The 127682-nt window shown below is 39.2% G+C and overlaps 1 protein-coding gene across 1 annotated transcript; it reads left to right on the top strand.

Annotated features, from left to right (window-relative positions):
* The first annotated feature begins 20364 nt into the window (after positions 1 to 20364).
* JMY (junction mediating and regulatory protein, p53 cofactor) lies at positions 20365 to 118967 on the top strand. The gene is made up of 11 exons (XM_053224299.1): positions 20365 to 21969; positions 59708 to 59881; positions 72691 to 72841; positions 80720 to 80889; positions 95112 to 95277; positions 96000 to 96187; positions 99179 to 99265; positions 104918 to 105013; positions 106371 to 106968; positions 108865 to 109184; positions 113632 to 118967. Exons 1-10 carry the CDS (start codon positions 20941 to 20943, stop codon positions 109170 to 109172), a joined length of 2967 nt encoding a protein of 988 aa, XP_053080274.1. The 5' UTR covers positions 20365 to 20940; the 3' UTR covers positions 109173 to 109184; positions 113632 to 118967.
* The last annotated feature ends 8715 nt before the right edge of the window (positions 118968 to 127682 follow it).

The following is a 127682-nucleotide window of genomic DNA, read 5'->3' on the forward strand; positions in this document are numbered from 1 at the left end:
ACTTTTAGGCTGTTGATGGGATTGTCTTTCTCTAGTAAACTGGTGGCGAATTTTACCAGTTTAACCATTAGATTTTTGTCCTTTCTGGTTTTTGTGTAGCCAGGAGTGTCCAAGGAATACCATACAAGTCCCACCTGGGGGTGGGGGGGGCGGCACTGTTAGCCTGAACTTTGCCCTCAGCTTGCCCCACGCTCCCTTATCAGGTAACATTAAACATTGTCAGTCCACCATTTTGTTCAGGACAATCATACCATTTGCACCTAAACCACTCAGAGGATCATAAATCTCCTGACTGGGTAAAGCAGTGTCTAAGATATGTCTCCTGAACACTGGCAAAATCAGTTGAACCATCTTTTAAGAGGTGGTGGCAAGGTCAGTTCTGGGGTCACTCATCTTAAAAGAGGGATGCCTAAAGTGAAAAAGAGAAACATTAATATAAAATATTATATTACAATCTAAGATTGGAAGATGAAAATCTTTCTATTATGCAGCAGTGTTCATTGAGTTCCTTGAAGCTAACATATAGATGATCTTGGCAATGCTGTTCCCATTCAGACTTACTTTTTTTTTTTTTTTTTAATGTTTATTTTTGAGAGAGACAGAGCCTGACTGGAGGAGGGGCAGAGAGAGAGGGAGACACAGAATCTGAAGCTGGCTCCAGGCTCTGAGCTGTAAGCACAGAGCCTGACGCAGGGCTCAAACCCACGAACCACAGAATTACTTTTCATGTAAGGCCATACATGACTTGAGCATTTTGCTACACTTCCTTAATGGCCTAGACAGTGAAAGAGCAGACCTAGGCCGGCCGACTCCATTTTGTTCTGTGTCCTCCATCTTGTTCTGTATCCTCCATCTTGAGTGACTATGTCCCTGACATGGCCACAGAAAGAAGTTCCCGCTCAAACCTCAGACCACGCCTCCTCCCCTTGGGTAACTTCCCGTTCACCCGTTCAAACTTCCGGATCAAACCACGCCCGGCAACCTGTGTGAAGGGACACTGACCCTTCCCCAGCCAATTGGCTGAGGCCAGGACCCTTCCCCAGCCAATCGGCTAAGGCCATGATCATTACCCCACCAACTGCCCCTAGATCCCTATAAAATCTTTGTGCTTATGAAACTTGCTCTCTCTCTCTGGTATCTCACTGCTGTGTCGGTGCAGGTAGGGGTTTGAGCTCGAGCTAGCTCGAATAAAGGCTCTTTGCTTTTGCATCGGACTCGGCTCCCTGGTGGTCTTTGGGGATCACGAATTCTAGGCATAACAGTGACTTGTCCGGAGAGAAAACTAGTCCATGTATAGACTGCTATAGTGATGTTCTTTCAAGTACATATAAAACAGTGAGGCTTTAATTCTCAATGCTTCTACAGACCTTCAAGAAAAAGGCCAGCTATAAGGAACCTAGAGTTGGGCCACCTGGCTGGCTCAGTTAGTAGAGCATGCAACTCTTGATCTCAGGGTTATTAATTCCAGCTCCATATTGGGTGTATATATATTATTTTTGAGAGAGAGGGAGACAGAGAAAGGGGAACAGAGGGTGTGAATTAGGTTCTCTGCTGTCAAACTCACAAGCTGTGAGGTCATGACCTGAGCTGAAGTTGGATGCTTAACCGATTGAGCCACCCAGGTGCACCAAAAACAAAATCTTTTTTTAAAAAAGAAAGGCAACCTGGGGGCGCCTGGGTGGCTCAGTTGGTTGAGCGTCTGACTTCGGCTCAGGTCATGATCTCAGGGTCCGTGAGTTCGAGCCCCATGTCGGGCTCTGTGCTGGGCTCTGTGCTGACAGCTCGGAGCCTGGAGCCTGCTTCAAGTCTGTGTCTCCCTCTCTCTGGCCCTCCCCCGTTCATGCACTGTCTCTGTCTCAAAAATAAATTAAAAAAATAAATAAAAAAGGAAGGCAACCTAGAGTCCCAATAGGGACCTGAGTAGTCAGGTCTTTTTTCTTTTTCTTTTTCTTTTTTTTTTTTTTTTTTAAGTGAGCTCTAGGCTCAATGTGGGGCTTCAACTCAGTCCCAAGACCAAGAATCACATGCTCTACTGACTAAGCCATCCAGGAGCCCCCTGAGTAGTTAGGTTTTAATTCTCAATGCTACGTCAAGAAAGGAGGGAGAAAAATCTGAAACATTAGTTTAGAGAATGTGGCTAATGAAGAAAAATGGAAGAAATGAAATTTGGTAAAAGGTGGCAATGAATGAAAGATGACAAGATCTAGTCCAATTTACAGGTAGGTAACATGTTTTAGATATATTTTTTCTTACCCATCAGTTACCTCCAATTAATAAAAAGGTACAATAAAATTCAAAGACAATACATAGAACTAGAATCTGATAACCCACAAAAGTGGTATAGTTTTCTAATGAAACAAAATTTTTCATAACAGTTTACCACACCACCCTTTGATCAAAGACAATACTAATATTTGTGATGATAAAATAAGGCTAGTCTCACTAGATTTGGCTTGATTATATGCATAGGTATAGCAAGAATGGTAATTTACCATGATAGACCTTTATTTAAAAAAAATCAAAAAAAATTTTTTTTAATGTTTATTGTTGAGAGACAGAGAGACACAGAGCATGAGCAGGGGAGGGGCCGAGAGATGGAGAGACACAATCTGAAGCAGGTTCCAGGCTCTGAGCTGTCAGCACAGAGCCTGACTTGGGGCTTGAAATCACAAACCGCAAGCCTAAGTCGGACCTGAGCTGAAGTGGGATGCTTAACCTACTGAGCCACCCAGGCGCCCCAAGAAAAAAATGTTTTAATGTTTATTAATTTTCGAAAGAGAGACAGAGGGAGACACAGAATCCGAAGCAGGTTCCAGGCTCTAAGCTGTCAGCACAGAGCCAGACGTGGGGCTCAAACCACAAACCTTGAGATCATGACTTGAGTCGAAGTTGGATGCTTAACCAACTGAGCTGCCCAGGCGCCCCGCCATGATAGATCTTTTTAAGTTTTCTTCACTGGAAGTTCTCATAAGGAATCTCAGATTGAACTTTTGTTGTTTTTAAGTTTATTTATTCTGAGAGAGACAGAGATAGCATGAGTAGGGGAGAGGCAGAGAGAAAGGGAGAGAGAGAATCTCAAGCAGGCTCCTCACTGCCTGTGGTGGAGACTGATGCAGGACCCAAACTCACAAACCCTAAGATCATGATCTGAGCCAAAACCAAGAGTCCGTCCCTTAGCCAACTGAGCCACCCAGGTTCCCCTCAGCTAGAACTTTTAAATGTCTTGCAAGACTGGGAAGCCAAGAACTCACCATCAGATTTTACTGTAATGCCTTTAGATTCGGATGAATTATTCTCTTTTCAAGGTCCCGAAAATATCATCAGTTTCCTGGGCCTGCCAGGATGTGACCTTCTTACTCTCATGTAAGGCTAGGAACTCTTTAAGCCAGATACCTGGCTGGGTTTTCCCAAGAAAGCTTTGTAGACATTAGTTCCATAAAACTAACCTTAGCTCCTATAAATGCTAGGTCATATCTAATTCTGTGACTATCATTCTCAAATATGCTATTTCAGTCAAAGCCTTGGCTATGTAACCATTATTTCCAATCATGCACTGTTAACAAAGGGGGAAGATTCTTATTTAACCTATGCAAATAATTATGTTGCCATGAAAATAAGAATTTCCAAATTCTGGAGGGTTCAGGCAAGAGGAAAAAAAACAACTATTTTATTTCTGTTTACAAAAGCACATTTATTAATTTATTATGAGCTATAGGTAGAGAAAGAGAAAAGTAAAATGGGTTCATTATATGCAAAAAACAGAACAGGATCCACAATATTACAAAGAAAACCCATAATCACTGTTCCTTAGTTCATTCAGTCTTAAGTAATTAATTCTATTTTGCTCAATCTTCGGTTAGCAATCTCATGAACCCATCAGCTAGTACAGACTAGAATTCTAGAAATCCTGACTCAGTCCAGTGGTATGGTCTCAAAGTTATGTAAGCAATGTGATCAGGGGCCTGTATCCCAGAGTACCTGGAATCATCTTTCCATGGTTCTCCTTGAGTGTTCCTTTTTGATAAAGATGAGTGGGTACTCTGAATTTTCTCTCATTTTTCACCTTTGACACTTTTTTCTATGCTCCCAATAAAAGATTGCTGTCAGGAGCGCCTGGGTGGCTCAGTTGGCTAAGCAACCAATTTTGGCTCAGCTCATCATCTCACAGTTTGTGGGTTTGAGCCCTACATCGGGCTCTGTGCTGACAGCTCAGAGCCTGGAGCCTGCTTTGGATTCTGTGTCTCCCTCTCTCTCTGCCCCTCCCCTGCTCATGCTCTGTCTCTCTCTGTCTCAAAAATAAATAAAGGTTAAAAATAATAATAATAATAAATCAAAGATTGTTGGGAAGAGTTTTTGGAAAAACCTCACTCTTCCTTTCTATCTTTCTCTCCTTTGTATCTCTTGTACTAGTGACTCAGAATGTTCCACCTCTGACATTTTTTTAAATGTTTATTCATTTTTGAGAGAGAGACAGAATGTGAACAGGGGAGGGGCAGAAAGAGAGGGAGACACAGATTCGGAAGCAGCCTCCAGGCTCTGAGTTGTCAGCACAGAGACAGCAGGACACAGGGCTTGAACCCACAAATAGCTAGATCATGACCTGAGCCGAAGGCAGGTGCTTAACCAACTGAGCCACCCAGGTACCCCTGATATTTCTGACATAACCAAATGTGCGTTGTAGTTTTCCCCACAACAAATCTCTGCAACACAGAGAATTATTTGTGGGGAATCCAGTGAGGCATTCTATAATTTAATTCAATTCTAACACCGTCTGCTTGGAAATAATGCCAAATACCACAGGTTAAGAGCTCAGTCCCAAAGGCTGACCCCACTTCAGTTGCCAATCAAAAGTAGTAGGTCCCAGAGTGTCTGGGTGGCTCAGTCAGTTGAGCAACAGACTCTTGATTTCAGCTCAGGTTATGATCCCAGGGTCATGGGATCCAGCACTGCGTTAGGTTCTGTGTTGAGTGCAAAGCCTGCTTGAGATTTGGTCTCTCCCTCTTCCCCTTTCCCCACTAGCTCTCTCTTTATAAAAAAAAAAAAAAAAGAGTGGTAGGTCCTCAGGTCACCCACAACTGCTGTCCAATTTTCTCAGGTGCCACTAATTTGCTAGAGTGGCTCACAGAACTCCAGAAAACAGTTATGTTTACTAGTTTAGTAAAGGATATGGTAAAGGATACAGATGAACAGCCAGATGGAGAGAAAAATAGGGTGAGGACTGGGAAAGTCCCAAGTGCAGAGCTTCTGTTCCCATGGAGTTAGGGGTATATCACCCTCCTGGTGGATATATTCACCCATCGGAAGCTCTCTGAACCCTGGAGGCTTCATTACATAAGCATGATCAATTACCAACTCCATTTTCAGCCTTCTCCCCAGGATGGAGAATGAGGGATGGGGCTGAAAATTCCAAGCTTTTATCATGGTTTGGTCCTTCTTGTGACCAGCCCCCATCCAGAAGCCTACCCAGAGTCACCTCAATAGAACAAAAGATGATCCTGGTGCTCTTATCACTTAGAAATCTATAAGAGTTTTAGGAGCCCTGTCTCACAGATGGGGCAAAAGACAAGTATTAGAACAAGAGATGCTCATAGCATTCTTTTTACTTAGGAAATTATAGGAGTTTCAGGTGCCTTGTGCTAGGAACTGAGGGCAAAGAGCAACACATATATTTTCTATTATCTCATAGCAAGCAACTTCAATGTAGTTTCTAAATGGGAAAGGAGGAATCAAGAAGATATAAGCATGTGAAGTATTAAGACATATTCTTTCTGCTAAGAACTGAGTCCTTGGTATTTTGAAAGGGGTGTGTGATTATTAGGTGTCTTACAGGTTTAAGCTAACTTCTATAACATGACAGATTTGGAAATCAAAATTCATTGTTCTTCCTCCAAACAAATTCAAATTTTTTTTAACGTTTATTTATTTTTGAGACAGGGAGAGACAGCATGAACGGGGGAGGGTCAGAGAGAGAGGGAGACACAGAATCTGAAACAGGCTCCAGGCTCTGAGCCATCAGCCCAGAGCCCGACGCGGGGCTCGAACTCACGGACCGCGAGATCAAGACCTGAGCGGAAGTCGGATGCTTAACCGACTGAGCCACCCAGGCACCCCTCAAACAAATTTAAAGCTAAATAATTTTGAACTCCTAAGATCCCATTTTGTACTATTAACTTAAAAAATGTCTTAAACTGGAGTTTTCTGACCATTTAAAGATTCAAATAACAAGGCACGGAATGGGCAAGGAAAAAATAACACCTGTAAATAAAGGAACATAGTTTTCAGGAAGTTGAGAGCTACAGTCTATCCTTTGGGTCTTGGTTCAATATTTATGTTACATCGAACCACAAAGACAGGCCTATATGAAACCTAAACAAATTGAGCTTAAATCAGCGGGAAGTAAGTGATAAAATCTTGCAACTTTATTCAGAGTTAAAACAAAGGGAGAGACAATTTCCTGGCATTATGATACAATCACTTGATTCAACATTTTTAAAATTAATCCCTACATCCCTATTATTTCTATCAACTATAAAGTGTGCATTTTAAAAAGGAAATTTTTTTTTTAATCCAGGGTATTTTCCTAAAAATGTGGGTGTTTAAAAGATGTTAGAGTCCAGTATATCATTATATCGTGTGGTTTTCCCCCTGCAACTCAGAATAGAGGCTAGCTACTTACTGATAGAGGTTCCTGCTATAAAAAAAAAAAAAAAAAAGAAGAAGAAAAAAGGTCAAGAATTAGCTCTGTTCTCAGGGTGTTGAAAGATTTTGTTTTAATAAAGCTGAAATTATATCTTACAATAGGATTTTTAAAAACTGGTTAGTTACATGAAAGATATCCTGCTCAGTCTGTTATGCTACATTTTCCAAAAAACAATACTAATGAATAAAAATATATCTGGAGCAGTGTTCACCAAAGTGAATACTGGCCAATGGGGAGCAAAAGAGAACAAAAAGGGAGATGTGATCAGAGCATTATTCTGCGCCCTCCACAAGGAATTCAATAGGGGCTAAATTCCTCCCTCTACCAAAGATCTCAGCTCAGCTCTTCTAAGGTAGTTATACGATCCACTCTACCCTCTCTGTGTCTCCAGTTCCAGGAACCAATCCCTTCCCTGGCCCTCAGGGATGGCTCAGCTATTTGCCTCTAGGTGCTATGCCTTGTGGGTTCCCTACACCCATTTCACACCTTTGCTCCTACTCCTCAAATTACTGCAGTATGAATGTTCAGTCTTTCTATTGCTGACTATCATCAAGAGTTTGGGCCATGGTTCTGAACCGGTTTGAATCTTTAACGGACATTGAGTTGAGCTGGATATTAGATAGGGCATAAGATAATGCAAAAATAATGATGAGGCCCAACACAAGTCTAGCACAAAACTTAACATGCTTTTGCTGGAATGTGGAAAATGTTGACCTCTTGAGTTTATGAGTGAGCACAGTCAGAGTAATAAGTTATGTAACTCAAACAGCAGCCCAGGGTTTAAGGATGACCAGCAGAGTAGTACATTTTGTGTGGACACTTTCATGGACAAGGCTATACTGTAGCAATTGGTTATAACCATTGCTGGCTTGCTTTGTGTTCATTCTGTGTTTTAACTGCTTCACACATTAAACCAAAAGTATAGTTGTAAAATAGTGTCTTGAACTCAAAACATCAAGAATCTCTAAGCTTAGTGTTTAAGCCTTGAATAATACCTCTTGCTTCAAGCCTTAGAAATTAGGTTAAAATGCAAAGTCATTTGAAAGAAGTAATACTGATGGATTAAATGCATAAGGCAGTACTTCTCAAATTTAAGAGTACATAAGAATCATCCAGAAGCTTGTTAAAAATATAGATTTCTGGCCCCTATTCCAAAGAATTTTTCATTCAGGTGTGACCTAGGAATTGCATGTTAAGTAATCTCTCCAGGGGCACCTGGATGGCTGTCAGTTAAGCCTCTGACTTTGGCTCACTCAGGTCATGACCTCGCAGCTTTGGATTCTGCTTCTGTCTCTTTGCCCCTCCCCTGCTCGCACACTCTCTCAAATATAAATAAACAGTAAAAAAAAATTTATAAAAAAAATAATAGGGGCGCCTGGGTGGCTCAGTCATTAAGCATCCGACTTTGGCTCGGGTCATGATCTCGCGGTTCGTGGGTTTGAGCCCCAGGTTGGGCTCTGTGCTGAGAGCTCAGAGCCTGGAGCCTGCCTCCGATTCTGTGTCTTCCTCTTTCTCTACCCCTTCCTCACTCACACTCTGTATCTCTCTCTCTCAAAAATAAATAAACATTAAAAAATAAATCTCTCCAGAGAATTCTGATACAGACCACATGTATTAAGGAATTATTGCCGCATAACAAATCATCCAAACTTAGCAATTTAAAATTGTACCTATTGACTATCTCACACAATTTCTAAGGGTGAGGAAATGTGGAGTGACTTAGGTGGCTGCAAGTGCCTCTCATGAGGTTGTAGTTCAGCTGTTAGCAGAGGCTGAGGTAATTTCAACGCTCAACTAGGTGGGAGAATGTGTCTTTCAAGTTCACTCTTGTGGTTATTGGCCTGAGGCTTCAGTTCCTCAGCATATGAGCCTCTCCACAGGGCTCCTCACATCATGACAACACGCTTTCCCCAGAGTGAGTAACCAGACACAGAGAGAGAGATGAGAGAGAAAGAAAGCCCAAGATGGAACCCTCACTCTTTAATAACCTAATCTTGGACGTGGCATACCATTACTTTTACCATACTCCATGGGTCACACAGACCAATCCTCATACAATATGGGCGGTGACTAGACAAGGGTGTGATACCAGGAAGTGGGGATCATGGGGGGCCATCTTGGGAGCTGGCTACCACACCACATTTTGAGTAATTCTGGCAAAAATGATGAATATCAGCTCATACTAAGAGCTGCTTCTTGTGCGAATTCGGGTAGGGAGAACAGATGATCCAGTAAGGAAACAGAAAAAAGAACATGACCAACCCAGTGCCAGGCTGGCCCCTACGGACCTGTACTCCAGACTGGCTAGGTCAAGCACCGTGCTTGAGGCTTATGCCCAGCATCTTGTCTCCTGTTGGCCTGGGCCCCTTTTGTGTCTGTCATTCTTGCCTAATGTACCCTGGCCTGACCCAGCACAATCTGTCTTGATGTAGAATATCCATCACTTCTCTCAGCCTCTCTTTCGATGCAAAATTGAAAGCAATCAGTTTCTACCACTGAATACATTTCCCTTTATATAAAATTAATTATTTATGTACTGCCTATGTATTTTAAAATATTTGTCATATGTTTTTTATTATTCTATTCATTCATTTAATCCTTTTTTTGTTTGTTCACTCAATGATTCCAACTGATATTATTTGTCTATCACATGCCTGGCATACTTCCCCTGCTTGAAACCTCCCATGGTTTCACACATGCTGCTCCTCTCCATCCAGAGTCGAGTCTGTTTCCTCTCTCCTTGAATCTGGCTGGCCTGTGGCTTGCTCTGACCAACAGAACATGGCACAAGTGGCACCCTTCTGGTCACAGGCCAGGGGCGTCAGAAACCTGGCAACTTCAGCTTTTGCTCTCTCGGGGGCCCTGAGCCACTGTAGAAAATAAGTGCCGCCTCTCCGTTGGAGAAAACGAGACAGCTGAGGCACCAGACATGGCGAATCCAGCATCTTGGATCCTCAAGCCCCAGTTAAGCTGTCCTAGCCAATGCCACATGGAACAGAGACCAGCAATCCCCACCTAGCCTTGCCCACATTGAAGAATCAGAACAAAGACACGATTTTTGTTGTTGTAACCCACTAAACTTTGGGGCAATTTTCAATGCAGCGATAGATAATGTGTATTAACAAGCATGAAACTTCAAAATAAACAAATATGAAATTCCTAAAGTAACAGGAAAAATATACTGGGGGCAGAAGACCCAATTTCTAGACCTAACACCTATTCTCGTGACTGAATGGTGTTGAATTTGATCAAAAGGAAGTTACTAGTTTCAGTAAAGCAGAAGACTCAGTTTATAGAGAGTTAAGGAGAAAGTGATCAGTGAATAGTAAAAACATTCAAGTATAGAATAATCGTTCCAGAAATTAAAGCAACATAGTTTTCAACACCCCATATGTTTTATTTATTTTTTAAATGCTTATTTTTGAGAGAGACAGACAGAGAGAGAAAGAGAGGGAGAGAGAGAGAACATGAGCAGGGGAGGGGGAGAGAGAGAAAGGGAGACAGAGGATCCAAAGCAGGTACCACACTGACAGCAGAGAGCCTGATGTGATGTGGGGCTCAAACTCACAAACTGAGAGATCATCACCTGAGATCTCTACTGAGTCATCATTGAGCCACCGAGGGGCACTTTTGACAATGCATATTCCTGGGTCCTACCCTTTAAGATATTAATATAAATAATCTGGGGGTGAGGTCGGAGAATAGTGCTTTGAGATACTGGTAAGGATTAGAACCAGAGACTGTGAAGTATAAAAACAAGCCTGTAACTGAAAGGTCCAATAGCAGGAAATAAAAGTTTGGGGAGATTGGCTTATATTGGAAGTTTGAGGGAAAAGAGTTGGTCAACAGAATAGTGCTGTAAATTTGAAGAGAAAGAAAGTAATTGAAAGAACAGCAAAGTCAAGAGGGAAAAGAACCAAACACATAGGATGGATTGGTTGGGTGGGTTTCTAAAGAATTTACAAATGTTGCCCGAAGTCCCAAGAATGAAAGTATTGCGTGCATTTAAAATAACATGAAAGAATGTAAACCAAATAGGAGCATGGAGTCTTTTAGAGGTGTAGGTTTGTTTATTTATTTATTTTTAAAAAATTTGGGGGGGCGTCTGGGTGGCTCAGTCCAACTTTGGCTTAGGTCATCATCTCTCAGTTCGTGGGTTTGAGCCCTGAGTCAGGCTCTTCTGCTGACCGCTCGGAGCCTGGAGCCTACTTCAGATTCTGTCCCCCCTCACACTCTGTCTCACTCTGTCTCTCAAAAAAACATAAACATAAAAAAAATAGTTTTTAATTTTTTTTAACATTTATGTATTTTTGACAGACAGAGACAGAACATGAGGAGGGGAAGAGCAGAGAGAGAGGGAGACACAGAAACCGACAAACCCACAAACGCTCAAACCCACAAACTGTGAGATCATGACCTGAGCTGAAGTTGGATGCTTAACCGACTGAGCCACCCAGGTGCCCAGGGGTGGAGGTTTAGAGGGCACTTTCACTTGCTTCATTTTACTTTTTCCATAATGAGAGAGTATTACTCTTAATTTTTTTTTCTACTCTTAATTTAAAAAAAAATTTTTTTAATGTTTATTTTTGAGACAGAGAGAGACAGAGCATGAACAGGGGAGGGGCAGAGAGCGAGGCAGTCACAGAATGGGAAGCAGGCTCCAGGCTCTGAGCTCTCAGCACAGAGCCCGACACGGGCCTGGAACTCATCAACTGCAAGATCACGACCTGAACTGGAGTCAGACTCTCAACCGAATGAGCCACCCCGTTGCCCTGAGAGAGTATTACTCTTAATAATTAGGCCAAAAAAAATTTTTTTTAAAGCATCTGAAGGCATTTTTAATTAGGTAACTTTTAACAATCATTATATTGTTATAACTAAATTTTAAAAAATATATTAAAATGTATAAATCCAATATTGTTGGGCCTACAGTAAGTTGATATAATAATGGCATATGAACTCAGGGTTGTAAAACTATTCACACCCTTTGGCCTAACTCCACTTTAAAATTATACCTCAAGGAAATGGCCAGAAAGGAAAAAAAGTACAAAGATGGTCACAGAAACAATACTTATAAGACTGGGAAGTTGGAAAACTCTCAAAAATTCAACAATAGCGTTAAGGTTGAATAAATTGAAGTACATTATCAAGCTGGAAAACTACAGAAGACTGACTAGGTGAATGCACACAAATGTTAACTGAAATTAAATAAAAAGATAAAAAGACAACAACAAAATCCCTATGGAGGGATTGGTACCTATGCAAAACAGAGATCTGTGAATTAATAAAGATCAGAGAGTAAGTAATAGGAAGGGAAGTAAAGAGCTATGACTTAATATTCCTTTTCCATAAAATCTTTTAAAAATATGCATTTTTAGTGGGGGAGGGGGGCACAATCTATAGCAGAATTAACTACCACCATGTTTATTCTTTAATTTTCCGTGGCTGACTACTCCAGTGTTTCTCTCCCACTGAAGCAATGTGAGTTAGCACCCACAAAAATCACTGGGCATATAAGCATTGGGGAGTATTTTTAATTAGTGATGTCACGCCAGTGTTTTGAAAAATGGGTGCAGCAAAGGATATATTGGAGAAGAAATGGCAAGTATAGATTTATAAAAGACATTTTTTTACTTTCCTTTTCATACCAACCAAGCAATGGTATATTCTTATGTGGTCATTTTCATCAGAACCAAAGGAAAGGGGTGCCTGGGTGGCTTAGACGGGTAAGCATCTGACTTTGGCTCAGGTCATGATCTTCCAGTTTGTGAGTCTGAGCCCCATGTCAGGCTCTGTGCTGACAGCACAGAGACTGGAGCCTGCTTTGGATTCCGTGTCTCCCCCCTCTCTCTGCCCCTCCCATGCTCATGCTCTCTGTCTCTCTCTCTCAATAATAAACAGACGTTAAAAAAAAAAAAAAAAAGAACGAAAGGAAAGACCCGTTGGAATGGAATGTTTACATTCTTTCAAAATATGAAGTATCTCAAACATATCAAGAAGTACCGAGTGTAATATAATAAACACCCATGTACTCCATACCCAGATTTAGCCAATGTGAATATCTGGAAATCCTCTTTGTATCCCTCCCCAATCTTATTCATCTCCTCTCTCCTCTAAGGAAAAACTATTTGAATCTTGGTGTGTGTCCTGCCCTTGCATTTAAAAATACTTTTACCACCTAACTATAGATCTGTAAATAATATAGAATGTCACTTTGCTTATTTAAAAAATTGAAATGGCATCAGGACATATAGAGCTGACTGCAATTTCTTTTTTTTCATTTAATGTTGCTTTTGAAATATATCCATGTTAATATGTGTAGCTGTAATTAATTTTGTTTTAATGACTGGTATTTTTTAATTATTAATTTTATTATGAATTATTTTTAAAATACAGAAAAAAATAAAGTAATATAGTAAACAGTCATGTACTTAAGACCCAATTTCATTATATATTAGCATTGTGCCAAAATGCCATACTAATCCAGACCTTTTTTAAAGGAAGAACATTTTTAGGTACAGTTGTATAGCTTCCTGGGTGAAGTGAGGAAGAACCCAAACCCCATTTAGTATTTAGCTTAGAACTTACTTTAGAATGTCAAATCATTTCAAACAAAATAATGAAGCCATACCCTGAAGATCTGCCTCAGGAGATTCTCAAAATATGTCTATTTCTATTCCTAATTTCTGAAAATTATTCATGATAGTCCACTCAAACTGAAGCCAATTGCTAGAATGTGAGCACTACATCATACACATATTTGTGCCCTAGATGTGTCATGAATCAGTGAATAAATAGTTCCAAGTTTTTTTAAAGCACAGATGGTGTTTGTGGCAGCCATAAGAATGCGTCTCTCGGATCTCCAAGCATAATACTGATGGCCTGGGCTGCTATGTCATGAATCTACTACACTTCTCATAGGCTGCTCCCAGCTAAGGACTGAGTGAGGCAGGGAGAGAGGAAACTCCCCTGACCGATGACCTTGGCTTGAGGACTCCCCATTGGCCTTGTAAAAACTTTCTTCAACTACTTTGTACTCTAAGATGCTTTCTGTGGAGACTTCCTTTCTTCCCTCTCTCCATCATAATCTACCAGCTCTCCCCCTGGCTCTGGCTGCCTATCTGTTTTCCCTCACAGGTGTTTCCCTCCAAAATCTTTCCCACATCTAATCTTGGAATCTGCTTGGAGGATCTTCAGTAACACAGTGGTTAAATGTATGGGTTTCAAAGGATTCTCTAGATAGGTCATTAAGAATAAAAAGAAATAATTATGTGCTCAAAGATTTAGGATACAAATATTTAGGATTAGGATTTAGCTCAAGGATGTAAGTGATGACAACTTAAAGGTTACATGAGGCCAGGAGAAGGATTATGTTTCCCAGGAAGGTCCAAAGGATTTGCCATTCATCAAGAGTGTTAGAAATGAGCTAGTACATGGTGCCCCAGCATCACTATGAAGTGTAGTGTGGCTCTCTTCTGAGGCCAGGGCTAATGGCAGGAGAAGCAGTTACAGAACTTAACTCACTGATAGCAGTGAGGATGAAAAGGCCCTGGAGTAAGAAAGGCTGGTGGTAGTATTTCACCACCAGAAGCCAGAGGGTCACAGTGTCCACAGTTATGGGAGGGTTAAGAGAACACAGCGTCTTGAAGGATAAAATAATTGTACAGCCAAAATGCACTGCTTCATATACATAGTCAAAACAGAGCAAGAGTGGATGAGTAGGAGGTTGAACGAAGTTACCCCAAAAGAGTCCTTTGCCCAGTCTCTGGACCCGAACCATTTTTCAGTTTTCAGACCTGGTGCCCAATGACTGAAGAGATGATTGGGTCTCAGGGGGAAGGACTCTGTAATACATAAAGATTTCCCCAGTGCTTCTCCAAAGGGATCTAGGCCACGTATGGCGTGAGTGTTCACTGCAGAAAGGGAAACTTTCAGACATTTCAAGTACTGTTGGACACAGGGTCCAAGTTGGTACTGATATTCAAAGACCCAAAACTTTGTCCCAGGCTCTGTATTATAGTGAGGACACACACACAAGGGCCAGGTGATAAATAGAGTCTTAACCAAAGTCTGGGTCCACTCGGTCTCTGAACTCACCTGGTACTCATTTCCCAAGCCCTCCAATATATAATTGGGATTGATATACGTGGTGATTGGAGTCACCCACACATTGGGCCTGTTGGTGAGAGCTCTGATAGTGGGGAAGGCCAAGCAGAACCCTCTGAGACTGCCTAACTCCCAGCAAGATAGTGTTACATCAGAAACAGTGTAACCCTGGAGAGGGATGGCAGAGATTAGTGCCACCCTTAAAGATGCAGGCATGCTGGTCCCCCGCATATCTCTGTTTAATTTGGTGGTTTGGTCCTTGCAGAAACCAAATGTATCTTGCAGACTCCTGCTAGCTCAACCAAGAAAGAGCCCTGATCGCAGTCATCCAGCCAGATGTAGTTTCTTTGCGAGGACAGATAATATGGTATGTAGTATGCAGCCACTGGTTTGGTGAGTGTATATTCTTCTATACCAGTCAGGAAAGATGATCAGAAATGGTTTGCTCCAGGGTTGTGTTAACTCTCCCACCATTTGTCATCGTGTAGCCTGAAGACATCTGGACCATCTGGACATATCACAGAACATCATATTGATTCATTACACTGATGACATGATGACAGTCTGGCAGATGAGTAAGTAAGAGGGTACTAGAGTGCTAGAGAATTGGTAAGACACATGTACTCCAGACGGAGAGAGACACACTCTACAAAAATTCAGGTACTTGGCAACTCAGTAAAGTTTCTGCACATCCCACAGTCAGGAACATGCCAAGACATTCCCTTCAAAGTAAAGGGAAAATTGCTGCATCATGCATCCACTGTTACAAGAAGGAAATACAATGACTGTGAAGCCTTCTTGGACTTTAGAGGTAACGGTCCTAACTGTAGAGCAAGTAGCCCTGCTGTTTAGAACAATGATTTCAGCACACTCTATGGTATTTGAGATGTCAGTAGTACAAAAAGATACGACAAGAAGTTAATGACAAGTCCCAAAGGAACAACCACAACTCAGGCTTGTGGGGTTATGGAACAAGGTCACCCCATCTGCAGCAGAGAGTTATGCCCCTTTTGTAAAATAGCTCCTAGCATGCTAACGGGCCCTGATAGAGCTGAAATGCTGGACTTTGGGATGCCAAGCAACCACAGTCTGGAACTGCCCATCATCAGTTAGGAAAAAGTCATAAAGTAAGCAATCCATCAAAAGATGGATATGGTACATTTGAGACTGAGTATGAGCAGGAAAAAATGACGCTGCCAGGGGCATGAACAGTGGATCCAGGACCTCATGGCATCCACTATGTAGGAGTGTCCCTTCTGAGTTCACACCAGTGGCCACATGGATCTCCTATTCAATCAACTGAAGAAGGAGGAGTCCCCCTCCCCCATTTGGTTTATGGATGGGTGATTCAGCATTAGGCAAACACCCAAAGTGGATGCTGCCTGCATTATATAACTTATTCAAGGTGGCTGTGAAAAATGGTGATGAGACTCTTTGTGAAAGAAACATCTTCCCAATTGGCAGAACTTCAGATGTACCTGGTCATCCACTTTGTGTGAAAGGGAAACTGGCCTAGAGTCAAAACATAGATGGGCTCTGGCCAATGGGGAACGGTCAGAAGCCTGGAAGGAGAAAAATACAAATATCAGAGATAAGGAGGTCTGAAAAAGAGACATGTAGACAGACATTTGAGAGTGGGAACAAGGTGTGAAGATTTTTATATTGTATTTTAATACCCATCAGAAAGCACCCACAGGGTCTGAGACCCAAATGACCAAGCAAAGTAACTTGACTAGCTGACATTCACTGGCATGATACGCAAACAGATGACATGATCACAGTGAAAGAGATAGACGCTTTGCATGGGTCAAAAAACATGACTTCCACTTATGAAGGTCAATCTAGTGATTGTCTGCTTTGAATCAATCTGCCAGCAACAGACACCAATGTGGAGACTAACTGGCCACTTGGTAGCAAATGGTCTACAGGGGACCATTTTCATCCTGGAAGAGGCAGTGGTTTTTCCCACAGGACTAGAAACTTAATCTGGGTACGGGTTTGCCTTTCCTGTGCACTATCAAGCCACTTATAGAATGCCTGATCTACAGACATGAAACAACATAAGATCCAATCAGGGAACTCATTTTACAGGTCCAGTGATCATGTCATATACTGTGTCATGTAGAAGCTACTGGCTAAATAGAGTATTGGTGTGGCATCTTGAAGGTACAGCTGTAGCATCAGCTCAGCGGCAACACCCCAAAAGGATGGGGGTACCATCCTCCAAGATATATATAAACATTGAATTACAGAACTTTATATAGCACTATGTCCCCAAGAGGAAGAATACATGGGTCCATGAACCAAAGGATGGAAGCAGGAGTGGCCTCCCCGTCACTTTGTGTGACCAACTGAAGGCCCCACAGCTCTGAATTCTGCAAGGTTAGAGATCCTGATGTTCAAAATACATATGCTCTTGTCACAAGATAGCCAAGACCTTATTGAACGATAAGCTACAGCTGCCACTTGAACACTTTGGGCTCTGTGTGGCCAGAAACTAGCAGGCAAGAATAGGAATCACCATCTTGTTAGGGGTAATTAACACAGCAGAAGGAGGCAGGGCTTGTGTTACTTGATGGGAGAGGGGAGGAACATGCATGGAACTCAGGTGGCGACTGGGTGCCTCTTGGTACGTACTTGCCTAATTGTGACAAATGTAATGATGTGGTAATGGAGGTAAGGTCAGGTAAACGCAGGTAAGGTCACCAGGAGCTCAGACCCCTCAAGAATGAGCGTTTAGGAAACACCACCACGTAAACCACTGAAACCAACAGAGTGAGGGATTTTAGAGCAGGCAGTGGAGAAGGGACTTAATGAGTACCAGTTTTGGCTGTGAGACCAACCACAGCTGTGGAGGCTATAGTCTCTTTACTTCCTTCTTCTAACTTTCCCCTCAGGAAGAGGAGCCAACCAGAGCCCTGACGGGGCCGCTCCCCACATATGTTATGAAGTAGATCCACGGACACACAAGGTAAACTGGCAGATGTGGGGATGTGTCAATCAGATCGTCTTTTAAGAAAGGACTCACTCTGCAGCTGCAAGGAATGTGGTTAGCTGGCTGACAGTCTCTCCAGCTGTTTGTGTCTTCAATTTCTGGTTACCATCCTATGCTTTTCTCAGGGTTGTCCCCAGTTAATGACTGAGCAAGGCCTAATCATTTCTACTCAATGGGGGAAGTTTAAGGAATAACCTTTGTTCTGGAGCTCCCTGTTGGAGTAGCCTGCGCAGTCCTGCTTCTGCCCCTTTTCTTTTACAGGTGTTACTGCCCGCCCCCTCCCCCGCCCCCCATAAACTTTTGCATCTGCTTCTGAGAGAATCTAATAGAGACAGATGCATCCATTAGGCCTCTGAACTCAAGTCATTCCCTGTTTCCAGTCCTGGGATGTGTGACCCAAGTAATAGAACTGCTGTTTTCTCACATGTTAAACTAAAGACTTGTTCCTTTCAAAAGTACATTACATGATTGATGTGAGGATAAAATGAAAATGTGCAGGAAAATGCTATGTAATTTGAATATCGCTATGTAAATGATTACAGTCTTTATTAAAAGGCCTACAGAGTTAAATCATTTTGCAGATTACCTAACAGTCCTCAATAGTTAAAAAAAAATTCACACAGATAATTGTTTTCAAGGCCTTTCAAAGCTGGTAAGGTGATGTGGTTTTCTATGGCGTTACTAACTCCTAGGGAGTAATTTATATACTCAAAGATCTTGCTTGACTGACAATCAGATGCATACCTAAATAAAGAATTGTTGAGTAGTATACAGTAAGCTGCCATGGGAATTTTGGTTTCTTTCTTTTCATTTCTAGGATAACAATTACTTAGAGGAAATGAGAAACATCGAAACAACCCTTTTGATCAAACACAGTGACCAGAGTATTTGGGGAAAATGCTTAATACCTGTGTGACCACCAAACAATGTTCTCCTGCACTATTGTGATCAGACACAATTTAATATCTGTGGATAAATATTGCAATTTTAATAAACATAATAAAAATATTTCCTATGAACATATCCTTTTAATGCTCATTCTTGGTATTCATAGTTATCTGTAATGTACTATGACAGCTAGTGATCATGTCATCACTTTTTATCAGAAAAACTTTTAGTGGTACATTTTTAGCAGAAGACAGGAAAATAATGTTTGCTTACCTGGTGATACAGATTTGCGATGGGTTTTCTGTCTCTCTTTCTTCCTGCCTTTTGAAAGTTAGATCTCTGATTTATTTGCACTAGAGAGTTAGCACAAGTTCGGTTACAAGACTTGAAAATTTGTGGTTCCACATAAAGAATAGTAAAAAAAGGAGTTAAAAAATCTGTCCTTTCCCCTTTTTGCTCATCCTGCCCCAATTTTTTTTTTTTTCGGTACAAGTAGATCTACAGTTCTACAATGTCCTCCTGAGTGATAGGGTTAAAACTTTTGGCTGTTTATTCAGATGTCAGTATACTGAAGTAAACCTAGATAATGGTTTTAATCCAAATGGTTTTGCATAAATGGGGCGCCTGGGTGGCTTAGTCCGTTAAGCCTCCAACTATTGGTTTGGGCTCAGGTTATGATCTCACAGTACAGGAGCTGGAGCTTGGAGTCGGGTTCTGAGCTGACAGCACAGAGCCTGTTTGGATCCTCTGTCTCCCTCTCTCTCTCAAAACAAATAAACTTAAAAAAATGAAATATGGACAAAAGTAAAAGAATAATTCCCATGGTACTTTACTGTGGATGCAGAATACCTGCACTATGAATGGAGTGCTAATGCGAAAGAGAATGCCAATAATATAAACTAGATAAGATCCACCAGGCAATTTTAAAGATGTGTTTCGTCATCGTTCAGCATAAATAGAATTCTTCAGATTTACATGATTTTTTTTGTATGTGCATTCTGTGATCTCTGATAATTGAATTCAACTCCAAAAGGGTTTAAGCCAGTGACTTCAAAACGAGGTTCACAGAACAGTACACAATGATGAAATCAGAAGCAATAAAACACGGCTGAACTGGAACGTAAACATTCATACTATTAGAACAAGACTGAATTTTCATTTAATTTAATTTAGTTTTGGAGTTCTCTTGGGTTGTCTTCAGACAATTCTCTTTCATATCTTAAACGGTGTCTCAAGAGTGTTAGGGAGAATCCAACAATCTGGGGTATCCTAGTAAAGTTTATCACATAGCTCCTGTGATGTTACCGAGTATTTTCTGAATATAGGAGTTATCGATACCGACTTCCACCAGAGCGAAAGCAAACACATTTACATTTCAAGGTGCCTTTGAATGACGGGGCTTCGAAAAATCTCAGTTCCTCCACCTTTGTTCCTTCCTTCTCGAGACTCAGAGGCACCTGTACCGCAAGGCACACCTGGCACTCCGACCGTCTCCAGAGCCAGCAGACTGATTGCTGCCAACTGCCGGCTCCAGTCTTGGGAGAAGGAGGCTGCGCGGAAAGATGGACAGAGTCCTGCGCGCGGCCGCTTGCAGGCGAGGGCGGGGGACGCCGAGGGGCGGAGCCGGCGCGCGCGCACGGGGTGTGCGCGCCGCCGCCGCGTCACCAGCGTGCGGCACGTGCCCGTGTTTACGTCCCTCGTGGAGCAGCCTACGTCAGCAGCCAAATGGCAACATTGTGGCGATTCTGAAGCTCAGAGTTTAGGAGACGCGTCTCGCCGTCAGGCCCGCTCCGGGCGGTCGGGAAGAAGAGAAGAAGGAGGAGGGGCGGGGAGATCCGCTTGGACGAGCGGCCGGTCTTGACCGCCTACCGGCCTGCCTGGCCCCGCGGGACCCGCGCCTCACCTTCAGAGAGCCGAAGACGCAGCACCGCGGCCTCGCGCTGGGGGCGGCCGGGTCGGACGCGAGGCGCCGCCGCAGCGCGGGGCTTGTAAACAGATCCAGCCGCACGTGACCATGTGAACTACCTGCTCCGGGGACGCGTATTGTCTTTCCCGCGAGCCCCGCCACAAAGAAGCGCGGCGGGTTCGAGTGCTGAGGGCCGGGCGAGCAAGCGGGGAGAGCCGGCTGGCGCGCTAAGATGGCCGAAGGCGCCCAGCGAGGGTGAGCAGGGGGCGCGGTGCAGCCAGCCGGTGAGTCTTCGGGCGGGCAGGGCCCTCGGCGCCTCCCCCGCGGCCTGGCTCCGGAGCCACCATGTCTTTCGCGCTGGAGGAGACGCTCGAGTCGGACTGGGTGGCCGTGCGGCCCCATGTGTTCGACGAGCGCGAGAAGCACAAGTTTGTCTTCATTGTGGCCTGGAACGAGATTGAGGGCAAGTTTGCCATAACCTGCCACAACCGGACGGCCCAGAGGCAGAGGAGCGGCTCCCGGGAGCAGGCGGGGGCGCGAGGGGGCGCGGAGCCCGGAGCATCCACGTCGGACGGGACCCGCGGGCCGGGCAGTCCAGCTGGCAAGGGCCGGCCCGAGGCCACGGCCTCTGCGATTCTGGGCAGGAGCCCAGGACCCCGGAGGAGTCCGGCCTGGGCGGAGGGCGGCTCTCCGCGGAGTGCGCGCAGCCTTCGAGGGGACCCGCTGCTGCGGAGTCCGGCCGGCAAAGGGGCGGAGAGCCCTCTCAGAAGCCCAGTGCGGGCCCAGACTAGCCCGGTTCGAAGGGGATCGGAAGGCAGAGATGTGGCGGGGGCCGCCCCTTCGGCGCCTCCGGAGGCCCCGGTGTCCTCGGTGCGAGTAGTGAGCGCCTGCGGGGCGGTCTCCGAGGAGATCGAGGTGCTGGAAATGGTGAGGGAGGACGAGGTGGCCCCGGGAGCCCTGGCGCTCTCGGACGCGGAGCAGCCGCCGCCTACCGCCGAGCTGGAGTCTCCGGCAGAGGAGTGTAGCTGGGCTGGGCTCTTCTCCTTCCAGGATCTGCGTGCTGTGCACCAGCAGCTGTGTTCTGTGAACTCGCAGCTGGAGCAGTGCCTACCCGTGTTCCCCGAGGAGCCCTCTGGCATGTGGACCGTGCTGTTTGGGGGGGCCCCAGAGATGACCGAGCAGGAGATCGACACTTTATGTTACCAGCTCCAGGTCTACCTGGGCCATGGCTTGGACACCTGCGGCTGGAAGATCCTGTCCCAGGTACTTTTCACTGAGACCGACGACCCTGAGGAGTATTACGAAAGCCTTAGCGAGCTGCGGCAGAAGGGCTACGAAGAAGTGCTTCAGCGGGCCAGGAAGCGCATCCAGGAGGTAAGAAGCTAGTCTGGGCTGCAGCAGTCCTTGCTTTGGGTTGCTCACTGCCGGGGGTTGAAACCTCAGTCTGGACTGTGCGCATTTGGGAAACTTGTTTTTCTGGACAAGAGAAGAGGAAGAAGATGGGTTCCTTACCATTCTCCCCCTTAATTCCTTTCAGTGGTAGTAAAACCGTGCTTTACCTTTATTGGCCCTCTGAAGGAACTTTGATATAAGTCTTTAGATTTTTTTCTTCCATTTATCAAATAGGTTCTATATAATAAGAGTTCGGTTTACTCTTCCGTGCTGGAAATAAAATTAGAGCCACTGAGGCCAAAGGCGTCAGGTAAATGGACACCGTGTGTTCATTTCTCTCTTGCCTCTCTTTCCAGCAATAACTGCCCAGATGTTAACCCTACTTTTCTGGTCCTGTTCATTTACTCATAGTAGTTTGTCTTTGGGAATACACTTGGTCTTTTTTTTTTTTATCTTCATATGTAGTTTGGCAACTTAGGCAAATTTTAAATTCGTTTTCCTCCAAATGAGTGGCCTGTCTAAATGAAAAGGCACCACTCTCCATTGGATGCAAATGTATTTTTAAAGGTTTGTAACTACTCTCGGAATCTCTCAAGTCTTGATAACTGGCTCATGTTTCATTCCTGTTTTAGGGAGGGAAAAGAAGGTCCTGGGCAGGAATGTTTATTTTACTTTGTGTTCTTCTAAGAGTAAAAGTAGTACCAAGCCTTTTCAAACTTTCTTAGGCTTAAAATTACATGAAATAATGGAAAAAGTCTGCATGGGTATGCATGCGGAGCTCTACAAGCAAGATAAGATATGCATAATTTGAGGTCCTGCCTACAGAACAGCTTCTGCTGAAGGAACTTTACTAAAAGAGTATTCCAAAATATATTTTAGTTTTCAGGTAGTCTGTATGGTTCAGTCTGTATAGAGTGTGCAACTACTGATCTCCTGGTTGAGTTGGAGCCCCAAGTTGAGTGTAGAGATTACTTGAAAATAAAACATCTTGGGAAAAAAAGATACACTTTAGTTTTTACCAATGGACAGTAACAGATATTTCCTCAAAGCTACTATTTTTAGTATTACTACTAATTGAGGTTAGAGGTGGGGTGGGGAAATGCTCCTTTTTATGGTGTTTATATTCCTGACATTGTGTTGTCATCTGTTAACCATGCCTGTGTTTATGTAATACTTGAATCCTGCTATTAAGGCTAGGATGCTCATCTCCTGGTTTCTTCATAGAATAGTATGGTATTTTTCATTGCTAGACTTGGAGACTTAGGAAATAACTTTTTGTTTCCCTAATCCCACAGTGCTCTCTTAAAACTTACTGAATTCAGGTTTTCATTCCTTCCTGTTATTTAGTGCTAAGCATCACCCACCTGGTAATGTGATCCTAGAGTCCCAGTGATCTGTTTTTATTTTCCACCTTATCTTCTGGCATCTGTGTTCTCCCTTAAATTCTTTTTGGAAGGAAGTGACAAATTTTAAATGGTCACATATATTTTCTTTAGAGTTTTGTTAAAACTGACCTGTATTTTTTTTTTTTTTTAACTGGAAGGACAAATTAGTGCTTCTTTCTATTACACTTTTTGTTACATTTTGCAATTCTTACATTTCTAAAGATGTAGGCAGGTTTAGTTTTAGTTTTGTTGATATTCAGAAAAAGTAATTTTGTCTGGTTTAATTCAAATAGGGTCAAAAATGAGGATTGCCAAAAAATGTAGTTAATTAATTACAGTTATCTGGAACTCTTCCATGGGGGTGGAGTGTTACATTTTTTTAAAAGAATATCTTTTCCTAATTAAGGTTATATTGACCATAATAAATTCTCCTTAACGGAGAGAGGTTTAAAGTTTTAAAGAGTATTTTGTGTTCTGGAAAACAACTCAGATGAAGTTTATTGTAAATTCGTTGGACATTAAATACGTACATACATTTTTGGTGCTTCATTTAGTTGGCTTGAACAGTATTTGAAAAATAACAATAACAACAAATTCACTTATAGTGCTCACCCTGATAGCTACTGGAACTTTATTTTGAAAGAAATGAGGCTTAGTGGGGAAAAAAGGGTGGTGTGATTTAATTAGTGACGTCTGCTCTGGGCTTGATAATGGGAGTTTAAGAGCACACCAGCCTTGTTTTTGTTGTTGTTCCCTAACTGCTTAAGTTTTTTACTATTTTAATAGTTTGCAATAACTTTTTTAAAGTAAAATATTTATGGAAATTTTGTCAGTTTAGTACTAATGATTCTGTTAAGTTTAGTTATTACCTCTCATTGAATGGTTTTTTGTTCCCAATTTTGAAGTTGACTTAATTTGTGGCAGTGGCTATAGGTGTTCAAGCCAGGTGTACCTGGTAAATTAAACACATTTTTAGATACATGTTACTAGAAAATTTAGTCTTTGGTTATGGTTTTCCCTCTTTTTAATTTCTCTGGGTCTATTCTGCTTTTTTTTCCTCCATAATATTCCTTTTCCTATCTATTTAAAGGCTTCAGCTTAAAAACCACACCTGGTTTTGTTCAAAATACTCAGTAAATTGTTGAAAGGAGTTGTTTTTTTTTTGTTGTTGTTTTTTTATTTTTTTTGTTTTTTAAGTAGAACAGACTGTACTGCTAGATTGTAAACTTTTCAAGGTCACTGGCCTTGACAGTATCTTGGAATTCTCTTTGCCATCCCTGGTTCAGGGCCACACATCTTGTGAGCACTCAATATTTGTGGACCAAGAACATGAGAGGTGGTTGTTTTTTTTGTTTGTTTTTGTTTTTTTAGTATTATGAGAATTTAAAGAATTTGGAAGAATCTTTTTGACTTATAGTTGTAGGTAAATTTTAAAAATTGATAAATGTAAATTCCTTAAGGGACTGTACAATTTGAGAAGTAGGAGTAAAATGTTTTAAAACTGTAAAGAACTTTCTAAATAAGAGGTTGTTATCTGGCATTGATGAATTCCCTATAAATTGAGGGGAGCTATAGATGGACTTTAATGGGGTCCTTTAAGAGTGAGCCAAGTTTTATATGCACAGACATATTTGGATTTTTGGAGAGAAAGACTTTTATCAGATTCTTCAAGGTGTTCCTCAGAAAGGGCTTTAAATCTGTACTGGTAATTCGTTTGCTTTGTAAACTTTGGGCATAACTCTTGGAGTTTAAGTATTGGAATACACTTATGATTTAATATGGGTTATAAGAAATACTCCTACAGCTTTGTTTTGTGAAATAGTGAAGAATGAAAATCTTAGGTTTTCTGCTAAAAGTTTTATTAGTGATTCACAAGTTGGGTCGACTAGAAATAATCTGAGGAGCTGCAGTTGACACAATATTAATGAAAAAATTTTAGATGACATAAGAATTGTAAGTAGAGCTTTAATCTTGAAATTTATTACAGGGTAGATTAGATTTGTCTTGGACTTTAGAAGGGTTTAGTGAAGTACTGCTATTTATATAGCAGGCACTCAGTCCCTGAACCCAGTGCCACCAGGGCCTCTTGGAATGGTTGCAGCAGTAGTGTTGGTTGTAGGTCAGAGCTGAGGATGATATTATAGTGTATGTGCTTGGGTGGCCCATACTATGGCTTACTTACCTGTGATGACCTGAATTTTGTAAATAATTTCTGTGTAAGGACAACTATTGTTGAAATGGTTGTGGTCCTTTAGATAGTAAACTTTATGATAGTAGGCTTGATTAAGATATAATAATCATTGTTCTCTTTGAAATTTATTATGTTTATAAAATTGCTCAGGTAACTTCTTCCCAGTGATTTTATTTCCAGTAAGAAAACAAAACACTGAGAGCTGCATGTGTTTTCATAAGTAGCCATGTAAGGCATGCTGTAGACAGAGTCTACCTAGTGTTTGGAGTCAGAAAGACCTGGCTTCCAAATAGGACTCACCACTTCTCTGACCTGCTTAGTTATTTAACCTTTTTAAAACAGGGAAAGGGGGAAGATATTTAAAGGATATCTTGAGATTTAAGTAAGATACTATGAAAAAGTGCTTAACAATGTGTCTGGCACGTATAAAGGAGGCTTCAGGAAATGTTCATTTTTGGGTTTATTTTGTTTTTTTTTTTGTTTGTTCTGTAATAAGGATTCTGCAGAGTTTTCACCTCAACATTTATTGCAGGGAATGTAACTAGTATTTATTGGAACTACTTAGGTATTGGAGTTTCTTATTTACTATCTCTTCATCATCCCGACTCTCTTTTTTGATAAGTGGTATTTTATACCCATTTTACTGGGGCTGAAGTTGAGACTTGAAGATGTTGGATTTGGCCAATCTTAAACAGCTAAGTTGTGATCAAACTCAAATTCAAATTTAGATTTGTCTTAGTCCAAACGTATTTTTCTGCAATGCCTTGTTGAAGACAATAAAAGGGAATGTCAGTCTCCTGAGAATGAGAGAATGGTACTATTTAAAAATATTAGTTCAATAATGTGTTTTAAATTAAATAACTCATTTGTTTAATTTCAGGTTCTTTTTGATAGGTATGTGTGGGGCAGAGTCTCCATGTTGTGTTACAGAAGAAAGAGGTTCCCTAGGGGTGTAAGGGTGGGTTTATGTTAGATAAGAGTGCCTAATTGCTGTTTTCCTTTCTATCTTAAAATGACTCAGCTATAGATGACTCCTGACTTGAAAGGTTATTTAATGTAAAGGGCCAGGAGTTCTAGGAAGAATACTTACCATCACTTCTCCCAATTAGGACTTAATTTTTGTGAAAAACTAAGATTACAAAACTCTAGAGCCACATTGAAATCTAAACTATATATAGAGTAGATAAGTCACAGTCTTTTTAGAGCCTTAGGGTACTGGCCTTTCATTGGGCCGGTGTGCCTTGACCCATGATTAGGTATAAGTAATAGAAGCAGGCTCAGAAAGGATGTAATATAGTTGCAGTGGGGAGAGCTGTTGTGCTTGTATATTCCCATAAAAACAGTGTAAACACAGTTGAGGAATAATGAAGCCAAGTGAATTTTGTGTGATTCTTGAAAGTTGACGAAAGACTTGAACGATAGAGGCTATGAAAACAATGACTTAGATACTAATCATTTTCTTCAATCATGTGCCGAAATAAACTTGGCCATTTTTCACATCACTGAAGAAAAAGTATAGAAAAGAGATGAATATATGCTTTTAGGTTAGTGTATCTGTAATGTAGAAACATGGAGGCTGGTGGCAGGATAGCAGCAGCCTTCATGATAACCGGTTCATGTTCACTTCATTTCTCTACTTGCTGTTAACATCACGTGATGCCCAGTCCACCACATATTTCACAGGCATGAAATCAGGCATGTTTCCTCCTTGATAAAACAAGGCCAACTTTGACAAACACTTGAGCAATGTGAGTTCAAGGGGTTTTTTTGGGGGGGGGGGCAGGGAGATAGAAGGGAGAAGGAAGGTGAGTGGGAGGTTTGGTTTGTTAAACACAATTGTTAGGTTTGAATTAGCAATCTTCACTCCTGAAATCTTCACATGTAACTTTAATCAGTCTCTCAGTGTTCTCCATTGCTGCTTTATTTGAACTTTGTGGAATATTGTAAGAAGTGGGAATTGAAAGCAAAAAGTGGTCTTCCATTGATGCTTAAAAGTCTGTGTGCTTACTTTTTTTGTAATGGAAAGTTTCTCATGGCTCTTTTCACTCTTTAATAGGCCAGGATCAGCTCCCTTTAAATCTGTCCAGTTCCCTCAGTGATTGATGGGAGAAAATTTAAGTTGCAAGGGTAAGAAAACACAATGAAGACTAAACTATAGTTCTTGATGCTGTTTAGTTTTTGGTAGAGGTGGTGAAGTACATTTGGCCTTTCAGGCTTCTTGTAGAGGACTGTTATTTCTCAGTAGCCTTAATGCAGTAAGTTGTTAAAGCTCCACAAGGGCAGAGAAGGATTCATCCAGCAAAAACCTAGAAAATTTCGTGAGTTTTCTTAAGTGTAGAAAATCGCCTTTGTACGTTTGTCCTTGAATGTTAAATTTTATATGCTTATAATTATATATGATAGACTCTTTTCACTCTGTGTTGAAGGTTTTATACTTTAGGCTGTGAAATGAAAGTAGGCCTGATGGGCTAGAGGAGAATGGTCTTAAGGATAAATATACGAAGTTCCTTTATTTAAAAAAAATTGTTTTTAAATGTTTATTTGGAGACAGAGAAAGAAAGCGAGCAGAGGAGGTACGGGGGGGGGGGATGGGGGAGAGAGAGAGAGAGAGAGGGAGGGAGGGAGGGAGGGAGGGAGGGAGGGAATCCCAAGTAGGCTTCGCTTGATCTCACGAACCATAAGGTCTCTTGTAAAACCAAGAGCTGGACGGCTAACTGAGCCACCCATGCGTCCCTGAAGTTACTTCATTAACATGGGGTTTTATTTGTAACTTTAGTATTTGAAGGTGATGGCTAGAGGCTTAGTTTATATAATGAATATTAATGCATTTAGGTAACATAAACATAGGGAGAATACAGTGATAAAAATATGTCATTTTCTTCAGAAGAAATTTTGAATATGGTTCATCACCAGATTGGCCTGCTGCTAGGAATTAGTTGAGGCAGGTTTTTTTTTTTTTAAATGTTTATTGATTTGGTTTTTAGAATGTTTATTTTTGGCGGGTGGAGAAGACTGAGACATCCCAAGCAAGCTCAACACTATAAGTGCAGAGCCTGATGTGGGGGCTTGAACTAATGAACTGTGAGATCATGATCTGAGCAGAAATCAAGAGTTGGATGCCCAACTGACTCAGCCACGCAGGCACCCCATTGTTTTTATTTTCATCTTGTTTTTTACGGCAGGGTATTTTTTACAGAGGCTCTCACTACACTGCCTTTAATTAGTGTTTAGGGGAAAGAAAACATGGCTCAGGAAAATGTGTATTTTTCTCCTAATTCTGATACTAGTGGCTTGACCTTAGGGCTGTCACTTACCCTCCTTTGTCTTAATGTCTGAGGTGAGACTGAGGTTAGAGATAAAGGATCTGGGTGATTTACAGTCCCCGTGTAGCAAGTGTTGGGACCTGATCCATTTGTTTTATGTGCTTGTATCCAGGTGTAGGTCTCCCTGCTGTAAGGTAACTGTTTAACTCACAGCATTTTTCATTTTACTACATCTTTTTAGGCTCCGAAAAAAGCCCTGATTCATTTTTGGGTGCAGAGAGCGTTAGAAGAGGGCAGAAGTGTTTCTTCCTGTTCTTGGGTTTGTGTTCTTGGGCTCCCTTTGTTCATTACCTGTTGTTGAAGGTGTTTTGTTTTGTTTTGTTTTCCTTTGGTGCATTTCCCTGTGGTTTCTAGTAGTAAAACTGCTTTTCCCAGTTTTAGATAAATTGAAGTTACATTTGTAAAATAAATGTCTAGGGGCGCCTGAGTGGCTCAGTCTGTTGGGCATCTGACCTCAGCTCAGGTCATGATATCACGGTCCGTGAGTTCGAGCCCTGCGTGGGGCTCTGTGCTGACAGCTCAGAGCCTGGAGCCTGCTTCAGATTCTATGTCTCCCTCTCTTTCTGCCTGTCATCCCCCATTAACGCTCTGTCTCTCTCAAATAAATAAATGTTAAAAAAATGAAACAAATGTTTAGTTACTAAACATTTAATAACTAAAGTTATTTCTTTAAGCTTTTCTTCCTCTTCACCTTCCTATCTAGGTGAGTCTCTTTCCTCTTTACTGACGCCAGTGGGGCCATGACTGGAGTGACCTGTGTGAAGTGATGTATGTGAGATTTTAATTTCAGTCATCAAAGTAACCTTTATTGAATGCTCCTTGCTTTCTGTTGCTCAAGCACTGTGCTGAAGTATTTAAATACATTATCTAAATTAGCATGTAGATAGGAGTTGAGAGGTAGGATTTGAGTTTTTTTGAGTCTTTGCTCTACTTAATAGCTTTGTGAATATGGGCCTTACTAATTCTTACTTCCTTGGTTGCTGCTTCTGTAAAGTCAGGGAGTACTGCTGTTGTAAACCGAATATGGCTCTCCTCATCTGTAAAGTGAGGAGAATACTGCTGCCTTTAAAAATAGATCTAATGTAGGGACACCTGGGTGACCCAGATGGTTAAGCATCCCACCTAGGCTCAGTAAGCATCCGACTTTGGCTCAGGTCATGATCTCACAGTTAGCCCCAATGCAGGGCCGGAACTGTGCTGTTAGCACAGAACCTGCTTCTGATCCCCTGTCTGTCTCTGTCTCTCGCCCTCCGCCCCCCCCCCCCCATGCCCTGCGCGCACGCGCGCTCTCTCTCTCAAAAATAAATGAACATAGGGGCGCCTGGGTGGCTCAGTCGGTTAAGCGTCCGACTTCAACTCAGGTCACGATCTTGCGGTCTGTGAGTTCAAGCCCCGCGTTGGGCTCTGTGCTGACAACTCAGAGCCTGGAGTCTGTTTTGGATTCTGTGTCTCCCTTTCTCTCTGACCCTCCCCCGCTCATGCTCTGTCTCTGTCTCAAAAATAAACATTAAAAAAATTTTTTTTAAAAAATGAACATAAAATAAGAAAAAGTGTACATTAAAAAAAATTATTCAAGTACTTAGAACAGTGCTGTATGCCCAGCAAAACACTTGGTAAATGTTAACCCTTAATATTAATCTTCATATCATACTAAGATGTAGGGATTTTACAGTAGAGGAAACAAATTCAAAGAGAGTAGATAAATTTGTCCAAGGTAACATCTGGCATGTAAATGGACCAGATTCAAATTCAAGCCTGATTGATTCTATACTGCTTTCTTAACCATAGGCCCATCCTCTTTCCTGTAGAAACGGAGTGAGGCTAGCTGATAAACATTGTCAAATTGAAACACACGGTCAGTGTCTCATCCCTGGGTGAAAACATTAACAGTGTTTGGCTACTGAATGTTTTTGGAAAACTGTGATTATATAGGAGGCTAATTTAAGTTTGTGCCTGCATTTATGGTACATGAAGCTCATTTGTGAGATAGGATGCATATGTCCGTCTTAAAAGAATCATTTATAAAAATAATAATTTTGGGTGGAGCCTGGGTTGTTCATTCAGCTAAAATGTCTGACATGCGCTCAGGTCATGATCTCAGGGTTCTGTTTGTGGGTTCAAGCCCTGCATTGGACTCTGCTGTCAACACAGAGCTCACTTCAGATGCTCTCCTTCCCTCTCTCACTGCCCCCTCCCACTCGTGCTTTCTCTCAAAAATAAACATTAAATACAATTTTTTATAACCACAGGAAGAAAAAATGTACTGATATTTAAATATTCTGTTGTAAATTCTTCTGCGTGTATAAGGTTGCTAAGGGTGAGTTGGTTTAGACAGTGTGATGATTTTCCTTTTCACAAGTGTATTTTACTTTAAAGATGATTTATTTTCTCTCCAAAATATTTTCTAATGCTTTTTTCTCTCCATGGTAGAGCTAGAGAATTTGATATAGTCTGAGTTAAGACCTGAAATCTACCTACCTATTCTGCTGTTTATTCTCATTTAAAGAATTAGTCCATAACATTTAATAGTGAATATTTTACTCCCTTTCCTTTAATTACTTATTCCTCTTAATTATCTTATTGGCTAATTTTTTTCTGGCTAGACAGAGGAAGAGGGCAGTTAAGTGTGTTAACTTCTCTTTATTTTTTTAATTGGAAATCCTACCCCTTTTTTCTCTTGTATTAGGTGATGTGAATTTTGGTAGTGGGGTTGCTAAATGAAAAGGTTATGAAAGGTAGGGTTAAAGAAATGAAGGATTAAGAGAGAAAGGGGTCAATAATTAACTTCAGCAGTATTTAAACTTGAAAAATTAGTGGGAATGGCTACCTTTATTTGAGGAAATTACATGCCAGCCCACAGTTTGAAGCTTTTGTGGGTGCTTGTTGGAGGGCCTTGAAGTTGGCTTTTTATTTTTATTTATTTTTTAACATTTATTTGTTATTGAGAGATAGAGGCAGAATGTGAGCAGGGGACGGGCAGAGAGAGAGACAGAGACACAGAATCCGAAGCAGCTCCAGGCTCTGAGCTGTCAGCACAGCATCCGACACAGGGCCCGAACTCACAAACCGCGAGATCAGGACCTGAGCTGAAGTTGGTCGCTTAACCGACTGAGCCACTCTGGCGCCCCTTGAAGTTGGCTTTTGAATTGGTTTTATATTACACATTGCACCTTTCAAATTTCAAATAAGACTATTTTATATATCTTGGTGGAGATTATATAAATGAATGTCAAAATGGTTATAAAAGTGTGACAGTTTGTTTTTAACTCTTACTGTATACCCAGTAGAAACTCCTAATCCCTGGTTCCCAAACTCCTTGTTGCTGGCTCATGTGAATATTAATATTTTGGTCGACTTTGCAGGATAGGATGGTCTTTTTAAAAGTCAGCCTTTTCTATAGCTCTTCCTTTTTTTTTTTTTTAATATTCCCCATCCCTTTTGTTTATAAGTATCCCAGACAACCCTGATCACAATTGATTTCTAGATACTCTAACTGAAATAATTATTTAAGAAAATAGTAAGGATTGGGATGCCTGGGTGGCTAAGTTGGTGAAGCCTCCGACTTCAGCTCAGGTCGTGATCTTATGGTTCTTGAGCTGCAGTCCCACTTCAGGTAAGCTTGAGGCCTGCTTCCAGATCTGTGGTGACAGTACGGGGCCTGGGTGGGATTCTCTCTCCCCCTTTCTCTCTGCCCCTCTCTCATTCATGCTCTGTTTCTCAAAAATAAATAAGTAATATTTTTAAAAGAAGATAGTAAGGATTAACTTCTGGAAGTCCATACAGTCCTTAAATCTCCTCATTGGTCATCTATTTAGCATATCCTTTTGTGCCAGGTGCTAGGTGTGCCATAGAAAACAAAGACACAGCCCTTTTCTTTAAGCTTCACTACAATTTTTTTTTAAGTTTATTTATTTTGTGAGAAGAGAGAGAGTTGGTGACAAGCAGAGGGAGGAAGAGAATCCCAAGCAGCTCTGTGCTGTCATTGCAGAGCCCCACACAGGGCTTGATTGCACGAACCTAGAGATCATGACCTGAGCCAAATTCAAGAGTGGCCTCTTAACTGATTGAGCCACCCAGGCGCCCCCAAATACTGTCATTCTAATTGAACTTAATTTATGTTTTTGTTTGTTTTAGTCTTTATTTATTTTTGAGAGAGAGACAACATGAGCAGGGGAGGAATGGAGAGAGAGGGAGACACAGAATCAGAAGCAGGTGTCAGGCTCTGAGTTGTCAGCACAGAGCCTGGCTTGGGGCTTGAACCCATGAACTGCAAGATTATGACCAGAGAAGAAGTTGGATGCTTAACCCACTGAGCCACCCAGGCACCCCTATTTTTTATTTTTAAAAATGTTTATATATTTATTTTTGAGAGAGAGCACAGTTGGGGGTGGGACAGAGAGATAGAAGGAGACAAAGAATCTGAATTAGGCTCCAAGCTCTGAGCTGTCAGTGCAGAGTCCAATGCAGGGTCTGAACCTACGAACTATGAGGTCATGACATGAGCTGAAGTTGGATGCTTAAGTGACTGACCCACTCAGGTGCCCTGACTTTTTTTTTTTTTTTTTTTTAAACAAGTCAAATTTGAGAATTGCCATATTTTTTTTTTTGGTTGAAGAGGAGTGGATAATTAATGTGCTCTAGGACAATTGGGTATACCTTTGGTTTTTTCCTTTACTATAAATAACATATATTTTCTTCTACAGATAAAATAGCATTTGTAATTGTTATTACAGGGAAGGTAAAGCATTTGGGATACAGAGTCTAGATGGTAATACAGATTTTGCTTCATCTCACCCTTGAATTTTGTATACGTAAGCTACCTAATTGTACCAGTCTCATAATGTTCACTTTTTGAAATGTGAAGCCATTGTAGAAAATAATGTGCCAAGCTTAACCCCAGTCATTACACAAGAACAGTACTATTAGTGCAATTTTTTTTTTTTTTTTTTTTTTTTCTGGAGATAGTCCTAAACCTCTTTTCTAGCTTAATGACATGAAAAGTGCAGCAGGGCTGGTATACTGCAGTAATACCTTTAGAATCAAGTAGCCATTTTGGGAAGTGTAATGGAATAAATTGGTAGAGGGAGGATTACAGCACATCACTTGTGCTACAGGTCAAGGTTTTTGGAGATAAAGTTTTTGAGTTTTCATAATTTTTAAAATTTTGTCATTTTCTCATGTAGTGTGTGAATAGGTTGTTTTTAAAACTGGTGTTTGATGTCTATGTTTGCATGTGTGCTCCTGGAGTCTTAAGATAAGTCGAGTTTTATTCTCCTTCTACCCTGTGGTCATCTCTCATCCTAGAATAGTATGTATGTATGTATGTATGCATGCATGTATTTATTTATTCTAGGGAGAGGGTAAGAGGGGGGTGTGAGGGGCAGAGGGAGAGAGAGACAGAGACAGAGAGAGAGAATGAATATCTTAAGCAGGCTCCATGCCCAGTGCAAAACCCAGTACAGGGCTTGATGCCATAACCCTGGGATCATGACCTAAGCTGAATTCAAGAGTCTGATGTTCAATTTATTCAACCACCCAGGTACCTCTCTCGTCCTAGAGTTCTAAGTCTAACATTTCCAACTTTCCCTTGATCTGGGTGCTCTATTGAGCTTCTTTTCATTCCATTTATCCAGAGCACATCCTCCACCTGCCATCCCTGAGTTGGTCTGTGGATCTCTGTGGAGCAGCACCTTTAATCTGAGTCTTTGCTATTTCTGTGGAAATGCCTTACTCCCCTAAATTACCAGAACTATTACTCAGTTCTTCCAAATCTGGTGTTGGTTTTAAGAAGCTATCGATTATGACATATGTTTGATTTTATGACAGATTTTCTTCAGTGTGAGGAAAAAAAACACTTTTATGTACACATTGATTTGTAAATACATTTGATTGAGAAATAATGTGAATTTTAGTAGTAAAGAATAAAATACACAGGAGTGCCTGGGCGGCTCGGTTGAGCGTTGGACTCTTGATTCCTGCTCAGGTCATGATCTTGTCGTGGGATTGAGCCCTCTACCATACATACAGCCTCTGTCTCTGCTGAGCATGGAGCCCATTTGAGATTCTCTCTCTCTCCCCTTGTTTCTCTGCCCCTCCCCTGCTCACGCTCTCTCTAAAAACAAAACCACACAGAGAACAAACTGCACTCTTCCCATTGCTTACCTCTGCCCTTGTAGACAGAGCCCAGATTCCTGACATTCTGAGACATCCATGTTTTGGTTAGCCTGTTACCCCTAATGTCTTCCTTTTTTGGTCTAAATTCTACCCTTCTTTCCAGGGCCAGATGAAGTGCCCCCTCGTAGCAAGTCATTTCTGACCACTGTCGGGAAATTCTGTCAGAAATTCAGAGATCATAGAGGCCTTATGTTACATATGATAATTGCTGTCCTGTGTTTTTCTCTATTTGAGCCACTCCTGCCCTTTAAAATGCATTATATGCCCCTAAGAGACAAAGATGAATTTTCTTGTTACTGTTTTCTAATGCCTCAAATTCCCCAATGTCTCTGTATACAGGAGGTACTCAGTTAATGTTCTTTAATCTTCAAAAAATTGGCTTCTCTACATGACATGTGTATGTAGCTAACATTTTGATTAAAGGTATGTGTTTCTCCAGGAGTAAAATCAAATTTACCGCTTCTGTGGAATAAAGAGGCTGTAAATCAATGTTTGAAATACCAGAATGAGTAATTACTGTCAGCAGCCCTTATACTTGATAAAACTGGGTTTCAGCTTTAATAGTTATTAATAGATAATCAGTGATTAACATACAAAATAACATAAAAATGATTCAGCAGTTTTACAGAACAAGAACAGAGTTGAGCAGTGTGCTCTGTGAATGTGGAAAATGTTTGGCTTTAGTCCTTACTTTTCACTTGAAGAAACAGATTTAATAGACCTAAGGGGAGTTCCAAGGGCCACACATCAAGTTTCATTACTGGGTTAGGACTCTCCTATCTGAGGACCCTAGTGCTAGTCCAGAGTCCCTCCTTTTTACCAGCAGGTAATTATTTGCATGTCTTAGCAATAATTTAAAAGTGAAGATATTTGTAGATTTCATTATGTTGCTTCTTAAACATCTTTCTAATTAAAAAAATATAAGAAGGCACTCAGCCTTGGGGTTTGACACAGAGTAGGAAGCAAAGTTATGAAACTACACAGGAGAGTTAAGCTTCTAAATTTTATGTCTAGAACTTCAATAATTATTTCATGGTCTTCAAGGATAGTAGCAGTCCTCTAATCCTGAAGTTAGAGAAATAATGCTTGAATGAACTCAGTTTGGGAAGGTACAGAATGGGGACTCCATACATAGTTAGACAAACAGGAGATGTCTTCCCCTCTCTCCTCCTCTACTGGTATTGATCATTGGCAGAGAAACCAAGTTGAGTAAGACTGGGGAGAGGAGTGGTGCACGGTTATTTGCAGTGATTATAGGGAGGCTCTAAGTTTTTTTTAACTGTTGTCACAGACTCCTTTAAGAACCTTTGCCCTAGAAAAGTTTTGCGGAGAGCAGAGTTTTATTTCAAATACTGGATAATTGAGACCTCATAGGTTAAGAGCCTAGTTCTTATCAGGATTAGATCAGAGGAGGCAAAAATAAAGTATCCATTAGGGAAACGAGAAAGAAGGGAAATATAAAAATGTTCTTAGGAGGCTAATATGTTTGTTTAATTAATGCTTTATGCAGTTGTGATTCATTTCTTTTAAGTGTATCAATAGAGCAAAGTAACTTTCTAGAATTGCATGAAATGTGCCAGGTCTTGAAGCAGAAATTAACTCAAGTTGGTATTTCTGTGCCCCTGTTCCCTGCTGTCTCTTCTTTCCTCTGCATCCTACTACTATGAGCATCTCCGTATTGTGTTGGCTGCCCATTCATTCTTGAGCCCATTCATTCTTGTGTCAGGCATGTTATGATTCTCATTCAGATCAGTCTACATGCTGACTCAGTTTGTGTCCATCAGTGAATATTTCCAAATTTAGCAAACCTGCATTTTCTGTATTTTAACTTCAGGCCTTTCCTATACATGGCAAACATCCTTAATCCTAAACAATCCAACTCTAATCAATTTCTTTGTACTTTTTTTTTATTTAGAGTATCTTGCACATTTCTCCTTTTGTAACCTGCTAATGTCTGCAGCACAGTTTATTTATTCCCAGGGTTTTGTGAGTTTTGGTTATCAAAATAAAAAAATAAATTGTTGTTATAATAGGTTAGTGATTATATTCTTTGATCAGTTAAATTCTTTTATCATAGGTTATAGGAAAGGTTTAGACTAAAGTCTAATGCTTACTAAATTGCATCTTTTGAAGTTCTTTAAAGTTTTTTTTTCCAATGTTTATTTTTGAGACGGGGGAGACAGAGGGTGAGTGGGGGAGGGGCAGGGAGAGAGGGAGACACAGAATCTAAAACAGGCTCCAGGCTCCGAGCTGTCAGCACACAGCTGGTTGCGGGGCTCGAACCTACCAACTGTGAGATCATGACCTGAGCTGAAGTTGGATGCTTAACCGACTGAGCCACCAGGCACCTCACATCTTTTCAAGTTATAAAATGCATAGACTTTGAGTATTTTCTCTATTTTTTCTCTATATTTAATCTATTTAGATTAAAATAGATTGCTAATTGGAGCTATAATTGGTTTTAAGGTAATCTAATGTGGAATAACATGAAACTTTATAGCAGAGAGAACAAATTAATAAATTAGCAGTGTTAGGTGAGATGCCTTGGGCTTCTCTGCAAGAGTATTAAGTTTAGTTGCTGCATAATAGCCTTCTAAAGTACTTTTCTGTTTCAGAATAAAACCATGTTGCAAATAATACGTAAATATATTAACATTTGGATGCAGTAACTGATTTTTGTCTTGTCAATTACACATCCACGTAGAGTGGTAATGTGATTTAATTAATAAGTGTATGGTGACTTAACGTTTTGTGTTGGCAGAAAATAGTGTCTGTTTAGTGTATTACATTTACTTTAGTGTCTCTGTAAGAAGAGCTCAAAGAAGCCTAGTGTCTGAGGATTGTCTTACTGTTAAATGGTAGCATTTGATCACTGGTAAATGACTCCAGAAACTTTATTATTGAGAGATGTGCTATAGTTTTGTTTTCTCGTTCTTTTAATAGTTTAACTTTCCTAAAACTTGGTAGAAAATCATTATCTCAAAGAAAGTCATCCACTTTTAAGTGGAATAAAAGATAGAGGGTTGTGAATATACGTTTTCTGGCAAGAAGGAAAGTACTACCTTTACTATAAAAGGATAGTTTCTAATTTATTGTAAAAATTCATTTTAATCCATTCTTTGGTTGCTATTACACATTCACTTTTACCCCTAGTTTTCTTACTCTTCCTTAATCTAGTTACATTTTTGATATGCCACAGCCTTGAGATGGTAAGCCATGGTGGAGGTGAGCACCTTTGCCACCAGTTAGAACTGATTTTCTGGGACTGTGCTGTGATTAGAAATTGATCAGCTGCAGAGCGCCTGGGTGGCTCAGTCGGTTAAGCGACCAACTTTGAGTAAGGTCATGATCTCATGGTTTGTGGGTTCAAGCCCTGCATCAGGCTCTGCTGATAGCTTGGAGTCTGCTTCAGATTCTGTGTCTCCGTCTCTCTCTGCCCCTCCCCCCTCATACTCTGTCTCTCTCTCAAAAATAAACATTTACAAAATTAAAAAAAAATTGATCACCTGCTGTTACTTTCATAACTCTACTTTTTAATTGTAGCTAAAAATAGATGATTCAACACATGACTTAGCTACTTTTTGAATAGTAGGTGGGTGGGCACAGGAAGAGAAACATGTATCATTTTCATATTTCTCATACCTCATCCTTTGGAAAAGTTTAAGTAGTTTTGGATGTTGTGGCAGAGGAGAAAATTTAATTTTCCTATTTTTGATGTGTAAGCCAGAATACCTTAGAGTTAGGGACATAGAGAAGGAATAGAGTACAAACACTTCCTTAAAAAAAAAAAAGTACAGGGGTACCTGGGTGGCCCATTAAACATCTGGCTCTTGATTTTGGTTCGGGTCACAATCTCAGGGTTTATGGGTTCCTGCGGAGCCTGCTTGGAATTCTGTCTCTCTCTCTCTGCCCCTCCCTGACCATGTGCACGTGTGCTTGCTCTCTCTCAGTTTCTCTCAAAAAAACAAAACAACAACAAAAAGCCTTAAAAAAAAAAAAAGTATGTATTTACTTGATCATGACTGAAAAAAGTATAAATGTAAATCTCCTCCCCAGTCACCTCCATTTCCCTGTCTGTGGTTCCCATTCTCAGAGGCAATCAAATTTCTAGTGTGTCTTTCAGATTTAGTCCTATATACAAAGATACATAGGACATACATAACTTCCCATCTTTTTAATATTCAAATGGTAGCATTCTACATACTGTTATATTTTTTTTTTTGTCTTAACAGGCTGCATTTTATTTTATTTGCTTAATTTTTTTTAATGTTTTTTATTTTTTAGACAGAGGGAGACAGAGCGTGAGTGGGGGAGGGACATAGAGAGAGGCAGACACAGAATCTGAAACAGGCTCTGGGCTCTGAGCTGTTAGCACCGAGCCCAAAACGGGGCTCGAACCCACGAACCGTTAGATCATGACCTGAGTGGAAGTCAGACACTTAACCGACTGAGCCACCCAGCTGCCCCAGGCTGCATTTTTTTTTTTAATGGCTAAATGGTATTCTGCTGAATGTATATTTTTTTTGATAGGTTTTTTGGTTGTTTTTTTTTTTTTTTTTTGCTGTTGCTGTTAAAATAGCGTATCTTTTCCCACATGTACTAGTATATCTGTGAGCTAAGGTAGATTTCTATAAGGGGAATTTCTGGGTCAAAGAATGCATTTTGATTAAAATTGTTTTCTGTAGAGGTACACCAGTTTACTCCCTCTCAAACAAAAGGAGGGTGCCTTTTGTTTCTACATCCTTTTCAACACTAAAGTGTATTTTCATTTTTTAAAAATATTTTTAAATATTTATGAGAGAAAGCATGTGCGCACGTGCACTGAAGGTGGGGGGGGTGGAGAGGTGGGAGGGTGGGGGATGGGGGTGCGGGGGGAGAGGGAGACAGAATCCCAAGCAGCTGAGCACTGTCAGCACAGAGCCCAATGTGGGGCTCAAACTCTTGAACTGTGAGATCATGACCTTAACCAAAAATAGAGTCAAATGCTTAACCTACTGAGCCACCCAGTCACACCAAGAGTATGTTTTCAAAAACTTTTTGGTCTTACTGGTGACAAGTTTTAGTTTGTAATTTATTTTGCAATTCTCTTATGAGTAAGTTTTCATTTGTTTGGGAGTCATTTCTTTGAATCCATTACATTCTTTACCTATATTTGTATTGTTTGTGGAAATTGTCTATGTGTTGAAAGTATTTTTCCTTTAATAATTTGCCTCTTGGGGTACCTGGGTGGCTGTCGGTTAAGCATCCAACTTTGGCTCAGGTTGTGATCTCCCCGTTTGTGAGTTCAAGCCCTGCATCAGACTCTGTGCTGACAGCTTGGAGCCTGGAGCCTGCTTTGGATTCTGTGTCTCCCTTTCTCTCTGCTCATGCTCTGTCTCGCTCTCTCTCAAAAATAAATAAATGTTAAAAAAATTTTAAAAAATAATTTGCCTCTTGATTTTATTTTGTATGCCTTTGTAGCCAGATGAAAATTTTTGCAGCAAAATTTATTAGTCTGTTTTCATAGTTTCTGGATTTTGAGTCATGCTTTAAAGCCTCTCATGATGAGATTATTTAAAGCAAGAACAAATAAAACCTTACGTGTCTTCTCCTAGTTTTATGATTTTGTTATTTGCATTTACATTCTTGATCTAGCTGAGATTTATTTTGGTGTAGGGAATAAGATACAGATCCATCTTACTGTATTTCCTGATAAATGAGAGTTACCACACAATTTCTTGAATGATCATATTTATTGTGCACTAAACTTTGATATAGCTGAACTCTTTAATACTTCATTGTATTTGTATTAGATGCTTTTATCAAATAATATCAATAGTAATAATACAAATAATAAGGCCATTGCCCCCTCCACAGTTATTCTTCATAATTAAAAAAAATTTTTTTTAATTTTTTTGAATGCTTATTTTTGAGAGAGAGACAGCATGTGAATGGGGAAGGGGCAGAGAGAGAGGGAGATTCAGAACTGAAAGCAGGCTCGAGGCTCTGAGCCGTCAGCACAGAGCCCAATGTGGGGCTTGAACTCAGCACCTGTGAGATCATGACCTGAGCCCAAGTTGGAAGCTCAACCGACTGAGCCACGCAGGTGCCCCAAATTTTTTTTTAACTTTAAAATTGGCCTTTTCTTATGCAATAAAAAAGTCAAGTTATTTTTTTACCATGTGAAATTTATAGATTAATTTAGTAAGAATTGATAGTTTTGTTATTAGTCTCAAGTTTATATCATCTTTTGGTACCTTTAAACATTTTATGTGTTCATATAAACCTCTTAAGAGGTTTAAGTTTATTACTATTTTTCTGTTTTTGTTGCTGTTTTGTTGTAAATGGAATCCTTGCTAGCTGTTTTTACTATAATAGGGTTGTTGGTTTCTGCATACAAATTATAACTAAGCTTATTGAATGCTTTTTCTGTTCCAATTTTTCAGTTTATTCTAAATTTCATTCTTAAATTGCCAGTTTTTATTTTTTAATATTTTTAGAAGTTTATTGAGAAGAGAGAGTGGAGGAGGGGCAGAGAGCAAGAATACCACCAAGCGGGCCTCCTGCTGCTGTCAGAACAGAGTGTGATGCAGGGCTCAAACTCTCAAACCATGAGATCATGACCTGAGCTGAAATCAAGAGTGGGTAGGTTGCTTAACTGATTGAGCCTCCCACGTGCCCCAGAACTAGAATATCTTTATGATCATTTTACTGTTTGTTTGTAGGAGTAAAAAGCTAATAATAATAAAAACAAGCATGTCATCAGAAGGAAGAGAGTCAATTTGATGATCTCAAATCAGTGGCCATTGCCTTTAAACTTCAACCTTCACTGAATACGTGAAGGCTTACGTACTGGAGGTAAGATCCTGGCCAGTGCTAAAGAGAAGACCAGACTTATTTGTCACCCTTTACCTGTCTTAATGATTTTTCTGTGATTAGCTTCAGTCATAACTTTTTTTTTTAAGAATAGCTAAAAATGCCTTTTTTCCCCCCTCCCATGTAAAAATGCATCAGTAGAGAACTGAGCCATGAGAAATGGGAGTTGGGGCTAAATTTTAGTTTAAACCTGAGCATACCTTAGAGATACTGTGGTTTTGGTTCTAGACCACCACAATAAAACAAGTTAAATGAATATTTTGGTTGTCCAGTGCATATAAACATTTCCACTGTACTGTAGTCTGTTGAGTGTTTGGTAGCATTACATTGAAAACAAAAACAATGTATGTACCTTAATTTGAAAATACTTCATTGCTGAAAAATGGTAATCATTTTCTGAGCTTTCAGAAGCGAGTTGTAGTCTTTTTGCTGATAGAGGGTCTTGCTTTAGTATGTATTTTTTTAAGTTTATTTTGAAGGGGAGTGAGAGCACGTGAGTGTGCCCAGTTGGGTCGGAGAGAAAGGGAGAGGGAGAGACAGAATCTCAAGCAGGCTCCGCACTATCTGTACTGAACCCAACATAGGTCTCGAACTCATGAACCGTGAGATCATGACCTAAACTGAAATCAAGAGTCAGATGCTTAATGGTCTGGGCCACCCAGGCACCTTGGGTCTTGCCTTAGTATTGTGGTTGTTGACTGATGAGGGTGGTGGTTGCTGAAGGTTAGGGTGGCTGTGGCTATTTCTTAAAATGAGACAAGGGAAGTATTCTGCATCTTCCTTTTGTGAACAATTTCTCTTAGTTTCTGTTACTGACTGATAACATTCTACCCATATTAGAACTTCTTGCATAATTGGAGTCACTTCTCTCAAACACTGTTTTTGCTTCATTACCTCAGAGTAAGTAATATACTAAATCTTGTGTTGTCATTTCAGCAGTCATTATAGCATCTTCTGTCTCAAGGAACCACTTTCTTTACTAATCCATAAGAAGCAGCTCCTCATCTGTTTTATCACGAAATTGTAGCAATTCAGTCACGTCTTTAGGCTGCACTTTTTTTTTTTAATTTTTAAAAAATGTTTATTTATTTTTGACAGACAGAGCATGAACAGGGTAGGGGCAGAGAGAGAGGGAGACACAGAATGGGAAGCAGGCTCCAGGCTACGAGCTGTCAGCACAGAGCCTGAGTCGGGGCTCAAACTCACAGACCGGGAGATCATGACCTGAGCTGAAGTCGGACGTTCAACCCGCTGAGCCACCCAGGTGCCCCAGGCTGCACTTGTAATTCTAGTTCTCTTACTGTTTCCATCACATCTGCGGTTACTTCCTCCACCAAAGTCTTGAACCTCTCAAAATTATTCATGAGATTGGAATCAACTTCTTCCAAACTCCTTTGCATGTTGATATTTTGACCTCTTTCCATGAATTGTGAATGTTCTTCACGCTGTCTGGAATGGTGAATCCTTTCCAGAGGTTTTCACTTGACTTTGCCCAGATCCATAGAGGAATCACTATCTTTTGCCACTATAGTCTTGTGAAACGCAGTTCTTAAAGAATAAGACTTGAAAGTCAAAATTACTCCTTAATTCATGGGCTGCAGAATGGATGTAGTGTTAGCAGGCATGAAAAGTATATTAATCTCACTGTTCATCTCCATGAGAACTCATAGGTGACAGGTGCATTGTCCATGTGCAATGTTGTGAAAGGAATTGTTTTTTCTGAGCAGAAGATATTTTAAGCAGTGAGGTTAAAGTACTCAGTAAACCATATTGTCAATAGATGTGTTGTCATCCAGGCTACACTTTGGCATTTGCACAGAGTAGATCTACCATAATTCTTAAGGGCCCTAGTATTTTGGGAATGGTAAGTGAAGTGAGCATTGGCTTCAACCAGCTGCATTAACTGTTAACAAGAAAGTTAGTCTGTCTATGCATTGAAACTTTGAAGCCAGGCACTAAGTTTTCTTCCCTAGCTATGAAAGTCCCAGAAGGCATCTTCTTCTAATGTAACAATCTAAGACTGTTTGTCTGTATTGGGACTCTTGTTTAATGTAGCCACCTTCATGATTTACTTTATTTAGCTGGATCTTCTGGACAACTTACTGTAACTTCTATGTGCATACTTTCTGCTTCACCTTGAACCTTTATATTATGAGGGAGACTGCTTCTCTTCTTAAACCTTATGAAAATCAACCTCTGCTAGCTTCAGACTGCTCTTCTGCAGCTTCCTTATGTCTCTCAGCCTTCAAAAAATTAAAAAGAGTTAGGGCTTTGTCTGGATTTAGGCTTTGGCTTAAGTGAATGTTGTGACTGGTTTGATCTACTCAGGCCACTAAAAGTTTTCTGTATATCAGTAAGGCTGTTTTGCTTATCATTGGTGTGTTCACTGGAATAGTGCTTTTAATTTCCTTTATTAAGTCTTTCTTTACATTCACAAGTTGGCTAACTGTGAGAGGTCACTCTTGGTGTTCAACATGCCTTCTTGATTAAGCTTAATCATTTCTTGCATTTGATTTAAAGTGCGAGACATGTGACTGTTCATTTGAACACCCTGAAGCCATTGTAGGGCTATTAATTAGGCTAATTTCTGTATTGATGTGTCTCGGAATAGGGAGGCCTGAGGAGAGGCAGAAAGTTGGGGGATTGGCCAGTTGGTAGAGCACTCAGAACATACAACATTTATCAGTTCAGTTCACCATCTTGTGTGGGTGTGGTTCATGGTGCCCCAAAACAATTACAGTAACAACATCCAAAAGTGCTGATCACAGATCACCTAACAAAGATAATAATAATGAAAAACCTTGAAATAATGTGAAAATTACCAAAATATGACCGACATGACCGACATGTAAAAATGGCACTGATAGACTTGAATGATACAGGAGTGCCACAAACCTTGAATTTGTTAAAAGCAAAAATACCTGAAGTATAGTGAAGGGAAGCACAATAAATAAAAGAGGTATGCCTATAGTGCTAATTGATCTAATAGTAAATGAGAGGGAAAATTTTTGATTAAAGAAAATTTAGGGGCGTGGGGGTGGCTCACTTGGTTGAGTGTCTGATTTCGGCTTTGGTCATGATACCCTGTTCGTGGGTTTGAGTCCCATGTCAGGCCATGTGGTGACAGCTCAGAGTCTGGAGCCTGCTTCAGATTCTGTGTCTCCTTCTCTCTCTGCCCCTCCCCTGCTCATGATCTGTCTCTCAAAAAAATAAAATAAAACCTTAAAAAAAAAATAGATCTGCCATTGTCTGTATAACTACAGAGACTTTTAACCTCATGTTATTGTTCATTTTTTCTTGTGTCTCCGTTTTAATGTTGTGTACGTGAACACAAGCAAGATGCTGCCCCTCTGTTTTCATGAATGGCACAATAGACGACAGATAACCAAGTTTACATTCCATCATCAAGTGTGATTCTCCCATTAGTTCATTATTTATTTGTTTATTTATTTATATTATTTTTTAAATTTTACATCCAAATTAGTTAGCATATAGTGCAACAATGATTTCAGGAGGAGATTCCTTAATGCCCCTTACCCATTTAGCCCATGCCCCCTCCCACACCCTCTCCAGTAACCCTGTGTTCTCCATATTTATGAGTCTCTTATACTTTGTCCCCCTCCCTGTTTTTGTTTTTTTTTTTAATTTTTTTTTTCAACGTTTTTTATTTATTTTTGGGACAGAGAGAGACAGAGCATGAACGGGGGAGGGGCAGAGAGAGAGGGAGACACAGAATCGGAAACAGGCTCCAGGCTCCGAGCCATCAGCCCAGAGCCTGATGCAGGGCTCGAACTCACGGACCGCGAGATCGTGACCTGGCTGAAGTCGGACGCTTAACCGACTGCGCCACCCAGGCGCCCCCCCCTCCCTGTTTTTATATTACTTTTGCTTCCCTTCCCTTAGGTTCATCTGTTTTGTCTCTTAAAGTCCTCATATGAGTGAAGTCATATGTTATTTGTCTTTCTCTGACTAATTTCACTTAGCATAATGTCCTCCAGTTCCATCCACGTAGTTGCAAATGGCAAGATTTCATTCTTTTTGATTGCCAAGTACTACTCCAGTGTGTGTGTGTGTGTGTGTGTGTGTGTGTGTGTGTGTGTGTGTATCCACATCTTTTTTATCCATTCATCCATCGATGGACATTTGGGCTCTTTCCATACTTCGGCTATTGTTGATAGTGCTGTTATAGACATGGGGGTGCATGTGTCCCTTGGAAACAGCACACCTGTATCCCTTGGATAAATGCCTAGTAGTGCAATTGCTGGGTCGTAGGGTAGTTCTATTTTTAGTTTTTTGAGGAACCTCAATACTGTTTTCCAGAGTGGCTGCATCAGCTTGCATTGCCACCAACAATGCAAAAGAGATCCTCTTTCTCTGCATCCTTGCCAACATCTGTTGTTGCCTGAGTTGTTAATGTTAGCCATTAGTTAGCTTTCTGATGGGTCATTAATATCTTCAAATCCAGTAGTCTCATCATTACCCCTCAAAATCGTCAGTGAAAGGTTTGATCTTAAATGGAAGAGGCTGAATCCACTATCCTGCCTTGAATTCCATTTGTAATCATGGTGGAGCAAATAGATCCCACATGTTTCTCTGAGTTTGGGAAACTCATTTTATCTTGGTTGAACTGGAGATTTTATTCTGGTAATTCAAGAGGATAACTGGGCAAAAGTTTGTTTTTCTCACAAGGAAGATCTTTTTGAAGAAGATCATGACTTTCTGAAGGTCCACTTGTGGAAAGTTGAGTTACTGGAATACTCTTTAGCTGAGATCTAAATTCCTCTGGCATTCACCTTCAACTTGCTCTGTGAACAGCCTCTCAGCCTTGTTAGCATCAGCCGGCCCTGCCGCTCACTTATGCTTCTGCCTCATGTTGTTAATATGGGTATATTAAGGTGTTACGGAAGCAGAGTTTCTCAAACTTTGGTGTGCATGCTCAACACATGACAATCTTAACTAAAATGTAGATTCTGATTCTGTGGATCTGGAGTAGACCCTGGGGTTCTGTATTCCTAAAAAGTTTGCACATGATGCTGGTGTTGCTAGTCACAGAGCATATTTTGAGTACCAAGGTACTAAATGACCATCATTCAAATATGATTATTTAGCTAAGTTGAAGTCTGCCAACTAAAAATTAAAGAGAGCGAATTGACCACAGACAACATTCTTTATTCCTATTCCATAGATGGTTTCACTGCTCATTGGAATGTGCTGCATTTACAGACTCAGTGTGATGCTCTTTTCCCTCATGTGTACTTTCTAGGTAGACTTCAGGGAACATAACACTTGGTTACCTCATTCATCCTACCCAGAATTCTCATCTGAGATGCTTTTATTCACATGATTTCTCAAGTCTGGGCTGCTCTCCTTCACCTACCCAGCACTTCTCATCCTTCAAGACCCAGTTCAAATCCTAGCTTTAGAACACGTTTTCCAACTGCTCTAGCCTCCTCTACCTAATCCATCTTTTCTCTAAAATTTTACTGTCTTTAATAATCAGTATTTTACTTTTATATCTGTTGCTTTGCTTCCCTATTTAGATTTTAGACTTAAAATTTTTTTAATGTTTATTTTTGAGAGAGACAGCACGAGCAGGGGAGGGGCACAAAGAGAGACACAGAATCCTTGGCAGGCTTCAGGCTCTGAGCTGTCAGCACAGAGTCCAATGCCGGGCTTGAATCCATGAACTGTGAGATGATGACCTGAGCCAAAGTCGGACGCTCAACCAACTGAGCCATTCAGGTGCTCCTAGGTTTTAGACCTCTTAAAGATAGTTTATCTTGGATGTTGTACATCCCCTATATGACCTTTCCTCTTGCATATCTAAAACAATTTGGATATAGTGTCTCTGAATCTGTTAATCATTGCCTCTAAAAACTTGTCTCTCTTCCTTTGTTTGTCTCAATTAGTGTCAGAAGCCTAGTAGTCTTTGCCCAAGTACTGTTGATTTTTATCTCCAAAGCATTTCTTGAATCTTGTTTTTCTCTACCCCAAAATGTAAGCTTCCACCAACTTTCATGGACTCATCTAGGAGCCTGTGAACTGATCCCTCTGCATGCACACTGGTGCCCCCTTCCAATATTTTCTCACTGTCGTTGTATAACTCAAGGCAGGCCGGGTCTGTTAGTGTCTCGAGAATTCTTCCATTGTGTTCTCCCCTTCTATTCTCCAGTTTGTTAACCATGTTTTATGGTCTCCATGGACGTTCCTCTCTGTCTTTCTGACCCAGTCTTCCCTTCCCACTTTGTCTCGTTTGTCTTTTCATCATGCAGAGCACAGATAAGGTTCTTTTATTTGGGAAAGTATTCCCTGATATTTTCTTGTAACCAGAGAGGTCTTGAGAGGGAAAAATAAAACAAAAAACCTTTAATGATAGCTCTTCGCTTTCAGCATAAAGCAAGATCCCACTTGGCCTGGCTTCTTTCCACATCTTTAAATCATTTATATATTATCAGTTTAATTTTTTTAATGTTTGTTTACTTTTGAGGTGGGGAGGGGCCGAGAGAGAGGGAGATACAGAATCTGAAACAAGTTCCAGGCTTGCTGTCAGCACAAAGCCTGACGTGGGGCTCAAACTTGGGAACCACAGATTATGACCTGAGCCAAAATTGAATGCTTAAGTTACTCAGCCACCTAGGTGCCCCATATATGTTACCGGTTTAGTCACTGATATCTGAGTTGATTCTTTTTGTTCTAGTTGACTTATATTAAAACAAACTAACAAAACCAAACAAGTAAAAACGACTTGTTAACAAAGCAGAAAAAGACATTGATCTGATCATCTTATGAAATAATAGGACTTAGCAGAGATGAAAATCAGTGTTAATAGGTTATTATGAATTTATTTTTAAATCTTTTTTTTTGTTGTTTTACTTTAAAAATAAGCACACATACGGTGAAATACAAAATTATCTTTGGGGGTATTTTCGTGGCTCAGTTGGTTGAGTATCCAACTTGATTTTGGCTTTCTGTCTCAAAAAAAAAAGGTTTGTATCAGTTAAAAATTAATAGGCTTTGCTTTATATCAATTTTAGGTTTACTGAAAAATTGAGCAGAAAATAGCGTTCTCATTTATTCCCCACCTGTCCACAGTCTCCCCTGTTATTAAAGTGCATAGTTTACATTAGAGTTCATTCTTTGTGTTATGCAATTCTGATAAGTGCAGAATGTCTGTATCTACCATTACAATATTATACAGAAAGAACAGTTTTGCTGCTCTGAAAATACCATGTTTCCCTTATTCATTCATTGGGGTGTGCTACATCTCCAACTCCTGGCAAGTAGTGATGATGATGATGATTATTATTATTATTGTTATTATTATTATTTTTTACTGTCTCCATGTTTTGCTTTTTCCAGAATGTCATGTAATTGGAATCAGACAATATGTAGCCTTTTCAGATTGACTTGTTGTCACTTACCAGTATGTATCTAAGGTTCCTCCCTGTCTTTGTAGTTTGACAGCTCATTTTTTTAAATTGTTGAATGAGTATTCCAGTATATGGATGTATTGCAGTTTGTTTATCCATTTACTTATTGGAAGATACCTCTTGCTTCGAAGTTTCCATTTATGAATAAAGCTCCTATAATATTTATGTGCAGGTTTTGTTTGGATTTAGGTTTTCATCTCATTTTGGTAAATATCAAGGAGCAGGATTGCTGGATTATATGGTGAGAATATATTTAGTTTTCTAAGAAAGAAATACCATGCTACCACTTACCAAAGGAAAGCTAAAGTAGCTATGTTAATGTGAAGTAGGTATATTAATTTGAGACAAAGCAGACTTGGAGCAAGGAAAATTATGAAGGATCAAGAGAATTACATAATAATGAAAGGGTTAATTCTCTAAGAAGATCTAATAATCCTTGATGTGCACATGTCTAAAAACAGATGATAATACATTACCACCAGCAGTGAGTGGGAATTCTTATTGCTCCACCTCCTTGCCAGTATTTGGTGTTGTCAGATCTGTAGTGGCATCTCACTGGTCTAATTTGTAGATCCCAAATGATAGTATGATATTGAACATCTCCTCTGCTTACCTGACATCTGTATATCTTATTTGATGAGATATCTTCAGATCTTTTTTTTTTTAAGATTTTTTTATTTTTTAATTTGGAAGTTCTTTTTTAATTTATTTATTTTGAGAGAGACAGAGACAATGTGAGTAGGGCAGAGAGAGGGAGACAGAGAATCCCAAGCAGGCTCTGTAGCGTCAGCACAGAGCCCAAAATGGGTCTTGAACCCACAAACTGTGAGATCATGACCTGAGCTGAAACCAAGAGCCAGACACTTAACCACCTCAGCCGCCCAGGTGCCCTGAGATGTTTTCAGATCTTTTGCTCATTTTTAAATTGGGTTGCCTTTTTTTTTTTTTTTTTTTAAAGTTTGGGGTATGACCTTTATTGAGCTTATCCACTGGAGTGGAAATAATGTCTGTACGAAACCAAATGTTTGTTACTATAACTTCTGCATCACAATTAAAATCCAAACAGTTTTTTAAAAACAGTCAACTCAATCAAAACCCACTACTTCAGAATCAGTAGCTTCTTTGAAACCCTAGTGACACTTAAATATGGATGGTTAAGACTCGAATGCAGAAATTTGGTTGGTTGGAAAGCTAATTAAACTTCCAACTTGCTCAATACAAAAAGGCAAAATTGTGTTTTCACAGAGATACAGTCCACTGGAATCACCAACACTGGACAGCTATTAAGAGTATTTAGAGTCCTCAGATAAGAATATTTAGAGTCCTGAGATAATAAGGAATCCAGGCATCCTTGAAACAGTCTTCTGTTGTCCTTTCTTCCCAATCAGAGATATGTGGATGTGTGGAATGACACCACCACCAGCAATTGTAGCTTTGATGAGAGAATTCCTCATCTCCACGAATAACAAATTGCAAGTGATGAGGGGTAATACGCTTTACCTTCAAGTCTTTTGATGCATTTCCTGCCAATTCAGGTACCACCTTTGTCTTGGCCTTTCTGGAATCCTTCCCAGCCTTACCATCTCAAATTCTGCTCAAGCTCAAACAAGGCAGAGAAAAGACTAGTCAGATAGCCAGGGAGGTCCCACCTTCTACTTAATCGCACCACTATTCAAACTGCTGGGTTGCTTTCTTAATGTTGAGTTTGGGAGGTTTTTTTTGTATATTTTGCTTAACAGTGTTTTATCAGAAATGTATTCTGCAAGCATTTTCTCCCAGTCTGTAGCTTGTGTTTTCATTCTTTTGTATGTCTTTTGTAGAAGTTACTAGTTTTAGTAAAGTCTAGCTTAATAATTTTTTTCTTCATGGATTATACTTTTAGTGTTATGGCTAAAACATTGGTCAAACCCAGGGTCACCAAGATTTTCTCCTATTTTCTAGGAGTTTTATAGTTTTGCATGGTCCATTTTGCATTAATTTTTGTGCAAGGTATAAGGTCCCCCCGCCCCTTTTTGCATGTATATGCCCATTTGTTTCTGTACCATTTGTTGAAAAGACTCTTCTTCATTGAATTGCCTTTGCTCCTTTGTCAAAAGTTTACTGGACTGTGGGTTTGTTTTCGACTCTCCTCTGTTGATGTGTTTTCATTACCACACTGTCTTGATTACTGTAGCTTTCTAGTGACTAATGAAGTTGTATAGTGTCAATTCTCTGACTTTGTTTTTTAATATTGGGTTGGCTGTTCTGGGTCTTTTGCCTTTCTGTATGAACTATAGAATTGGCGTATTAATGTCCGCAAAATAACTTGATGATACTTTGATTGGCATTGCATTTAGTCTATAGATCAAGATGGAAAGAACTGACATCTTGACAACAGTAATCTTCCAATCCATATATGTGGAATATTTTTCCATTTGTCTTGATCTTTGATTTCCTTAATCAAAGTTGTGTAACTTTGCTCATACAGATCTTGTGCATTGATTGATATGTATTTCATTTTTTTTATTGCTAATATAAATGATACGTGGAAGGTTTTGTGTTTTGTGGAATTTTTTGGTTTTGTTTTTGTTTAGTCTCGTCCTTTGGATTTTCTACACAGCAATGTCATCCACATAAAGACAGTTGTTTCTTCCTAATCTGTATGCCTTTTATTTCTTTCCTTAATTGCATTAGCTAGGACTGCCAGTACAATGTTAAATAGGAATGATGCGCGGGGACATCCTTGCCTTGTCCCTTATGGGAAAGCATCTAGTTTGTCACAGTTAAAAAGGTTAGCTCTAGGTTTTTTGTTGTTCTTTATCAAATTAAGGAAGTTTCCCTATATTCCTAGTATGCTAGTGGTGTTTTTCATGAATGGTGCTGGGTTTTTTCCACTACTTTTCCTGCATCTATTGATGTCATATGATTTTTTTTTCTTTAGACTGTAATGTGATGGGTTACATTGATTTGTTTTTTTAAAATGTTGAACTTTGGGGCGCCTGGGTGGCTCAGTCGGTTAAGCGGCCGACTTCGGCTCAGGTCATGATCTCGCAGTCCGTGAGTTCGAGCCCCCCGTCGGGCTCTGTGCTGACAGCTCAGAGCCTGGAGCCTGTTTCGGATTCTGTGTCTCCCTCTCTCTGACCCTCCCCCATTCATGCTCTGTCTCTCTCTGTCTCAAAAATAAAATAAACGTTAAAAAAAAAATTAAAAAAAAATAAAATATTGAACCAGTCTTGCATACCTGTAATAAATCACATTTGGTTGTAATATATAATCTTCTTATAGAGTGTTGGATATACCTCCCTAATACTTTGTTGAGGATTTTTGCATCTACATTCATAAGCGATGTTGATCTATAGTTTTCTCGTAATGTTTTGGTTGGGAGAATTTACCAGTGAACCTGTCTGGACTTGGTATTTTCTAATTTGGAAGGTTACTGATTATAAATTCAACTTCTAGAGTACGTAATAGGTCTATTCTGATTATCTGTTGTTGGGTGTGAGTTTTATGATTAGAGTGTATCTTTTAAGGAATTCATCCATTTCACCTAGGTTGTTGAATTTGTGGGCATAGAGATCTTCTTAGTATTCCTTTTAAAGTTCATGGCAGCAGTAGTTATGTCCCTTTTTCTACTAACTGTTTTCTTTTTCTTTGCTAACCTTGATAAAGGTTTATCAACTTTATTGATGTTTTCAAAGAACCAGAGTTTTTTTGTTCATTGTTCTCTATTGATTTCCCCGTTTTAATTTCACTGATTTAAACTCTAAATTTTATTCTTTTGTACTCTTGAAATTATAATTTGCTTTTTTGGTTTTCTAGGGTGAAGGCTTAGATTATTGGATTTAGGCTTTTGTAATATATGCATTCGGTGCTATTAACTTTCCTCTAAGCACCTTTAATGCATCCCAGAATTTTTGATAAATTGTTTTCATTTAGTTAAAAATATTTTAAAATTTCTCTTGACTTTCTTTGATCCAGCTACTGTTTAAAATTATGTTCTTTAATTTACAGGTATTTTAGGGATTTCCAGCAATATTTCTGTTAGTGATTTCTAGTTTAATTTCATTTTAGTCTGAGAGCATACTTCATGTGACTTCTTTCAGATTTGTTACGGTGTGTTTTAGGCCCAGAATGTGATCTGTCTTGATGAATGTTCCATGTGAGCTCAAGAAGAATATGTTGGATGAAGTAGTTAATAGATGTCAATTATGTCCAGTTGATTCATGGTGCTGTTGAGTTCACCTATATCCTTACTGATTTTCTGACTGTTGGCTCTGTCCATTATTGATAAAGGGGTCTTGAAGTCTCCAAGTATCATAGCCTTGTAGTTCTATCCGATCTCCTTTTTCTGATAATTTTCCTTGCTCCAAGGTCTGCTTTGTCGAAAGTAATATAACTACTGCAACTTTCTTTTGATTAGTGTTAGCATGGTATGTTTTTATCACCTTAACCTATCTGTGTGTGTATTTAAAGTGAGTTTCTTCTATACAATATATAGTTGGATCTTGTTTTTGTATTCACCTGACAGTGTCTTTTAATTGGTGTATTTTGAACATCGATGTTTAAAATGATTATTGATACAGTTGGAGTAATATCTATCCTGTTACTATTTTCTGTTTATTGCCATGTTGTTTTTTTCTTTTATCCATCTTCCACTCTTTGAGCATTCTGGTATTAATTAAGCATTTTATATTCTGGTTTTTTATCAATTAGTATATCCTCAATTTAACATATCTGTGATACTTTTTTAAATTTTTTTTAGTGCTTGCATTCAATTTTGGGATATACATTTGCAATACTAACTAAGCTTTCTTTCAAATAGTGCTGTTGCACTTCATATTGTAGCACAGGTTCCTGGTAACAAGGTGTTCCCAGTTCTTCCCTCCTGTCCCTTTTGACATTTCTGTCGGGGTTTTTTTTTTTTTTTTTTTTTTCCATCTTATTAATGCATAAGATGTAATTGCTGGATATATTATGGCTACTATTTTGAGCAAACTATTATCTGTTAGTTGCCTGGAGCCTGCTTTGGATTCTGTGTGTGTGTCTCTCTCTGTCCTTCTGCTCACACTCTCTCTCTCAAAATAAATAAAAATTAAAAAAAAAAAAGAGAGTTGGATGCTTAACCAACTGAGCTACCTAGGTACCCCAAAGGTATTTTTTCATTTTATTTCCTTTTGATTCTTAGTATTTCCAACTCTCTGCTTACATTTCATATGTTCATTCTTGCATGTTGTCTGCCTTTCCATTAGTTCCCTTAGCAGATAAGTTATAGTTTCAATTCCCAGTCTGATAGTTCCCATATCCCTGCTATACGTGCATATGGTCTTGATGCTTGCTTTATGTCTTCAAACTGTACTTCTAATATGCCCTGTAATTTTGTTTTTCTAAATTTTTTAAATGTTTGTTAATTTTTGAGAGAGAGAGAGTCAGGTGAGGAGCAGAGAGATGGGGAGAGACCATCTGAAGCAGGCTCCACATTCTGAGCTGTTTGCACAGAGCCCGGCGCGGGGCTTGAACCCACAAACCGTGAGATTGTGATCTGAGCCAAAGTCAGACACTTAATTAGTTCTTAAATAAAAACCTAAGGTATGAAATTTTTTTGGTTTTATTCTCCTTTTACACGGGAGGTCTGCTGATGCAACGTTAACGAATTAGGGGAAGTGCTAATCACAGACTTATGAATACTTTTTAACCTGTCTGTACCCTGGGACTATTACTTTCACAAGTGCTCCTCAGTATCCCACTTCTCAACCCCCACTCCTTAGTGAGACAGGAGTTGAGCATTTCTCTTCCCTAAGTCATTTAGGGTCTGGTGAAACCCTAGTACATAAGGCTATGGTAAAATAGTTTTTCTTGAGGACAGGCCTTGTTAAGATGGAATGATCCCTGAGCATATTGCAGAATGGCCACACTACTCATTCTCTGCCAGAAACACAAGGGTTTTGGCCAGTCTTCATTTAGAATCTGGTAGAACTCAGGGAGATAAAACAAAGAAAGTGTAGGGGCACCTGGGTGGTTCAGTCAGTTAAGTATCCAACTTCAGCTCAGGTCATGATCTCCCCATTCCCAAGTTAAGCCCCCTTCTCCCCCCCCCCCCCCCATCTGAGTCTACTTCGGGTTTTGTGTCTTCGTCTGTCTGTGCCCCCCCCCCCCCCCCCCCCCGCTCATGGTCTGTCTCTGCCTCTCTCAAAATTAAAATAAACATTTAAAAAAATTAAAGTTTATGTTTTGTTTTTTTTTTTTTTTTTTAAAGTAATCTCTACACCTAACATGGGGCTCAAATCCATAACCCTGAGATCAGGAGTCACACGCTCCTCCAATGAGTCAGCCAGATGCCTCCAAACCTAACTTTAGTTCTTGTAGTAACTTTAGTTACTGTGCTAAGTGATGCCAAGAAGGCCCAGGCAGATAAAGGGAATGAAAAAGAGGAAGGGCAAAACAGGCACAATGGAGAATGAGAGAGGACCTGTGCTAGTCCTGGAAATTGAAGTTAGGATTTTCTTCTGCTGTCCACTACCGGTGTAACTCTGCACAGTAGTCAGTCTTTGTGGAGTGAGTAGTCTAGAAAGCTGAGTAGCCTGAGGCTCTGCAGTTGTAAATGGGATCAGTTCCTTGATTGCTCTTTCTCCTTCATCATTGTTTAGATATACAACCAGTTTCTGTACACTGATTTTATATCCTGCGACTTTGCTGAATTCATGTATTGGTTCTTGCAGGTTTTGGGTGGACTCTTCTGGGTTTTCCACATAGAGTATCATGTCTTCTGCGAAGTGTGAAAGTTTGACTTCCTCCTTGATGATTTGGATGCCTTTTATTTCTTTGTGTTGCCTGATAGCTGAGACTAAGACTTCAAATACTATGTTGAATAACAGTGACGAGTGTGGACATCCCTGTGGTGTAGCTGACCTTAGGGGAAAGTTCTGTTTTTCCCCCATTGAGTATGATACTAGTGGTGGGTCTTTTGTATATGGCTTTTATGATCTGGAGGTATGATCCTTCTCTCCCTACTTTATCAGCAGTTTTTGTCAGGAAAGCTTGCTGGATTTTATCAAATGCTCACTCTCTATTGAGAGGATCATATGGTTCTTAACCTTTTTTAAAATTAATGTGGTGTATCACATTGATGTGCAGATACTGAACCAGCCCTGCATTCCAGGAATAGATCCCACTTGATCGTGGTGAATAATTCTTTTAGTGTATTATTGGATCCGTTTTGCTAGTATCTTGTTGAGAATTTTTGCATCCATGTTCATCAGGGAAGTTAGTCTGTATTTCCCCTTTTTAGTGAGGTCTTGGTCTGCATTTGAAATCAGGGTAATGCTGGCCTCGTAGAAATGAGTTTGGAAGCTTTCCTTCCATTTCTGTTTTTTTGGAACAGCTTCAAAAGAATAGGTGTTAATTCCTCTTTAAATTTTTGGTAGAATTCCCCTGGGAAGCCATCTGGCCCTGAACTCTTGTTTGGAGATTTACTGATTCAGTTTCTTTACTGGTTATGGGTCTGTTCAAATTTTGTTTCTTCCTGTTTCAGTTTTGGTAGTTCATATGTTTCTAGGAATTTGTCCATTTCTTCTAGATTGCCCAATTTTTTGGCATATAATTGCTCATGATATTCTCTTACTATCATTTGTATTTCTGCAGTGTTGTTTGTGATCTCTCCTCTTTCATTCGTGATTTTATTTATTGAGGTCCTTTCCTTTTTCTGTTGGATCAAACTGGGTAGGGTTTTATCAATTTTGTTAATTCTTTCAAAGAATCAGCTCCTGGTTTCATTGATGTGTTCTACTGGTTTTTGTTTGTTTTTGTTTTTGATATTGTTGATTTCTGCTCTAATCTTTATTACTTCTCTTTCTCTGCTCGTTTTTTGGCTTTATTTGCTCTTCTTTTTCCAGTTTTTTTTTTTTTTTTACGTGTAAGGTTAGTTTGTGTATTTGAGACCTTTATTTCTTCTTTAGGAAGGCCTGGATTGCTATATACTTCCCTCTTAATGCCCACCTTTGCTGCATCCAAGAGGTTTTGGGCTGTCATGTTTTCATTTTCATTGGCTTCCATGTACTTTTTAATTTGCACTTTAATTTATTGGGTAACCCATTCATTCTTTAGTAGGATGTTCTTTAATCTTCAAGTATTCGTGGTTTTTCCAAATTTTTTCTAGTGGTTAATTTCGAGTTTCACAGCGTTGTGGTCTGAAAACATGTAAGGTATGGTCTCGATTTTTTTGTACTTGTTGAGGCTGATTTGTGTACCAGTATGTGATCTATTCTGGAGAATGTTCCATGTGTACTCAAAAAATGTGTATTCTGCTTTAGGATGAGATGCTCTGAATATATCTCTTAAGTCCATCTGGTCCCGTGTGTCATTCAAAGCCATTGTTTCTTTGTTGATTTTTTGCTTAGATGATATGTCCATTGTTGTAAGTGGAGTGTTGAAGTCCCCTATTGTTATTGTATTATTATCAATGAATTTCTTTATTTTTATTTTATTGAAAAAAATTTTTTTTAATGTTTGTTATTGAGAGACAAAGAGACACAGAGCGTGAGCAGGGAAGGGGAGAGAGAGGGGGAGACACAGAATCCGAAGCAGGCTCCAGGTTCTCAGCTGTCAGCACAGAGCCCGACGCGGGGCTCGGACTCATGATCCGTAACATTATGACCCGAGCTGAAGTCAGTTGCCCAACGAACTGAGCCATCCAGGCGCCCCACAATGAGTTTCTTTATGTTTGTGATTAATTGATTTATATATTTGGGTGCTTCGGCGTTGGGGGCATAAATATTTACAATTATTAGATATTTTTGGTGGATAGGCCCCTTATGATATAATGCCCTTCTTAATCTCTTGTTACAGTCTTTATTTAAAAATCTAGTTTGTCTGATGTAAATATGTCTATACCAGCTTTCTTTTGACAACCATTAGCATGATAGCTGGGTCTCTATGCACTTACTTTTACTGTACACGTCTAAAATGAGTCTCTTTTAAACAGCTTGTTTTGTTATCCATTTTGATACCCTGTGTCTCTTAAGTGGAGCATTTATTTAGTCCATTGACATTTAGGGTGAGTACTGAAAGATACGAATTTAGCACCATTGTGTTGCCTGTTGAGTTGGTGTTTCTGATGATGATCTCTGGTGCTTTCTAGTCTTTGTTGCTTTTGGTCTTTTTTGTTTTGTCTTTTTTCGACTCAAAGCGTCCCCCTTAAAATTTCTTCTAGAGCTGGTTTAGTGGTCACAAACTCCTTTAGTTTTCATTTGGGAAACTTTTGCTCTCTCTGTTTTGAATGACAGTCTTGCTGGATTAAGAATTCTTGGCTGCGTATTTTTCCGATTCAGCTCGTTGAATACATCCTGCCACTCCTGTTTTTGTCCTGCCAAGTTTCTGTGGATAGGTCTGTTGTGAACCTGATTTGTCTTCTTTATAGTGTAAGGACTTTTTTTTCCCTTGCTGCTTTCATAATTCTTTCTTTGTCTGTGTATTTTGAAAAGTTGACTATGATATGCCTTGTTGATTGTCATTTTTTGTTGAATCTAGTGGGAGTTCTATGTACTTCTTGGATTTTGACATCTGTGTCCTTCTCCAGATTAGGAAAGTTTTCCGGTATAATTTGCTCACATAAACCTTCTGCCCCTTTTTCTCTCTCTTCATCTTCTGGAACCCCTATGGTTCAGATGTTACTCCTTTTTAATGAGTCACTGAGTTCTCTAATTCTTACATTGTGCTATCAAAAGTTAATTTGGGAATGTTCCAAACTGGGAGGAGGAGCAGAGTGGCAAGGAGATTTGGGGAAATTAGTAAATAATATTGCCAGGGGTTGGTAACTAACTACTGTGTATATTAACAATGAAAAACATTTTTTTAATTTATTTTTGAGCGAGAGAGAGCGAGCAAGTGGGAGATGGACAGAAAGAGCATGAGGCAGAAGATTCCAAGCAGGCTCTGTGCTGACCACAGAGTGTGATTCAGGGCTCAAACTCACTAACTGCAAAATCAGGAAGGACCTGAGCCAAAATTGGACGCTTAACTGACTGAGCCATCCATGTGACTCCCCCAACTCCCATTTTTTTTTTTCATATAAAAACAGAGAAAGCTATGACATAGGTGGGGAAAAATTTTGTAAGGGTATAAGCCTAGGTGGATAGATAGTATGGAGTCCCAGGAAATACAACAGGAATAATACTGAGAGCAGTATTGAAAAGCTGATTGAGGCCATGGTCTTGAGTAGTAACACATCTTGGGGCATGGAGATGAGTTATGAAAAGCATTTAGTCCCTTTCGTTCCATCTGTGTTTCAGTATTCCCGGGTTGTAAGATGATAAGAGAGGGAGTTAAAAGCAAATGTTTATAGGCTATTATAATCAGATTTCTTTATAATAAAACTTTCTTGTTCCACAGCTGTTGGATAAGCACAAGAATACAGAAAGCATGGTTGAGCTTCTGGACTTGTATCAAATGGAGGATGAAGCGTATAGCAGCCTTGCAGAAGCCACAACTGAACTATATCAGTATTTACTACAGCCGTTCCGAGACATGAGAGAACTTGCCATGCTACGGAGACAGCAGATAAAGGTATTTTTTTTTTTTTTTTTTTTTTAACCTGCACAGTAGCCTGCCTGTTTTATAGTCTCAGCCTGGCTGGCCATCCATCTTAATTATAAGAGGAGCTTTTTAAAAGTGCTGATAGGTGGTCCTTTCTCCCCAGAGATTCTATTTTGCTAGATCGAGGTTCTATACAGCCTGAGCACCTCATTTTAAACAATCTCAGAGGCAATTCTGTTACGTACCCGGGGATGAGAAGAGTCTAGAAAGTAAAGTTGTAGATACATTGAGAAATCCCCATCTTCCTCCCATTTTCTTGTACTTTTCTTCTCCCTCTATTCCTCCTGTTTAATGCTTGGGGAACTGTGTAGCCTTAAGCTTCCTTACCAGAAGTTTTGGGAACAGTTTTTCTGGGAAGATGTTAGGTAGTTTAGTTAGTTACTTACTTACTTTTTACTTATTTTGAGAGAGAAGATGCTCGAACTCACGAGCCATGAGATCATGACCTGAGCCGAAGTCAGACGCTTAACCAACTGCACCACTTAGCGCCCCTAATTTCTTTAAAAAAAAATTTTTTTTAAATATGTATTTATTTTGAGAGAGACAGATTGAGTGGGGGAGAGGGAGAGAGAGAATCCAAGCAGGCTCTGCACTGCCAGCATGGAGCCCGATGGTAGGGTTTGAACTCATGAACTGCGAGATCATGACCTGAGCCAAAACCAAGAATTGGATGCTTAACCCACTGAGCCACCTAGGGACCTCTGTTACCTGATTTCAAACGTTAGTAAAAAGCTAGAGAATTCCAAATTTTAAAAAATTGTTTTTAAAAATTAAAAAGCTAGAGAATTCCAGACATTGTAGTATTGGCTTAGGATAGAAATGTAAATCAAATGAATAGACTAGAACCCAGAAATAGATGCATGGTTATATAGTAAGTTAGTTTTCCATCAGGTTAAGAAAGCAATTTGGGAGTAACCATTTCCAACAAATGGTTACTAGAAGAACTGTATACCCCTATATAGAAATCGATCTCAATCTTTATATCCTATACAAAAATTAATTTGAAAGCCATCTTAGACCTAAGCATAAAATCTCATGTTCTAAAACTTACAAGAAAACAGAAGAAAGTTTTCACAATTTGGAGGAAGGAAAGGTAAAAGTTCATGTACACAGGATGTAGAAACCTTGAACCATAAACTAAAAATTGATAGGTTGGAATTCACCAAAATTAAAGACTTCTACTTTTTGAAAGATTGTTAAGAAAATGAAAAAACAAGCCACAGACTGGGAGAAATATTTAAAGAACACTTAAAGACAGCACCTGCATGGCTCAGTCAGTTAAGTGTCTGACTCTCTGATGTTGGCTCAGGGTCATGATCTCCCAGGTTCCTGAGTTCCATCTCCTCATCAGGCTCTCTACTGTAAGTGCAGAGCCTGCTTGGGAGTGTCTCTCTCCCCACCCTCCTATCCCTCCTCCACTTGTGCTGTGTTTCTCTCTCAAAATAAATAGACTTACAGACTTGATTTACTTATCTAGTTACTTATTGAAAGCCATAATGAGATATACACCTATTAGAATAAATACAGTTAAAAATTCTGGGGTGTCTGGATGACTGAGTGATTTTGGCTCAGGTCATGGTCTCACAGTTCATGATATTGAGCCCCGTGTTGGGCTCTGCTGTCAGTACAGAGCCTGCTTGGAATTTTCTCTTGGCTCTGTGTGCCCTACCCCCTGCAGGGGGCGGGGGGGGGGCACTCTCTCTCTCTCTCTCTCTCAATAAACATTTTAATAAGCTCTGGCACTTGAAAGGGCTGGTGAGGATGTAGAGTAACTGGAATTCTTAGATTGCTAGCACATTTTATATTGGTAAAATTACTTTGGAAAACAGTTTGGCTGTTTCTTCAAAAGTTAAATGTATACATACCTTACGACTCAGCTGTTCAAATCCTAGTTATTTATACAAGAGAAATGAAAACCTCTGTTCACAAAAAAGGCCTATACACTAATACTCATGCCACCTTCACAGCCTCTAAGGAACAAGTCCGGATAACCATCAACAGGTGAATGGATAAGCAAAATGTGGTATTTCCATATGAGAGAATAATACTCAGCAACGCAAAGGAATTAACTATCGATAGGCACAACAACATGGATAAACCTCACATCTTGCTAAGTCAAAGAAGCCAAATACAAAGGAGTATATACTTGTGTGAAGGGATGGATGGCAAAGGGGCATGGGCAATCTTTTGGAGGTGATAGAAATGTTCTTTATCTCGATTGTGGTGGTTGTTTCTTGGGTGTACAGAGAATGCATAAAATAGTTGACAAAATAATACTGAACAAAAGACACAGTGTGAACTGTATGAATCTATTTACATGAAATTCTGGAGATGATAGTTCTGATCTGCATCAACAGAAAGCTTAACATTTGTTGCCTGGGAGTGGAGCGGTGGAGATTGACTGAGAGGGAACAGGTATAACAGCATCCTTAGGGTGATTGATAGGTCTAAATTTTGATTGTAGTGGTTCCATGGATATTTAAACTTTTGAAAATTCATCAAAATTTATACTTGAAAATCGGGAACATTTTGTTATACGTAAATTATAACTTAAGGTGATTTTTTCTTTTAAATAGAAAAATGAGCACCGTGTAAAAGTTGATGTAGAGGCACACAAACTGGAGTGATCAAAACTACCTAAAGATATAATGAAAGATTATATAGAGAACTTAACCCCTGAAGATTAAATAAGAATTCAGCAGGAAGGGGGTATATATATATGTATGCAGTGGAGATCGGAATAGAGATTATTCCAGATAAAGATAAAAACAGAAATGGTACAGTGAATAGGCATGTGTTTATGGTTTTAGTCGAAATGAATTATTGAGCAAATTACCAAGGCTTCACTACCACCTGGCATCATTGGTGGATGCCAGTAAATAGCGTGGCTGAGATTGAAACACATGTGTGTTTGAGTGCAAAGCTTGCTGTTTTAGTTACACCACAGGGTGTAAATTGTTTGCTATGTCGTGGGTCTAAGGGTTTGCAGGAAGTTAGAGGAAAGTTGGTCAGGAGCTAGAACACTAAAGGATCCTGTGGAGTTTGACCTTTGCTCTCTAGATTATTTATTAATATTTTTCAAATAAATATTTCTGAGAGCGTGCACAAACAGGAGAAGGGCAGAGAGAAGAGGACACAGGATCCAAATTGGCTCTGTGCTGACAGCAGAGATCTCGGTGTGAGACTTGAACTCACAAACCGTGAGATCACCACCTGAGCTGAAGTCACTTGCTTAACCTGACTGACCCACCCAGGTGCCCCCCTATATTCTTTAGAAAGAAGGTAATTTCCACTGCTTTCATTGACTTACATATTAAAGTGTGATAGAAAAGTTAACTTGGCGCCCTGAGTGTATAATGCGTTTATATGTTTTATGTTTAAAATTATAATAATGTATTAAATATACTGAAATATAGTTTTAGTTGTATTTACATAAATGGCAATTAATATAGATTTTTCAGTAATTCTCTTACGCCACAAAGCATCTAGAACATATTCATGAAACATACTCTATAAATAGGATTTGGGGTGCCAGTGTGGCTCAGTTGGTTAAGTGTCCGACTTTGGTTCCGGTCATAATCTCACAGTTCAAGAGTGTGAGCCCCACATCGCGCTCTGTGCTGAAAGTGCAGTGCCTGCTTGGAATTCCCATTCTGTCTCTCTCCTCCTTTCTGCCCTTTCCTAGCTCTCTCCCTCTTTCTCTTTCAAAATGGATAAACTTAAAAACATTGGTTCTGAAAACTACAACCCCAGACTAGTTGCATCAGTATCACCTGGAACCTTGTTACAAATACAGATTTCTGTCCTTAGGTCAGATCTCTACTGAAACTCCGCTGAGGGGCTCAGCAGTCTTTAACAAGCCTTCCAGGTGTTTATGATATGTACTGAAGTTTGAGAACCATAAGTTTAAAAGAACTTTAAACAGCTAAGGGAAGGAACACACTGAACTCAAAGTTAAAATCTCTCTGGGCCTTAGTTTTTCTGCATCTGCAGAGTGAGATTCAATCTAGATGATTCTATATAGATGTTTAAACCATGCATAATAATGAGTCAGGGTCAGTTACTGATTTGGCCTATTGTCTTTGTGAGTTAGCTAAAAGCACTTCAAACACATTGGCCAACTTTTATTTTTATATAATTTTTAATGTTTATATTTGACAGCACCAGTGCACATGAGTAGGGGTGGGGGAGGGGCAGAGAGACACAGACTCTGAATCAGGCTCCAGGCTCCTAGCTGTGAGCTGTCAGCACAGAGCCTGACGGCAGGGCTTGAAGTCATGAGTAGTAAGATCATGACTTGAGCTAAAGTCAAATGCTCAACCAACTGAGCCACCCAGGTGCCCCTTGGCCAACTTACTTTTAATACTTGCTGAAAGTAAATAAACTAGGATCTTGAAGGCATCCTCCATGCTTCTCTCCCCTTTGTAGCCAGGCACTTTGTTTTGCCAGTTGTCTCCTACATGTATCTTAAATGTGCTCTTCCTCCCTTTCCTTTCCCCCAGGACCAAGCAAATCTGTAGGTGTCTTCATGTAAAATAGATACACATTCCCCAGCCCATATTCTAGCAGACAAGTTAGAAAAGGGCCCTTCTCTGGGCATATGCAGCAGTATATGGCTTGGCAAAAAGATGCACTAAATTTGAGTCACCACTCTGTGCCCCCTTGACTGGGTGCTTTGCGCAGGGTTCAGTTTTTACACTATTGGACAACTATATACTGTAAGCATGCCAACTGTGAACTATATAGTGCCATCAATGTGCATTAGGGTACTTATCTCTTACCTGAGCTACTTTTTCTTTCTCTTCTTTGCTTTTAATTTTCTCACCTTAAAACTATCATTTCATAGGGGCGCCTGGGTGGCTCAGTCAGTTAAAGCGGCCGACTTCGGCCCAGGTCATGATCTCGCGGTCTGTGAGTTCAAGCCCCGCGTCGGGCTCTGTGCTGACAGCTCAGAGCCTGGAGCCTGTTTAAGATTCTGTGTCTCCCTCTCTCTGACCCTCCCCCGTTCATGCTTTGTCTCTCTCTGTCTCAAAAATAAATAAACGCTAAAAAAAAAAAAACAAAAAACTATCATTTCATGCTTGTCCCTGAGAATGTTACATTTAGTATTTACTTTGTATATAAAAATACTTGCGCAGCTGCTTCCAAATCTAATCTCATTTAAAAAGTTTTTTTTAATTAAAAAAAATTTTTTTTTATTGCTTTTTTATTTTTGAGAAAGAAAGAGAGCAAGAGCAGGGGAGGGGCAGAGAGAAATGGAACCATAGAATCTGAAGCAGGCTCCGAGCTGTCAGCTCGGAGCCTGATGTGGGGCTCGAGCCATGAACCATGAGATCATGCTCTGAGCTGAGGTCGGACCCTTAACCGACTGAGCCACCCAGGTTCCCCTCATTTTGTTAATCTTAGTCACATTCACATGATTCCTGGACCTGGAAAATTTGTGTTAAAGGTACTACCACATCAGTATTTATACAGGTTGATCTTGGCATCTGTTTCACCTGAGAATTGGAGATTTTGTTTTCTTTTCCCCCTCTTCTTGAGTCACTAATCCAGCAGTGGACAAGAATACCACTTAAGTTTCTCATATAGAACCCAGTATCCAAGGAAGTGATGCCCTTCATAATAAGTAATTGATACCAAGAAATTTGTATTTATAAATTAGTCTCACTATAGCTACCTAAACTGACGCATACTTTTTTTCCATTTTAAAAACAGGCACTGTTTTCTTTCTAGCTCTGAAATTGAAAATAGAGATGTCATTGTTTTTAGCACATGATTCAGCTGACCAATGCCGTACATTTTCAAACTTGCCAAGTTAGGAAAAGAACTTAGTATCCTGGCTTAATGTCTTCAGTACAATAAACTATAATAATACTTTTAAAAAGTCTGCAGCATTAACTACTGAGTTTCAGAAGTCCTTTAAACAGCATTAAAGAAGCATAGTGAACGTGTTTGTGTTGTGTATATTTGAATATACCTGTACAGTGAAGGTAAAGATAATTCAACAAAGTACAAGTTGTCTTCAAATAATTACCACCAGATTTTTAAATTTTTTTTCTCTTTAAAAAGCTGTAATGCAAGTTTTCTCACTTCTGTATGGTATTTAGCAATGCAAGTGAAAAGGATTTCTGTTTAATCTGAGATTTTTAAAGTTTGAACACTGTTCTATTTATTAAATTTCTATCCCATAGCTGTGTCTTTAGGGGTTTGATTGGAAAAGTATGCCAGTTATTTCAGCAGAGGGAACTTAATATGAATAATTGTTAACTTGGTATAAAGTTGTTACCCAGATAGTTAAGAATATAACTCTAAAATATGAGAGCTAACAGTTGCAAAAACAGCCACTACTCGTGGCTTCGGCACACAGGAAAGAGATGGTAGTTTTAACTTTAGCACGGAGAATGGACTGTGTGGAGTTGAAGTCTGGGGTAGGCAGCATTGCTTGTCAAGTGCTCATGTGTCTGAGCTCAGTGGAGAGACCCATATTTCTAAGAATAGGGTAGGCTGGTGCTGGATGGCCTTATGGGCCACAAAGTGAGGCTAGTTCTACTAAGGGTGAGAAACTATAAACTGGATTCTGTTAACTGCTTCAGGAAGTAATTGCAGATGCTGGAATGAAGATGTGAGTCAGTGGTGATACTCAGGGAAGTAGCAGACAAGAAAGTCAAGTGATACATGTAGGAAGAAGCATATGTCTTCTCCCTCCTTAAACCCTTTGTATTGACAAAGGCTTAAATGTGGGTTACAGAGCCCTAACCCCAGCATCAAAAGGCATAAGGATGAACTTGGGAACTGATAGACAAGAATTTACATACATCTTCAAACTTTTAAAGTTAGAAAAAAAAAAAACCCTAGTAACCTAGCAATGGCTTTAGGTACAATAAACCAACTCCTTTAAAGGGCACAAAGTTTAATCATGTCTTTGAAAAGAATTTCTAAGGGAGCCTGGGTGGCTCAGTTGGTTAATCATCCAACTTCAGCTCAGGCCATGATCTCACAGGTTTGTGAGTTTGAGCCCCATGTCAGGCTCTGTGCTGACAGCTCAAATCCTGGAGCCTTTCGGATTCTGTGTTTCCCTCTCTCTCTACCCTCCCCTGATTGCGCTTGCTCTCTCTCCTTCAAAAATAAACATTAAAATAAACCAAAAAAAAAAAAAAAGAGAGAGAGAGAAAAGGACTTCCAACGTAATGTACTGAGTAAACATTAAAAATTTGGCTGCAGTATTCAACATATTAAATCTCTATTCCAATCTTGTGAATGTAAATCTTAAGCCTTTTAATTTGAGTGTTTTAAAATCAGAGGTAATTGTAACAAAGCACAAGCCTTGATGGTTTTGTTGGATATATAACAAGTCTTCTGGTTCCCCCCCTTAAGTTAATTATTTAAATTATTTTTGAGGGAGAGTGTGTGCCTCCATGCCAACGAGGGGGGGGGCGGGGAGGGCAGAGAGAATCTCAAACAGACTCTGTGCTATCAGCTGAGAGCCCGATGTAGGGCTTGATCCCATGAACTGTGAGATCATGACCTGAGCCAAAATCCAGAGTTGGGTGCTTAACCTACTGAGCTACCCAGGTGCCCCTTTTGGGGGCCTTTTATGTGAGCTAATGTCTAAGTATACCACTTACTGCTAAGAATCCCACAGTGGTTTCCTTTAGCCTGTCAAACCACCTATAAACTCCTTTGCCTGACATTTAAATTTAAAGACCCCCTAATAGTGATCACAACTTCCTTCACTATTCTTATCTCCCATTATTTTTATCTCTTTTACCTAAACTGCAACCATGCTGGACTGTCTGTGACCATACACTGAACTTAAACCGCCTCTAGGCTTCTGCTGAGATTAATTCTTGCCTCCATTAGGCCTTTTGGGTGGTTCTCTTTCTGTATATATATTCCATATGTATCTCTCAAAATCATACCCCTCTTTCAAAAAGCCCTCTGTAGTTTTCAACCTCAGTAAAGTATATCCTGATCTAAACAGCTAAATGAGTTCTCTCCCTCCAAACCTTTGATTTTTCTTAAAGGTCTTAAATACCTTTATTCTTTTTCAGAGACATCCTTCACCATTTTTAATACTTGGATAAAATTCTACTTATTTGTTAAGAATTTACTTATAATTCCCTTTAGAAATTTTGTTCCCAGACTCAGTGCTGCACCCTGCACAGCTGGTGCTTGCCATGGTATCTTAGGTATACTTGATCATGATATTTTTTCATACTCTGTTGTAATTCTTTATTGCGGTTCCTCTGTCTTCAACTAGGCTGAATACATATTGCTGTCCCTAGTGTCTGGTACGATGCTGGCACTGGGAAAACAGCATGTCATCATTTTGAACGAATAATTGAATGTTAAGTGATTTTGTCTAAGGTCTCCCACTTAATAAATAGCAGACCCAGGTCTGCTAATTTGAAGACAGATATCTACATCACAGATATCTTTGCTTACCCCACCGTCCAATTAGATTGTTCAGTTTCTTAGGAGGAGATTGTGTGCCTCACAGTATTTCCCTTGAAGCACCCAGTACAGTGGGTTCTTTATTCAAGTTAGATAATTGAATGAATCCAAATATTAGCCATAGTAAAGTCTAAAAAAAAACAAAACAAAACAACCATATCCAGTAGTATCATATGTTTAACTTTAGCAGTATGTGATTGGAGATAGAGTAATTGTTTTCTGCGAGTTTAAAAAACCGAGTCCAGGTGAGTAGGGAATCCAGTATCAAGAATCTAAACTTTTGCTACTGAGTTAATTGTCTTTACTTGGCACTATTTTTGTAGTTCCAGAAATGGAGCTCACAAAATTCTGTTTTCCAACTATTAAGGAAGACATTTAGGTTTTGATCATATCTCCACTTCCCCTCCCTCCTACACACACTGGACAAAAGAGGTAAGTCTTAGAATTTTGCCTCTTGCTGGTCCTCATATATGAAAACAGGAGCTCATTGTTTGCTTGGCCAGAAGTAGGAAACCTCTGGGATACAAACCTTCAGCTTGTCTAGTTGGTATGGTTTTGAACCCAAGAAGAGATAAAGCATTTTTTTTAGTTTATGATTGTAAAAGCAACACAGATACAATAAAGATTTGGAAAGTAAAAATTCTAAACAGGAAGAAAAATAGTCACCCATAATCAGACAAAAGATATCAGTAATACATTCTACATATTTTCTCTTTTTTTTCTGGACATTATTTTATGTAGTTGAAATTATGTCTGATTTGATTTGTCTTAATATTAAAACATTCATTTTCCTTTATTAAAAACTTCATAAGCATTTTTGTACATAATTGTGTTTTATAGGTGTATCATAAGTAACATTCTCTATTATTAGATATTTGGAACACATTTTTTATTTTGAACAGCACTGCAATTAACATTTTTGGTTATTATTCTTTGAAGACATTTTCTTAAATAGGTAAGAAAATGGTATTTTAAAAAATACTGTCCATGAGTATGGTATCATAAAACACTTCCCAGAAAAGTTTTTCATGAGCTTATAGTTCTGCCAGCAGTATGTGAGTTTCTGCCTGTTTCACCATGACCACACTAACCCTGGCTACTTTTTAAAAAATATTTACTTACTGAGTCTTTCTAAATCCTACTATCTAAAAGCAGCCAAGTTGTATCTTCTCTCCTCCCCTCTCCTGTACCAACCTATTTTCTGGATTCTTTCTTTACAGGGGAAAATTGAGGTGATCAAACAGGAATTCCTCCTCATCCTTCTACCAAATCCAAAATCCGCCTTCCTTTATGTCCATGGAGGAACTACCCCTACATTTACCAAGAGCAAATCACTACACCAGTACTTGGAATCCTGTCCTTTCCCATGTTCTATAATTAGCCCCATTTCCCCCCTGCTATCTTTGTTTTTCCTCTGCTGGATATTTCTTGTCACTACTCATCTGTGATCTCTCATTAGAGAAAACAAAAAGCAAAGGGTCTACCCTTAAGCTTTGTCTTCTTCTAGCACCGCCCTTTTTTCTGTTTACTCAGACAAATCAGTCAAAGGAGTATTTATTTATACACACTTCTACATCTCTCTCCTCATCAAAAACAGGTGTAGAGTGAATTTTTAATTTACTCATCCATTTGATTGCCTGGATGGTGCCTGGCATTGTGCTAGTGAAAAGCAAAAAAATAAAAAAAAAACCTAATCCCCCCCCCCCCCCCCCACACACACACACAAAATGTATTCTCTGCCCTCATGGAACTTTGAAAGGGGGAAGCAGTTAATATTTAAAGTTCACAGGAGGTGCCTGGGTGGCTCAGTCAGTCAAGCGCCCGACTTCGGCTCAGGTCATGATCTCGCAGATTGTGAGTTCGAGCCTCGCATCGGGCTCTGTGCTGACAGCTCAGAGGCTGGAGCTTTCTTTAGATTCTGTGTCTCCCTCTCTCTCCGACCCTCCCTGCCTTGCGCTGTGTCTCTCTTTCTCTCAAAGGTAAATAAACATTTAAAAAAATAATAAAAAACAATATTTAAAGCTCACGAAATCATATAAAGTATGATTATGGTAAATGCTATGAAAGAAAGAAAGTTAAATGTGTTGCACTGAAAAGGTTATAATGGGGGGAGTCAGGGAAGAGTTCATGAACTAGTAACTTTATGTCCAGAACTGAGATCTGAGGATGTGATGGGAGTTAATAGGCAAAGGATGTTTGTCTATACTTCAGAACCGATGTTGCTAAGTTCAGTGATCTTAATGGTGTTAGATCTGGGATACTAGTTGTCACCCTACTTGACCCCCAAGCGGTGCTGCACAAGGTTAATTTCTGTTATGTGAGTCCATACTTTTCCAGGTGTCCCCACTCCCTCTGGCTTCGTTTCTGTATGTTGTTCCCCAGTTTCACAATGTTGGAATTCCTTAGGGCTCCATCATGAGCCTTTTTTTCCTGACTTCATTAGATAACCTCATTCACTCTCATGGCTATAAATATCATCTGTCAAATTTATATTTCTAGCCATGACCTTTGCAAAATCAAACTTAACATATGTAAAATCAAATGCTTGATCTGTTCTCCTTTGAAACCAGCCAGTCCTCCATTGTTCACTTTTTGAGGAAGTGGCAGTTCCACACGAAAATTTTTTTCCCTAGTCATTCTTGATCCCTCCTTGTGGCTTGCCATTGTCCATTCATAACACTGCTAATACATTACTCAGTGTGTGCTGGGCTCTATATTATGTGCTCTTTCATATATTTCCGCCTCTATTCAAGAGTAAAACCAAATGTTAACCTTCCTGTAGGTTAAATTTCCTGGTGATTAAAATTTTATTTTGGCTTTAGGCTATTCTTTTAATTTGTTTATTGCACCATTTAGAGAATATGGCTTGTATTATTCTACTTCTGAATTTTTTAAACAAATTTTTTGGTGGCTCATGATAGTTGATTAGTTTTTCAGAATTGTGCCAGGGATGAGTTTATATCTTTGTCTGTTTTTTTCATCATCCTAGTAAGGTGTTAATTTCTCATTTAATTTTTTTAAGTTTATTTTGAAAGGGGGTGGTGCAGGGAGAGAAAGAGAGTCCCAAGCAGAATCCGCTCGGTCAGCGCAGAGCCCACTGTGAGGCTGGAACCCACAAACTGTGAGATAGGACCTGAGCCAAAGTTGGACGCTTAACCAACGGAGCTACCGAGATGACCCTCACCGCCCCCCCCCATTTAATTTTTTAAACTGTCTTTTTTCACTGTATGATAAAGCAGGATGGAGAGCACTGTCACTTGTGTGATTTTACTTTAGTGCTCATCTGGTACCTCCCTGTCCATAATTCGATTTTCAACTCTTCTTTGTCTTTTTGTTTTAGTTGTAACTCTTGCAAGCAGTAGTGAATTTTTGTCTATTGCTTCTGACCAGAGATTGTTAGTAGATAGATGGACTGATTTTTTATTTATTATCAGTCTTAACAAGTTGAGTTTTCAATTATTTTATTTATTTATGTCAGTTATAAGTATTTTGGTGGCACAAATAATTCTTTAAAATTTTTTAGCATTTATTCACCTTTGAGAGAGAGAGAGAGAGAAAGAGAGAGAGACTATGAATGGGGCAGGGGCAGAGAGAGAGAGAGAGAGAGAGAGAGAGAGAGAGAGAGGCACACACAGAATCCGAAGCAGGCTCCAGTCTCTGAGCTGTCATCACAGAGCCCGACACAGGGCTTGAACCCATGAACTGTGAGATCATGACCTGAGCCGAAGTTGGCCGCTTAACGGACTGAGCCACCCAGGCACCCCTAGAGGCACAAATAATTCTTAACCTGAAAATGCAACTATCATAAAGGAGGTAATGCATTTCTTGTTATCTCAGCACCCAAAAATAACATCTTAACATTTGCTGTATGTCCTTTGCTTATATTTGGAGGAGGGGAAGGATGAAAAAGAAGATAAAGAGGAATGGGAAACAAATTTCTGTATTAAATATCTTTAGGGGCACCTGGGTGGGTCAGTCTGTTAAGCATCCGACTCTTGGTTTCAGCTCAGGTCATGATCTCGTGGTTTGTGGGTTCAAGCTCTGCACCAGGCTCTGTGGTGACAGTGCAGAGCCTGCTTGGGATTCTTTCTCTGCTCCTCCCCTGCTCTCACTCTCTCTCAAAATAAATAAACATTAAAAAAAATATGTCTTTAACATAATGGGTTAATTGTTTTGTAAATTAATAGCTTATACTCTAGAGCAAGAAAATACAAGCATTCTTTGTTTTGGCACCAGGCACAATGCCTGATGTCTAAATATTCAGTAAATGTTTAAGGAGTGAATAAAGAAATAGACTTCTTAATTTTTCTTTTTTTCCTCTAAAGATTTCTATGGAGAATGACTATCTGGGTCCCCGAAGAATTGAAAGTCTACAAAAAGAAGATGCTGATTGGCAGCGAAAAGCTCATATGGCTGTTTTGTCTATTCAGGATCTTACTGTCAAATATTTTGAAATAACAGCTAAAGCACAAAAAGGTGAGTTTCCTAGTAAAGTTATCCTTGTTAGATATTTTTGGAAAGGAGTGGTTTAAATATTTTATGTTTGCAGCAGGTTTGTAGAAAAGTGTATAAAGACCATTCATAGTCTTGCCATTGAAAAAGATTATCAAGAAATTAAGGTATATGTTTTCATGCTTTTTGGGGCATGTGTTTACATATACTCCACCTGAAAAAATAGTAATGGGGTATTATTATAGCATAATTCAATTCTGACTAACAAATTACAGACCCCACAGCTTAAAAGCAGAGTTCCCAACAAGACTGCCCCCATTGAAGATACAACTTGGAATTTTAGAGGATTCCCAGGTCATCTGCACTTCTCACCAACTGCTACAAATTTGGGGGTTCATACAGCCTTTTTAGGTTTGATAATTTGTTACAATGACTCACAGAACTCAGGAAAGCACAAACAATTACTATTTTTAAAGGATACAAATCAAGACAAGCCAAATGAAGAGATACATAGGGCAAGGTCTGTCAAGGTCCATTTCTTCCTGCTTCCTTCCACGGGGCCACAGAAATCCTTCAATAGCTGTTTAAAACCACTGCTATTTGCTGTTTTAATTTTTTACCTGACGTTAACACAGTTTAGCTTTTAGGTTATTCCTTCAGCAAATCCACACTTGCTTAAAAGGTTTATTTGAAGCAGTTTATTCCTTCAGAATGCCACTGTGCCAAAGGAGAATGCTTTCCTTGGTTTTTCAGAATCATTTGACATTGTCACTAACACACATACACAAAATAGTTTGCTAGGTGAAAAATAGTATTGTGTTTTTAAATTTTGCATTTCTTTGATTATTATTAAGTTGATCTTTTTTGTTTTCATGTAATAAATGGTATTTTCATATCCTTTATTTCCCATTAGTCATACATTTGCTTATTTAACTCTTTGTATACAAATTATATTTGTAAACACCACCAGCTTTTATTTTATTTATTTTATTTATAATTATTTTTAACATTCATTTATTTTTGAGAGACAGGGCATGAGTGGGGGATGGGCAGAAAGAGAGGGAGACACGTAATCTGAAGCAGGCTCCAGGCTCTGAACTGTCAGCACAGAGCCTGATGCGGGGCTGGAAAGCACGAACTGTGAGATCATGACCTGAGCCAAAGTAGGATGTTTAACTGACTGAGCCACCCAGGTGCCCCTATTTTATTTTTTTAATGTTTTTTAAATTTATTTTGAGAGAGAGATTGAGAGAGTACACATGAGTAGAGGAGAGTCAGAGAGAGAGGGAGAGAGAATTCCAAGCTGGCTCTGCGCAGGGCTCCATCTCACAAACCATGAGATCATGGCCTGAACCGAAATCAAGGCTTGGATGCTTAACTGACTGAGCCACCCAGGCACTCCAAAATTAATGTAATTCTGATAAGAACTGTAATATTGTAGAATTTGACAAGAGGATTTTAATATTAATGAGAAGAGTAAATGCTTTATTTTTATGTTAATATGATTGAAAAAAATCGTATAGTTTGTATATCTTGCCATTTTATTTACATCTTTTCTTAGGGAGAGTTTCATATATTTTTTTTTTAATTTAGATTCTACACAATTCTCAGTTCACTTCTGGGTGTTTTATTGAAAAATTTTTTTTAATGTTAATTTTTGAGAGAGCAAAAGGGAGAAGGGCAGAGAGAGAGAGAGAAGGGCACAGAATTTGAAGCAGACTCCAGGCTCTGAGTGAGACACAGGGCTCAAACTCAAAAACCGCAAGATCATGACCTGAGCCCAAGTCGGGTGTTCAACCAACTAAGCCACCCAGGCAGGTGCTCCTTGCCCAAAAAGATAATAAGGGAATATTGCCGACAATTCTGTGCATTCAAATCCAGCAAACCTGATTCAATGCAACAATTTCTTCTTCTTTTTTTTAATGTTCATTTATTTTTGAGAGACAGAGTGCCAGCAGGGGAGGGACAGAAAGAGAGGGAGACACAGAATCCGAAGCAGGCTCCAGACTCTGAGCTGTCAGCACAGAGCCCAACACAGGGCTTGAACCCACCAACTGTGAGATGCTTAACTGACTGAACCACACAGGACCCGCCCCCCACCGTCCAATGCAACAATTTTTTGTAGGAAGATAAAATTATCAATTCAAGATGAAATCAATAACCTGAATATCCCTATAACTATTAAAGAAATCGGATTTGTAATTAAAACTTTTAGAAAAAGAATTCTCTAGGCCTAAAGAGGTACACTGGCAAATTTTTACCACATTTGAATAGTAGGACCAGCTTCACACAAGATCTTCCAAAAATACAGAAGAGGAAGGAATACTTCGAATTTATATGACTGAGATCAGCAATATCCTAAATCCTAAACTACATAAAGACAGTATTAAAAAACCCTACAGATCAGCATCCTGCATACATATTGGCAAACTTAAAGTATTGTACAAATTTTTTAAGAAATTAACCTTTGTGACCAAGTAGGAGTTTTCTTGATTCACTATTTGAACATCAATCAATGTAATCCACCAAATTGAAGGTTAAAGCTGTGGTTTTTAACTAGAGATAAATGTATCACAAAAGGACATTAGCAGTCTCTGGAGACCTTTTTGGTTGTCATAGCTACACAGGGTGTTAACTAGTATCTAGCAGAGGCCATAGATTATGTTAAACATCCTATGTTATGCAGGACAGCCCAAAGAATTTTGTGGAACACAATGTCACAAGTGTTGAGGTTGAGAGGCTTTAGTCTTTTCAAAAAACTTGCATGGTCAGTCATATCAATAGATGCCGAAAAAGCATTTGACAAAATAGAACATCCTGTATGTTGAAAACACTCAGCAAACTAGGAATAGAAAAGGAACTTCCATAACTCGATAAAAGGCATCTGCAAAAACCCTGTAGCCAACATCACATTTAATGAAGGGCCGAATTGTTTCCCCCATTTTAAAATAGGTACAAAGTCAAGGATGTTTACTCTTAACACCACCCCGTTCAACATAATATAATATTAGTTGTAATATGGCAAGAAAAATAAAATTGTCCCCATTTTAGTTAATATTGTTTATGTCGAAAACTGTATGGAATCTATTTTTTAAAACTCTTTAAACAGGTGACTTTCTACCAAAACATGTACAGAATTTGAATGCTTACAATTACATAACAGGTCTTTGATTTCTTTATCATAAGTAAATGGATAGACATGTTGTGTTCACATATTGGAATATCCAACATAGTAATGATCTTCGTTCTCCCCAAAGTGATGTATAGACACCTATAGTACCTATGGAAATACCAGCAGGACTTTTTCTTATAAACATAAACCAGCTAATTGTAATGTACATGAAAGGGCATAGAGGAACTAAAATACATAAAGCAGTTTAGGAAAAAAGAAAACCACAAGCAAAATCACATTACCTGACTTAACAAATTATAGAGCTACTGTGGTATGGTATTAATGGAAGAGATAGACATGTATATCAATGGAATAGAATGGAGAATAAGAAATAAATGCACAATACATGGACATTTACTCTTTGATAAAACAATTCAGTGGGAAACAATAAGTGGTATTGGAACACTTGGCCGTCCACTTGTAGAAACATGAACCTTGACCAAAACCTCACACCTTGTACAAAAATGAACTCAAAATAGATCTAAATGAAAACTGTGAAACTTCCAGAAGAAAACTAAGAGAAGAATCTTAGTAACCTAGAGAGTTAGGCAGAGTTTGTAGCAGTGGCACTACAAATACAAACTGTTAAAGTAATTGAGGAGTATGAACCATAAAAGAAAAAATTGATAAAATGGATTTCACCAAAGTTAGAAACTTTTACTCTGGCAGGTACTACCAAGAGAATGAAAAGATAGTATTTGAGAGAAAATATTTGCAAATAACATTTGACAAAGGACTTGTATCCAGACTATATGAAGAACTCTTAAAACTAAACAATAAGAAAACAGTTCAGTTAATAACTGTGGAAAGGACTTGAACAGAGGATAAAGATGGCAAAGAAGCACTTAAAATATGTCCAAGACTATTAGTCATTAGTATAATGCAAATTAAAACCACAATGAGATACCAATACACACCTATTAGAATGTCTAAAATAAAAAATACTGACAATACCAAAAGCAGAAAAGGATGCAGAGTAACAAGAACCCTTCCTTTATTGCTGGTGGTAATGCAAAATTGTACAGGCAATCTGCAAAGTGAATGCAGTTTCTTATATAAGTTAAAGATATGCTTACCATATAACCCAGCAGTCCCACTCCTGAGTATTTAACTTAGAGCATTAAGATAATTATAAAAACTAAAATTTTAATTTTACAAAATTAAGAGAACAATACACTAAAACGTTAATGGTAGTTCCTTTAAATGTTTAAAGATGTCATTTTCTACTGTAAACTATATAAAATAGTTGTATGTATACTATTTGGTTTAGAGTCTGCTTTCTAGATGCACTTTTTAATATTTAAAAAAAGTTTGCATTATGCTAAAAATATATAATCATTACAGAAAATTTAGAATATTAGAGGGGAACCCCCCCCACACACATCTGTAATGTACTGCCTCTGCAGCCACTTTGTGTGCCTATCAGTTTTTTAATACATGGTTTGTTACATAATTGAAATGATTATATGTTCTCATATATGGCCTATAGTTTGTTGGTTCTGGTTCTTTACAGTTTTGATGATTGTTCTTTATACTGTGCTTCTCCAGTTTTAATCAGAACATTTTTTACATATGATTAACATCATTCTAGGATTTCAAATAATTCATCAGTCACTGTAGCTTTCTTTATACCTCAATTCTGGTGACTTTATCCTAGCAGGAAGCCCTTGAACCTAAACACATATTTGCTTGGACTTTTAATTTTCCTTTCATGTGTGTGTTTCCTTTCCCCTGTTAGAGAAACGAAGTGAAGATCTCTCTTTGGCTTTATGCTGCTGAGAGTAAAAGTCCTCCTTTGTTTCTAAAAAGAAGGTTAACTTTCTAATTTCTCTTTTTAGAGGAAGAGTAAAACAGCCCCTTCTTTTCTTTCTTATACAGAGCCACATGTAACCTAATTTTGATATATTCTTGCTTAGCTTTTTTTTAGTTCAGTTTTTTTTTTTTTTTTAACATTTGTTTATTTTTGAGAGAGTGAGACAGTGCACGACTGGGGGAGGGGTAGAGAGAGAAGGAGACCGAATCCGAAGCAGGTTCCAGGCTCTGTGCTGTCATCATGGAGTCCGACGCAGGGCTCGAACCTGTGAACTGAGAGATCATGACCTGAGCTGAAGTCGGACGTTCAATTGACTGAGCCACCCAGGCGCCCCAAGCTTTTTGTTTAATGTTTATTTTTCTGAGAGAGAGAGAGTGCAGAAGTAGGGGAGGGGCAGAGGGAGAGGGAGACACAGAATCCGAAACAGGCTCCAGGCTCTGAGCTGTCTGCACAGAGCCTGATGGTGGGGCTTGAACTCATGAACGGTGAGATCATGACCTGAGCCAAAGTCGGATGCTTAACTGACTGAGCCACCCAGGCACCCCAATTTCTGCTCAGCTTTTAAAAACATCTTAAATTGGCTCATTTCTGACAAGTATACGTGTTAGCACATTAAACTTTTTTTTCTTACAGATTTAACATGATACTTTGTGAATACCAGAACTTCATTGCCTTCAGAGCCTTTTTTTTTTTTTTTTACATTGACTGATCTTCGTAGACCGTTATAATAGAGTTGTTATTCTGATAATGTAAATGGTATCCTTAGCAAGAATCTTTATTCTTGCCATCATAGGGAGAGAAGAATCTGTTGTAGAGATATCCTATACTGTTCTAGGGGTATTGCAAACATTGTACACTCACAATTTTCTTTATTACTGTCATATTTCTGAGCTGTTGGAGAATAATTCTAAATGAAGTGAGTTAACAGTGAGATGTAAGACTATGTTCTAGTCAAGGTATTAGAAGACTAAGTTATTGACTAGCTGTTGTGGTAGGTAAAACATGAGACTGAATTAGGACAGGGAGCTACCCCTCAGACTAAAGTAGAGAGGAAGTGATGGTGCCATGTGAAGTGGAAGAGACATTTAAGTAACTGTCATTCTCTGAATTCCCACAAAGGCTTTTAGACTTAGGTACGATATTTCCTTTTCTAACTCAATGGAATTGAACCCAAGAACAATTAAGTTTCTTGCCAAAAGTTATGTGTCAGTTATAGGTAGAATTGGGAATTTAACTCAAAATTATTTCACTTCAAATCCTTTTTCCTCCCTACATTGTACTACTGTATTGATCTTATGGTTGCAGAAATATTAAAATACAGTTTTAAAAGATGGGCAGAAATTTAAAATTGCAGAATCATTTGTTCAGCCAACATGAATAGATTTTACTTGTTTGCCTAAAACTGAGATTCAGAGCAAAGTTATGCACTAAAAAATTAACCCTTTTGTTAGCACTCGAAGGCCACAGGAAAACAGAAATCAAAATAATTGATTTAACTATATTCAGAGGAGATTATAAGTCAGCAAAATTTCTTATCTAGTAGGAATTCAAAAGATAGTTTTTAATTGTAAATTGATAAAGAGCAGTATTTTTTTTTTTTTTATTGAAATAACCACCAGAAACAATTAAAAGCATTGGGCATTGAGACTAGGGGGTAGGGAAGAGCTGAGCCTGAGAAACTGCTCTTGTTAGTTATAACCCTGCCTGTACAGTTTTAAGTTTTACGTATGTACTTGTGTTACTGGAAAAAATTTTTTTTAAGATTTCATAAAACTCTGAGGCAAAGATTACTGAGATATACTTCCTTGCACAAGATGGTTAGGACACAGTGGTAGTACAAAATTAATTATCATTTACCTCTGGACATATAAAAGATACTACTAATCAGTGTGTACTGACTTAAAGATGATGTTCAGTACTAATCACATCGCCTACCTCTTTTATAACGAGTGTATCTCTGACCTGTTAAAGTTGGTGGGCATAAGGATGGTTTTATTGTGTAAGGACCCAGGATAAGCCACTACTGTACTATATTATTAGTGATAAACTTCTTTACCTAGAAGATACTAGCTGTTTGATGTCAAGAAGTATCTCTTGACATAGGGCTCTGTTGTTGTAAATAAAAAATTCTTTTTTCTTTTTGGGGGAGGTGGAAGATGAAACTAGATGTTTTCTTTGAGTCTTGATTGTGCCGTTCCAGCTCTAACCTCTGAGTAAGCTCCATGATAACATCTAGGATTTGTTTTTTGCTCCATCAGATCATTGTATTTTTGGAGGACTCAGAATGATCAAATTTAACACATGGATTTAAATAAATAATCTTAAATAGTTATGACTGATTTCAATTAGCATACCCAGGAAAAAGTATAAACCTTTGTAGAATAAAGTATAAAAACTTAGAATTTAATGACACTAAACATATGGAAGAATATTCTTAAAAGTTTGAAAATCATGGTCCCCGAGTGGCACATTGGGTTAAGCGTCCGACTCTTGATTTCCGCTCAGGTCATTATCTCAACAGTACATGGGATTGAGCCCCTACCCAGCTCCCTGCTGACAGTGCAGCATCTGCTTGGGATTAATATTCTCTCCTCTTCTCTCCCCCCCCCCCCCCCACTTTCCCCTGCTTTTGTGTGCTTACTCTCTCTCAAAATACATATTTTTAAACAAAAGTCTTAAAATCTGACAAATCAGTTTTATCTTCAGAAATTTCTGAGGATGATTATTTAGATTTCTTAGTGATGATTTGAGAATCTAAGATACAGTTGAGTTGTGTTTTAGAGCCGCTATATAGGAAACCTAAGGGAGTAGGATTTGTATGTTTAAGTGTGTGGTTAGTGAAATCTGAAACTTTCAAATTGTTTAGTATCAAGTTGTCGTACGTCTTAATGTCTCTTTAAAAAATTATTATTAATAGCTGTGTACGATCGAATGCGAGCAGATCAGAAGAAATTCGGTAAAGCATCGTGGGCAGCAGCTGCAGAACGAATGGAAAAGCTCCAGTATGCTGTTTCTAAGGAGACTTTGCAGATGATGAGAGCAAAAGAGATCTGTTTGGAACAGAGGAAACATGCACTAAAAGAAGAGGTAACAAAAACCATCAGAAAAATGAAGAAAAGATTTGCTATTTCATTTTTGTATTTGTACAGGACTGGCATTTTCTGACTCTCTAGGCAGTTAATTTTTCAGTGTTTCCATGAGATGATACTCAAGATGGGGGCCTCTGATTTGAGTTGGCCACTAGTAAGAGACGTATAAGGTATTCTCATAAGCGTCGCGATGTGACTGTAGGCAGCAGTACACTATTTAAAAAAGTTGACATTAGAATTTCATTGTTGTCTTTTAAATGTTTTGTACTGTAAGGTTCAAAGGTCTGACAGTTATTTTTTAAAATCTTCTAAAAAGGTTTGTTTGTTTAGAGAGACAGAGACCTTGCAACTGGGGTAGGAGAGAGATGGAGACGATCCCAAGCAGGCTTGGTGCTGCCAACACACAGCCTGACATGGGGGGTTGAACTCGTGAAACCGTGAGATTGTGACCTGAGGTAAAACCAAGAGTCGGATGCTTAACCGCCACCAGACACCCCTTAAAGCTCTGACAATTATTTAAAAAGTTGCACTGCCCAGAGCAATAAAGAAAAATCCTAATTCAGAACCATTACCTTTTGGAGTTTCCCATTTTATTACTGAACACAAAACAGGTTCAACAGAGGTCCATTTTCTTGACTGTACTTAATTTAAGACCTCGTCATGAACCCTCCCCCCCCCCAAAAGACTAGTTTTACAAATCCTTGAAAAGGTTGCTGATAGACATATTTAAAATTTATCTAAATGATCTTTTAAAATTTACTTTTTCATGATCGTCCTGTTCATCAGTGGTTTTAGTATCTTCATACTGTCCAGTGCAATGTGGAATAACCCCCCCCCGTCTTGCTTGACAATATTGAAACCATTAATTATACTATTTTTTATTACCTCTGAGGCTATTATCTTTAAACGCTGTTAAACACTTCATTATTAAATTTGACCAGAACAGATGGCCTTTCTAAAAATTTATTTTTTAATTTACATCCAAGTTAGCATATAGTGCAATAATGATTTCCAGAACAGATTCCTTAATACCCCTTACCCATTTAACCCATACCCCCTCCCACAATCCCCCCAACAACCTTCTGTTCTCCATATTTAAGAGTCTCTTATGTTTTGTCCCCCTCCCTGTTTTTATATTATTTTTGTTTCCCTTCCCTTATGTTCATCTGTTTTGTCTCTTAAAGTCCTCATATAAGTGTAGTCATATGATATTTGTCTTTCTCTGACTAATTTCACTTAGCATAATACCCTCCAGTTCCATCCACGTAGTTGCAAATGGCAAGATTTCATTCTTTATGATCGCCGAGTAATACTCCACTGTATATGTATACCACATCTTCTTTATCCATTCATCCATCGATGGACATTTGGGCTCTTTCCATACTTTGGCTCTTGTCGATAGTGCTGCTATAAAACATTGGGGTGCATGTGTCCCTTCGAAACAGCATACCTGTATCCCTTGGATAAATACTTAGTGCAGTTGCTGGGTTGTAGGGTAGTTCTATTTTTAGTCTTTTGGGGGAACCTGCATACTCTTTTCCAGAGTGGCTGCACCAGCTTGCATTCCCACCAGCAGTGCAAAAAGAGATCCTTAGTCCGCATCCTCACCAACATCTGTTGTTGCTTGAGTTGTTAATGTTAGCCAATCTGACAGGTGTGAGGAAGTATCTCATTGTGGTTTTGGTTTGTATTTACCTGATGATGAGTGATGTTGAGCGTTTTTTCATGTGTTGGTTGGCCATCTGGATGTCTTCTTTGGAGAAGTGTCTATTCATGTCTTTTGCTCATTTCCTCATGGATTATTTGTTTTTTGGGTGTTGAGTTTGATAAGTTCTTTATAGGTTTTGGATGCTAACCCTTTATGTGATATGTCATTTGCAAATATCTTCTCCCATTCTGTCGGTTGCCTTTTAGTTTTGCTGTTTGTTTCCTTTGCTGTTGAGAATCTTTTTTATTTTGATGAGGTCCCAGTAGTTCATTTTTGCTTTCCTTTCCCTTGCCTCTGGAGACATGTTGAGTAAGAAGTTGCTGCAGCCAAGGTCAGAGGTTTTTACCTGCTCTCTCCTCAAGGATTTTGATGGCTTCCTGTCTTACATTTAGGTTTTTCATCCATGTTGAGTTTATTTTTGTGTACAGTGTAAGAAAGTCCAGGTTCATTCTTCTGAATGTCGCTGTCCAGCTTTCCCAGGACCACTTGCTGAAGAGACTGTCTTTATTCCATTGGATGTTCTTTCCTGCTTGGTCAAAGATTAGTTGGCCATATGTTTGTGGGTCCATTTCTGGGTTCTCTATTCTGTTCCACTGATCTGAGCATTTGTTCTTTGCCACTACCATACTGTCTTGATGATTACAGCTTTGTAGTATAGCTTGAAGTAAGAGATTGTGATGCCTCCTGCTTTGGTTTTCTTTTTCAAGATTGCTTTGGCTATTCGGGGTCTTTTCTGGTTCCTTACAAATTTTAGGATTATTTGTACAAATCTTAGGATTATTTGTTCTAGCTCTGTGAAGAATGCTGGTGTTATTTTGATAGGTATTGGCATTGAATACGTAGATTGCTTTGGGTAGTATTGACATTTTAACAGTGTTTGTTCTGGATAGGAGCATGGAATATTTTTGCATTTTTTTGTGTGTGTCTTCTTCAATTTCTTTCATAAGCTTTCTTTCATAAGTTTTCAGTGTAAAGATTTTTTACCTCTTTGCTTAGATTTATTCCTAGGTATTTTATGGGTTTTGGTACAATTTTAAATGGGATTAATGCCTTGATTTCTCTTTCTGTTGCTTCATTGTTGGTGTATAGGAATGCAGCCAATTTCTGTGCATTGATTTTATGTCCTGTCACTTTGCTAAATTCATGGATCAGTTCTAGCAGTTTTTTGGTGGAATATTTTGGGTTTTCCATATAGAGTATTAGGTCATCTGCGAAGAGTGAAGTGTGACCTCCTCCTGGCGGATTTGGATGCCTTTTATTTCTTTGTGTTGTCTGATTGCTGAGGCTAATACACTCAGTACTATGTTGAATAACAGTGGTGAGAGTGAAGATCCCTGTCTTGTTCCTGGTCTTAGGGGGAAAACTCAGTTTTTCCCCATTATAGACGATATTAGTGGTGGGTCTTATTATTCATACTCGGTTTTTATGGTCTCGAGGTATGCTCCTTCTATCCCTTCTTTCTTGAGGGTTTTTATCAAGAAAGGATACTGTATTTTGTTAAATGGTTTCTCTGCATCTATTGAGAGGATCATGTGGTTCTTGTTCTTTCTTTTATTGATGTGAATTAATCACATTGATTGTTTTGCTGATACTAAACCAGCCCTGCTGCCCAGGTATAAATCCCACTTGGTTGCGGTTAATTTTTTTTTTTAATGTATTGTTGGATCTGGTTGGCTAATATCTTGTTGAGGATTTTTGCATCTGTGTTCATCAGGGACAGATGGCTTCTTATGAAAGGGTATTCAACATGGTCATTTGCTGATAGTTTTCCTAACTATTAGAAGAAGCAAATCTCCTTGTTGTTCATGTGTCACCTGTAGTTTTAAAAATGAATGAAGATTAAAGCTTGTGTTAGGGATAAACCTAAGATGGTGTCCTATGTGGTATATAATGACATTTCATGGTTTAGGCACAACTGTTCAGTTGGTGCTCTTTTTCTTAATGTTTATTTTGAGAGAGAGCTCAAGCAGGGGAGGGGCAGAGAGAGAAGGAGAGAGAGAATCCCACGTAGGCTCTGCACTGTCAGCAATGTATTGTATCATACATGATGTCATTAAGTCATTTTTGGAAAAACATGAAGTCAGTTTCTTTTCACCAGTAGGCCATATGTAAAATATATATATGTTTTTTAACTTTTTTAATTTACTTTTGAGAGAAAGAGTACGCGAGTGGGTGAGCAGCAGAGAGAGAGGGGTGGGAGGGAACAGAAGATCCCAGGCGGGCTCTGCATTGATAGCAGAGAGCCCCCATGCAGGGCTCAAACTTAGGAACTGTGAGATTGTGACCTGAATCGAAGTCCGACACTCAACTGATTGAGCCACTGCATTCATTCTTTAGTAATTCTTTAGTAGTATGTTCTTTAACCTCCACGTTATTTGTGGTCTTTCCAGATTTTTTCTTCTGGTTGACTTCAAGTTCATATCATTGTGGTCTGAAAATATGTGTGGTATTGTCTCAGTCTTTTTGTACTTGTTGAGGGCTTGTTACCCAGTAGGCGATCTTAAAGGATGTTCTTTGTGCCCTCAAAAAGAACATGTATTCTGCTGCTTTAGAATGAAATGTTCTGAATATATGTTAACTCCATCTGGTCCAGTGTGTTACTCAAAGCCATGGTTTCAGGGCCCCTGGGTGGCTCGCTCAGTTAAGCATCCAGCTTTGGCTCAGGTCATGATCTCTTGGTTTGTGAGTTTGAGCCCCCCATCAGTCTGTCTGCTGTCAGCACTGAGCCCATTTTGGATCCTCTTTCCTGTTTCTCTGTCCCTCCCCCACTCATTCATATTCATTCATTCTCCCCCCTCTCTCCCTCCCTCCCTCTCCCCCCACCCCCCCGAAATAAATAAATAAGTCAACTAAAAAAAAAAAGGCAATTACTTTCATGTTGATTTTCTGCTTAGGTGAACTATCCATTGTTGTACATGGTGTGTTAAAGTCCCATACTGCTTTTGTATTATTATCAATGAATTTCTTTGTTTATTATTAATTTATTTATGTATTTAGGTGCTTTCACATTGGGGGTATAAATAGTTACAATCGTTAGATCTTCTTCTTGGATAGACCCCTTAATTAGGATGTACTGCCTCTTTTTCATCTCTTTTAACAGGGTTTGGTTTAAAATCTAGTTTGTCTGATAATAAGTATGGCTACTCTGGCTTTTTATGTTCATTAGCATGCTAGATAGTTCTCTGTCCCTTCACTTTCAATCTTCTGGTGTCTTTAGGTCTAAAATGAGTCTCTTACAGGCAGCATATAGATGTGTCTTCTGATACCCTGTGTCTTTTGATTGAAGCATGTAGTCCATTTACATTTGGAGTGACTATTGATAGATACGAATTCAGAGTCTTTGTGTTATGTGTAAAGTTGGTGTTTCTGTTCCTTTCTAGTCTTTGTTGCCCCTCTCCCCCAACACATCCACAGTCCCCTTTTAATATTTCTTCCAGGGTTGGCTTAGTGTGGTCAACAACTGCTTTAGTTTTTGTTTGGGAAACCATGCATGCTTCATTTAGTTTTTTGATAGAATGATCTTTATATGGTTAATACCACATTTTGTGCATTCATCAGTTGATAAACATTTGGACTCTTTCTGCTTTTGGAGCTATTATGAACCATGCTGCTGTGAACCCTGTCATGTATAGGGTTTTCATTTATCTTGGTATGTCCCTAGGAGAAAACTGTTTAACTTTTTGAGGAACTGTCAGACTGTTTTCCTAAGCAGCTGTTCCCAACAGCAGTGTACAACAGTTAGAATTTCTACACATCTTGTTCTACACAATCATTAACACTTAAAATGTGTCTTTTTTTTTATGGCATCTTGGTTGAGTGTGAAGTGGTATTTCATTGTGTTTTTATTTTTAAAAAAAAATTTTTTTTTTAACATTTATTTATTTTTGAGACAGAGAGAGACAGAGCACGAACGGAGGAGGGTCAGAGAGAGAGGGAGACACAGAATCTGAAACAGGCTCCAGGCTCTGAGCAGTCAGCACAGAGCCCGACGCGGGGCTTGAACCCACGGACAGTGAGATCGTGACCTGAGCCGAAGTCGGACGCTTAACCGACTGAGCCACCCAGGAGCCCCTCATTGTGTTTTTAGATGCATTTCCCTCATGGTATTTATATTGAGTATCTCTTCATTTGCTTATTTCCTACTTATTTATCTTCTTTGGAGAAACATCTGTTCATACCTTTTACATTTTAAAATTGTGGTTTTCTTTATTACTAAGTTGAAAGACTTTATATATTCTATATACAAGTTTTTTATAAGATACATAATTTGAAAATATTTGCTCCCATTCTATGGATTGACTATTGGTTGTTAGAACACTGGCTATATGTGGCAGTAGTATATTTTAGTCTCTAAGGAAAAACAAAATGTCTCCGCTTTTATTAGTACAGCTGTATGAAATTTTTTTGGCTTAGTTGGTCCCTATTGACATTTTAAAAGTGCATATGCTTATCTACTCTTGTTAAAAAGTAGTGAGATAGCTTATAATGTATAATGACTATGATCTAGAAAGAAATCTTTTTGTTAATGACTTTAAATTGTGATTTTTTTTTCCCCTTATATTTTATTTGCTACTAGTGTTAAAGGCAAAATTGTAACTTGTCTTGTCCTGGAACTTTTTCACCCTGTATTCAGAATCTCTTTGCAAGGATTTCAGTCCTACTCATGTTCTCCTGAAGCATTTCTATTGCAATCTCCTTTTCCTAGTAAGCTTTCTCATTTATGTCACAAGCTGTCTGAAATACTAAGTTCCAGAACTTTTAAAACGTAAAATCCTGGGTTTTGGTTTTTGGGGTGTGTGTGTGTGTGTGTGTGTGTGTGTGTGTGTGTGTGTGTGTGTTTTAATCCTAGCATTTTATTGCCTGGGAAGTTGAGTACCATTCTTTGTCTTTATCACATGTGCTAGCTTTGTTGTTCTAACCAGGCTGACAGTGAATTATAGAGTGCCTAAAAGAACTGCTTAGGGTAAGATTTCTGACTGTTTGTTATTGTAAGAACATTGTTCTTACTGGAGTTGGTCTAGGGTTGTAGAGGAAGGGCTGGGCTACAATGGGCCCCAGGAGTCTAGGATGATTACCTGTGGGGTCATTTTCCCTGGGGCCACCCCATTACCTTAATGGTCTCCTTCTTAATGTTCTGGATTGTGTTTAAATTCTTCAAAGGGTTTGGTAAACATACCAGTCATTCTTGCCAGGTTTATGCTTGAGTGTATATAATGTACATATTGTGTTTTTTATGTATATCTATGATGTACCACACCAGTTTTATTAGCATTAATTTAAGGTGACCACATTACTCATGAGAAACAGAGCAAATATGAATTAAGTCCATCCCAAACAGATGATTTTCCATTGAACACTTGATAATACAGTACTGCTCTGTTATTTAAATTATGGGGAGACTTTTGTTCTTTAAAAAAAAATACATTATATTGTGTCTGGTTTTTTTTGTTTTTGTTTTTAAAGAGAAAACTTCTTCCTGATGTGACAACATAAAATACTTTAAAAATTAAAATCAGAGGAGTGCCTGGGTGGCTCAGTCAGTTAAGTGTACGACTTTGGCTCAGGTCATGATCTCACAGTTCATGAGTTCGAGCCCTGCATCGGTTCGAGCCCCGCATCGGGCTCTGTGCTGACAGCTTAGAGCCTGGAGCTTGTTACAGATTCCGTGTCTCCCTCTCTCTCTGCCCCTCCCCCACTCATGCTCTGTCTCCCTCTGTCTCAAAAATAAACATTAAGAAAATTTTTTTTAGTTAAAATCAGAAATTTAAAAAAAATCAGAAATTAAAAAATATTTACTAATAATTGATATGAGTGTAGTGCTAAACTTGTAAATTCTTAAGTACTAAATTATACCTACATAAGCAAAACTATATTTGACATTTAAATTCTTTAACTCCTTTAAATATGCTTTAGGAGTACATACCATTTCTTTTAATCTGTCTCCTTTATAAATGTTTCTGGATCTTGATTGTAGTCATTCTTACCCTTTTGAGGTCCAGACTCCTGCACTATTAAGAATTTGAAAGCTGGCATGGTGTGTGTGGGGGTGGGTAGGGGTGGGGTGAGCATGCCCGGGTGGCTCAGTTGGTTGAGCATCTCACTGTTGACCTCGGCTCGGGTCATGATCACAGGGTAATGGGATCGAGCCCCTTGTTGGGCTCTGCTCTGAGCATGGAGCCAGCTTGCAATTCTCTCTCTGTGTCCCTTTTCCCCACCCTCCCACTTGCATATGTCTGTGCTCTCTTGCTCGCTCGCTCTCTACAAAAAAGAATTTGAAACCTAGGAACTCTCTACTGAGAGAAATATGCATATACTCACAGTTCTGTAGACAAATTTAACAGGTTTGCAAATCATCTGTACCTGAACCTTTGATCCCAGATTGCCACTGGTGTTCAAATTTTCCCATCAAAAACTCCTGAAAACATTGATGTCTCTTTGGCTCAATACCTTTGAAAGAACCCAGGGTGAGTTTAATTAGTCACAGCCACAGAACAAAACGAAAATACATAAAATGACAAAGGGTTAGGAATAGTATATGTGTAAAAAGTATTATTAAAATAAGGATTATTAATGAAATAAAGGGATTCTGTTTGTAGTTATTAATTGAAACAGGAGATGCCAAGATTGAGATGCTGGGATGAAACATCAGAAAATACAATCACATCTCATTTAGCATGTTCTCTGCTTAACAGAGAATTAACCAGAAAACTTTTTGGATGACAGTCCTTCCTTGTTGAACGTTCTAAGAAAGATACCAATGTGCTTTCTTCTCTCGGCAGAAAATGAAGCCATACATTTTTTAGAAACTTTGATTCCTTGAGTTCCTCTCTATGAACATATATCTACTGCTAGAATATTGAGCTAAATACATACCAATCCTGAGGCTACATCCTCACTATCCATAATTTTGTTATTCTTCTAAAATCATACAGCTAGAGTGTTTTTAAGGTTATATTCCCCCATGTCATTTCTCTTTAAATCATTAAGTATTTATGGAGCATTTACAGTATACCCTAGGGGACCTAAGCTTAGGGTCTAGACAGTGCTATTCAGTAGAACTTCCTACAACAATGGATGTGTTTTATATTTGCACTTTTCAGTAGTGTACCTACTACTCAGATATCTATTGAGCTCTTGAAAAGTGATTTATGTGACAGAGGAACAGAATTTTAATTTAATTTATATTTAAATAGCCACATGTAACTTTAGGCTACCATATTTGGACAGAATAATGTAGATCCTGATTCTGCAAACTTACTACTTACATAACCTTGGGTAAATTACTTAACCTCTCTATAAAATAAGATCAATAGATACCTTTTAGGAAAGTGATGATTTCATTGGTTAATGTATATAAAGTATTTAGCATAATGCCTGGCACATAGAGTAAGAACTCCATAAATCTTAGACACGATTACTCTAATCTGTGTTACATATTATGCAAGTATCAAGGAAGGGAATAGAAAGATGGGAAAAATACAATTCCCATGCTTCAGACAGTTGTATTTCAAATGGACCTTGCCAAGAAGTTTCAACAGCAGGGAGCTTTGGTGTGATGGACACAGTCTGAACAAAGGTAGGGCAGCTAGGGTGCTAGTCCAGGTAGTGACTCTCTTTTTTTGTTTTTAATTTATTAACAAACATGTAGATAGCCTGTTCTGTATCTATACATTAGAAATTTCAAAGTCTTTAAGTAGAAAAACCTAGGTAATACTGTAAAAGTTTTTATATTACTTACAAAATTCTCTTTTAGTCATCTTAATATATTTTGATATTGATGACAAAAAAATAAATAGAAAAGTTTAAAAATGTTTCTGGCCCTATCTTTAGTGTTTTAAGTATATTATCTCTTAAATCTAAAACATAACCCTTTATACTACAAGCCTATAAGCCATTGTCTCAAATCTCTGAGGCCAGATATGTTTTATTAGAGTTCTAAGTTTTCCAAATTTTAGACAGATTAGGACATATAACTTCAGACAAGTGTTGTTTTTCCATTAATGAAACATACTTTCATTAAATGGAATAAATAGGGATTCACATCATTTCTGGATAGCTTCCTACAAATGGATTACGAGATTAGGTTTTGACATCAAAGAAATTATGGCTGTTTTTAGTTTTCAAAGAGTTCTGAAATGTGGAATTCTAGATAATTCCTTGTGTTTATATGTATTCTCCATATTTGTGAAGCTGTTATTGGTAGAACCTCATATGCTCAGGTTTGTTTGTACCAATCCTCATGTACTTTCCATCCTTGCCACATAGTAAAAGGGCTAGTCTTGACTGACAGCTTAGCTTGCCTTTAATGTTATATCTCTTGTGAGGTACGTGGTTTTCATGATGACTGAACCCTCATTTCATTTATTGCTAACTGCTATACTTTCCATAACTCAGACAGCCAGCAGGTGCCCAGGGAGAATTTATTGAATGCATGACTCCACCCACAGATACTCTGAAAGTTCTAATTTTTGTAGCTCCTCACATGTCATGGAGTTTTTCGAGCATAGTAGAGTGAAAGGCAAGATAGGGGCATCATTAGTTTGTATAAATTGCTTCATGTCTTGTTTCATGGTATAGTATAGTCAAAATAGGAAACAAGAACACCACTGTTATTGTGCATAGTGGGAATGATTATCAGTGGGGTTAGTAATGTACGATGTCCTTATGTGGATGTTGGATGTTGATTGGTACTTCATTTCCTTGCTAGATTTACTGTAAAAACATTTTTCTTTTTTTTCTTTTCCATATTTATTAGAATGGTGCTCCCTACTTATGTCTAGTGGAAAGGCCATTCTTCTAGGAATTGGGAGGATTGGGTCAGGTACAATGTTGCTGGTATTACCTGCATTACACTGGGAAGGCAGTTTGTTTTGGGGGTCTTGATATCCTGATACCAGAAGTTTGTTCAGAAGGTAAAAGTTGAGCTGAATAAAATTTCAAGATAGCAAAGTGTGAAAACTTGGCAATTTGATTGTCTCCTTTGAGCACTTACCTTACTTTCTAGGCTTCTTTATTGCCCAGGGAAGCAGTGACCCTAGGCATAACAAAGGTGCCCCAACTATGGCATCTACCTTCTCTGCATTGTTCCATTGTCCAGAATTAGTGTTGCTTGTACTCTTGATTCCCATTCCCTTAGTTCTGTGCCTGTCCCCTGAATTAGATACCAGGAGAAAAATCAGTTTGGAAATTAAGATATTTTAGGGAAGGGATTTGGAGCAGCATACACTTCATATAACTCTGCATGTCTTTCACTGCCTCCATGTCAAAGTTTAAATAAACCTTAGAGCACAATTTTACCCTCCCAAATTTCCCTTGTCTCTTATCTCTCTCTCCTTAGTTTATCCCATAAAAAATCCTCTCTACTGCAGTCCCTACAACCCTTTTACTTGTCATGATGCCCACCCCTGGTTTATTGTTTGTTCTTTCAGAGGTTGGGATTCAATAGATCCTCTGCCTGCACTTCTGCGTCTGAGGTTTTTTTCATTTTTGTACCTTGCGATAGCAGATCTACCTCTTGACTTCCTTGCTTTGAATAGAACTCAGTAAACCAGAAAGTTGGCGATGAGGTCACTTCTTGTAAGAATACACCCCTTCCTTTCTCAGTTTGATATTTGATATTGGTTGACAGTGTAAAAGTATGCCAACAAGGGGCTTTCAGCTTTCTTTTCCTTAAGCAAAGTATTGGACAAGAGTCAAACTTATAGAGTAACTTATAGGGAAGCCCTAGCACAGTGATATGAACACGGCAGACAAATGGTTGCTTTCAGCTGGAGAGAACTAGAGATAGTGAAGGTGGAACTAATAGTTCCAGACCTTGATCTGAACAGTGTTACTGTTCATGAAGGTTTTAGACTGATACACACTAAGGTTTTATCTTAACTGATTATAATTTTCCAGAGAATAAAGCCTTTAACATTATGTATTTTATTTATTTTTTAAAGCTTAATCTTCTCACTAGTTTTTTTTTTTTTAATTTATTTATTTTTCAGACTGAGTGAGCAGAGGAAGGACAGAGAGAGAAGAAGAGAGAGAATCCCAAGCAGGCTCCGCGCTGTCAGTGCATAGCCTGATGTGGGACTTGATCTCACAAACCATGAGATCATGAGCTGAGTCAAAACCCAAGAGTTGGATGCTTAACCAACTGAGCCACCCAGGCACCCCAACATTATGTATTTCACATGTTTGTATGCTGTGCTCACAGAAAGTATGGGTGCTAATAACAGAGGAATATGCATTCTGGAGCTGTGGTCTCCAGAGCTAGATAAGAAGCCCAAGGTTGTATGCAAAGGGATGTTTGTAATTTATAGTGAGACTGAAAGTCTCAGACAAGAGATGACACGTTCATGTTTTATGACTTAGGACCAAAACACCAGGATTTCATTTTGTCAGTCTTCTCCTCCATGAGACACTGTAATGGAATCTTGTGGTTTGTTCCATATTTACTGTTTGTCACTCATAAAATATTTCCTAATGCAGCAGGATCATTGGCCTGCAATTCATTAAATATTCAGTGTAAAAATTTTATAACATTTATGAAAGAGCACTGTACTTAATTAACCTGATTATTATTAAATGTATACCATTAAGTGTATACCATTGCACATTTAGATTACAGGCTAAGTGTTGCTTTGCAGTTTACAAGGAACTTGAGGGGCATCTGGGTACCTTAGTTGGTTAAGCATCCAACTCTTGGTTTCAACTCTGGTCATGATCTTACAGTTCGTAGGATCGGTTTGTGGGATTGAGCCCTGTGCCAGGCTGTGCACTGACAACACGGAACCTGCTTGGGATTCCCTCCCTCCCTCCCTCTCCATCCCTCTCCCTCCCTCTCCCTCCCTCCCTCCCTCCCTCTCTCTCTCTCTCTCTCTCAAAATAAATGAACCTTAAAAAAAATAAAGGACCTTGAAATTATATGCTAAAAAATATTCTAGTATTCAGGTAAGACTGTGTTGGATATCTAGAATTTAAAGGAAAGGCTGGACTCTTGTTTAGTCTTTTTTTTTTTTTTTTAAGTTTATTATTTTGAGAGAGAGCGAGCGAGCGGGGGAAGGTCAGAGAGAGAGGGAACAGGGGCTCCACACTGACAGCAGAGCGCCGGACACAGGGCTCGAACTCATGAACCATGAGATCATGACCTTAGCCAAAGGCAGACATTTGACTGAGCCACCCAGGTGCCCCAGGCTGGACTCTTGTTTAAACATACTCTCATTATGTGCTAACACGATTCTCCAACCTCATCAGACAGAAGGGATCATTTTGCAGCCATAAGAATTCACTGTCTTTGCTGCCAAGCCTGTCCCGAGGGTACCAGCCAAGTATCTCCTTGGTATTCTGGGAGCCCCAGGTGACCCCTCAGAGGAGCTCACAAACATTTCCCTCCTTTTCCTCTGTTTCTCCTCCACCCCATTTGGTAGTCATCCCCTGGGATGCCACTTGAGGCCAGGGCCTCCTCACCAGTGTTGCTTGTTCTTCCAGGGCACACTGATACCTGTGACCGTGTCCTGCAGTTTCTAAGCATGAACATTTAATATGCTAAAGTGGTAGTACTATATTCTTAGTTGTTTTGAGAGGAATGCTTTACTCTCTCACATGCCTGTCCTTCAATGACTCCTGAAAAGCCATCCTGTCAGCTCCTCCATAGAGCCATCTTTCTTCACAGATCCAAGTAGGAATCCATGGAAATAGTGGGGTTGGGGACTAGTATCTGAAGCATACTTTGTTCATAGTAATTTCCTTCGGTTGCTTGGCAAAATCTCTTCTCCCTCTCCTTTCTGGACCAAAAACTAATCAACCGACCAACCAAGCAAACTTCATACGAGAACACCCACCACTTCATGAGACCTGTCTAGAAACCGTTCAGTCTCACCTTAGGTTGGATGTAGGATCCTAACTGCATTTATGTAAAGATACTAATAGTTATCATTGTTAGTAGATTGCAGGGGTTTTCCTACAGTCATTTCTGCCCTGCTATTCACCTTGCTCCCCCAGTGACCAGCTCCTAGAAGCTAATGAGGCTGTGACCATGGAGCACAACACAGCTCACAGCTCTGGATGTGTAGGGTGACCAGACTTCTACCCTCTGGTTATAACTATCTGAGTATGGATGAATCTTATTTACATATCTTACTCATTCATACATAATCTCATTCATATATGGAAGGAATAACTGCATAGGTTAGTACATCCACTTTTGAGAGGAAAGAACACTATTAATATTTATGTCAGAATAATTAGAATAATATAGTATCCTAAATATGACCTGTGATATGAGTAAACTTAAAAACGTTATTTTTACCATGTATGTCTAGTTATTTCCAAAACTATATGTTTGGATTATTGCTGTTTTTCTGTCTTTTAAAAAAAATCTTTACTTCTTGTTTATAAGGTTCTTTCTTGGCACAGTTGCTTCGTGGATTTATGCTGTATGATTAGTTTTCATTTCTAATCCTAACCTGATTTGTTTTCCTTGTCCCAGCCAATTAGAAATGTTCTTATTTTTATTTTCAATGCAGATGCAGAGTTTGCAGGGTGGTACAGAGGCCATAGCCCGGCTGGATCAGTTAGAAGCTGATTATTATGACCTACAACTTCAGTTGTATGAAGTACAGTTTGAAATCCTGAAGTGTGAAGAGTTACTATTGACCGCACAACTGGAAAGCATCAAAAGACTTATATCAGGTATGGTGTGCATTCAACCACATAAATCCAGGAAAAAAATTAATACATATGGGAAATACACATAGTCGTCAGCTGGTTCTTCTGTTGAGACTAAGAATGTCTTAACATAAAGCCTTTTATTTTTTAATTTATTTTTTAATTTATTTTTTAATTTTTTTAATGTTTATTTTTGGGAGAGGGAGAAGAGGGAGGGGCGGGGGGGGGGCAGAGAGAGCGGGAGACACAGAATCCGAATCAGGCTCCAGGCTGTGAGCTGTCTGCACAGAGCCTGATGCAGGGCTGGAACTCAAGAGCTGTGCGATCATGACCTGAGCTGAAGTCAGACACTGAACCGACTGAGCCATCCAGGCGCTCCAACGTAAAACCTTTTAAAGGAGCTCTGAAACTCAAGTTATTTAATAGACTCAGCAATGCAACTATGCTATTACCTTTGTAAAATACTCACTTTGTAAGGTTGTTTCAGCCAGAAAAATTTTGAATTTGAGGGATGATGATACTTAACATTTATCGAGCATTTAACTGTGCCACACACTGCTGAGCGTTTTGTATACACACTCACCCTAGAAGGTATATTTCCTAACAATTGCTATTTTACAAAGAAGCTCAAGAGGTAACGGCTTTGCCTGAGGTTACAGAGTTAATAAGTAGCCTGGAACTCTGTTCTTTCTGGCTCCATGAGCTCCTGCTCTTAACCACTACCCCTTGTTGCTGTTTTGTTACAGAAAAGAGAGATGAGGTAGTATATTACGACACTTACGAAAGCATGGAGGCCATGCTGGAGAAGGAAGAGATGGCAGTGTCTGTGCACTTACAGAGAGAAGAGCTACAGAAACTTCAGCAGAAAGCACGCCAGCTGGAAGCAAGGCGTGGACGAGTTTCAGCCAAGAAAGCCTACCTCAGAAATAAAAAGGTATAATAGCTTTGGTTATTTATCAAATATATAGCCTTAGTTTTAAGACTTTTTGTTAGTCATTACTTAATCCTTGACCCATATCTAATAATTGTAACCTGATTTGTCACTAGCAGTTACATGTTTTAAAACTAAGTGAGAGTTACCTCTTCTCAATACTCAAGCCATTATGTTAACATTATAGAGTTTTCTGAGAACTGCCTTGTTAAACACATTAGAACAGCCAGTGATGATGTGCTATTTACCCCCGACACCCCGTAAGTGACTCTGGTAAAGGACAGGGTTGCAGGATGCCATGTAATGCAGTTCTCTGCTCCTGATTATTTAAGGAGGCCAGTCCTGTTGTATAATTATGTCTTGATTCTGATCTCAATCTTTAAGGAATTCTATATATAAAAAAATTAATCCATATTCTTTACTCTTCACTCTTATTAATCTAAATCTGAGGTAGGGAAGTTCACTCCTGGAGAATCTGCCCGTTTAGACCAGCAGCCTCAGACCTCCTGCAACCCATCACATCACACAGAGTCAGGGGCTCTAAATGGTCTTGCCCTCCGCCATGCCTACCCCCAGCCCTCACTTACCACCTGAGGTGGGAGAACTACAGGGGGTAAAAGGAGTGATAAAAGATGGCTGAGAAGAGAGGAAACTAGAAACACTAAGTCCTAGAAAGAAAGATAATGAGAAGGTCACCTCTATGATACAAAAGATGAAAGTATGCCTTTCTGTGTAACATCGTCCTATATTCCTTGTCTACATGTCAACATGTTCACTGTCACAGGGTGTTTGGTCTATCCAGCATCCTTGGTAGGATTTCATACCCAGGGGAGTACTTGTGACTTTAAGTCATGCCCTGCCTTTCCTTTTGAAAAAATGATGGTCTCTGGCTATGCCATGACGACTTAAAGTCTGTACTTTGTGATTAGATTTTTCTTTTTTTTTTTTTTTTTTAAAGAGAGAGTGAGCAGGGGAGTTGCAGAGGGAGAGAGAGAATCTTAAGAAGGCTCCATGCCCAGTGCAGAGCCAGACTGAGGGCTCAGTCTCAAAACTGTGAGATCATGACCTGAGCCAAATCAAGATTTGGATGTTTAACTGACTGAGCCACCCAGGTGCTACTGTGAATACACTTGTAAAGATGAATATTCTTTATGCATTTTTATTTTCTTTAATGATATCGATAGTCAAATGAGATAATATTCTTTTGCCTAAAGTTGAGAAAGCTCCACAGATCAAAAACATTCTCATACTTGATGTGGTGACAAACCCAGAGCTGAGAGGAAGCTGTCCATTTGAGAGTCTCTCTTACTTTGACTATTCATATGTTTCACTGCAACACTGTTAGTTTTAGTCTTATAGGGTGCTACGTCAGATCTTGCTGGAGTTACTAGATACTGTATATGTAACATACCATCTTTCTAAAGTCTGAAAATAAGGGATTATGGACCTATATCCTCATTTTATAATCAAGGGAATCAAGGCTACTGGTAGTTAAACAGATCACCCAAGGAAAAACAGCTAATATGGGGCAAAGGTAGAATTCTATCTTAGGTCTGAGTGACATAGAAGCCTGAGTCATTGTATCACTATATCCTGTTACTTATATACAATACTACCTTTGTTATCCCCTGGAGACTGTCCCAAACAGGTTAATTTCTTCATTCATACTGGTTAGGCCTTAGAGTCAACCCAATGTGAGTGAAAAATATGATACAAATGCTTTAAACTCTGGTTCACCAGCTTAAAAGATCATTTATCATATCACTTTCTCTGGTTAAAAGTTTGTATAGTTTTGAGAGTGTTGTAAACTAATGGCCACCTTTTTACCTGGAATACTTCTCCAGGAAGACCCAGGGAAAATGAAGACTTAGCATGGTGCTACTATAAAGTTTCCAGATAATAGTGCATTATTTTGTAAAGAGGCACATAGTTCCTAGTTTATTATCATGTTTTTATTTATTTTGAGAGAGAGGGAGTGCTAACAGGGGAGGAATGGAGAGAGAAGGAGAGAGAATCCAAATATGTGAGGCTCAATCTCAAGAAGCGTGAGAGATCATGTCCTGAGCCGAAATCAGGAGTTGGACGCTTAACTGACTGAACCACCAGGCTCCCCTCTTTCTTTTTTTCAAATCTTTATTTACTTTGAGAGAGAGCATGTGCAGGGGAGGCGTTGAGAGGGAGAGAGAATCCCAAGCAGGCTCTGTTCCATCAGCACAGAGCCTGATGCAGGGCTTGATCCCACCTACCATGAGATCATGACCTAAGCCAAAATGATGATTCAGATGCTTAACTGACTGAGCCGCCCAGGTGCCTCTGGACAGTCTCTTTTCCTTCTGAATTCTCTAAGCATAAGATACAGATTTCATGTTATTATTTAAAGCCCTCCAGGCAACGTCATGTTTTTTAACCCATCAAAGTTTAAGAACACAGACTTTAAGCCAAAAGTTGTAAATCCTTTTGTTTTTTGCCCAGCATAGTTTAAAGACTACAATAAGGGGCCTCGCTGGCTCGGTGGGTAGAGCATGTGACTCTTGATATTGGGGTTGTGAGTTTGAGCCCCACATTGGGTGTAGAGATTACCTAAAAAAGATAAAGACTACAATAAGACTTAGAATCTTTTGGCCACAGACTTCAGAACTAAAAGAGACCTGTGAGATTACCTAAGGACACCCTCTTCGACTCTGTCTTGTCCCATCCCTCCCCATCAAAGAGAGAGAGAAGTGAGTTCTAGAGAAGTTGAGATATATATATATATATATATATATATATATATATATATATGTTTTTTGTTTGTTTGTTTGTTTTTAAGATCTTGATGATTTGGCTCATGCTGCTTCAGTACTCCAGTTGAGCAATCAGAGGTGGCTTATTGTTTGGTGTTTTCCTGTAGGTACATGTTAAGATGAAAGTTAAACCCAATAAAATAGGCCCCGGTGTGGTATTTTGAGTCTTTCAGGTTTCAGTTATATTAAAACACATTTTATGTATTTATAGGAAATTTGTATTGCAAAACACAATGAAAAGTTCCAACAACGCCTTCGGAGTGAAGATGAATACAGAGCCCATCACACAGTACAACTAGTAAGTTTGGACTCAGAGAATTAGAACAAAACTGGTTTTTTACCTGTCTCAAAGTGGATAAAATTTATAGAGAATAAGAAAATGTAAACAACTAGATAATAGCATTAATTCCATATATATGTATGTTTGCAGTTCAATACGTATGCATATACACACACATTAAGAGCAGTTTGAGACATACTGAGCAGAAGATAATAGACAGTTCCCATATACCTCCACACACTCACAGCTTCCCCTACCAAGCAAAGAGTAGTACATTTGTTACAGTCAGTGGACCAACACTGATACATCATTATCACCTAACGTCCATAGTTTACATTAGAGTTCATTCTTGGTGCTATTGTTGTTTTTGACCAACGTATAACGAATCCACCATCATAATATCATACAAAATATTTTTTACTGCCCTCAAAATGTCCTGTGTTCCATCTATTCATCTCCCTTTCTCTTCATACCCCTGGCAACCGCCGATCTTTTTTACTGTTTCCACAGTTTTGCCTTCTCCAGAATGTTTAATTGGAATCCTACAATATGTAGCCTTTTTAGATTTGTTTACCTTAGTACTGTGCTTTTAAGATTCCTCCATGCATTTTCATAGCTTGATAGCTCATTTCTTCTTAGCACCGAATAGTAACCCATTGTCTGGATAACCACACTTTATTTTTTAAAATTTGTCTTATGTAGGCTCCACACTCAGTGTGGAGCTTGAACTCAAAACCTCGAGATGAAGAGGCGCAGGCTGTATTCACTGAACCAACCAGGTGCCCCGGTACCATAGTTTATCAATTGACCTACTGAGACATGTTGGTTGTTCCCAAGGTTTGGCAGTGATGAATAAAGTTGCTGTAAACATTGATACAGGTTTTTGTGTGCACGTAAGTTTTCATCTCTTGGGTAAATCCTGAGGAGCAGTACTTGCTGGATCATAATGTAAGAGTTTATTTAATTTTGTGGGAAACTGCCGAACTGTCTTGCAGAGTGGCTGTACTGTTTTGCATTGCCACCAGCAGTGGACGAGAGGGTTCCTGTTGCTCCACATCCCTACCAGCATTTGGTGTTGTCAGTGTTTTGTATTTTAGCCCTTAATAGGCATGTGGTACGTGATGGTTATTTTAGTTTGCAATTTCCTAGTGGCATGTGATAATGAGTATCTTTTCATAATGCTTTTTTTGTCATCCATCTGCTTTGCTGAGGTTATGTCCAGATCTTTTGCTCAATTTTTAATTAGGTTGTTTTCTTATTATTGAGTTTTAAGAATTCTTTGTGTATTCTGGACTTTGCAAGTATTTTTTCCCCTATTTCTGGCTTGTGTTTTCATTCCCTTGAAAACATACCTTGCAGAATAGAACTTTTTAATTTTAACGTTAATGAAGTCCAACTTGTCAATTATTTCTTTCATGAGTTGTACTTTTGGTGCTGTATCTACTCCTCACCAAAACCAAGGTCATTTATATTTTCTCCTGGGTTATGTTGCTGGAGCTTTATAGTTCTGCATTTTACATTCAGGTCTGTGATCTGTTTTGAGTTAATGTACATGAAGAGTGTAAGGTCTGTGGCTAATTTTTTTTTTTTTTTTGTGGATGTCTAGTAGTTCCAACACCATTTGTTTAAAAAGCTGTTACTTCTCTTCATTGGATTGCCTTTGCTCCTTTGTTAAAGATCAGTTGATTGAATGTGTTTGGATCTCTTGTGCTCTGTGTTCTCTCCTCTAAGTCTTTTGCCTCTCCAAGGAAACCTTACAATCAGCTTGTCAGTCTCCACAAAATAAGCGACTGAGATTTTGATTAGGATTATGTCAGATCTGTAGGTCAAGTTTGGGAATAATTGACACCTTAACAATATTGAGTCTTCCTATGTGTAAACAAGGAATAGCTCCCCATTTATTATATTTTACTAGATTTATACCTAAACTATTAGATTTATGCCTAAATCTTTTTTTATGGTAATATAAATAGTTTTTAATATCAAACTCTAATAGATGTTCCTTGCTAGTATATTAGAAAGCAGCTGACTTTTATATGGCGGGGGGGGGGGGGGGTGGGGGGTGGCGGGTAGCGGGTAGGAATCCTAAGCAGGCTCTGAACGACAGCGTAGAGCCCGATGTGGGTCTTGAACTCATGAACCATCAGATCATGACCTGAACCAAAGTTGGATGCTCAACCGACTGAGCCACCAAGGCGCCCCAGGGTATTTCTATTTTTAGTTTTTTGAGGAATCTCCATATTATTTTCCATAGTGGCTCTACCATTTTACATTCCCACTAACAGTGTATGAGGGTTCCTTTTATCCACATCCTTGCCACCACTTGTTACTTCTTTTTGATTCTAGCCATTCTGACAGGTGTGAGGTGATATGTCATTTTGGTACTCATTTGTATTTCCTTGATGATTAGTGATAATTACTGACATTGAGCATGTTTTCATGTGTCTTTTGGCCGTTTGCATGTCCTCTGCCCATTTTTAAAGCAGATTATTATTTTCCTTGCTATTCTTTATATAGTTTGGACATTAACTCCTTATTGGACATATCATTTGCAAATATATTCTTCGATTCAATAGGATGCCTCTTTGTTCTGTTGATGGTTTTGCCAGAACTTTTTATATTGGTGTAGCCCCAATAGTTGATTTTTGCTTTTGTTTCCTTTGCCTTAGGAGACCTATCTAGAAAATGTTGCTAAGACCAATGTTTAAGAGATTACTGCTTGTGCTTTCTTCTAGGAACTATCCTCCTTTTCACCACCTCCTCCTCCAGTAGGGTCAGTTTCTTCCTTGGTGCTTGACAGCTAACCCTCTCTGCTTAACATGCCTGCCACTTACCTCACCACCACTTACTCATTCCTGCTTCTCTCCTAGGGCTTAATATAGGGCCTGGCTGACACGTAATTGGTAAGCATTTCATGGAAGAATGGTATTTCCTTATCTTAAGCAGCTTTTCCCCTACCATTTTACTCTCTTGGGTGGTATATTTTTAAATATTTATTTTGAGAGAGAGAGTGTAAGTAGGGGAGGGGCTGAGAGAGAGGGAGAGAGAATCCCAAGGAGGTTTGCACTGTCAACACAGAGCCCGGGTACAGGGCTTGATCCCACGAACCATGAGTTCATGGCCTGAGCCAAAATCAAGAGTTGTACACTTAACTGACGGAGGGACCCAGGTGCCCCTCTCTTAGATGGTATTTTACATGCTATCTTTTTTACTCTGTGAATTGATAAAGTTTTCTTGCTTTTTAGTTAATATTTTGTAATACTGTCCTATTATCTAAGCAAGGTGAATTTTTTCCTGAGTAATTATCTTGCTGTGTGTATGTGTATATGTGTGTGTGTGTGTGTGTGTGTGTATGTATGTGTGTATATATATATATATAAACATTCTAAATTTCTTGACTCTTACTTTAAAAATCCTTCTATTATGAGTAGTTTTAATTACTGGCTTGCAAAAGTGCTTCTCTACCATTCCTATACGTTTTTAAAAAGAAACCTCATTGTGTTTATAAAGAGATATGCATCATCATTATAAAAGATTAAAGCAATACAGGAAAATGTGAAAAAAAATCAATACCAAAATAGATTATCACAACTTTTCTATTCCTGACTTTATTTTGATTTTTCTTGGAGTTAGTTAACGTTCATGAAGGTACTACTTCCGGAACGTTTCATGGTCCTCATACTGTGTTTTGGCATATTTTGGGAATGCTTGTCCATTTCCTTTCTAAGTCAGAAACAGTTTGTCTAGGTCACAGTGCCATATTTTCTCTCTGTCAAACTTCTGGAGACATTGAATGTTGTTGCTCTCGAGAGGCGTGAGGTCTCCCTTCCCTCAACCCATCTTCTGCCTGAATATTCAGTCTTTGTTTATTGTGAAAGTCCAGTGACTTTACCAGGTGATGAGTGTGCAACAGAGTTTTCTGAAACAGGATGTTCACTTTGTGCCTGAAGATTCAAGTCACCCTGTAGATTCCGATGTGGTCATCCACGACAAATGAAGCAGTAACTCTGACTAGAGGAGCTGGTGGGGAAGAAGAGAGGTAGTAATGTAAGGGAATAATGGAAGATTGAATTTGAACAGGATGAATGGAAGAGAGACAAGTTAATGACACACTGGAGACCACTGTCCTGTGCACACAACATTAACTGGTCTTGTAGGAGGTATCTCCGAGTTTTTAAAACAAAGTAGGAATGAAAGCCATAACCTATCTGCATAGCTCGATAGCCTTTTAATATTCTGCAAAATGAGATGTAATTAGATATCTTTTCATTGTTTGAACAGTATAGAGAATTTTTTTTATTCCAGTATAGTTAATATACACCGTTCTGTTTGTTTCCGGTGTACAGTATAGTGATTCACCAATTCTTTACGTTACTCACTGCTTGTCGTGATAAATGAAATGTACTCTTAATCCCCTTCACCTATTTCATCTGCACCCCCCCCCCCGACCTGCTCTGATAACCATCTGTTTGTTCTCTGTAGTTAAGAGTCTGTTTCTTGATTTGTGTTTTTTCCTTTGCTCATTTTTTAAATTCCTTCAACTCCACAGATGAGTGAAATCATATGATACTTGTCTTTTTCTGATTTTTTTTTCACTTTGTATTATACTCTGTAGCTTCATCCATGTCGCTGCAGATGGCAAATTTCATTATTTTTGTGGCTGAGTAACATTCCATTCCATGTATATATACCACACCTTCTTTATCCATTAATGGACACTTGGGCTGCTTCCCTAATGTGGCCATTGTAAATGGTGCAATAAATATAGGGGTGTGTATCTCTTTTTGAGTTAGTGTTTTTGTATTCTTTGGTTAAATACCCAGCAGTGGAATTACTTACTAGACAATACAGTAGTTCTATTTTTATTAATTTTTTTCTTTTTTTTTTTTTTTAGAAAGAGAACATGCACAAGTGGTGTAGAGGAGCAGAGGGAGGGACACAGAATCTTAAGCAGGCTCCACTCTCAGTGTGGAACTCAATGCAGGGCTTGATCCCACGACTCTGGGATCATGATCTGAACTGAAACTGAGTCGGGTGGCTCCCTGGACTGAGCCACTCATGAGTCTCTGCTTTTAATTTTTTGCGGTGCCTCCATACTGTTTTCCACAGTTGCTGCACTGGTTAGCATTAACATGGGAAAAATTTTTAAATTTCTGTGCTGATAACTCCCAACTTTAAGGGGTGATATTGAGCCAAATGATTGATGTAAAATGCAAGAAATACTTTTTCTAGCTGCTGGTTATGTTGGTTGAACTAAGGTGTAGTGTCTAAATTACTGGCCAGGTGGTTGCTGATTTTGTTTTTAAGGTCAACTATTTAATTGAGCAGAATATAGCAGCTACAGGTATTTTACACTTAAGCTGTTGAAGCCACAACCCTACAGGAACATTTTTTAGTTCAGAGAAAATTTGACTTTATTTCAGCGCAAACATCTTTAATTGTGGGTAAATGCAAAAATGAAACAGTATTGTTTTTGTCAGCGTATCATTCTGGATTTTAAAATCATGATTTCTATTTAAAACTGGTAGTTTCATGCCATAAACACTGTTTAATGAATCATTCATTGGAGTTACCCATTTTACTTAACTGGGAGAGCTCTCTTTTTTTCCCTATTAATAATAAAAATGAATGGGACACATCATAATGGAATTACTATTAATTTTTTATCAGAAGAGAGAAAAATTACATGATGAAGAAGAAAGAAAAAGTGCCTGGGTTAGCCAAGAGAGACAAAGAACTTTGGACAGACTTCGAACTTTTAAACAGGTAATAAAAGTATGGCCCATCTGTTGTTTCTCATTGCTTTTTAAGCAGAGCTGCATACACACTCGTGTTACAAGATTATGATAAAAAACTTGGTTTTCCCTTTTATTATTGAGAAAATAAAATTTTAAATTAACGTTTGATTACAGGGCTACCCTTCTTCCAGTTGTATATGGAATTAATATTCTTGTGCTGTTGGCCTTCCACTTTAGTAGTGTAAGAGGAGTGGTCAGGGCCTCTGGCAAACCTGAATTCTTCTTGAGTTTTATAAAATTAACAGGCTCACAAGTGACTGTCCATTTTAGGCATGAACTTGTCACCAGAACACATTCAGTAACCTTACGGTGGTAATCTGTGGGAGGGACCAGTGGCAGAATTAGAGAATGGATCAGCTTACGTCAGAAATGGTTTGGCAGTTGTCATAAGTGCTCAGGAATCTACTTCCATTGTCTGTGCCGAGGGATCACCTTATAGGTGCAGGAAGCTTTTGATGAAATCCTCTTAGTATTATAGTGAAGAGAGTATATGGTGGTTGTGGACCACCCTGGGTTGAGTAAATGTTGTTCACCAAATCCATTAATGCTAGGTTTTATTATAATAAAAGAATGAGTTATGTATGTCAGTACTTGAAAAATTTTATTCCCTCTCCTTCCATCATAAAATGTACATACTGTTTTGAGAGTTTTTTTAAATGCCAAGAAACTTTTTAAAAAGATTAATGTTTTAATCTGTAAGCATTTGAAAATACATGTAAGAAACTAATAGTTCCATAGCTTAGTATATACCAATGGCATGTATTAAAACCATTTTTTTAATGTTTAATGTTGAGTGAGAGTGCAGATGGGGGAGGGAAAGAGAGAGAGAGGGAGACACACAATCAAAGCAGACTTCAGGCCCTGAGCTGTCAGCACAGAGCCTGGCATGGGGCTGAAACTCACAGACCACGAGATCATGGCCTGAGCCTAAGTTGGACACTTAACCAACTGGGCCACCCAGGCGCCCCAATAGCATTGATGTTTGATATTTTATATTGCTATTATTTTTCCACTTAAGCTAGTAATTTCAGTAATTAAAGATCTTTTTTAAATCCTGTGGTAATTTTGAATAGTTGACTTCTTAAGTGGATAAGAGGGAATAGGGCCTTGATAAAAGATTTGATAAGCAAATAGAGTTGGATGACGGCTGTTGAAAGGGATTATGCTTTGGTATTCTGGTCTTCTGTATAACTGTATCAAAGAATTTCCCCCTGAAATCACAACAGCTCCGAAACAACATCTTGGACCTGAAGGAGAAAATAGCCATCAGTTCATAGATTGTTGTAAACTAATTTGACCAGTTACAATCACTTCTACTTTTTTAGAGGTACCCTGGCCAAGTCATACTTAAATCAACCAGATTGCGACTGGCTCATGCAAGAAGAAGAAGCACAGCCAGTCCTGTGCCCTGTGAGGACCAGTGTGACTCTCTGCCAGGAGCACTACAGGTAGAAGAGAAAAGTGCAAAGGCAGAGGAAGGAATAGGCGAGCTTGGGTCATCACACAAAACAGAAGCCCAAAGCCTCGCACACCTTGAAGATACTTCGCTAGCACAACTTGAAGCCGCTTCATTACCTCTCAGTGGTGTTACCTCTGAACTGCCGCCCACTGTTTCTCTTCCACTTTTGAATAATACTGACCTCGAACCAGGTTCCATTACCATAGATCCACTCCCCCCACCTCTTCCTCCAACACCACCTCCCCCGCCACCGCCTCCTCCCCCTCCCCCACCACCACCTCTGCCTGTTGCTAAAGACACCTCCCCAGAGACACTGGAGAAAGGTCTGCCTAGAACAGAGGCGAACGAGAAGAGGATCCCCAAGTCTGCGAGTGCCCCCTCAGCACATCTCTTTGACAGTAGTCAGCTGGTCAGTGCCAGGAAGAAGCTCAAAAAGACTGCTGAAGGTTTGCAGAGGAGGAGAGGTAAGTTAGAAACACATTTTTAATCTGTTGAGTAAAGTGAGTCATAATCAAAGGCCCTTTTGTTTCATAGGACCCAACAAAGCTTAAAACATTATTTTATTTTGGGCATTATTTGATTGCAAATAGGTTTCAAAGTCACAGCCTGGCAGAATTCTACCAACCCACATCAACAAATGAGCCTAGACACAAATGTGTACCTTCTTGAGCTTTTAGGGATGTTTTAAAAATTATACATTCTGAGGTAGTACTTAATCTAACTGGTAATAATAGTAAGTGGCTCCTTTTGTGTTAAGAAAATCTGACTTCATTTTTATCATTTTTTAAATGTATTTTTGAGAGAGTGCACATGTGCACAAGCAGGGGAGGGGCAGAGAGAAAGGGAAAGAGAAAATCCCAAGTGGGCTCTTTGCTGTGAACATAGAGCCTAATGCAGGGCTCAGTGTCACCAACCATAAGATCATGACTTGAGTCAAAATCAAGACTTGGATGCTTTTTTTTTTTTTTTAATTTTTTTAATGCTTATTTATTTTTGAGAGAGAGATTGACAGAGTATGAGCGGGGGAGGGGCAGAAAGAGAGGGAGACACAGAATCTGAAGCAGGCTCCAGGCTCTGAGCCATCAGCACAGAGCCTGACACGGGGCTCGAACTCACGAACCGTGAGATCATGACCTGAGCTGAAGTCGGACGCTCAACCGACTGAACCACCCAGGCACCCCAAGAGTTGGATGCTTAACCAACTGAATCACCCAGGTGTCCCAAAAATCTGATTTTAAACCTAGGAAATACAAGCACAGTATTCACAGAAAAAGTAAGACAGTTGGGAAGGGCTGTCAACACTAAGATGGCTTTGGCAGGACCATGCAACATTTGGTTACATATTTATTGAGGGCCTTGATACACTCTTTGTATAAAAAAAACAAACAAACAAGGAAAGATAGGGAGTAATAATAGACAATTTATTGTGTGTCCAATATGCCTTAATAAAGCTCTTTTTGAAAAGAACAGAGAATAATCCCTGTCTGTAGCTTTCATTGGGAGAACATTATATAAAACAATTTGCATATTACATTTTAATCTGAGAGACCGTTTAGTAAAATATTTCTTAGCATAACTGGAGAATTTCATATGTAAAACAACTAAATGGTAGAACAATCATCGTAGTAGGGGCACCTGGCTGGCTCCATCGGTAGAGCATGTGACTCTTGATCTCAGTGTTGTGCATTTGAGCCCCACATCAGGGGTAGAGTTTACTTAAAAAACAGACAAACAAAAACAAAAAAAAATCTCTTAAAAAAAAAAAAAACATACTGGATCAAAACTTAGTTCTTTAAAATTACATTTGTAACTCGAATTGCTCTCTGAATTTAGATTGTGCTGGTGCCTTTGGGAGTCTCAGCTATGAAATTCCTAAAGACTACCTCCCAGCTCCCAGTCTGCTTCGGTGTCTTAAGGGGAAATTATGAAAATACTAATTTCGAAGTTGAGTCTGGCTTTTTTCCTTTAGGTTTTATTTTTGAGAGAGAGAGAGAAAGAGAGAGAGCGGGGGAGGGGCAGAGAGAGAGGAAGACACAGAATCCGAAGCAGGCTCCATGTTCTGAACTGTCAGCACAGAGCCCGACTTGGGACTCGGACTCAGGAACTGTGACATCATGACCTGAATCGAAGTTGGAGGCTTAACCGACTGAGCCATCCAGGAGTGCCCCAGCTTTTTTTTTTTTTTTTTTTTTTTTAAACAAGTACAATTGGTATTTCATGTGTTTTTGGCACACCTGTCCATGGTTCATGGTTCATTTTGTTTTCAGTGTCCTTGGCTATCACAGTCCTAAAGTCTAGAGGTTATCAGTTTGACTCTAATTGTGATCCTAACTGTAATTCTTCTCTTTCATTTTATAAAGTGAGCTCACCCATGGATGAGGTGCTAGCTTCCTTGAAGCGTGGTAGTTTTCATCTGAAAAAGGTTGAACAGCGAACTCTGCCTCCTTTTCCTGATGAAGATGATAGTAATAATATCTTGGCACAAATACGGAAAGGGGTGAAATTGAAGAAGGTACAGAAGGAAGTTTTGAGAGAATCCTTCACACTTTTGCCTGACACAGATCCTCTAACACGGAGCATCCATGAAGCTCTTAGAAGAATCAAAGAAGCGTCCCCTGAGTCAGAGGATGAAGAGGAGGCTTTACCCTGCACAGATTGGGAAAACTAACAAGTAAATGGTCTTAATTTCTTTAGTAGCATTCACTAATAGTGGATGATGAGGTCTGTTATATTTTATTGATGAGGTTTATTGTTATATAGCTCAGCTATAGAATCGACCATAGATCTGTAAACTTCAGGTTTTGTGTGGTTTCTAGAAACCTAACAAACAGTAAAGCACTTTTCAAAGATATTGTTATATAAATGCCAGGTTTATACCTGCTCATTAAAAATTTCTACAGTATAGCCCAAATAAAGAGGATAGACTGATTCCAGTAAGGTGGCAGTCTTATTCTTACTTTAAAACCCAAAAGCTCTTTCCTCACCAAAGTATTTCAGGTACAAACTGTTATATATATTGAATTTTGATTTTTTTTTTTTTTAAATGTTCATTTTGAGAGAGGGAGGAAGAGGGAGGAAGAGGGAATGAGTGGGGGAGGGACAGAGAGAGGAAGAGACACAGAATCTGAAGGAGGCTCTAGGCTCTGAGCTGTCATCAAGGAGCCCTATGTGGGGCTCAGACTCAGGAACCGTGAGATCATGATCTGAGTCGAAGTAGGACTCCAACCAACTGATCCACTCAGGTGCTTGCTCCCTTGAATTGTGATATCTGCTCAGCTGCCCAGAAAGTAATTGTCTGAGATCAATCCAGAAAAATTACTGCATTGTTTGGTTATTTAGCTTTCTAAGCCTTTAAAATTAAGGTTAAAATTATCATTTTAAGGTTTATCATAGTTACTGCATAATCCAGATAAAATTGCAGCTAAAATAACAAACATGTAATAAGTGTATGCATACCTTATTGGGTATGCCCATGGTATTGGTTACACATTGGACATTTTCCTAAAGTAATAGAGTTGTTACTCTACCACATTTTAGGAAGCTAATTACATAGTACTATGGCACAAATTCTGCTAAATATAGAGTCAGTAAAGATAACATGCTATATATAGTATATAGAGAACTGATATTAGTCATAACTGAAATTATATAATTTGTGTAAACTGTAATGCAACTATGCAGATATATTCTATTAAGCATCTTAATTGCTCTCTTGATGGACTGTTTCTGTGGGCTTCACAATATTCACCAAACTGGGGAAGACTCATAGTTCTGGAAGGGGAATAGATATAGGAATAATAAACTTACTTATTAGCCAGTGCTTTTTATGCATGCCTGATGGTAAGAATTCCCTGAGAGATTATTAAAAATGCAGATTCCTGGCTTTCACTCCCATGAATTCTGAGTAGATCTGAGGTATATGCAGGCGTACATGTGGATTTTGAAAACTCCATACAGAAAAGGTAAAGTATGTCATTAATTTTTTTATACTGATTACATGCTAAAAGATAGTTTTGGATATATCAAATAAAATACTACTAAAAGCAGTTTTACTTGTTCCTTTTGGGCATGGGGCCATCAGGAAAATTTAGATGTTCCTGTATTATACTCTCATCTGTACCACTTCCCTTCAGCATCTACTGTCAGTAGCTTTAACAAAATGGGGGTGAAAAATCTCAATAAGTGGTTATGCTCCAGACAACATTTGATAGCACCAGTGTTATGCCATGGGTATTGGGCTGTTGGTATCTTTTTTCCCCCTGTTATTTATAGAGGCCCTAATTATCATGCTGTATGATTCAGTGTTTTTGAATCCCAAACTAATTTCAAACCATTTGTGCTTAACATATGTACACTATGCTTTGTAGAAGATAGCAAATATATTATTGTGTATACTCAGGGTGTCTGACTGGGAATCTTTTTCAATCTTGTAGATTGTCTCCCACTTTACAGTGCTTGTTACCTGTCGTCTTGTCTCCTGCTTGAAGCTTCTCAGCTGCTAAGCCTATGCCTAAAACTACCATCTTAGCACAGATTGGGCCTTCATATAAGCGAGTGTTTAGTCCTTTTGATACAGCTGCCCACAGTAGCCCAGTTGGGGTATGTGACCCACCTGCTGTTGCTCAGGCCAGCCCATCATTTCTGTTTTCTGCCTTCTCACCGGATCCTGCCCAAGACATAGACATTGCAGCAGCATTTTGTATGTTCAAGTGCCTCCATGGTTATTTATAGCTTTGGGCTGCTAATTTACCCTTACAGCAGATGTTAAGAATATGCCCAGGATGAATATCACTTTGAAAGTTGCCTAAAAACTCTCTTTTTTTGGCCCATTATTTATGACTGTTGTATGTGTTAGAATGTTGAAACAATGAAATGGTCCCAGAAAATGTATGAGCTCAGATATCTGCAAAGTCACTTAAAAACAAAACAAAACAAAAAACAATGCATCCTACACCAGAAACAAACCATAGACTAGTTGTGATCCCCACCAATTTGAGCAGGCAGTGATAAAGGAGCTATTCTCACTGCCTTGTCTTGTGGTCTTGGGAAATCATTAAAAAAAAAAAAAAATTTTTTTTTTTTAACGTTTGTTTATTTTTGAGAGGGAGACAGAGGCCAAGCAAGAGAGGGGCAGAGAGAGGAGGAGACACCGAATCCGAAGCAGGCTCCAGGATCTGAGCTGTCAGCACAGAGCCCATTGTGGGGCTTGAACCCACGAACTGTGAGATCATGGCCTAAGCCGGAGTCAGACACTTAACCAACTGAGCCACTCAGGTGCCCCTTGGGAAATCATTTTTAAAGACTGAACTTTTAGATGGCTTCTCTACAGATGGCTAAACAGGCTATAATTTGTATTTCCTATAAGTCAGTTTTTTGTAGATTTTAAATATTTCTTTGTTTCTTTTTCAGAGAGAGAGAGAGAGAGCAGGGGGGAGGGGCAGAGGGAGAGGGAGATTGAGAATCAATCCTGAGCAGGCTCCACACTGCCAACGCAGAGCCCAACGGCAGGGCTAGAACTCATGAACTGTAAGATTATGATCTGAGCTGAAATCAAGAGTTGCACACTTAACTGGTCAAGTCACCCAGGCACCCCTAGTTTAAGATTTTAAACCACTAGCTCTTCAAAGAAGATAATTTCTCGGGGTCCCTGGGTAGCTCAGTTGCTTGAGTGTCCCAACTTCAGCGCAGGTCATGATCTCACATACATGGGTTCAAGCCCCACGTCGGACTCTGTGCTGACAGCTCGGAGCCTGGAGCCTGCTTCAGATTCATTCATTCTCTCTCTCTCTCTCTCTCTCTCTCTCTCTCTCTCTCTCTCTCTCTGCCTCTCCCCTGCTCACACTCTGTCTCTTGTTAAATAAATAAATAAATAAATAAATAAATAAATAAATAAATAAATAAAATAAAATAAAATAAAATAAAATAATTTCTCAAAACTTCATGAAGTAGAAAGTGAAGATATCCTGTTTTGCTTTGTCTTTCTTGAAAACTCTTCTTGGGACAGCCATAGGTAATAGTGTCCTTGAAGGAAATTTCTAAACGGAATGAAATACATATATAAGCTTTTTATTTTCTATTTTGTTTTCTGTGGGTTCCTTCATAAAGTTATGAAGTAACTATGACAATACTGTCTGTTAGAAATACAGTTTGAGGGATGGATGGAATTTAAACAGTTCAAGTCACATTAAAAAGGTAAAAAGAAACATGTGAAATTGATTTCATTAATATTTTATATGATGTATCCAAAATCGTATGTTTCAACATGTTATCACTATAAAAAATTCACGAGGTATTTCACATTTGTTTTGTACCTGGGTCTTCAAAATCCAGTGTGTATTTTAGCTAGTAGCACATCTCAGTGTTGATGCTAAGTATTCAGTGGTTAAATGTGAAATGCCTTACCAAAACAATAAAATTATATTTAATGAACAAATATTTTATGCTGCTTCAGATTTCAATTTAAATCACATTAAAAATCCATTTTCTCAGACTAGCCACATTTCAAGTGCTCAAAAGCCACATGTAGCTATAGTATTAAATAACGCAGAACTAATAATGCATGTCTGTTTTTATCTGCCAAGTAGGTCTTTCAAAGAATTATTCCTATGCCATATGTAAGCCATGGATCTCAAACACAACTATTCTGAAACTTAAAAAGCCCTACCACAAGGATCCCTTTAAAGACCAGTACTAATCCTATCCTCTAAATAGCAATATAACAAAAACTCACAGTCTAGTGAATTTTTAAAATATCATTTAACAATTCTTACTACACTGGCAGTTTGACGCCAATATTTTAGACTGTTTTTTCCTTTTTACCGTATAGTTTTGACATAAAATCTTAGTAGAAGAAATAAAAGTGAATCTACCCTACAACCTTATGTGATCAAAATCCATATTCAGATTATTTTGTTTTCATTTTTACTGTTTTATGAATAGAAATGTATCCTTTTTTTAAAAAAGTGTCTCCTGTATGCTATCTCTACAAATGGGTATTTCTAAGCTATTTATCAGTGTTCATCTGGGTATTACAGAAGTTGTGTGGGAACATATATATACACACTGACCTTAATAAGCCATCATTTTGTAATACATTGTATTATTTTTTTCTAAACAGGTGACTCAACGGAAAGAAAAAAATACAGTTGAAGATCAGTTCTTACTGTTTTGGAAAACAAAATTTTAAACATGCGATTTCCCAATTGGATTCCATTAGATGCAAAGTGTATTGGCACAGTGGTGTGAAAAAACAGAGGCACAGTTGGCAAGTTATCGCTTTTCCAGTCATTCCAGTAGTTGGTGGTTAACAGGAGTTTTAGATGTGCAGTGCTCCTGATGCAGTGAAGAAAAGGCCTTCTGGACATGCCTGGTTTTTTTAAGCACCTTCCCCTCCTGTCCACCCAGTTACATCCTTGTAGTGGCCAGTAAAGCTAGGGGTTGCTCTGAGTTGGAAGAACACTGGGTTGACAGAGATCTACTGTGAGCTGTATTGAGTCTGCTTTGAAATCCATCTTTAAGTGCACTGAATAGTCCTCTGCTTGAAAAGACAGCACCTCTTCCATACCAGCTTATATAAATAGTGCAGCACTCTGAAAAAGAAGTGTATCATGATAGCTATAGGACAGGAATTGGAAAGAATCAGGTGGAAATGCACTGAAAATGTTCACATTTTAAAGATGTTCAACATCTGAAAAGATAACCACAGAGATGCATTTAATGTGTTTACCACAACATGATAGATTTACCATGGCATATTTTTAAAAGACCACACACTCTTACACTTTGTAAGGTTTTGAAGTAAAAATTTCCATGCTTTTAAATAGCTCTTCATAATTGTGAATTTATAATAGTTTGAATTTCATGTGCAACTTTGTGTATGAAAAGCAATACTTTGTAACTTGATAATATTTCAAATTATTTTTAGTCTTTTTGTTTGAACGATTGCTTGATTAGTGTAATGCAACATGACTTTCCTATTGAGAATCAAAAAAGAGGATTCAATAATAGGGATGCTGATCTTAAATCTTTGTAACGGGCACATTTAAGTTTCTCTGTTATGCTCCGCAGTGAAATGTGCTCTACAAATAATGCAGAAACTAGACAGGCAGAAAAGCCTTCTGGGCTGGCATTTTACTATCCTCACATGTTTTGAGTGGGATTTTGGGAGAGAGCCTTTGTTACTGTCAGGAGACTTTTTAAAACATAGGTATAAAGTTCTAGGTGCTGATTTTGCTGTATTGGAGTCCTGAAAGATGCATTTATGTGAAAGGAGCCATTATGAATTCTCAGCAGGACTGCTGGGGGCTTGACCGAAGGTAGATCTGTTGGACCCAGTCTATAGTATTCTGTAGAGTGTAATTCTGTATAAGACACATGTTGGCCTTTATATGAAGGGAGTTAAGGACTGAGGAACTAAAAAGAACTTTTATTTTTTCTGAGGCATTTCTCTGGCCTAGACCCAGAAAAGCAGTCCTAGAGTAAAAGTCCTTGAATGTGTATAAAGTGGTTTTCATGGAGAGAAAAAAAAATGCTCACAGATTTGTCCCTTTAAGATGTTACTTCCTTTAAAATAATTAAGGAGAAAACTTCCTGCTTACTGATGAGTAGGAGCTTTTGCACAGCATTTTCACATGTTTCATATTTTATTCATGTTTTATTCCCACTTCTTATCTTGGAAGATTACATCTGTACCCGAGATATATATTTTAATGTTCATCTCACAGCGGGGAGGTGTGTGTGGACCCTCCCCTCCCGTTTCCTTCAGTACAGAACTGAAGCATTCTTTTCAACCAAAGACTGATTGGTTTGATTTTTTTTAAGCAAGTTTGCAAACCTTTAAAAAATCACGTATCAGTTTCAAACCTCTGGATGCTTATGGATCAGTTCGTTTTTTCATCCATTGACATTCTGAAAAATACAGGAGAACCTAATATTAAACGTACAGCAAAAGCACTGGGATTTTTCTATGCCAGGAATTGCTCCCTATTTAGTGTTAGAGCTGGGATTCCATCAAAAGACAGGTTCTCTTAGAAATGGGTCTTGTGAGTTGTCTTTCACAGCCATGTTCTAGTAAGTCTCTGGCAAATACTGGAGGGGTACAGACCCCTGTGAATCCTTTGGAGGTGCATCCATACCTCTGAGCACACCCCACTGTGGCACTCCATGAAGGGCATCTCACTTGATGATGAGCAGGTTAAAGTGCGGTCTTGTTAGCAACCAGCTGTGCTTATTCTCTGCTGAGTAACTTTTCCAGTACACGTATCTTCTGTCCTTAAGATTCCGATTCCTCCTTCCACAGAAGTACAAGTTAGTGCAGATCACCATCCTTTGGAGCCCGTAAATAATGCTGAAATTTCAAATAACTCCAGTCCATTTGTCCAAGATGACATTACCAGTTGAATCCTCGTGTTAATTTTATTTTCTCCCCCCAACCTGTTAATTTTAAAGAGGTTTTGGAACCCAACAAAATTATGTAAGCATGGTTAAATTCCCCTTTTCTCCACCTGCCCTTAAAAAAAAAATGAGCATTTTTGCGCTTTACATTAAGGTTTTATATATTTAGTTAGGATGACATTTACAGGTGATCATGTTTCAAGTACTGGACTTGCCTGTACTATTTATATGGTTTAAAATATTTGATAGTTTTATCTCAGTGTATCATTTGTCATAAGAATACACAAACAGCTGCTTGCTTATGCCGAATCAGTTTAGGAGTTGATTTATCAGTCTAGACTCGACTGCAGTATATTTTAAGTGGGGAAACAAATAGATAACTTGGGGGTATTGTAAGGCTAATGTTACTGCCCACTTGAGTGCCACTTAATACTCAAACTGTTGTGTATATAACCAATGTGGCACACAGAAAACGTATTCCTACCCATCTCCAATATGGGGGGTACTGTGGGGTAGCAGTATGACAAAAGGCCTGGCTAAAGAGATTTTTAAAAGATGAGCAGTTGTCTTGTTTGCTGTATGTTTTATAGGTTTTGAGTTGGTGAGTACTATTGAAAACAATCATTCCCTAGTTCTCATTGCAGAACTGAAAGATTTCTTAATGTGTATTTTTAAAACAACTAGGCACAGCTCTAAGAGTGGATCAGGTGTAGGATTTCCACAGCGGGAATGTGGGTTTTTTCTCATTATGTGAAACCATAGAAAATCTTCAGCACTTTCATTTACTCTGTATAATGGGGGGTGGGGGTGGAAATCCTTGTTTCTACAAAGCTGAACTGTGTACCAATATTAGGTAACATGGCACGACCACTTTGCGATAAAAGAGTGTTAAATTGTAAAGCATACTTAGATCATAGCAGGCACCAAGAATTAAAACTCATATATCAGTGGAACAAAAATGAACGGGCAGCATCCTCTGTTTGGAATGGGACCAGGATACAATTAACACAATTTTATACATTCCCTAAGATGCCATTTTTTAATTGCATTCATTGAGTTTGTGTATAAATGTGAATCTGTGCTTTTAGCCTAAGGAAAGTTTTTCTTTCACTACAGGTTTTAAAAAAAAAAAAAACTTATACGTATCATGAGATAGCAATCTATAAAGCACTAATGGGTCCATGACGGCCTTATCAGGGAGTTGAAATTTCATATGCTTTACCAGGTTTATTTTAAGAAATCTTCTTGAACAGCTGTAAAACATTTAAAAATCGTGGCAGATGCATTGTTAACATGCAACCATTTGATTAGGAGAACAGAAACCCTAATAAGTTGTCCCTAACTCTTGCACTGAATTTAAATGATAAAGTTAAATGTGCATTATAAACAGATTTTATTTCACCTTTATTGCTTAGAAGAGCTATGCTTAGTGCTAGAGGATGGGCCAGCACGATTGATTTCAGAGGGAAGAGGTAAAAAAAGTAGAAGCACCTTACTTACTGTTGGAGCCTGTTGCATTGATTTAGTGCTGCTGAACAATTCAGTAGTTACTTCTGAACTTTGCTACAAAGTGCTCTTTAGTTAAAGCACATGAGGAGGAACCTCTGCTTAAATTGCTTTGTAAAATAAAGCAATGGTATTTTTTATCCTATAAATAATCTAATTTAAAAGCTTTTCTTAAAAAATGAGTTTATATTGCTGCCTAAACTATCATGTATGTAAACAGAGGTTTTTTTTTACGGTGAGAGGGAATTTGGAGAGTGTGTGTGTGTGTGTGTGTGTGTGAGAGAGAGAGAGAGAGAGAGAAATGTCTGCCCATTGGGTTATTTTGAAGATGTGTTCATTCTAAAATGTTTTGCCCACAGTAAATGTACAGCTTGGTATTTGAGGAATTTAATTGAGAATCCAAATTTCTAAATGTTTCTCCCCTTCCCTCTATAATTATGCCACTAAGGTGCATGTACAGAAAATACCTCTGAGGTTGACATGTTAAATATTGTATCAATGCTCTTTCACACTGAATCTCAAAGCAGTCATTTGTTTTGAGAGGTAAGGGAAAGTTTTTCTGTTTTTTTGTTTTGTTTTTTTAAAGTCGGTTATAAGAGTGCCTCAATTTGGGGGAATTAAGGGTGGATAGGAAAGGCTGTGCAAAGTGAGTTTTAGATGTATACAGAAAGGTATGGGTATTGGTTATAGAGCTGAATTTTAACAAGGGAAGTTTGGGTTTTGTTTTTTTTTTTTAACTTGCATGTTCTATGGTTAACTATCAAAGAGTGTAACAAGTTATAGCTTTTCCCAATACTAATTACATTGGTTTTAGGAAGTCTTCATGATCACAAGATGGCATTTTCCCTTCAATTGTGAACCAAGAGGGGTAGACGATACAACCCAGACAGTGACTTCTGACTTCTTCGACTCGGACAGAATCAACACTGTCTCACTGAGTTTCTTACTGTACTGTATGTCTTGCCAAGTATGAAACCATAATATATATATTGTTTGTGAAAATTCGAAGGCTACAGATCATTTTGCATGATGAAAGCCCATAAGGGCTAATGAAACTGACATGTTTTTTAGCCTTTCTGGTTCAATGAAAATTACAATGGCAGACCAATTCACTATTTACTAGCTTTGTGCAATATTATAATGGTAGAAGCAAAACACTAGCACATTGTGCTTGGCTTTTAAAGATGGCTTTAACACCGTACATTAGATGGAAGTACAGTGTATTGTAAATGCCACTCTTGCAAATTTACAATACTTATATGCTCCATTAATAATATTTTAAAGTATTAAAAGTACAAAGAAAAAACTAAGCAGGCATTTATAGCAATACTCTGAAATCTCCAATAATTGTTTTGACTGTTGCCTTTTGCTCTTTAGTGCAACTTTTCTGCATTGTAATTACTGCTTTGTATTTCCTGTTTTTTACACTTACGACTTCAGAGTTAAGTACTTGTACAGCAAGTATTGCAGTCACCTTCTCTTGTACATGCAATGTAACAACATACAGTTTTGGTGCTTAACAATATTCCTCTTTTTCTTTAATAAAAGATATTTATTGAGTTAACTTCATTTTGTTTGTTTAAAACAACATTGGTGGGGTGCCTGGGTGGCTCTGTCAGTTGAGCCCCTGACTCTTGATTTTGGTGCAGGTCATGATCTTACCATCTATGGGTTCGAGCCCTCCTCCCCAGTGCGGAGCCGACTTGGGATTCTCTCTCCCTCTCTCAAAATAAATAAACTTAAAAAGAAAAAAATGCATTGGTGGTATGCTTTTGCTATAAGATGATAAACAGGCTTCAGAGATGGTGTACCCCTGTACCAGTGCCTCTTCCTGAGTATTTGTAATGAAGCGTTTTAACGGTAGCTGAATTTGTGGTAATAACAGCCTTATTTATGTGATCTAGAAAGCTGTCGACATCGTTGGGCAATGTTGGCTTTCAACGTTGGAAGGTCTTTAAATACCTTTCATTTTAGCAAGCAATTTGTGACCATTTAAATGGAGATTATTGGTTTTACACTTAAACATGGGACCTAAATGGAACCCAGCAGATACCCTTATCCAGTGCTGACCTGATGTGGCCCCTGACATACACAAGGCACACATTTCAGGGCAGGTGTCCTTAAAGGGACTTAGATCCCAGATGGTACCCTGGTCCCTGAATAAGGGCTCCAGTTCCATCTCTCCCTGTGCAGTTGAAATCAGTTTTGCCCCCTTAGAGGATTTTTGTTGCTGATTTTTTATTACTAGGGCTATCTATGTGAAAAGGTTCACAGGCTGGTATTAAGTGATTTATTTGTTCCTTCCCCAAACTACTATTTTTAAAATGACAGGCTGAACACAGTAGAATTTGGTACTTCTTCCAGCTTCAGAATTTTGCATTGAGAAATTTCTCTGAAGGAAGGGGCCTTAATTCTATGTGTTCTGTCTGCACATACATCAGAAAGTAGCCCGAAGGACTTTCCTTAGGAAAGTCATGGTGTGGTGGCTTAAGGGTAGCCTCAGTGGGTGACCCCTCTGTTGGACTAGCCACCTTTACTACGACAGGTAAAAAAACACAAAACGTGGAAATCTCGGCCCGATAGAATTCCTCAGTCCTTTGCGACTGTCCCACATCCTGACCTTGCTGAATTCCATAAGCCGGTTGAAAACCTTGTCAATTCTTTGCTCAAGTAAGCTGTTTGGGAGAGGTTTGAGATTCTTTGGTGCAAAAATAGCAACATTTCATCACATGCTAACAGTTACTGATGGATAATAAAGTTTGATCATATTTCCCAAGCTGTCTGTCCCTCTGTCACGTTACTACATGGATACCCTTTGCACAGAGACAAGATACCACAACTCTGTTGCTAACCAGAAAACAAGATCCTCTTGCGTGAGCTCAGGCCCCACTCCAGGCTCTGCGCTCCCTCTCTCTCTCTCGGCCCTTCGCTTGGGCGCACACTCTCAAAAATCAGTGTGAGTTCATGTGGGTCTCTCCAAATCACAGCTACCTCTCTTCCTCTTGCCTCCTCCATCTGCTCTTGGCAGTTGCTATGAATGACTCCATATACTCAGGGCATTAAGCGTCTTTCTGATCTCACATTCATCCCTGTCACTAATTCCAATGGCCAGGTTTGCAGGGCAGTCAGTACAGTCCTACACTTCCAGCCTCTGGCCAGTAAAACATGCGCCAATATACAAGGCTTTCAGTGGGCAGACTTTGGTCTCCTTTCCAAGACTTTAGCCCTGTTTCCATTTTAGATGCTCATCTCCTGCCTTTCTACCTGTACGTGTCTGCCTAAAATGTTTCTCTTACATCGACACCATCTAAATTCCATCCGTTGTTAATTCGGAAAGCATGTAGGCAACTATGACCATCCCTATGTGTCAACATTCTTAGAACATTGGAAGTAGGGGAATAAGAAAGTTAAGATGTGGAGCACCTGGGTGGCTCAATCGGTTAAGCATGCAACTTTGGCTCAGGTCAGTCTCACAGTTGGTGTTTGAGCCCCTGCGCTCCCTGCTGTCAGTGTAGAATCACTTCATATTCTCTGTCTCTCTCTGCCCCTCCCCCGCTCACCTTACACTCTCTTAAAATATATTTTTTAAAAAGGTGTAAGAGAAAGAATTAGAGAAGCCAATATAATCCTTACAATTCTACAAATGTTACTCCTCATTTGAGGCACAGAAAAGGAATAAAAAGGTTTAGATGTTCTCCACAGTGACGGCTACTAAGTGGCAGCTTTGATTTAACCCCTCCATTATTCCCCACAGCAACTTCCAATTTCACTCTTAACCCTATAAGGTTCAACTAGTGTTCAGCTTTAGTTTTAGACTGTTGTGAAAAGAGCTCATTCTAAGCTAATACTAGACTTGAGTCTCCTGTTTTGAGATGTGCTAGAGAAAACCAATGAAAATTTTCAAGAGGCAGAAAAAAGTCAAAGGCATCAAAATGTGACTTCAAATAAAGTCAGTCACAGACTATAATTATGGTTAGTCATAGGGCTAATAGTGTAGATGCAGGAAACTTGTTCCCCACAACACAGTTTCTACAAGGGGAGTCACAGGAGCATCTGTATCCCCACATACATATATGCCTACACAGTTCTCTGTCTCACTTCCATCCAGTTAGGTCTTTAAACTGCAGATGCTGACACTTTTAGTCTCGGCAATTTCTTTCTATCCACATAATTCTAGAGCTACAACATCCCCACTGACTGGGGCCAACTTGAGCTCTTTCAACTCTCACTAAATGCCTTGCATATTCTCTCTCTCTGATCTGGAGACCCTTTATGTTGAAATAATCTTAATGCTTTAATCAAGTCATTGCAAGACTATGGATATGATGGTTTTTGAAGAAAAGCCTTACATCAGTTAAACCTGCTAGTTGATTTCTGTTGGAATAGTTTACTACCACGAACAATTAGTTATTTATCCCTAAGGGCACTGAACTCCATCAACAGAGGTTTTCTGTAACCAATGATGATGAGAAATTGGAAAAGTGCAAGAAACCTTTATGTTGTTTGTGACCATTTTTTTTTTTTTAATGGAAAGAAGTCTGGCAGGAATCAATCCTATATTCTTAAAACTTATGAAAGATTTAGAATAAGCCCTACTCTGAATTTTTAAATTTTCATGTATGTGGTACAGTGTGTAAATATATACTTAAGCTAGAAGAATAAATTAACACCATTAAGTGACTTGGGAGAAGAATAACAAGATGGGAAGAAACTCACCACACGTAGCCGTCAAGAGCATATCGTGACATCATCTTTTTCAAAATTACATTATGCAGGGCGCCTGGTGGGTAAGTTAAGCTTCCAACTCTGGATTTCGGCTCAGGTCATGATCTCACGGTTCATGAAGCCGCCCCCCGCATCGGGCTCCGTGCTGACATAGAACTTGCTTGGGATTCTCTCTCCCCCTCACTCTGCTCCTCTCCCACGTGAGCATGCACACATGCATGCGTGTGCTGTCTCTCAAAGATAAACCTCACACACACACAAAATTCCATTGTGCAAAAGCCATACTACGGTTCTATGGTCAAAGTAGTCCCGCTGGCACCAACATCCCAGCCATGTTGTAGGCCAAAATGATCGTTTTCATGCTTAAAGAAAAACCAAAACCTGTGGGATCTTCTCTGAGTAAATGTTCAAGTGTTTCAGTGGTTCAGATCCACCTTTAAAAATTACTTTTCAAAATTACTTTTTAAAACTATCTCTGTGACCCACCTCTGGGCAGATATATGGGTCAGTTCCACACTATTTGAAATGTTAACTCTGTTGCCTGACAACCATCATAAAGTGCAACCGTAAGTCTACTGTGACCCAGCACTTGCTGGAAGGTTTTCTAATGTCAGCTATAAATCTCTCTCGTGTTATCTCAGCTGTGGTATCACATTATGTTGAGTCCTCAGGAGGCGGGTTACTAGACCTATTACCTCACCAACCCCAGCATTAGGGGTTCAGTGAGTCACTGCATTAGATACAAGTACAATGACTTTATACCTTGGCTTTCATGGATGGTTGATAAGAAGACAGACCTATTTCTAAATGTTCATAGATGTTCTTCATAACTGTTTTCTCTTCCTAGTTAGCCGTGCTCTTTCCCATGGCTCTAAATGACATGTGTCTTGATGATTCCCAGTTTTGTTTTTGTTTTTCTTTTTTCTGATCTATACCTCTTCTCAGAACACCAGATCTGTATGTATTCAGCTGCCTAACGGTCTGTTCATTTGGATGCCCCACGCATATCTCAAATATAACATGTCCAGAATGGTGCCCTTGACCCCCATCTCGTCGAAACTTGAGCCCAACCTTTCCCAGGTTGCCCATCTTCCACACTTCATCCAGTTCTGCAATTAGGAAACTGCAAATTCTCCTTGCTGTCTTTCTTACCCTCACCCTCCACATCCAATTCTCCAACAAGTCCTATGAAGCCTAGCTCCAAATTATATCTGACCTCCCTCCATTGCTTTCTCTGTCCCTTACCACCCTCATCTGTCATCACTCTCTGTCCAGACCACCTTCATCTCTCAACTAAACTACTCCACTGGCCTCCTAACTGATCCTTCCATTGCCACTCTTGTCACCTTCCAATATTCTCCACCCATAAAGTGGTTAGATCACATCTCTCTCCACAGAGACCTCCAATTACTTTCTACTGCACTTAGAATAAAATTGCAAGTCTTCCTATGGACTGCCAACGAGGCTGGCTGTGATTTGACCCTTCCTACCAGCCCCATGGCTTGCTGAGTTCTAGCCACATGAATAATCTGTTTCTTATCTTAGGCCCTAGGCAAACTGTCCTCTTCCTAGAATTGTTCCCTCTCTCTTTTAGTATGACCAACTTATCTGTCTCCTCAGAGTACATATGTTGAAGGCCTAACCCTCAGAAGGTGGAGATAGGGTATTTACAGCAGTAGTCAAGTTAAAGTGGGCCCCAGTCCACTAGGGTATCTGTGTAAGTGGGGAAATTTATGAACATGCATAGGGGGACGATGATGTGGAGAGACATCACAGGAAAGATGGCCATGTACAAGGCGAGGAGAGAGGCCTGGACAGATCCTTCCCTCACAGTCCTCAGAATGAACTACCCCTGCTGACACCTTGATTTTGGACTTCTAACATCTAAAGACCACAGGTGAGACAATACATTTCTCTTGGTTAAGACACCCTGTCTGTGGTACTTTAATACAGCAGTCCTAGGAAATGAATACATCATCCTTCTGGTTTCCATGTACATATCATCTCATGAGGATGTCCCATCCATCCTTGAGTAGGTCCCCCCTTATCCTCTGTCACAGTTCTGCTAACCAGGTAATCTACAGATTCTCCCTACATTTGCTAGCACCCGTGCAGTTAGAAGAGCTACATAACTGGTCCTGTCTGTCCAATGAAATGAAAGAAGCAGTAATAAGCATCACTTTCAGCCTGAAGCAGTGAAGAGTCCATAAACATTGCTCTAATATTTCTCTTTTCTAGTGACAAACAGGGCTCATGCACTACCAGACAATGGAGCCTCCTTTTCAGATTGTGAAGAAGACAAGGGTGGCCTCTGTCACTGCTTCCTTTCACCACCCTATCAGGGGAACTAACATTGCAGTCGGGCAAGAAAAAGAAAAGGTGAAGGATCAGAAAGAAAATGACAGTGTTGGGCACATTTATGGTTATGTATGTAGAAAATCAAAAAAATATCTATTAAGAGTTTTAGTAAGAATTACTTGATAAGATTTAGTATTTGGGTATCAACAATTTCTATATACTGGTATCAGGTAAAAATTAAACTTGTAACAGCTATCACTGTTTAAAAACTGATAAGGAAAAGAAGACAATGTGGTAGAAACCTGGGCATGAAGCTTGAGTGGGCAGTGAATTCATAGAAGAGATTCAAAAGGTGAGCACACAAAAAAGGCTACGTCACAAGTAATAAGGAGAACACTAAGATACCATTACACCCTCAAGAATGGTTAAAATGCAAAAGACTGAATTTCAAGTGTTCTCAAGAATTTAGAAAACTTTCAGGGGGCACTTGGGTGGCTCAGTTGGTTAAGCGTTCGACTTCGGCTCAGGTCACGATCTCATAGCTTGTGAGTTCAAGCCCCACGTCGGTCTCTGTGCTGATAGCTCAGAGCCTGGAGCCTGCTTCGGATTCTTTGTCTCCCTCTCTCTCTCTGCCCCTAACCTACTCACATCCTGTCTCTGTCTCTCTCAAAAATAAATAAACATTAAATAAAATTAAAAAAAAAAAAAGAATTTAGAAAACTTTCATACATTACTAGCAGTGGTTTAAATGGTACAACCATTTGGGAAGACTACTAGGCATCCTCTACAAAAACATCCTCTATGTTCGCCCTGTGACCCGGCTGATATATGCACACACTTCAGTCAGGAGACACACATGAGAGTGCTCACAGCAGCATTCTCCATAGTAGCCAACAACCCAAATAACCCAAATGTCCACCAGCTAATGAGTAGCCAAATTGTGGGAGAGTCCTAAATGTCGTCCAGCCAAGTACAGTCAAGTACCATAGTGCGATAAAAATGAACGTAGCTACACAGACCAGTTTGGATGAATCTCACGGACATAAAGTTGAACAACAGAAGCCAAAAAGAATAATGTGTGATTCTAATCATATCAAGATTAAAAAAAAAAAAAACAGGCAAAAATACAGTGTGTGTGCTATTTAGGTAGTATAACTGTAAAAAAAAATAAGCAAAGAGATGATTGTCATAAAAATTATGATAATGGTCATGTTTGTGGGCAAGGAGAGCTTCTTTGGGGCTGTGAAGCTTCTATTTCTTGACCAGGGTGGGGGGAGGTGGTGTCTCTCTTTCCAACAATTCAGTCAGCTGTACATTTATGTTAATGTATTTTTCTGAGTATTACATTTCACAATAAAAAAGATTTTTAAAAAACCTTAATATAGAATTCTTTTATTAGAATTCTAGAAATTGCTTCTAGAATTCAGTTGCCAAAAACTTTTCTCTGCAAAATAATTTGCATGCTTGCTCTACAAAACAATGAGAACCATATAATCTAACATTTCACTTTTGTTTTCATTAGTTGCCAGGAAATCAGAACTAATTTTGTGCTCCAATGGGGGGAAAAAGAAACTCATCTCAAACTTCTGGTCTACACAGTTCTCTGTTCCTTTTAATTCGCTGTGTGTGTGTGTGGATGTGTGTGTGTGTGGAGAGAGAGAGGGAGAGACAGGAACTCCTCTGTGTTTTAATATCATGAGTTTCCTTTGAAGTAGGTGGACAGGTCTTTAACAAGTTCGTGACATACAAAGATGTTGCAACTTGGCATATGGCACAGTGGTCAACAGCTGCGACTCAGGACACCTAGTTGAGCTGTGTGGATTTGGGCAGATTACTTCTCCATGCTTCAATCTGTTCATCTGTAAAATGGAGACCGTAATATCTACTTCATTCGGTGGCTACATGGATTAAATAGAAGAGTGCCTTGCACATACGTAAATGTTAGCTATATACTCCTGAAAATAGGATACCAAAATTTCCCACAAAGAACCTCAAAGATTTGAGGAATCTAGCAGCAAGAACATCTGAGATTAGAAGTAGATTGCTCCTGGACAATCTGAAAGGCAGCAATAATCCTGTATGTTTCCTTCTTTAAGGGAACGTAATTTCATTCACATGTCACAAAAGGAATATTACGCAAGAGGCAACATTTTATATTAACAGTAAAACAAAAACAAAAACAAACCCTTACCTTCATGCTTTACTTTTTGTAGAGCAAATTGGGTGTCACTGAAAAATGCAGAATTTCTATTTTCTGATGTTCTGTGGGAATACAATCCTAAAGAATCAAAACATCCAAAAATATAAAGAATGACAAAGAACTTCTGGTTAAATATGATGGACTGAAACATGCTTTTACTGACACTCCTTCCTAAATCCCTACCATGACAGTGAAGCAATCAAGAAGGGCAAAAGAGAAAATTAGGGACAAGAAAGGTCAGTGTCTGCAAGAAGCAGGGTGAGTAATGACTCAGCCGGGGAGGGAGCTGCCGGAGAGGCTGCGGGGAGTACTGGCAAGTGTTCGGAGAGCTGAGGGGCCTGGCGTGTGGAGATACCGCCTCCCCTGCAAGGTGGGGATGAAGGAGGAGTCTGCAAAGGAGAGCCGCGAAACGTCTCAAACAGGCGCGACAGATTCCCCCCCCCCAGCCCCCCATTTCTCCCGCCTCCTGTCCAGCCAAGAACCTAGAGGTTCATTGTCTGGAATAAACAAGTCAGAGAGGGTCTGGAATCTAAGCGCAAGTACAAGAGGAGGGCAAGGGTGACCCCGAACGCCGGAGGATTAAGTTACAATCTACCTTCAGAACCAGGCGGCCCCTGGCTGCTTTCTCCTGCCTGGTTCGGAGATGGGCCTCAGCTGGCCATCTATAGCCCCCAGAGGCATCTGAAGATCCCTCTCTAGAGGAACTAAAAGGCTGCAGAGAAAAGACCACCCCATGTTGATATCTGTATGTGGGGATGGGAGGAGGGTCACCAGATGACAAAGCTGGCCTCCGACCGGTCAATGTCCCCCCAAAGCCACCAGCCAGCCTGCTCCACCCCACATCCCTCACCCCAGCGCCCCAGGGTTTCACTGTAGAATGTGAACACACTGCTTAGAATTGGAGACACAGTTTCAGAACATCTCCACACAATGGAGAGAGACCAAAACAAACTAAGGAAAGTAACTCTTGGAAAATAGACAATTCAGAGACTAGGGGGAAAAAGTTACTTCTATCGGGAAAAGGTGAAATACTACACCCATGAAATAAGAATGTGT

Source organism: Acinonyx jubatus, chromosome A1, assembly GCF_027475565.1.
Source record: "Acinonyx jubatus isolate Ajub_Pintada_27869175 chromosome A1, VMU_Ajub_asm_v1.0, whole genome shotgun sequence".
In the NCBI taxonomy this organism is placed as follows: Eukaryota; Metazoa; Chordata; class Mammalia; order Carnivora; family Felidae; genus Acinonyx; species Acinonyx jubatus.

Excerpts from the sequence above, each read along its gene's own strand:
- JMY (XM_053224299.1), top strand. The coding sequence starts at position 20,941 with ATGTCTTTCGCGCTGGAGGAGACGCTCGAGTCGGACTGGGTGGCCGTG. Across the intron at positions 95,278-95,999 it reads CATCAAAAGACTTATATCAG|AAAAGAGAGATGAGGTAGTA; the intron begins GTATGGTGTGCA and ends GTTTTGTTACAG. Across the intron at positions 106,969-108,864 it reads AGGTTTGCAGAGGAGGAGAG|TGAGCTCACCCATGGATGAG; the intron begins GTAAGTTAGAAA and ends CATTTTATAAAG.